This window comes from Myxine glutinosa, chromosome 10, assembly GCF_964187855.1.
Source record: "Myxine glutinosa chromosome 10, kmMyxGlut1.1, whole genome shotgun sequence".
Lineage (NCBI taxonomy): Eukaryota > Metazoa > Chordata > Myxini > Myxiniformes > Myxinidae > Myxine > Myxine glutinosa.
This window is the reverse complement of record NC_136270.1, coordinates 26,420,701-26,564,879: the sequence shown is the minus strand read 5'-3', so window position 1 is coordinate 26,564,879 and position 144,179 is coordinate 26,420,701. Positions and strand designations below refer to the sequence as shown.

The following is a 144,179-nucleotide window of genomic DNA, read 5'->3' as shown; positions in this document are numbered from 1 at the left end:
GTCTTTTCCCCATTGAATATCTGTGGCGCGATTTTGGCCAACGTTCAGGAATCGGGTTAGTCGGGGTAACTGTTCGGGCGCGGCGGCCATCCGCTCGGCAAACAACATCCTAGCCGTGTCCGTAACGATATACATATATATATATATATATATATATATATATATATATATATATATATATATATATATACTAGCTTGGCTATATATATATAGTTGCGGATCTCCTCGTCAGCCTTTCCCCTTACCAAGGGGAGATTAGTCCCCTTGTCTTTTACTAGCCGACATGATCAGGGGCTATGGCGTTCCTTCCAGACGGCGTTGAATAGGGTGGTAGGCCGAATTCCTATTACCTAATTACCAACGCCTCCCAGGAAGCAAGGAAATAAACCCCGCCCGAATCACGGTTATAGGTGGAAACGCCGAGCGATAGCGAACCGTGATCCGGGCCGTTAACAAGGACTAAACCCGATCTGAGCGGTTCTGAATCGTGCCACGCTTACCCAATGGAGGAAAACACAAATACGCCGAATTAGGAAGAAACAAGGAATAACAATTTGTTTATTTACAATTTGTACAGGAAGGAGAAGAAGAACACACAGTGCAGCTTATTACAGTCTTAACTTATCCCAGGACACGGGCCCGTTTCACACTCAGACACACTCACACGGGGATGTAGATGGTCAGGGTGATGGTCCAGGGATGATGGCATCCAGGCAGTTCGCGCTGGTCCCCGACTCGCACCACGAAGCAGATGAACAGGGCGGCAGAAGCTCCCCGCGGGTCTTTAACGCGGATCGGACAATTACGGGGTAAATGCGGGGCGAAAGGTAGGCTGGCTGGGTGATTACGCTGGCGTGGCCGCGTACGTAATAGGTGGACTGGCGCTATATGCGCTCCCAATACAGTTCAATGGCAAAGCGCCTCTCCCGCAGAAGTCCTCTCACAGAGCACGATCCCGAGTCCTTTATCATGCGCAAGCCCAAACATGTGAGTCCTTCTCTTACATGCGTGAATCGTGCCAGTCCTCATAAATTCCTTCTGGCCAGTCCTCTCTAGGGCTTTGTGCGCGCGCTTATGTAGCCTTTTCAGCGAACCTTCCAGCACTTGCTAGATGCGCCTTTACCACGCCCTCTTTCGCCATGCCGACCGAGCTCTGGTTGGTTGGTGGCTCTTACCGTCACCGCCTTCTGACGTGCTGCCTGATGCGGCCACACCTCTTCCTCGCGCTCCTCCCCCTTTCCAGGCCTACCTCGTGGCATTTGGCTGGTTTCGAGCGAAAACCCAAGGGCAGCGAACGCTGCTGGCAAATGAGGTGGATTAGCCGAATCAGGGCGCGGGATGGATGCTGCCCAACGAGGTCGATTTGGAGGGTGGCCGCAAAATGAACGGGACCTAAGCTTATTTCTTTTACACAACGCAGGTATCACTAATGCAAATGGCCTTATCCTCACACATACTATGACATAACTAATGTTCTAAGGTGGCCTACGTGTTGCTTGTGGAATAACTATGGGGGCAAACCTTTAACCTTTAATGATGTTATATTTACACTCTCAGAACCGTAACAATACATATATATATATATATATATATATATATATATATATATATATATATATATATATATATATATATATATATTGTTACGGACACGACTTAGATGTTATGGTGGGCCGAGCGGAATGGCCGCCGTGTTTGCACAAGTTACCCGATTACACTCGAACGTTGGCCGAATCGCGCTACGCTAGATCAATAAAGAAAGGACACAACGGCTGGGTTAAATGACACGACACCAGGGGTACAGTTCTCAAGACCTCCGGAGGAGGATATAATATGGGGGTATGCAGAACGTTTAGATTACACGCACAAGAGGTACAGCACAGAAAGGTGGGCACTTAGACACAGTCTTATCTAATTCCCGACAGACCACAGACCAGCGGGACAAGACTGACTCACACAGGGATTGATGGCAGGGGAGGGCAGGCAGTCGATGGCTCAAGGTGCACCTTGGCTCAGGGGCAGAATCGACCCGGTCCGGTCCAAAGATGCCGGGGATGTAGATGCGGGTCCAAAGATGCCGTCACTGCATGGACGAAGACGAAGGTATCGTCGCGCTGGAGGTGGCGTCCGTTCTCCTTCGTAGCTGAGGCGCATCTGACGTCACCTCCGTCTTCCTGCGCTTGTCCAGCGGGGAGTGACACGCCCTCGGCTCGTTAGCTCCGCCCCAGATGGAATCGGTCCGCCGCCTCTTATTGGGTGCGGGGGGTTACCGGGCTCCGCCCTTGACGAGGAGCTGACAGTCAGCCCCTGAGTGGTAACCCCGTCGGAGCACATGGTCAATGGCGGCTAACCAAGCCGAAGTGAGGACGCGCACTCCCCGCGCCGCTGTTGTTGTTGTTGGTGTTGTTGTTTCATGGGGAAGAGATGCGGGGAGGTATGGGGAGGTCCTAAACTTACTACTGGTGCCATACAATCACATTCTGGTGCAACGAAGAGTCAGAATTAATGGAAACGAGTCCTTAACTGACATAGACTAAGAATAACTAGCAAGATGTCCTATAGTTGTCTACGTGAGATGCGGTGAACCTGGGCACGACATTTAATGGGGGAAAAAGGGGAAGGTCGGGGCTACAGAGTGTTGTTTACAGACAATGGGACTAGGGAATGGGGGATTGGGGATAGTTGGGGAGTATTGGGGAAATAGGGGAATATTTACAAGCGGATATGGATGGAGGCCAAATCCCATATCCGCAACAATATTATATATATATATATATATATATATATATATATATATATACAGACTTGGCATTTAATGGAATTTTTTTTTTTCTTGACTTGGGTTTACTTTCTTAACTCAGTATATCAATCTGGCGAGTTTCTTTTACACTTTGGTGATTTATTTGTTGAAAGAACCATGTCACTGATTGTCTGTCGCAGCAAGAAGTCAACAACAGGGTTATATCACAGGTGGCGTGCCAAAATGTACGGACAGGTGCATTTGATGATTGGCGTCACAGTCGGGTATACAAGGGTTGTTGCGTTCTGTATTAGTGGAAAACAACTGCTGCATGTCTCGAAAAGTTATTGCCACTTCCTCTGGAGATGGTCCGTCAACTCGACAATGCTGTTTGTCATGGAGTGGTGGCTTTACGAAATTACGGCATGAAACAGCGTGCTATTGCTCGGCAGTATGGCATCACTCAAGGTCAGGTGTCAAGATCCTGAAACGAAATGATCAGAGGGGTATCCCTACTCCAATACCGAGGCCATGACGTCCCCGCAGAACCACAAGGAGGGATGATCGCCAGCTGCACCGGTTAATCCGCAATGGCCGTACAGCTAATCAATTTAGCAATCAGCTATCAGATTAGCAATCAGCTAATCGGCTTAGGGCTGAGTGGCAGCAACTGACAAATGTGCCTGTATCCAGAAGGCTAGTCAACCAACGACTGGTTCAAGCAGGCTATCGTGCCAGGTGTCCCCTGAGAAAGCCACGCCTGACCAGACAACACCGCCAGCGCTGATTGCAGTGGGCCAGAGAGCACCGTCAATGGCAGCCAGGACACTGGAATCACGTGATCTTCAGTGACGAGTCCAGATTTCTGGTTTATCGTCAAGATGGCCACGTCTGAGTGCGCAGACAAGTGCATGAAGCCTACAACAAAGATTGTATAGTGCCAAGAGTCCAAGCTGGAGGTGGTGGGGTGACCATTTGGGCTGCTTTTCATGCAGTGGCAAAACTGACCTGGTTGTTCTGAATGGAAACCTGAACCAGTTCAAGTACAGGGCTATTCTGGAAGAAACATTGCTTCCATTTGCTCATGCAGCCTTTCGAGGAAATTTGTTTTCCAAGATGACAATGCACGGCCTCATCGTGCTCGCATGATACAACACTTTCTTGCTGACCGTGGTGTAGAGCATATGGAGTGGCCTGCCATGTCCCCGGATATGAATCCGATAGAGAACTTGTGGGCAGAATTAATGTGTCAAATCGACCACTTGGACCAGCAGCCGACCTCTGTGCGTGAATTGCAGCAGGCTATTGTCACTGCATGGCAAGCGATTCCTGTCCAAACCTTGGCAAATCTCGTGAACGTGCTTCAACATGTACGTGCTCTCCTGAATGCTCGTGGGGGTTACACGAAGTACTGAACTGTAATTTTAGTCCGTAATCCCAGTCGTAATTTAACTTTTGTTTTCGTTAAAATAAAATTTGGCTAATGTGCAAAATAAAGAGATACTTCTGGAAAACGTACAGAAGTTTAACACAGTACTGTCCATGAATTGAGTTCGATATCAGTTTACATCACTTTCAAGGATCAATTTATTTGTTTTGAAATGTCAAATGTGGTTTTTGTTTCTTTTAAAGGTCACATTAACAAAATCTCGAATAATTTCAACATAATTCCAATGAACTTTTGGTTCTAAGACATCTTGAAAAGTGAGCTCACCCCCCCCCCCAAAAAAAATCCCATATTAAATGCCAAGTCTGTATATGTATATTGTTACGGACGCGGTTTAGATGTTATTATGGGCCGAGCGGATGGTCCACCGCGACCGTTACAGGATCCCCGATTGGCCCGACTCCCCCAACGTTGACCAGATCGCACCACAGATATTCAATTTGGAAACCTCTAAAGCGACCGAAAGAGAAGGAAGAGAGAAGAAGACAGAGTACGGAGGAATAACAGGATTTATTATACACACAAGCAAAAAGAAGGAGTGATCAAAGTTATTTACAAGCAATGGATGGAAGAAGCAGTCACACAGTGAATCGTTAGCTTATACTAGTCAATTTACTTAACCCCAGGACAACGATTAGGACAGACGAAGTTCACACTTACATGGGGGATATTGCAGGCAGGTATGGCTTGAGGATGGATGGTTGTTTTGGGAGGCAATAGAGGGTCCAGCGTGGATTGCTGCCTGGCGCGTCCTTTTCGTGGCCTGCGGCCCCTTAGCTGCCCCCTTAGCTGCAGCGCAGCTGGTCGCACGATGGCTCGCACACACCTGCTCGTTCAGGCGTCTTCCTTCTCCCCAGCAACAACGAGCGACAGCAAGCAAGAGGACGGGGTCAGAGCAAGAGCACGGGGTCAGAGCAAGAGGACGGGGTTAGAGCAAGAGCATGGAGTGCGTCCCGCGGCAGCTTATATTGGTCTCCTGACCGAACCTTCGCGCACTTTCTCGGGGGTTCCCGCTCCGCCCTCTCTTAGCCAAACCCCTTGTTCTGGGTTGGATGAGCGGGGCCGACTTACTCCTCCCCCCTATGACGAGGGGGGCGACCCATCTTCTCTAGCCACTCCCCTTGTTCGTAATGGCCGCAAATGGCAAAAACCGGTCAGCAGCTGCAGGTAAGGCGCCGTCACTTTGCACAGCAGTTCAGTACTGCAATAAACGGTTGCTGTCAAAGCTCAAGTGGGGGAATCCCTGGCACTTGAGCTGCCATGGATCATCAGAGGGGCCTACGCTTTATTTCGTTTGATGCAATGCAGAGTCAATCTAGTGGGAAACACATATTTAGCCTATATAGAATAAGGAAATAAACTATTTAAAAAGATATATCGTGGCCTGTGTGTAAGTTTCATGGAATTAACTAGGAGGATGGCTGCGACCATTTTTTACATTACGAGGGTGTTACACACAACAAAACCATACTTTTCACATTCGTTACACTTTCTCCAAAATTGTTACACTTCTCAAAACCGTTACCCTTCTCAAAACCGTTACACTTCTCAAATTCGTTACACTGCACCCTCCTTTCTTCAGGCCCGCCCTCGGGCCTACAAAACTTTAACTTAGTGTGACACGTAGGTGTAATTCCCTCTACAATTAACCTGACCCTGAGTGTGACAATCTTAAAACACAAATAAGTATGTCCCCCTATTGCATTGCACCCTGTCTAACAGACTCAAGCCCACAGCTAACCGAATTACGGAATTGTTCTCAAACTATACATTTACGGTGGGGAGCATTATTTACTGTGACGTTATTTCTTATTTACAACGCAACCCAGGACCTGTGTTTTTTTTCTTTTTTCTTTTTAGGGAACAAGAAAAAGAAATTCCTGTTGGGAGGGAGGAGACAACACGCATTGCATCGATGCACCAGTACCAATACCACCAAAGCACCCAAAAGCACCACCAAGCACCACAAAAGCACCACTCGATGCACAGTCACCACTGTTCATAATAAACACAACAAAACAACTGGTGGTGGTCTTCTCTTTCTCTGCTGGGCCGATGTTCTTCCCGACGTCTTCTGGCTTCATGCGGCCCACTTGGAAATAATAAAAAGCACAACTTGTGTTCATTTTTATTTAGGGCCGCAGGGGCCAACTAAGGGTGGTCCACCTGTTTGGCATAGGTGCCGCCTTACCGAGGTCCGCAAGCAAGATTCCCTGGCCACTATGGCCGGTCTCCAACAGAGGTGCCCTGCCCCAGAACCTGGGGTCCATCAAGTGGTACTTGGCCGCAGAACAGCGGTCCATAAAGTGGTACATCAACGCAATGCATGCTGGTTCTGAGAATCTCGTGCGCACAATGGTCATCTCACGCACGCTCCCCTCGGCACCCAATGGCGCACAGGTCCTCAAGTGGGAGACAAAAGGGGGGAAGACAAATGAGCGAGGGGTAAGGTCACAAGGGTACACGTCAATAAAGGCAATGCAGGGTGAAGTGCGTACGGAGAGCGAAGTGAGAAAAACCCGTCCCTACCGTACGTCACCCCCCCTGTCACCTACACTACCCTTGCTCTTACCCCATATTTACAACAATTTACACCTTTACAAATCCGTCGCTACTGTCACGTCTTCCCCTTATTTCCCCTACCAAATTCGTCTCCAATCCCTCTACTTCAAAATTTGCCATCACCAATTCATCATCAATCCTCATAAGGAGGGAGAGATGGAATTGCGCCCAATGTCACACCCACGTCATGATGCGTCTCACAATCCAAAACCTTTGCATTAATGAAAAATAATAAAACATGGCATGGTGTGGAGTTACCTCATCTCAGGTGAGTGGATGCAGATGGTGCGAGGAGACTCCAATCCTAACTATCCTCTAAATGACCTTAACACTCTTTACACTACCCGGGGTCTTTCCCTGCCAATCCATTGGCCACTTACACTATGGGTTCTAACAACCAATTCCCATTGACCAAACTGTGGTGCTTCTCAATTTGGGGTCTCACTCCCCCGATTCATCTCCCGGTGCCCTTGCACAATTTCTGGGCTGTGACGTGTAGCTCTCCCAGCAGGTCTACCCACCTGCACACCTCCACCACTGCAGTTGCCACCCGAGCTTACCTAGCTCCTCACCCTAACCTAACTAACTGGGGAAGGCCCCTCCTGGCTCTGTCACCCCTTGGTGCCCTCTGGCACTGGGCTACCCGGGTCCGTCCTCCGGATCCTCGGGCCCCATCCACAACTACCGGCTCCCAGAGCCCACCTGTGGCCTCACCTGGCCGACATCCTCACAGTGGTGGAGTGCCCAAACCAACTACACACACTAACAGGCTACACGCCCAGGCATTTCCACAACACTAATGCACCCATCCAAACATCATTCTTCCACTCGCACCACAGATGCCAATATCCAACCACAATTTACCTATACCCTCTACCTAACACTTACACTACCCGCCCCGGGTATTCGTGATGGGGTCCATCCTTCCCATACACACCTTCGCACCATCCACTCCACTCCACAGTTTCCACCATACTCACTCCACGACCATCCATCCCAATGCGCCATATATCCCATCCCATTTATTCCACACAACCATTCTCCATACCTGTTGTTGCACACCTGTGCACTCACACCTGGTGCCACCTGCACCCTCCTTTCTTCCTGGACCATTTGGTCAACACAACACGCAATCACCACTACTCCCTCATACACTGCTCCATACACCTGTTCAGTTGCACACCTGTGCAATCACACCTGTTCAATCACACCTGTTCAATCCTCAAACACACGGCATCATCTCATCTAACTACTCCCCTCTGAAACTTGCGCTTCCCAGTCACCCCTTTAAACTATTGCGCTCCCACGTCATTATCATCCACACTAAACTACCTGCGTCCCCACTACAGGTATCCTTGTCACTAACTAATCTTATCGTTACCTAATGTCATCTTCTAGGGCCCTACACACAATATCCTAACCCACCCGGGCTAGTTTTCACTGCCATAAACCCCATAAATCTAGTGCTCCTTTGCCCCCCCCGTGAGGGATGGCAGAGTTGCTATCCCATCACGTGGGGCATCCCTTACTACTATTCCCCCAGTCCTCTGACGCTACGAGCCCCCGTTGCAAGAGGTACTGGGTCCTGCCTCGGCCTCTAGAGCCGAGGCGATCCATGAGGGCGCCTGCTCACCGGCATAAGGTCTTATCCTGTCGGCATGGACGATCCGAGGGAGGGCCCGTGGCCCCATTTTGATCTTAATGACCACGTCACAGATTTGCGACAGGACGACTCCCGGGCCTTGCCAGGGGGAGGTGAGTTTTGGGCACCTGCCCTTCCGTCTCCGGGGATTAAAGAACCAAATCTTCATCCCCGGAGCGTATTGACTCCCCTGGCTCCGGTCGTCGTACCTGCGCTTCATCTTGGCCCCCGCCAGATGGAGCTGGCGGCGGGCGAAGGCATGGACCCTCTCCATGCCTTCCTCCAGGTGATGTGCATAACCCTCCCTCGGCGGTGTATCCATGGTATCTGGCACGGGACCGCATAGCAAGTCGGCGGGAGCCCGTAATTCCGCCCATACATAAGCAATGCTGGACTGCATGCGGTGGCCCCGTGCTGGCTAGTTCGGTAGGCCATCAACAAGTACGGGAGATGTTCGTCCCAGTCATCCTGACGGGTGGTGGTTAACAATGCTAGTTGTTGTATCAATGTTCTGTTTTTTTTGTATACTGAATCGAGGCTCGTGAAAGAGCTAACATTTACTTCACAAACAAATCAACCAGACAAACAAAATATATAAAAAGCGGGAGTGGAAAACAAGATGGGGAGAGAAGGTGAAGCACACAAACACAACATTTGAGAGCAGGGAGATGTGTGGAAGGGAGAGGGCTTGGGGGGAGGAGGCATGGGAAGGGGGGGGGGGGGTGGAGGGAGAAGTATAAAACACAAGGACACCAATGACTTCCAGGACAGAAGTTGGTATTTCAAAAAAGTGGAATTGGGGTGAAATTAGCGGGGGTAGAAAAGATCAAGGTTTTGGATGGGGGAAGAGAAGAGATGGTGGTGAACAGCTGTTTTAAAGACCTGGAGGGTGGAGTGGGATTGAAGAGAGTGAGGGAGTTTGTTCCAGAGGCGGGAGAAAAGAGGAATGAAGGAGTGAAGGTGAGCAGAGAGTCTTGATTTTGGCAGTTTGACCATAAGAGGGTTGCAGGCAGATCTTGTGCGACCTGTAGGAATATTTGCGGGACAGAGCCCAGAGAGAGAGCTGGGGGGGCAAGGCCAGAGAGGAGACGGTAGAAGATGGAAAGACCACCAACCTGCCTGCGGTGAGTGAGTGAGAGGCCCTTGGAGTTAGCTTCATCGCGGGAGATTCCAATGATTCTGAATGCTTTGGTTTCAACAGCGTGAAGACGAGCTAGGTGTGAGGCAGGAGCACCAGCCCAGAGGGGAGAGCAGTATTCCATTGAGCTGCGGATGAAAGCCTTGTATGTGGTGAGGAGCTCAGGTGTGCCAAGGAAGGACTTCGCACGACGGAGGATGCCCAGTCGGCGACTGGCTTTGGAGGCCAGCTTGGAAATGTGGTTTTCCCAGGAAAGATCATGGCAGATAGTGAGACCCAAAAGCTTGAGTGACAGAACTTCTTGGAGAGGATTATTCAGAAAGTGGATGGGAGGGTTGTCCAGTCGGTCTTTTCGGAGAGACATCGTAAGAGTGTGAGATTTGTCAGGATTGAAAGACAAGTTCCACTTGTTTGCCCAGTCTGTGATTTTGTCCAGGTCTGCAGAGAGTGAGGAGGCAGCAGACTGCCGATCTGAGGGATGAAGAATGGAGCGACAGAGAGTAGAGTCATCAGCAAAGAGATACAGAGGATTTTCAAGAGAGTCAGAGAGATCATTGATGAAGACCAGAAAAAGGACAGGGCCTAGAACACTGCCTTGTGGAACTCCTGCCTGAACAGGAAGAGGAGATGAGAGAAACCCATTTAGGGCCACACGTTGACTACGACTAGAGAGGAAGTCCGCCAGCCATGCGTGGAGATTGTCTGTTGAACCGTTCCACCATCCCGTCAGATTGTGGCCGCAAGGGCGTGGTTCTTGTTTTCCGAATTGACAGGAGTCTGCACACATCTTTTAGTAATTGGCTCTCAAAATTTCGTCCCTGATCGGTGTGCAGCTCCTGTGGAATCCCGTGCCGACATACAAATCCTTCCACGAAGGCCTGTGCTACCACCCCTGCTTCTTGGTTGGGGAGGGCATAGGCCTCCGGACACTTGGTGAAATAGTCCATCACAACGAGGATATACTTATTACCTTGGCGGGTGCGGGGTAGTGGTCCTAGAATATCCATAGCCACCCGCTCAAGGGGGGCCCCCACCTGATGTAATTGAAGGGGGGCCCTCATCCTCCGTGTTGGTCCCTTTTTGGCAGAACAGGCGTCGCATCTCTGACACCAGTCCTGTATGTCGCGCCACATATTCACCCAATAGAACCTCCGGCGGACCCGAGATATTGTCTTTGTCCTGCCCAAATGGCCGCCGGAGCGGGTACCATGCACCTGTTGCAATATGACGTTCTTAAATTTGTCAGGGACTATCACCAGCCAGGAAGTTCTATCAGAGGGAACCTCCACCCACTTGCAATACAAGATGTTGCCTTTCAATTCCAGGGTCTGCCACTGAGCCCAATACGCCTTTGTTTGCGCCCCGAGGGGGGTGACCTCTTCCCCCTTTGGTCTTTGCCCCAATTTGACCCATTGGAACACTGGCCCCAGAACAGGATCCTCCTGCTGGGCCGTGCTCCAAGCCAACTCTCCAAATTCCTCGTCCGCGGTTAGTGGCAAAATTGGCCCTCTCACCCGGGTTGCCCGGACGACGAGAATCGGGGCGGAATCGCCCAATTGCTCCCTCTCCTCGTGTCTCGCACAAAATTTACAGTTTTCCCCCAGACAAGGACGCCGAGAGAGTGCGTCCGCATTACCATGGGCCTTCCCGGCCCTATGGGCCACATCAAAATCGTACTGCTGCAACTTTTCCAACCACCTTGCAATTTGGCCCTCCGGTTCCTTGAACCGAAGGAGCCATTGCAAGGAAGAATGGTCAGTTCTAACCAAAAATTTCCGCCCGTACAGGTACGGGTGGAAATGGTTCATGGCAGCCAGCATAGCCAATAACTCTTTGCGAGTGACACAATAATTTCGCTCGGGCCTACTTAAGGCCCGACTATAGTAACCAATCACTCTCTCCACGCCCTCCTGTGTCTGAGACAAAACTGCGCCCAATCCTTCCTGGCTCGCATCCGTGTCCAGGGTAAATGCCCCGTTGCTAGTGGGGTAAGCTAGAAGGGGTGCGGATGTTAGACACCCCTTCAATTTTTGGAAGGCCTCGTGGCACTCCCGTGTCCAATTAAATCGCGTCCCCTTCTCCGTAAGCCGGTGGAGGGGACGGGCCAACTCCGCAAATTTCGCCACAAAGCGCCGGTAGTAGGAGCAGAGTCCCAAAAATCCCCGCACCTCCTTGATGGTACGTGGTGCGGGCCACTCCTCTACCGCTTTAATTTTGTCTGGGTCCGTTTTTACCCCCTCGCGGCCGATCACGTGACCTAGATAGGCCACCTCTCTTGCAAACAAAGTGCACTTACTCGGGTTCAGCTTCAACCCTGCCTGTCTGAGGCACCCGAACACCTGGTCCAAATTAGCTACCGCCTGGGGGAAGGTCTTGGCATGTACTAGGACGTCATCCAGGTATACCAGGCATGATTGCCATTGCATGCCGCCTGGTACATGTTCCATTAATCGCTCAAAGGTGGCGGGGGCGTTACACAAACCAAACGGCATCACAGTGAACTGATACAGCTCCTTACCTGTGGAAAATGCCGTTTTCTCCTTCCCTGTCCGATCCATCTCCACCTGCCAATACCCACTCTTGAGGTCCAAAGTTGTGAACCAATTTGAGCCCGCAACGGCATCGAGGGTGTCATCAATCCTTGGCAGGGGATATGAGTCCTTGAGTGTCACGTTGTTTAGCTGGCGATAGTCCAAGCAGAATCGCGTGGTCCCATCCTTCTTTTTGACCAGCACAACAGGTGACATCCAAGGACTTCCCGAGGGCTCGATCACGCCCGCGTCGAGCATTTTTTCAACCTGCTCGTCAGCTTCCGCCCTCTTGCTCCAAGGGAGCCGTCGGGCGGCCTGACGAATAGGCCGAGCCTCACCGGTGTGGATCTGATGTTTCACTAGGCCCGTTCGTCCAATATCCTCGGTGGACAGGGAGAAGAGGTCCAAATGGGACCCAACCAGTTTGTGTAAGGCCTCCCTCTGGGTACCTCCCAACTCTACACTACTACGATTTACCATCTCGCAAATGGGATCGGGCCAATTCCTAGAACTTATTGAAGGCTCCCCCTGGGGTCGGCTCGGCTGGACGTTCTCGCCCCTCACTGACACGACTTCTCTAACTGGGGTGCAGCCAGCTACCTACGTGCCCCTCACTATAGTGCGTAGTTCTGTGCTAATATTAATTACTCGGACGGCCACCACCGGCCCGTCCGTTTTTACAAGGGTGCGGCCCACGATTAAACCAGGTATGGATAGCGCTGCCACTGGTTCGACCAGGCCGCAGGATTCCTGCCATGTCGGGCGAGCTGACCATCGGGCCGGCACTATGGCCTCGGCCCCCGGAGGGATGGTCACGGCCTCAGGAGCCTCCAGCTCCACCCTCTCGGCCGTGCTCACCCCCTCCAATGGTAGCTCTTCCACTCCCCATCGCAGGATCCCCCGACTCAAGTCGATTTTACACCCGCTGGCAGTCAACAAATCCAACCCTATTAAGCACGGGTCGCACACCTCCACCACCCAAACCTCTATCTCTTGCTTTACCGATCCCAACTTGAGGGTCACAAAACCACGCCCTATGATCGGAGCCGTTGCCCCGGTAGCCAACTGCAAACTATGATTTTCCAGACGCTGGATTTTACCCCAGCCGTCTGCACTCGAATTAAGGACCACGGGGCTGATGCTCGTGGCGCTGGCTCCCGTGTCCACCACGGCGTCTACCCCCACGCCGGCAATTTTGCACCGAATTGTCAAACTACCCGTCCCAATTTGGCCACAATGAATGACCTGTCGCGTCAACGAGGGCTTCTCTCCATCCCCTACTGCCGAACACCGCCCTGCATGCCCGGCACGTTCTAGTTTCCCGGGCCCTGGCGGGGGGGGGGGGGGGGGTGTCTGAGGTCGGCTAGGCCGATCTATACGGGGCGGAGTTGAGGGCATCGGTTGGCGGGAAACGTCCCGGCGCGGAGCTCGACACTCCCATGCACGGTGACCCATCCGAGCACAATTATAGCACCTCACATGGTAAGGTGCTTGCCTCCGGTATTCCAAATTCCCCCCCTTGTATGTCCGAATTGGGGTACTCTGTCGGGGACTACCGGGTGCCACCGCTGGGGCCGCCTGCCATGGTCCAGGTCCCGCCAGGCGCCGATCCACTAACCTCCGGACCATGCTCTCCAGGTCAGGGCCCCCATCACGGGCCCCATCTGATGCACCGCCACTGCGTGGCGCTCGCCTCCCCGGGCCAGGGGCCTCGCTGCTTCCCAACGGGCTGCAGCGTCGGCCGCCTGACTCATGGTTTGCGGGCGCCACATGGCGAGCTGTTGCCGGAGCTCCAGATCCGGAAGGGCCTGAATAAAGTGATCCAGCGCCAGGCTTTCCTGGGAACTCGCTGCCATGTCCGCGTGTGCAATCCCGACCGCGCAGCGAATATCGTGAGCAAGTTCCCCGATGGTCTCCTGGGGCTTGCGTTTTCGCTGCGCAAGTTGAGCTTTAACAAGCTCGCTTTGCTGTTCAATGCCGAAACGATTAATTAATGCCGCACGGAGAGCTGACAGGGTGAGAGCACCCGGTGGTAAAGCCGTCAGCACCTCCGCCGCCGCACCGCGCAGTGCCCCCACCAGGTGTACTCCACCTTCGTCCGGATTCCAACCGTTGCCTTTACACACGTACTCAAACTGCGCCAGGTACGCCCTCAAATCACTCTTGCCGTCATACGGCGCGAGTGGGACCTTGTGGGCGCCCGAAGGTCGGACCCCGCGCGTCACTCCTTGCGGGATCAACCCGTTCGGGCTCCCACAGTACGCTATTCCCGGGGGGCTCCCGCGCGTCCCCCGTCCCTCCAAACACTACCCCTCCTGGTGTCGATGCCTGGGTCGCCCCTCCGCAACCCGCTACCCACGCCATACCCCCACATCCTTGCTCACCAGCACCCCCCTCACTCCCCATAGCCAAACCTCCTTGCACACCTCCCCTGTCCATCCACTCCGGACCAGTCATACATCTTACCATTGGTCCCTCACGAACACCCGGGTCTACACCACCCCCCAAGCCGACTGAATCTCCCCTCACATCATATACATTGCCACTCACCTCCGTACCTCGTCGTCGCGCCTCCTCTGCCACCTGCAAACTTTTTATTTGGTTAGTGAGCACCTCATCATGATTTGAACACAGACCTTGTACATATTCCATGACTTCCTCCTTTATCTCCCTCTTAGTTTCCCTCCGTCTCTTCTTAATTTCACTCACCCCCTCTTCCACCTCCTCTAATTTTTCCTTTACCTCCTTCAGCTCCCGGTGCGCCCCCTTTATTTCTTCCTCCATCGCTACTTTAACCGTTTCTATGTGCGTCCTTACCTCCCGGTCCTTCGTCTCCATTACTTCTGTCACCTCTTCCAACCTCTTCGTCAATCCCTCATGTACCATTTGACATTCCTTCTGTGTCGCTATTAATTCATTTTTAATGTCCTTTTGTGTCGCTTTTAAACCCCCGATGATTGCAGTGTTCTTTTCCACTTGGTCCGCTAGTTCCCTTTGTCCTATTGTCAGCTGCTCTACTCCCTTCGTCAGACCCTCTCTGCCCCCCTGTAACCTAGCCGTATTATTCCTCACCTCTTTCTCCATATGCTTCTCACCTCGCTTTACCTCCTCGCGTAGCCCCGAAACCTCCTCACTTACACCTCGTCGTATCCCCTCTTTCATCTCCTCCATCTCTTTTGTAGATGCCACCCTCATCTGTCCCAATTCATCCCTCTGAGCATCCAGTTTACTTTCTAACCCGATTTGCACCTCCTCTATCTGGTTCCCCATTCGTTTGATTTCCCTGGCAGATTGTTCCCCTATTTCCCGCAATTTGTCTTCCATCCTATTTTCTAACCCCATTAACCCATTTTTCACCCCCTCTAACCCATTGTCTAATCCCTCAAATTTAGCTTCTAGCCGTTTCCCCATTTCCCCCATTTTGCCCCCCATCCTGTTTTCCATCCCTTTGAAATTATCGTCTGTTTTTACCATAAAGGCCATCATCTGTTTCATAAACAGGTTCAAATCCATTGGCATCTCGGGTTCGGCTACCGCGACCATGGGCGCGGCTAAATTTGGTGCCGCAACAACCATGTGCGCGAGGACGCCATCTTGTGCGCCCGAAACCTCGTGCGCGAGAGCGCCATTTTGTGCGTCTGATACCCCCTCAACCACATCCTCCATATACATTTCCCCGAGGTCCTGGGTTACCCCTAACCCGTCTATCTCCCCCACCGACATCCGATCGCCTTGATTGTCCATGGCGCGATCTCAAAATTCGGGTTTTATAAAACAACGAAATTTCGGCAGCTCGTAATTTTGACCAATTTTTTTTTTTCTACACGTTTTTAAAATTTGGTTCGGGCCTCGTATCCCACTCCTGACACCAATTGTTACGGACACGGTTTAGATGTTATTATGGGCCGAGCGGATGGTCCACCGCGACCGTTACAGGATCCCCGATTGGCCCGACTCCCCCAACGTTGACCAGATCGCACCACAGATATTCAATTTGGAAACCTCTAAAGCGACCGAAAGAGAAGGAAGAGAGAAGAAGACAGAGTACGGAGGAATAACAGGATTTATTATACACACAAGCAAAAAGAAGGAGCGATCAAAGTTATTTACAAGCAATGGATGGAAGAAGCAGTCACACAGTGAATCGTTAGCTTATACTAGTCAATTTACTTAACCCCAGGACAATGATTAGGACAGACGACGTTCACACTTACACGGGGGATATTGCAGGCAGGTATGGCTTGAGGATGGATGGTTGTTTTGGGAGGCAATGGAGGGTCCAGCGTGGATTGCTGCCTGGCGCGTCCTTTTCGTGGCCTGCGGCCCCTTAGCTGCCCCCTTAGCTGCAGCGCAGCTGGTCGCACGATGGCTCGCACACACCTGCTCGATCAGGCGTCTTCGTTCTCCCCAGCAACAACGAGCGACAGCAAGCAAGAGGACGGGGTCAGAGCAAGAGCATGGAGTGTGTCCCGCGGCGGCTTATATTGGTCTCCTCACCGAACCTTCGCGCACTTTCTCGGGGGTTCCCGCTCCGCCCTCTCTTAGCCAAACCCCTTGTTCTGGGTTGGATGAGCGGGGCCGACTTACTCCTCCCCCCTATGACGAGGGGGGCGACCCGTCTTCTCTAGCCACTCCCCTTGTTCGTAATGGCCGCAAATGGCGAAAACCGGGTTTCCGTTAGTCATAACAGTTAGTTATGAACTTAGCATAACATAACAGTTAGCAGGGAAGTTAGTCATAACTCATAACAGTTAGTTATGACTAACTTCCCTGCTAATGTCTGCTGCTCTTCTTCTGCTCCAATCGGTTCTTCTGATCATGTGCTTGTCAAAGTGGACATCTCTCTGGCCATTCTCAGAGAGCCTCCTCAGCGTCGACGAGTCTGGCATTTCACTCAGGCCGACTGGGACGGTCTTCAAGCAGCCATCAATCGTCTGGATTGGTCTCCCATCTCCACTGCCTCTGACATCAATTCTTCCTGGGAATTCTTCCAAAGCAAACTGATCTCTCTCATGCACAGATTTATCCCATCTCGCCTTCAGTTGTCTTACCCTTCCTCCCGTCCATGGTACACTGAATCTTGTGGTGAGGCAGTTGCCCTGAAACAACTTGCCTTTGCCTCTTGGAAGGCTAATCCAACTGAAGGAAATCTCAGTTCCTTCCACCAAGCTCGGAACAAGTGTGTGTCTACCCTCAGGAGTGCCAGGAAGCACTATCTCTCCTCACTCAAGAATGAACTCTCAAACCTGTCTCCTTCCCCCAAATCCTGGTGGCGTCTGGTCAAATCCGTTTCTGGTGTTTGTTCCCCCTCCATCCCCTCCCTTACCTCAAATGGCCACACAGTTGACATCGCACGTGACAAAGCCGAATGCCTCAACTCTGTGTTTGCCTCAAAATCCTTAGTCCCAAACCCATCTCTCTCTGTTCCCACCTTTCCCAGTCGAACCAAACTGCTCCTGGACTCTGTGACCTTCTCTCCTGACAAGGTGGAGGAGTTTTTGTCAAACCTCGACTCTGATTCTGCAACTGGACCAGATGGCATCAGCCCACGGGTCCTAAAATCCTGCTCTGCCGCTCTATCTCACCCTCTCTCTGTTCTTTTCACCCTATCTTTTGCTCAAGGTCATCTGCCAGCATCCTGGAAATCAGCAAACATTACCGCTTTACACAAAAAAGGTGCAAAAACAGATCCTTGCAACTACAGACCAATCAGCCTGCTCCCAATTATCAGCAAAGTCATGGAATCCATCATTGCTTCGGATATGAAATCTTTCCTCTTCTCCAATGGCTTGATCTCTGATCATCAATTTGGTTTCAGACCAGGTCACTCTACTCTGGACATGCTGCTTCTGCTGTCTCAACAATGGATGGAGGTCTTCAATGCCAAACAGGAAATCAGAGCTGTCTCCCTTGACATATCACGTGCCTTCGATACGGTCTGGCACCCAGCTCTGCTCACCAAACTCTCCTCCTATGGTATCCATGGAAATCTCCATGCATGGCTTGCGGACTTCCTCTCTGGTCGTAGTCAACGTGTGGCCCTGAATGGATTTCTCTCATCTCCCCTTCCCGTTCAGGCTGGAGTTCCCCAAGGCAGTGTGCTGGGCCCTGTGCTTTTTCTGGTCTTTATCAATGATCTCTCCGACTCTCTGGAAAATCCTCTGTATCTCTTTGCTGATGACTCCACTCTCTGCCACTCCATTCCTCTTCCCTCAGATCGGCAGTCTGCAGCCTCCTCACTCTCTGAAGACCTGGACAAAATCACAGACTGGTCAAACATGTGGAACATGTCTTTCAATCCTGACAAATCTCACACTCTTACTATGTCTCTCCGAAAAGATCGACTGGACAACCCTCCCATCTACTTTCTCAACAATCCTCTCCAAGAAGTTCTGTCGCTCAAGCTTTTGGGTCTCACCATCTGCCATGATCTTTCTTGGGAAAACCACATTTCCAAGCTGGCCTCCAAAGCCAGTCGCCGACTGGGCATCCTCCGTCGTGCGAAGTCCTTCCTCGGCACACCTGAGCTCCTCACCACATACAAGGCTTTCATCCGCAGCTCAATGGAATACTGTTCTCCCCTATGGGCTGGTGCTCCTGCCTCACACCTGGCTCGGCTTCACGCTGTTGAATCCAAAGCTTTCAGAATCATTGCAATCTCCCGCGATGAAGCTATCTCTGAGGGCCTTTCACTCACTCACCGCAGGCAGGTAGGTGGTCTTTCTGTCTTCTACCGACTCCTCTCCGGCCTTGCTCCCCCAGCTCTCTCTGTGCTCTGTCCCCCAAATATTCCTACAGGTCGCACAAGATCTGCCAGCCACCCTCTGATGGTTAAACTGCCGAAATCTCGGCTCTCTGCTCACCTTCACTCTTTCATTCCTCTTTTCTCCCGCCTCTGGAACAAACTCCCACACTCACTTCAATCACACTCCTCCCTCCAGGTCTTCAAAACAGCTGTTCACCACCATCTCTTATCTTCCCCCATCCAAAACCTTGATCTTTTCTACCCCCACTAATTCACCCCAGATCCACCTTGTTTGAAATTCCAACTTCTTTCCTGGAAGTCTTGACAGTGTCCATATGTTTTATACCTCTCCCACCCCCCCCCCCCCCCTTCCCATGCCTCCCCCCCAAAGCCCTCTCCCTCCCACAGTTCTCTCGAAGTCTCCATGTCTCTCGGTCCCTGCTCAAATGTTGTGTTTGTGTCCTTCCCCCTCTCTCCCCATCTTGTCTACCGCTCCCGATGTTATTTGTTTTGATGTGTCTGTTTGTCTTTCTGTGTGATTAATGTTCGCTCTTTCACGAGCCTCGATCTTGTATACAAAACAAAACAAAACAAAAAAAAAACCAAAAAAAAAAACCGGTCAGCAGCTGCAGGTAAGGCGCCGTCACTTTGCACAGCAGTTCAGTACTGCAATAAACGGTTGCTGTCAAAGCTCAAGTGGGGGAATCCCTGGCACTTGAGCTGCCATGGATCATCGGAGGGGCCTACGCTTTATTTCGTTTGATGCAATGCAGAGTCAATCTAGTGGGAAACACATATTTAGCCTACATAGAATAAGGAAATAAACTATTTAAAAAGATATATTGTGGCCTGTGTGTAAGTTTCATGGAATTAACTAGGAGGACGGCTGCGACCATTATTTACATTACGAGGGTGTTACACACAACAAAACCATACTTTTCACATTCGTTACACTTTCTCCAAAATTGTTACACTTCTCAAAACCGTTACCCTTCTCAAAACCGTTACACTTCTCAAATTCGTTACACTATATATATATATATATATATATATACATATATATATATATATATATATATATATATATACATATATATATATATATATATATATATATATATATATATATATATATATATATATATATTGTTGTGGATATGAGGATTGTTTTTTTTATTGTTGTAAAAATATCGCCCTCCTTCCTCCAGTTGTGTATAAAGGTCAAAAGGGCGTCCCGTAATTAGGTCATAAACAATCACGTTAGCCAATCATAGATTCCCTGCTTGTTGGTAGTTTATTTCCTTATTCTATGTAGGTTAAGGCTGTGTCTTCCATTAATTGACACTCCATTGCACCGAATTCAAATAGATAGATCCCCTTTCATTCCCATTCCCAAAGCCTTTCCTGCCAACTGCATTCGCCGCAGCTGCTGGGCGGTTTTCACCGCGACTCCATTAGCCACGAGGTGGGCTTGGAGAAGAAGGGGGAGGAGCCGCCGAATCCAGGGCGTGCCCGCCCATCGTCATCAAGGGTGGAGCCAGAGAGCCCGTGCCGACCAATCAGGGCCGAGGCGAGCTCACCGATGGGCGTGTTCTGGAGGCCGGCGGCTTGATCGCCCGCGGCGTTATAAAAAGCGCGTGCGGAAGCCTTTGACAGAAGTGCCAAGAAAGAGTTGCACCAAGGTTGCGTTAAAGAGAGGAGTCCAAGTCCAAAGTGGTTGCGTTTAAGAAAGGAGTCCTGAGAAAGCACCCGACGTCCCCACGGAGAGCGAACCATTGCGTTCTAAGAGTTCCACCAGAGGAACGTGAGAGAGACCGGACGGAGCAGCTTTGGAGAGCGCCCGGTGCACCGGAGGAGCTTCGCCGCGCAGTTTGGAACCGCGGCGGTTTTGGCGATCGCAGCTCGAACGTTGACGGCGGCTGTCCGCTTCCAGCTCGACCGATCCCCGCTGAACCTTCCTCTCCCGCCAAGCCATCCACCTCCAGCGATCCGTTCCTGCCTTCATTCCCCATTCATGTGAGTTTGCTCGTAGTCTGTTTCGTGTGTCTTGTCCTGGGTATTAATTAAGACTGCATAGATAAGCTAGAATTTTCACTGTGTCCTTCTGGTCCGTCCCTCTTTCTGTCTTTATTTTATTATCTTTCCTTTTTCCTTTCTTTTGGTTGTAAATAGTAAATAAATCATATTCGTATTTCCTACCTCTTGTCTTCTTCTTCTTCACATCTGTGTCGTCTTTGTCTTTTCCCAATTGAATACCCATGGCACGATTTGGCCAACGTTTCAGAATCGGGTCGAGTCATTGTTAACGGTTCGGGCCGCGGCTGCCATCCGCTCGGCAATACAGTAACATCTTATCCGCGGTTGCGAACGAAGCTCCTCACCGGTCTTTTCGGAGGCCGCGGTGCAGCTTCAGGTACCACGTCGGTCAGTGACAAGCGAGGGGACTAATCCCTCCTCAAAGGGGAACCATAGGCCGACGTTGGGTTCTGTAACAATATATATATATATATATATATATATATATATATATATATATATATATATATATACAGACTTGGCATTTAATATGGAATATTTTTTTTATTCTTGACTTGGGTTTACTTTCTGAACTCAGTATATCAATCTGGTGAGTTTATTTTACGCTTCGGTGATTTCTTTGTCAAAAGAACCATGTCACTGATTGTCTTTCGCAGCAAGAAGTCAATAACAGGATAATATCACAGGTGGCGTGACAAAATGTAAGGACAGGTACATTTGACGATTGGCTTCACAATCGGGTATATAAGGGTTGTTGGTTCTGTATTAGTGGAAAACAACTGCTGCACATCTACAAAAGTTATTGCCGCTTCCTCTGGAGATGGTCCGTCAACTTGACAATGCTGTTTGTCATGGAGTGGTGGCTTTACGAAATTCCGGCATGAAACAGCGTGCTATTGCTTGGCAGTGTGGCATCACTCAAGGTCAGGTGTCAAAGATCCTGAAAGGAAATGCTCAGAGGGGTATCGCTACTCCAATACCGAGGCCAGGACGTCCCCGCATAATCACAAGGAGAGATGATCGCCAGCTGCACCGGTTAATCTGCAATGGCCGTACCAAGTCAGCTAATCGGATTAGGGCTGAGTGGCAGCAACTGACAAATGTGCCTGTATCCAGAAGGCTAGTCAACCAACGACTGGTTCAAGCAGGCTATCGTGCCAGGCGTCCCCTGAGAAAGCCACGCCTGACCAGACAACACAGCCAGCGCCGATTGCAATGGGCCAGAGAGCACCATCAATGGCAGCCAGGACACTGGTATCATGTGACCTTCAGTGACGAGTCTAGATTTCTGGTCTATCGTCAAGATGGCCACGTCCGAGTGTGCAGACAAGTGCATGAAGCCTACAACGAAGATTTTAAAGTGCCAAGAGTCCAAGCTGGAGGTGGTGGGGTGACCGTTTGGGCTGCTTTTCATGCAGGGGGAAAACTGACCTGGTTGTTCTGAATGAAAACCTGAACCAGTTCAAGTACAGGGTCATTCTGGAAGAAGCATTGCTTCCATTTGCTCGTACAGCCTTTCGAGGAAACTTTGTCTTCCAAGATGACAATGCACAGCCTCATCGTGCTCGCATGATTCAACACTTTCTTGTTGACCGTGGTGTCGAGCATATAGAGTGGCCTGCCATGTCCCCGGATATGAATCCGATAGAGAACTTGTGGGCAGAATTAACGCGTCAAATCGATAACTTGGTCCAGCAGCCCACCACTGTGCGTGAATTGCAGCAGACTATTGTCACTGCATGGCAAGTGATTCCTGTCCAAACCTTGGCAAATCTCGTGAACAGCATGCCTCGACGTGTACGTGCTCTCCTGAATGCTCGTGGGGGTTACACGAAGTACTGAACTGTAATTTTACTGTCCGTAATCGCAGTCATGATTAAACTTTTGTTTTTGTTGAAATTTTTTTTGGCTCACGTGTAAAATAAAGAGATACTTCTGGAAAACGTACAGAAGTTTAACACATTACTGTCCATGAATTGAGTTCGATATCACTTCACATCACTTTCAAGGATCAATTTATTTGCTTCGAAATGTCAAATGTGGTTTTTGTTTCTCTTAAAGGTCACATTAACAAAATCTAGAATAATTTCAACATAATTCCAAATGAACTTTTGGTTCGAAGTCATCTTGAAAAGTAAGTTCACCCCCACAAAAAAAATATTCCATATTAAATGCCAAGTCTGTATATATGTGTGTGTGTGTGTGTGTGTGTGTGTGTGTGTATGTATGTGTATGTGTGCGTGTGTGTCTGAATAAGAGAGAGACAGAATTGTGAGGAACAGAAATGAAAAAACGAGATGTGTGTGTGACCCACTCTCCCGTGTGTGTATATGTGTGTGACCCACTCCCGTGTGTGTGTGTGTGTGTGTGTGTGTGTGTATGTGAATAAGAGAGACACAGAATTGTGAGGAACAGAAATGAAAAAACGAGATGTGTGTGTGACCCACTCTCCCGAGTGTGTATATGTGTGTGACCCACTCCCCCGTGTGTGTGTGTGTGTGTGTGTGTGTGTGTGTGTGTGTGTGTGTGTGTGTGTGTGTGTCTGTGTGAATAAGAGTGACAGAGAATTGTGAGGAACAGAAATGAAAAAAACGAGATGTGTGTGTGTGTGTGTGAAACCCACTCCCCTGTGGGTGATCCACTCCCTGGTGCAGTGTGCATGATGTGGGAGGGATGGGGGCAGGGAGGGAGGATTTGAGCTCTTGAAGTCACATTTTACATGAGATGTAATCACACATTTCAAACTGTATTTCCCATGTGCACGCACATGCATTCACATGTTATCAGAAGTAAATACATTGTGTAGATTACATCATTTGTGGATCTGATAAATTGCCAGTAACCAGTTTGTAAAACTGAATGTGCAACATCTAAATTAAGACGTGCATGCCCGTGGGATTCCCACGGGTGACCCCACTAGTGATAGTATATTCTTTGCCAGACTGTCTGTCTGGGCAGGGCTTCAAAATCAAATTGCCAGTTCTTTCTGTGTTGGTTCTCAGGCCGAACAGGCCTCTAGTGTACACTTGAAGACTGAACGTGTTCTTTTAGAACCTTTTAGAATTGAACACTGAGTTAGAAATATTCTTCCTTTTTGATGGACGGACATAGCCAAATATTGAAGTGGCTTCACCGTTTAAAAATTCAGTACAAAAGAACAATTATTCTAATAAATCTCAACCTAGGGGAAAATTAGTTTTTTTTTTCATTCAGAATGTATATGTTGAACCCAGGGGGCACAAAGGCCTCAAATTAATCCCAAAAAGATTTTTTGTTCTTTCCTGTAAAGAAATATTTATAACATAACGTCCCATTTGAGCTTGCTTATTTTTATAAGAACAAAATGCTCTTGCATAAGAACAAAATGTTAATTTTTATCGTGGCATTTTTAGCACAGGCATCTGCAAGAGAAAAAAAGAAAGATATTGTCCTCTGGTTAAGAAATAAAAGCCCAGTTAAAAAAAAAAAAAAAAAAAAAAATATATATATATACAGACTTGGCATTTAATATGGAATATTTTTTTTGTGGGGGTGAACTTACTTTTCAAGATGTCTTAGAACCAAAAGTTCATTGGAATTATGTTGAAGTTATTCTAGATTTTGTTAGTCACCTTTAAAAGAAACAAAAACCACATTTGACATTTCGAAACAAATAAATTGATCCTTGAAAGTGATGTAAACTGATATCGAACTCAATTCATGGACAGTAGTGTTAAACTTCTGTACGTTTTCCAGAAGTATCTCTTTATTTTGCACATTAGCCAAATAGTTTTTTAACAAAAACAAAAGTTAAATTACTACTGGGATTACGGACAGTAAAATTACAGTTGACTACTTCGTGTAACCCCCACGAGCATTCAGGAGAGCACGTACACATTGAGGCATGCTGTTCACGAGATTTGCCAAGGTTTAGACAGGAATCGCTTGCCATGCAGTGACAATAGCCTGCTGCAATTCACGCACAGAGGTCGGCTGTTGGTCCAAGTGGTCGATTTGACGCGTTAATTCTGCCCACAAGTTCTCTATCGGATTCATATCCGGGGACATGGCAGGCCACTCCATATGCTCTACACCACGGTCAGCAAGAAAGTGTTGGATTATGCGAGCACGATGAGGCCGTGCATTGTCATCTTGGAAGACAAAGTTTCCTTGAAAGGCTGCACGAGCAAATGGAAGCAATGTTTCTTCCAGAATGGCCCTGTACTTGAACTGGTTCAGGTTTCCATTCAGAACAACCAGGTCAGTTTTGCCCCCTGCATGAAAAGCAGCCCAAACGGTCACCCCAAAACCTCCAGCTTGGACTCTTGGCACTATACAATCTTTGTTGTAGGCTTCATGCACTTGTCTGCGCACTCGGACGCGGCCATCTTGACGATTGACCAGAAATCTAGACTCGTCACTGAAGATCACGTGATTCCAGTGTCCTGGCTGCCATTGATGGTGCTCTCTGGCCCACTGCAATTGGCGCTGGCGGTGTTGTCTGGTCAGGCGTGGCTTTCTCAGGGGACACCTGGCACGATAGCCTGCTTGAACCAGTCGTTGGTTGACTAGCCTTCTGGATACAGGCACATTTGTCAGTTGCTGCCACTCAGCCCTAAGCCGATTAGCTGACTTGGTACGGCCATTGCGGACTAACCGGTGTAGCTGGCGATCATCCCTCCTTGTGGTTCTGCGGGGACGTCCTGGCCTCAGTATTGGAGTAGGGACACCCCTCTGAGCATTTCGTTTCAGGATCTTTGACACCTGACCTTGAGTGATGCCATACTGCCGAGCAATAGCATGCTCTTTCATGCCGTAATTTCGTAAAGCCACCACTCCATGACAAACAGCATTGTCGAGTTGACGGACCATCTCCAGAGGAAGCGGCAATAACTTTTGGAGACGTGCAGCAGTTGTTTTCCACCAATACAGAACGCAACAACCCTTGTATACCCGACTGTGAAGCCAATCGTCAAATGCACCTGTCCGTACATTTTGCCACGCCACCTGTGATATAATCCTGTTGTTGACTTCTTGCTGCGACAATCAGTGACATGGTTCTTTTAACAAATAAATCACCAAAGTGTAAAAGAAACTCACCAGATTGATATACTGAGTTAAGAAAGTAAATCCAAGTCAAGAAAAAAAAAAAATTCCATATTAAATGCCAAGTCTGTATATATATATCATTTTGGTGTTATTTTGAATTGTTTTTTTTTTTTCTTTTGAATAACTTGTTCATCATAATCATACTAAAATACACCATTTGTGTCCGTCTGATGAATTTTTGACGCCAATACATTGTCGTTACTTATCCAACTCAACCAAATTTGACAGGATGACGAAGGGTTACATAATGAAGGTTGTAGCGCATTTTCTCCCCCAAGCAGGTTTTCCTCACCATTGCCGTAAATGGGGTTGCACGTTGAGGTGTATATAAATGTTAAATTAACTTTATAGTGGCGTATTTCCAAAGAACATTTATCGTGGCGTTTGTCCAAAGAAGAAGATTTATCGTGGCGTTTTTCCAAAGACGCTCTTAATAACAAAATTAATGATAATCGCATATTGTTAATGTTATTACAAACAATATTAGTACTAATAATGTCCCACTTCGCCCAAGGCGTTTTACCTGCAGTGATAACGTGTATAAATAGCTTATAGTTATAATGGCGTTTCTGTGGGAGCAAGGGCTTCTACAGGAAGTAAAAATATTATACACCACAAACATGTATGCTTAGCTTTTTAAACAGTCGCTAATGCTCTTTATAACACTAAATGTAGAAATTTGGAGGAATCCCGACATCTGTGAAGTAAGGTTTACTTACAGAACTGAGCAAAGATCTACTGTACTCTATATAACCCACTAATGTTGAGTTGATAACATTGCCTTTTTGCCGCTACCATGGCATTTTTCGTAGGGAATTTTGAAACTCGCTCCTGCTGTTTCATATGAAACTGAAAGGGAGAAGCTCAGGTTGTGCTCCTTTACCAAGCAGCGAGCTAGCGCTTGCCAAGCCAGCCGTTCCTTAACGGTTTTGAATGGAGTGCTTGCTCAAATGCTTAAACCACTTGGCGATCTCTTCACAAGAAACTTGGTAAATGAACACACACCCAATGTTCTTGAGACCCGCCCAGAGATCGACTGCAATCTATATACCCCAAAGAGGAATGACCCTTTCTGCCCCTCTCGGAGTCTGCGGGTGTACTCGTCATATTAAAACACGCAATTTGGTGTCGGTGTCTGTTTGATGAGTTTTGACAGCAATACAATCTGTCATAACTTATCCAATATCAACCCAACTTGACAGGAGGACTAAGGGGTTGCACAATGAAAGTTGTAGCAAATTCATTTGCTCCCATCCCCAAGAGGATTTTCTCCACCAAAGGGGATTTTCCCACCAATGGGGATGCGTATTGAGGTGTATACCCGTGTTAAGATAGCTTTGACATGGCATTTTTCAAAGGACGCTACTAATAAAAAACATAAGATAAACGATATTACGAAAACTATATCCCCCCTCCCCAAGGGATTTTGTGAGTTGCGATATTGCCCCCCCCCCCCTCCCCTCTAGGAACAACCCACTCCCTCCACCAACACCTTCAAAGAAGTAAATTTTATTATTGGGAATTTAGAATGGTGAGGCATGGTCTGATTCAACACAAGTAATAGTAATAACTAGCCGAAACCCGTGGAACATCCACGGGAGGATGTGGTGTATGGATAGAGTGTACCATTATGGATGGCATAGGGGATTTGCTTGTCCGAGTAAGAGTTAGGAAGAAAGATGAGAATGAAGAGTGCATATATGAACAACGATCGCCGACACCGGCACAAATGCATGCTCTGGATTGTCCACTCAGTGGACGACTTGCTTTCGCCTTCGCCTGTCCAATCAGTGGACAGCTTGCTTCGCCTTCACCCAGCAGACGCCAATACGATGGCGTCGTAAGATGGCGTCGTATCGGCAGTTAATCGGATGCTTTTGGGCCCCAACGTCGGCTAATTCAGATTTTTCGAGTATGGCTGTACGTGATAAACAAAGAGCGCGGTTCGTAGATCGTAAATCCATTAGTGCCATGGGCATCGGGTCACTGGGTGCGGCGTAAAAGGGATAACAAAGTCGAGTCCTTATGCTATTATTATATAGATAATTGGCAATAATAAGTAAGGATAATAACATGACCCCCTGCCGCCGCTCCCGAGTTTATTAGTATTCATAAAATACGTACTTTTTATGACGATGTGTCTCAAAACCAAACCATTATTGAATGATTATAACTCAGCCACATTTTAAAATCTTTTGCTGTATCGAGTTTTAAATGTTTATCACCTTAGCGATAACATTATTTATCTATTAAGAGGATTTGTTTTTAAGATACTGTTGCGGATCTCAACGTTGGCCTTTCCCCTTACCAAGGGGGGATTAGTCCCCTTGTCTTTTACAAGCCGACGTGATCCGGGGCTATGACGTTCCTTCCGGTTAGCGTTGGGTAGGGTCGTAGGCCGAATTCCTATTACCTAATTACCGCCTCCCAGGAAGCAAGGAAATAACCCCACCCCAATCACGGTTGCAGTGGAAACGCCGAGCGATAGCGAGCCATGATCCGAGCCGTTAACAAGAACTAAACCCGATCTGAGCGGTTCCGAATCGTGCCACGCTTACCCAATGGAGGAAAGGACTGATACGGTCGAATCAGGAAAGACAGGAAGAACAGATTGGTTTATTTACAATTTGTACAGGAAGGAGAAGAAGAACACACAGTGAAGCTTATACAGTCTTAACTTATCCCAGGACACAGGCCCGTTTCACTCTCAGACACACTCACACGGGGATGTAGAAGGTCAGGGTGATGGTCCAGGGATGATGGCGTCCAGGCAGCTCACTCCGGTCCTCGACTCGTACCGTGAAGGAGATGGTCAGGGCGGCAGAGGCGCCCCGTGGGTCGTCGACGCGGAGCGGACAATTACGGGGCGAGAGGCAAAGCTGGCTGGCGGTTACTTCGCGGCTCAGCCGTGTACGTAATAAACAAACTGGCGCTATATGCACTCCAAATACCGCTCAATGGGCGCTCCCCAATGCAAGTTCCATAGCATACATCCTCATGCAAGCGCGTATCCGCTGCAGTCCTCTTTCATGCACGCTGTTGCGTCAGTCCTGGACAGTCCTTTACAAAGCGAACCTTCCCCAGTGAGTCCTTTTTACCATGCGCTTTCCTAACGAGTCCTGTCCAAGGGCTTTGGGCGCGCGTTTATATAGCGCCGCCCAGCGAACCCTCTGGAACTTGCCAGCCGCCCCCTTACCACGCCCCTCACGCCATGTCACCCGAGCCCTGGTTGGTTGTTGGCTCTCACCGTCACCGCCTTCTGACGTGCTGCTTGATGCGGCCACACCTCTTCCTCGCGCTCCTCCCCTTTTCCAGGCCTACCTCGTGGCCACCCGACTAGTTCGAGCAAGCAACTGGCAGCTAACCCTGCTGGCAAACGAGGTGGATTAGCCGAATCGGGGCGCGGGATGGATGCTGCTCAACGAGGTGGATTTGGAGGTTGGGCCGCAAAATGAACTGGACCTATACTTATTTATTTTACACAACGCAGGTATCATTATTGGAGATGGCCTTATCCTCACATATACTATGACATAACTAATGTTCTAAGGTGGCCTACGTGTTGCTTGTGGACTAACTATGGGGGCAAACCTTTAACCTTTATTGATGTTATATTTACACTCTCAGAACCGCAACAATACTTTTCACTTGGTTTATCTTTAAATATTTATTCATCATTTATGCCTCATCAGGAACAATTTCCAGTGGAACACGAGATAAATTCTTATAGACAAATGAGATATTGGAAGAAAAATAAAATCAATCTGCAAAGACACTTGTGTGATAGTCTTGATTTGATGAAAAGTTTAAATCGCATCAGACATACAAAAATTAATCAAAGCGCCGCTGTCACTGCATTAATATATACACTTGGAGTGCTCGAGTTCTGCTCTCCATTCAATAACGCCAAAAATATTAGAAACAAAACTTTTATTTCAATTTTTTTTCATTTGCTGCTTCCAGTGAGTAAGTGATACAACTTGGCATCAATAATGGTATATATACACAAAGAATTAAGTTAAGCACCCCCCCGTTTTTTTACAACCTCGCACATTACAAGTTTGTTGTCGTCAAAACAGTGTAATATACCCATGATATTGCTATATTTTCTGGAGAAGTGATATTATGGTCACATAAAAACATAACAATCATGCCGTTTTCAATATTTTATTCTGAATAATTTAAGGTGAAATTTTTTGGGAATTTTAGGCATATTTTCACCTCAATTTAAGTATGGAGCTATAGGTCCATCACGGACAGTGTGGATGACGTTTATGTTTTCTAACGTACAGTCATTGTTCTGAGAAGACCTCTAGCGATCTTTGCATCAATAACGTGTGTAGGACCCACGTGATCGGATGGAGCAAGGTGCTGTGACAACCATCCCCTGGCCTGCGTACAGTCCTGACCTGAACCCCCTCGAGCACGTTTGGGACATGTTGGGACGACAAATTGCGAAGATGGTCCCTCCAATAGCCAATCTGGATGAATTGGAACGTGCATTACATCGGGAATGGAACAACCTGCCACAGCAACGCATACGACGGCTTACAGGGTCTATGAGACGTAGGGTTGAGTCAGTGATCCGATCACGTGGGTCCTACACACGTTATTGACGCAAAGATCGCTAGAGGTCTTCTCAGAACAATGACTGTACGTTAGAAAACATAAACGTCATCCACACTGTCCGTGATGGACCTATAGCTCCATACTTAAATTGAGGTGAAAATATGCCTAAAATTCCCAAAAAATTTCACCTTAAATTATTCAGAATAAAATATTGAAAACGGCATGATTGTTATGTTTTTATGTGACCATAATATCACTTCTCCAGAAAATATAGCAATATCATGGGTATATTACACTGTTTTGACGACAACAAACTTGTAATGTGCGAGGTTGTAAAAAAACGGGGGGGTGCTTAACTTAATTCTTTGTGTATATATATATTGTATATATATATATATATATATATATATATATATATATATATATATATATAATTATAATTATATATATATATATATATATATATATATATATAATTATAATTATATATATATAATTATATATATATATATATATTGTTGCGGATATGAGGACTGTATATTTTTTTGATTGTGTGCTTTATTATTATTATTATTGTTTATTCTGCGCCCCCTGCCTCCGGAGCTGTGTAAAGGTAAAAGGGCATCCCATAATTAGTCCACAAGCATACACGTCAGCCAATAATAGAATACCCCTGTTCGATAGTTATATCTTATTCTGTGTTTTAGGGTAAGGCTGTGTCTCCCATTAATTGAAGTACTCCATTGCACCAGTGAAAGAGAATAGATCCCCTTTCATTCCCATCCCCAAAATCTCCATTTCCTTTCACATCCCCTTTCGTCATTGCCAAGCCTCGATTGCCAATTACATCCCCTCCAAAACCACCATTGAACATGTGCTCGGGTCGGGGAAGAGGGGCGTGCCCGCCCGTCGTCATCAAGGGCGGAGCCAGAGGGTCGCGTGACCAACCAGGGCCGAGGTGAGCACACCGATGGGCGTGTCCTGAAGGCCGGCGGCTTGATCGCCGGAGGCGCTATAAAGGCGCGCGCGCAAGAAGCGTGGGGTGGTCGGTGGTGAGGAGTGAGTGGACCAAGAGAGAGAAAGAGTGGTTGGACCAAGAAAGAGAAAGAGTGGTTGGACCAAGAAAGAGAAAGAGTGGTTGGACAGGGAGACGTGCAAGAGTGTTGTTGAGTTGAGGGTTTGGACCAGACGAGTCAGACGAGTCCTGGCAAAGCAAGCGGCGGCCACAGCAGCAACAACACCCAACAGCCGCTTGGGGCCTGGACGGCGGTTTTGAGCAGGGCCGCGAAGGAACGGCGGCTGCTAAACGCGCCGATCGTGCTGCAGGACCCCCTTGGACCTTCCTCTCCCTCCAGCCATCCACCTCCTGCCTTTCCACCCTTCTTGTGTACGTGAGTTTGTTCTGTGTGTCTTGTCCCTGGGTATTTAATTAAGTCTGTATAAGCTAGTATTTGCACTGTGTCACCTGCGTCTTATGTGTTGTAAATAAACGTGACTGCTTTCTTTTTGCTTGTGTGTATAATAAATCCAATTACTCTTCTGTCCGTCTTCTCGTCTTATTCCTTTTCCTCTTTGCATTTTGTCGTTTTAGTCTTTTCCAGATTGGGCAGCTGCGGTGCGATACGGCCAAAGTTCTGGGTGAATCGGGTGAGTCGGGGAACAACTGTTCGGTCGCGGAGCCTTCGCTCGGCAAACAACATCCTAAACCGCGATCAGTAACAATATATATATATATATATATATTGCGGTTTTGAGAACCCCTCACTTTGTAAATAATATTCCATCATTTAAAAGGTCAAAGGTCGCACCCATAGTTAGGCCACAGCAACACGTAGGACACCATAGGAACTTTCAGTTATTTCCTTAGTATGTGTTTCAGATAAGGCTGCGTTTCCAATAGTTGAATCTGCGTTGCATTAATCAAATAAGATAGGACCCAATCCATTCTGGCCATTTTGCCAACCTCTCTCTCCCAATTCTGTTATGCGCCTTGGTTAGCGTGCGCACAGGCGCCGCCATTAACCACGCGGTCAAGCTCGAGGAAGAAGGGGGCGGAGCGCCGGGAACGAAGCGTGGCCCTGTGAACTCGCCGTCAAGGGCGGAGCCGGTGAGCCCTCGCCAACCAACCAGGGCTGAGGTGAGCTCGCTGGCGGGCGTGGTTTCAAAGAGCGCGGATTGATCTCAAAGCGCGATATATATAAGCGCGCGCGAAAAGCCCTTTCACGGACTTCTTTTGGCGGGCTCCTTTTGCACGAACTGATCCAGGAGCGCACATTTGCAGAGGACTGCGCAGTGGATGATCGATTGTAACGAACTCGTTGGGAAAGGCGCTTTATGAACTTATTGATTGGGAGGCGCGCTTGTTTCAAAGGACTGCACGGATACTGATTGCAGGAACTGCCTGTGATACGAGCCATTGATCGGGAGAGAGAGAGAGAGCTGGCACGAGCTACGTATTACGTACGCCGCATCCCAGTCCCCCCGATATATGTAACCCCGAGATACGTAAGGTCCGCTCGCGTCCGACGATACGCGCGAAGCTGCCTGCCGGGTTTCGCCCGCGGAACCGGAGCCTGGACTGGAGCCGGATCCCATCGCCTGGACCTTCCTCCCCTACCACTACAATCCCGTGTGAGTGTGTCTGTTCGTCCTGGGGTCGTAATAAGTTAAGACTGTTTCGGTAAGCCTGCCCTGTGTCCTGCTTTTTCTTCTTCTTCTTGTATATTCCTTTCGTTTCTTCTTCTTCTTGAGTGTAAATAAATCACCTTGTTATTTCGTGGTTTTCCTAATCCGATCGCCTCCGTCCTTTCTTTCAATTGAGTACCTGTGACACGAATTGGAAACCGCTCAGGATCGGGTTAGTCTTTGTTAATGGCTCGGGCCACGGATTGCTAATCGCTCGGCAATTTCCATCTTATCCGTGGTTCGAGTGGGAGTTATTTCCCTGCTTTACGGTCGGGTTAGTAAGTAGGTATTTGGGACTTCATTGACCAATCACCCTAGCTAATTCCGACCGGAAGGAGCATCATAGCTTCCAGGATTGGGGGACGGCCAGCTTAAAAGACAAGAGGATTAACCCCCCCTTGATACGGGGAGCGCCGACCCCCGAATCCGCAACAATATATATATACACGTGTGTATGTGTATGTATATATATATATATATATATATATATATAATATATATATATATATATATATACTAGCTGAGGTACCCGGCTTCGCCCGGGTTGAATAAGAATAATACAAATATATGATGAAAAGAACATGTATATTTTAGAGCAATATCACTACATTTCCTACATGACGTTTTTTCAATTTTCAATTTCTCAAAATCTCTGGGTATACAACATTTCTGGTCTTCTTACTTGGTGCCAAGACATAGAGATTGCTTGGTTTTCCAATCCTTGAGCAGCCCACGTACAGCTGGCCATGGGCAAACACTTGTTCTGTGAAGTTCAGGCCTACAACCTTCATCGATTGCCCCTGCGCCTTGTTGATGGACATAGCAAAACATAGCCTGATTGGGAACTGAATCCTCTTGAAGGAGAATGGAAGGTCAGGTGGAATAAGTGGTATCCTTGGAATGAATACTTTCTCTCCTCTGTATTGTCCTGAGAGGATGGTTGCCTCTAGGACATGCAGCATCATTTGCTGGATTATCAATCGTGTTCCATTACACAGCTTTGGTGGATCAAGATTCCAAAGAAGCATGATTGGTGCTCCCACCTTGAGAATCAACCTGTGTGTTGGGAGTCCTTGAGGCTGACGACTGTTGAGAAACTCAGTTGGGAGGTTTACTGCCTGATCTTCATGTCACTTTGGCAAGAGAATCATAATTTCTTTCATGACCGGGCAGCGAACGTCATTATGTGCGACATTACGTCACTACTACGGACGTGAAAACATTTGTTTTCCTTAAAAATATATTTAAAATAAATAAAATAGTACATAAATTAACAATAAAAGAAGCTAAAAAACAATTTAAAATACAATAAAAAGCACATTAAAAAAATATAAATATGTACGTACAGTATACTGTATGTACGCCCTACCGCTGATTCTCATTCAAAACAGAGGCGACGTACAGTATTCCTTTACTGTGTCTGTGTTAGCCATGGGTCCGAAGAAGGATAATGCTAGTGTTTCCAAGCGTAATGTGGTTACGATGGACGATAAGGTAAATCTGATTAAAAGTTATGGAAAAGTGTCGGTGATAGCGCATAGACCTTATCGCGAATCGGAACCGCAATGCGTCATGGGGATCGGAAAGGGGCAATAGCGCCGCCACAAACGACACCATGGAATTGCAGCTGGCCCGGTTTTTAAAACCATTGATATTAAAATAGAAAGTAGCCTATACGACCGGAATTTTATGCTGATTCCGAATCTGTGTCTAAAACTTTTCTCCGATGTGTAGCTCTTGAGTTATAAGCGGACATCCAGACACACACACACACACACACACACACACACACACACACACACACACACACACACACACACACACACACACACACACACACACACACTCCTCCTTTATTTATATAGATATATACTACAACAGACAAAATCCATCTCTCAGTGACGGTGAGCAACATAAAATGCACAAAGTTTGAGTGGCCATCCAGACTGACAACCAAAAACATTTTCCAGAAGGCCACCACAAATAAACCAGATATTTGGAAATACACAAAATGTTCATTTAAAGCTTCAGTGCCATCAAATTTGTATTTTGTGAAATACTTTGTCAAGGAATGTTAGCAATCAAAACATTTCAGTGACGAGGGAAGACAGAAAAACCACAACTTCCCACCCCTCCCCCACATTTTCGTTTGTTCCTTTTCTATTTCATCATTGCTCTCCCCTTCCTCTTCCTGCATTCCAGCTTGTTTAACCCATACGTCTTTCTCCCCCTCCCCATGATCTCATCACTTCTGTTCTGATGTTGGTGTTTCCCACTTTATTTTTTTTCATTCCATTCTGTCCAAGCTCTTTCATGAGTCTCAATCATGTACACAAAAAGAAGTGCCAAATATAAAAAACAAGCAATATAGAAGCAAACAATTCCAAGAAAAAGCACAACCTTTACAGCATTTACATGTGCATTCAAGTGAGGATGACGGCGACAAAGACGACATACAACACGAAGGAGATACATAACTGTTGGTTCGGGTATTTGTAACTACAAACTGGTGTCAGCAATTTGGATTTTAGCTATGCTGTATGTTCAAAGGCCTGTGAAAAATGCAATGGTATCTTTAATACTTACAAGTGTAAAATGATGGATTAACCCGTCATCTTCACACACAAATGGCACAAAATACAATCAAATACTTTGCCTGCAAAGAGAAATACTATGGCAACATTACCTTTACAAATGAACGAAAGACTGGAATGAATTGAGTGCCACAAAATGCCAGGACCCTTTGTTCAATAAATACGACCAAAGAAAAACAGGAAACAAGTAGGAGCAAAACAAACAAACAAAAAAAAAACATCCATTCTTCAAGATTCATTATGAGTATGGTTGCATTTTTACGGTTGCATCTCAGTTCCTGAGAAGACTGCAGGAACAGGAATCAAAGCTTGATGGATATGGAGTGTATCGATTATCTCCTGAAAAGCAAAACCAGGAAGGGATGAATTATAGTTATTTTACAAGCGCATCAACTTAATCTCTTAAAGTGTAAGTTTTATGATCTTTTATCTTTATGTTCTTTTATGTTCTTAATTTTATGTTCTTTTATCCTTGCGCTTCTTGAAGAAAAAAACAAACTGGCGGGATATTGTAATCGGCTCTGTCCATCATGCTATCTCCTAAACATTTGGGCAGAAATTCACCAAACGTGGTCGTTATGATCACCACATGGCAAAGGTGCAAGAGCAGTATCATTTTTGCCCTCCACCCCCTGGGTCAGAAAGTCAAATACCAAAACATGGAATTACAGGCACATTTTAAACACTTTAATGAAACTTTGTATATGCAATCAACATTGGGGGGTGCATGAAATAGGTAACTATTTTTTTGGATTTGACCACCGGTTCATACTCCAATGGGTGGAGATTTGGGTTCATCAGGGTCAAAACGGCTTAAAAACAGATATATAGCTCAGACCTGGCCAACCGGTTTGTGAAAGACTTGGGGCAAAACCTCTTCCTGGTTAACCCACACAAAGATGAGAATACCTAACTGGGGCTGTTAAAGTATCGAGGACATTAACAATAGAGCATACACACATGCACACACTCACTCATTTTACATTAAAATAACATTAATGTCATTGAGAACATTTACATTGGATTGCACCTGTATGGGCAACATACAAGAGCAAAAAGGAGAGCTGGAGATAAGGTGAGGAATGATGTGGAAGTGGTCTGGAGAGGGTGGCACTGATAGAGAGACAACAGAAGCTGCAGGTCTGAGAACAATTGTGCCAGAAGGATTGCGAGAATGAAGAGGGTGGATGGAAGGAGTATGGATGAACTGAGGTTGGAGATTGGTGTGCAGATGAGCTTGACGGAGAGATTGGTGAAATGCTGGCTGAAGTGCGCTGGACACTTGGTGCGGATGGAGGAAGAAAAAATGGCAAAGAGAGGATAGGTTTAGGGAGAGGGAGGAGGAAGAGGTAGACCGTGGCTGAGATGGGAGGATTGTGTGAGGCAATAAGGTAGCGGTTGTTGGAGGGTGGGGAGAGTTGGTTGAGGACAGAGGGAAGTGAGGAGTATCATGGTCAAGGCAGGGCAGAATATTAGTACCATTGGACCTCACCTCTTAAAGGCAAGAGAAGAAGAAGATGAGGTCTTAATTATTTATTTCAAACACTTGCAACAACAATACTTTTTTTTTTCTTTTTTTAAAATACAGAATCGAGGCTTGTGAAAGAGCCAACATTTATCACACAAACAAATCAAACAGACAAACAAAATATATAAAAAGAGGGAGCGGTAGACAAGATGGGGAGAGAAGGGGAAGCACACAAACACAACATTTGAGAGCAGGGACATCGGGAGATGTGTGGGAGGGAGAGGGCTTGGGGGGAGGAGGGCGTGGGAAGAGGGGGGGGGGGGTGGGAAAAGTATAAAACACAAGGACACCAATGACTTCCAGGAAAGAAGTTGGTATTTCAAAAAAGTGGATTTGGGGTGAAATTAGCGGGGGTAGAAAAGATCAAGGTTTTGGATGGGGGAAGATGAGATTTTTATTATTTTTTGTATACAATATCGAGGCTCGTGAAAGAGCTAACATTAATCACACAGAAAGACAAACCAACACATAAAACATATAATATGGGGAGCGGGAGACAAGATGGGGCGAGAGGGGGAAGAACACAAACACAACATCTGAGAGCAGGGACATCGAGAGATCTGTGGGAGGGAGAGGGCTTTGGGGGGGGGGCATGTGAAGGGGGGGGGGGGGTGGGAGAGGTATAAAACATATGGACACTGCCAGAACTTCCAGGAAAGAAGTTGGAATTTCAATCAAACAAGGTGGATCTGGGGTGAATTCGTGGGGGTAGAAAAGATCAAGGTTTTGGATGGGGAGAGATAAGAGATGGTGGTGAACAGCTGTTTTAAAGACCTGGAGGGAGGAGTGGGATTGAAGGGAGTGTGGGAGTTTGTTCCAGAGGCGGGAGAAAAGAGGAATGAAAGAGTGAAGGTGAGCAGAGAGCCACGATTTCGGCAGTTTAACCATCAGAGGGTTGCTGGCAGATCTTGTGAAACCTGTAGGAATATTTGGGGGACAAAGCACAGAGAGAGCTGGGGGAGCAAGGCCAGAGAGGAGTCGGTAGAAGACAGAAAGACCACCAACCTGCCTGCGGTGAGTGAGTGAAAGGCCCTCGGAGGGTGGTGAACAGCTGTTTCAAAGACCTGGAGGGAGGAGTGGGATTGAAGAGAGTGAGGGAGTTTGTTCCAGAGGCGGGAGAAAAGAAGAACGAAAGAGTGAAGGTGAATAGAGAGTGTGATTTTGGCAGTTTAACCATAAGAGGGTTGCAGGCAGATCTTGTGCGACCTGCAGGAATATTTGGGGGACAGAGCACAGAGAGAGCTGGGGGAGCAAGGCCGGAGAGGAGTCGGTAGAAGACAGAAAGACCACCAACCTGCCTGCGGTGAGTGAGTGAAAGGCCCTCGGAGTTAGCTTCATCGTGGGAGATTCCAATGATTCTGAACGCTTTGCTTTCAACAGCGTGAAGACGAGCTAGGTGTGAGGCAGGAGCACCAGCCCAGAGGGGAGAACAGTATTCCATTGAGCTGCGGATGAAAGCCTTGTATGTGGTGAGGAGCTCAGGTGTGCCAAGGAAGGACTTCGCACGACGGAGGATGCCCAGTCGGCGACTGGCTTTGGAGGCCAGCTTGGAAATGTGGTTTACCCAGGAAAGATCATGGCAGATAGTGAGACTCAAAAGCTTGAGTGACAGTTATTCCAAACTACTCACTATGAGTGACCCAAGAGCTCATTCTCTTGTTTTATCTACCAGTGGCACCACTGTCAGATCATTGCATTTTGTCAACTAGCACTTTCGTGAGGCTCGATTTTTCGACTGAAAAAAACAAACAAACAAAATCTAAACATTTCCTAAAAGGTGGAGATCAAGCTCGGAATTTTTTCTATTTTCTTTCTTCTACATGCGGCAGACGGTAGGTACACAGGATCTCTGGAGCTCAGCCAGAGTGATCATCGAGTTCTTGGTCACCTCTCTTACCAAGGCCCTTCTCCCCCGATTGCTCAGTTTGGCCAGGCGGCCAGCTCTTGGAAGAGTCCTGGTTGTTCCAAACTTCTTCCATTTAAGAATTGTGGAGGCCACTGTGCTCTTGGGAACCTTCAATGCAGCAGAATTTTTTTTGTAGGCTTCCCTAGATCTGTGCCTCGACACAATCCTGTCTCTGAGCCCTGCCGGCAGTTCCTTCGACCTCATGACTTGGTTTTTGCTCCGACATGCATTGTCAGCTGTGAGACCTTATATAGACAGGTGTGTGCCTTTCCAAATCATGTCCAATCAATTGAATTTACCACAGGTGGACTCCAATCAAGGTGTATAAATATCTCAAAGATGATCAAGAGAAATGGGAGGCACCTGAGCTAAATTTCAAGTGTCATAGCAAAGGGTCTGAATACTTATGTGAATGTGATATTTCAGTTTTTTCTTTTTAATAAACTTGCAAAACTTTCTAAAATCCTGTTTTCTCTTTGTCATTATGGGGTATTGAGTGTAGATTGATGAGGGAAAAAATGAATTTGAACGATTTCAGCATTAGGCTGCAACATAACAAAATGTGAAACAAGTGAAGGGGTCAGAATACTTTCTGAATGCACTCACTGTACATCAGATTCTCAAAACATTGGCCACTGACTTCATTAAACCTCTCAAACATTTCTCACGACACTGGTGCCACTTAATATTCTCTGCCCTTTCGGAATTTCATCGAAAATGACGCCTTTGTAATTTATTTTATAAAAGCACTTAATTCTCCATGAGCCTTGGACTCTCATTTTTGCAAGAAAATTACAATTAGTGTTCAAAACAACTACAGTATTCTTTATTGAAGAATGTAGTCAAAACAAACATTTTACCTTCCATTTCTGCATGGACAATGATGTGATCATCTGTTTGTTGCCCGAATGATCCATCCTCTCATGGTGCAGCGGAACCAATCCTGTATCACATTGACACAAGCTATTAGTGCAGAGAAGCCGGAGCCATATATTGGGTTATTCACAAACACAGGTTTCCTGCAACTACGGCAGCGCAACGCCCCGCTAGGAGTTTACAACAATAATTTGACAATTATCTTGATCGGAGTGCATATGGACTGGGAGAATACTGCTGAAAGTGAAAACTGGTTATTATCATATTGTGTGCTTGTGCTTGTGAAAGGACCGGGGGAGGGGGGAGGGGCGGATGCTCCATGAGGAACTTGATTAAGGTAAGCAGTCAATTTAAAAAAATTATACATATATATATATATATATATATATATATATATACATATATATATATATATATATATATATATATATATATATATATATATATATATATATATATATATATATATATATATATATATATATATATATATGATATTGTTGCGGTTTTAGAACCCACACTTTTGTAAATAAATAATCACTTGTAAATATGACTAACGGTTAAAGGTTGCACCCCGAGTTAGTCCACAAGCAACACGTAGGCCACCATAGGAACTCAGTTATTTCATTATTATGTGTTTTAGATAAGGCCGTGTTTCCAATCGTTGAATCTGCGTTGCGTCAATCAAATAAGGAGTAGGCCCTTTCATCCATTTTGCAACCTCCCTCTCCAAGCAACGCCATTACACGCCTCTGCCAGCAGCGGCAGCCTTCGCTGCTGCCCGTGAGCTCGCTCAAACGACGCCATAAGCCATGCAGTTAGGCCCGAGGAAAAAGGGGGCGGAACGCCAAGAACAAGGGGTGGCCTGTCAACCAGCCGTCAAAGGCGTGGCCGGTAAGCCCTCACCAGCCAACCAGGGCTGAGGGAATATCACAGGTGGGCGTGGCTTTATGAAGCGCGGAGTGATCTTGGCTCGCATGATATAAGCGCGAACGCAAAGCCCTTTCACGGACTTATTTCGGAAGACTTACGCGGTGTTGGATGCGCGCACATTTGCAATGAACTTGTACGGACGTGTTGGAGGCGCGCGCATTGAAAGGACTTTGAGAGTGAGAGCGTTTGGCGCGAACGTACAGTTATTACGTACAAAGCATCCCAGTCCCCCCGCTATATGTAAGGTCCGGTCGCGTTCCAACGATACGCAGAGCTGCCTGCCGGGTTTTCGCCTGCTGAACCGGAGCCTGAACTGGAGCCTGGACCCCATTGCCTGGACGATCTACCTGGACCTTCCACCCTACCAGCTACAATCCCCGTGTGAGTGTGTATGTTTGTCTGGGGTCATAACTTAAGACTGTTTTTAAGACTGCCCTGTGTCCTGCTTCTTCTTCTTCCTTTCTTGTACATTCTTTCCTTTCCTTTTCGTTTTGTTTTGTAATAAATTGACCTGTTCTTTCTGGTTTCGTCTTAATCCCTTCGCTTTCGTCTTTTCTCAATTGAGTACCTGTGGCACGATTAGGAACCGCTACAATCGGGTCTAGTCATTTGTTAATAGCTCGGATCGCGGATTGCTATCCGCTCGGCATTTTCCATCACATCCGTGGTTCGAGCGGGAGTTATTTCCCTGCTTTACGGTCGGGTTAATAAGTAGGTATTTGGGACTACTTTGACCAATGACCCTAGCTAATACCGACCGGAAGGAGCGTTATAACTTCGAAGGACTCGGGACGGCCAGCTAAAAAGACAAGGGGATTAACCCCCCCTTGATAAGGGGAGAGCCGACCCCCGAGATCCGTAGCAATTGGTGTCTGGGAGTGGGATTTGAAGCCCGAACCAAATTTTTTATCATCTGGACAAATTTGGTCAAAATTTCGAGCGGCCGAAATTTTATACAAGATCTAAATTAAATCGTGCCATGGATTATCAAGGCGATCGGATGCCAGTGGGGGAAAATTAGGAGCCAGAGGAAGGGTTAGAGTCAACCCAGGGAAGAAGTGGGAGAGATGGAGGAGGAAAACGAAGAAGGTGTGGTAGCGGGGGTTGCAGGCGCGCAAAATGGCGGCGCCGCGCACATGGCGGCGGAGGCCGAGCCCGCGGTGGCGGCTGGGGCCGCTGTGCAAATGGGGTTTGACCTCAGATTATTCCTGACCCAACTGTGTGCCAAAATGGATAGAATGGGGGAGCAAATGGGCAACCAAATTGGGGGATTGAGTAAGGAGATGGGAGAAATGAGGGCCAATAGTGAGCAATTGGGAAGTCAAATTGGAGGGTTAGACGTCAAATTAGGGGGATTAGAGAACAAATTAGGGGCCCAATTGGAGGACGTGAGTAGCCAAATGAATGAAGGGATAATGGGGCTGGAAAACAGAATGGCTACCCAGGAGAACCAAATGGAAGGAATGGAGGATGGGTTGACAGGGTTTGGAAACAGAGTGGGTGGCCAGATAGAGCAGATTGGGAGAGACATAGACCGCAGATCGGGCGGAAGGGTTGCGGGGGTACGCGATGAGGTAGCGCGGCTTGAGAAGCGCGGGGAAAGCGAGCCTGAGCAGAGCACAGCCGGGTGGACGGGTATAGAAACCGCGACCCGGGGTATGGGGAAGCCGGCGACCGCAGAATTAGAAAATTTGATTTTATTAGCACCAGCGGTCGTCGAGCTTAACAAGGACAAAGAAATTAAAAGAGAAGCAATAGTGGAAATTGGGGCGGAAGAGACGGCAGACCTAGAAAAGCACTCGTGGAAGGAAGGAATGGAACTTGTGCAAAGTCCATGTTCACATCATGATGCCATACTTGCTAATCCTTATCAAGATTTGCAGGTGCGTGTGGAGAAGAAGATCCCGAAGGTAAGCCGGGCTGTATATGGCGCGAAAAGATTTGGCGCAAAAGTGTTTGGCGCGAAAGGATTTTTCGCGCGCTTGGAATCCAGACGGCACCCGGGCGTTCGTGGAAGGTCCTTTGTGCGCTGTGTAAAAGTGAGATGTACGAGAGGAAATGGCGCGCGTGTGAGACAAAAGTGTGCGCCGGAGCGAGAGTGTGATACCGAGTGCGAGAGCACATCGGAGTGTATGTGTGATGAGTGCGGTACAGAGTCTGCGTTGGAAGAGAGGGGGATGGATGAGAAGAGTGTGCGAGGATGCACACCTGAGTTGGTTGTGGCGAGTGTGCGGGAGAGCACACCAGAGCGTGTTATTGGGTGTGCGACAGGAGATTGCACACCCGTGGGTAGGTGTGCGCTGAGTGGGTGTGCAACAGAGTGCACACCCGTGAGTGTTACGGAGTACGTAACGGAGGAGAGGTGTGTAACAGAGGAGTGTGTGATGATGGGGTGTGCGAGTAGAATGGATGCGCAAGAATGTGCGCGAGAGGAATGCATGGAATGCATGGAGTGTATGGAGATGCCTGGATGTGCGAGTAAGAAAAGGAACGTGTGGTGTGAGCATGCGAGTGGAGCATCGACGCTGACCGGGGCAGCGGTTGGGCCGACGTATAGCCGACGCGAGCTCTCGGGGCGTGGTGCGCTTTGTGTGCTGCGGGGATCGTTGCCGCGTCACTCCTGCAAGGAGCGCCGTGCACGATTCGGGCCGGGCTCCGCCCTGTATGGTCGGTGCCGTGTCGTAGCGGCACGATTCCGGGGGAGAAGGGCCAGGTCGGACCTTTGCCCCCTCGTGGGGGCGGTGTTCTGACCGGGTGAGGTTGGGTCATCGGGCCGGAGACCGGAAGGCTCCGCGCCGGGATGGACCCTGGAATCTCGGACCGAGTATGCCTCCTCCCCAGAATCGTAAATGCCGGACGGACCCAACCTACAGGAGACAGACCACCAGGATACATGGCTCGGTTTTTCAAAGCCGAGCTGTGACGAAAATGTATTACGGCGCACCGAGAGGCTCGAGAGTAGTGGACTGATGGAATAGCAATAGTGTTGAGAAATGGTATACGGTGGAGAGGAATGGTGGCTCTACCATCCCTCACATCGTATTCTTTGGGCAGAGGAGCTATAGATCTATGGGGTGGCAGTACAAACTAGCCCGGGAGGGTTAGGATAAATGTATAGGGACCTAGAGATGACCATAGGAGACTTGAGAGTTAAGTTGTGACTTTTGTACCTGTAGTGGGGACGTAGAGTAGAGTAGTTGGTTGATAACGACGAGGGAGTGCTTAGTATAAGGGATGATGGGGCGCACTCGTATTAGAAGGGAGTAGATAGCTTAAATGATGCTGTGTGTGTGAAGAAATTGTGTATGAGCAGGAGCTGGAGGTTTCGCATGAAATGAGGCATTACGTATGAAGTCCTTATAGTGCTGGTTAGCAAATGAGGCAATGCTCGAGAATGATGTGTGTGGAATAAATGGTCTGGAATGAATGGTGTGGAGTAGATGGAGTATGGATTGAGTGGGGTGGAGTGTATGGTGCGAAGGAGTGGATGGGGGAAGGATGGACCTCTTCACGAATACCAGGGGAGGGTAGTTTAAAAGTAGGTAGAGGGAGTAGGTAAATTTGGTTGGATATTGACATCTGTGGTGCTGAAAGTAGCAAAGTATTGCTTGATTGGTGCATGAGTAAAGTGGATGGCTGGGCGTGTGGCCTGTTAGTGCGTATGGTTGGTTGAGCACGCCACCACTGGTAGTCTCTCGGCCAGGTGAGGCCGCAGATAGGCTCTGGGAGCCAGGTTAGAGTTGAGTAGAGTTCAGCGGGGCCCAAGGATCCTAGGGAGAGGACCCGGGTAGCCCAGTGCCAGAGAGGGCACTGAGGGGGTAAGCGCCAGGGAGGGCCTTCCCCAGTCAGGTAGGTTATGGTAGGGTGAAGGAGCTCGGCAAGCTTGGGTGGCGACGTTCAGTGGCGGAGATGCGCAGGTAAGTAGGACCTGCTAGGGGAGCCACACGACCCAGCCACGAAATTGTGCGAGGGCACAGGGAGAAAAATCGGGGGAGTGAGACCCCAAATTGGAGAATACCACAGACTGGTCAATGGGAATTTGGTTTTTAGAACCACATAGAGTAAAGATGGCCAATGGTTTCGCAGGGCAAGACCCCGGGTAGAGTTAAAGTGTTAATGTCATTTAGAAGGATAGATAGGAGAAAATCTCTTCGCACCATCCGCATCCGCTCACCGAGGTGAAAGACTCCACACCAGATTTTGTAAACGATTTTGGAGAATGAAAGATGCATCTTGACGTGGATTTGACATTGTTGTGATTCCATCTCTTCCTCCTTAGGAGGGATTGGTGACGAATTTGGAATTAGAGGGGATGGGAAAGACAAGACGTTAGCAACGAATTGCAAATTGTGTAAATACAGGTAAGGGCAAGGGTAGGGTAGGTGACATGGGGGGTGACGTACGCTAGGGACGAGCTTTCTCAGCTCGCTCTCCCGCGCCCTTCATATCGCATTACTTTGTTTTGATGTGTACCCTTGCGCCCTTGCCCCGCTAATCTGCTTGTCCTTCCTTCCCCACTCATGGACCATGTTCTTTTGTGCCCGAGGGGAGTGTGCAGGTGCCGCAGTTGTGCGCCCGCACCCTTGCTGCCTCCTGCCTGCACTGATGCACCATATGGACCACACGTTCTGTGGCCTGGCACCACATATGGACCACACGTTCTGTGGCCTGGCACCTCTGCTGGGACCGACCGTTGTTGCCAGCGGTGTCTGGTTTGCGGACCACTGTTTTATGTGGCATCCATGCCCAGCAGTGGACCACCTGAGTTGGCCCTGCTGGCCATACAAATAATAAAAAGCGGACGCGGTGTGTGCCCTTTTATTAATAAATAGTAACATCAAGCAAGAAGATCAAGGCACGATACATCGGCCCAGCAGAGAAGCAAGAAGACATCAGACATCCTTTATTATTTCTGAAATGTTTTTTATGTGCATTTAGGTGATGGTGCTTCTTTGGTGCTCTTTGTGCTTTTATGGTGCTTTTGGTGCATTTTGTTTATTATGGTGCATTTTATTGGGTACATATGGCGTATGGTGTATCGGTGCAGTGCATGGCAATGGCATTTTCCTGTTTTCAAACATCTCTTCTTTTCCCACAAAAGTCAGGTCCTGGGTTGCAGTTTGTAAATATAATTAGTGTTTTGTAAATAATGCTCCCCACCAGTTAAATGTGTAGTTTGAAGACCATTCTGTAATTCGGTGAATTGTGGGTGTGAGTCAGTTAGATATGATGCAACGCAGTAGGTGGGACATATTTAGTATTAAAACTGTCGCACTCAGGGTGAGGTTAAAAGTAGAGGGTAACCACACCTAAGTGTCACATTAATTTAAAAGATAGTTCCTTTTGTTTCGGCTCGGAACGAGCCTGGAAAAAGGGAGGGTGCAGTGTTGCGGTTTTAGAACCCACACTTTTGTAAATAAATAATCACTTGTAAATATGACATTAAAGGTTAAAGGTTGCACCCCCAGTTAGTCCACAAGCAACACGTAGGCCACCATAGGAACTCAGTTATTTCATTATTATGTGTTTTAGATAAGGCCGTGTTTCCAATAGTTGAATCTGCGTTGCGTCAATCAAATAAGGAGTAGGCCCTTTCGTCCATTTTGCAACCTCCCTCTCCAAGAAACGCCATTAAGCGCCTCTGCCAGCAGCGGCAGCATTCGCTGCTGCCCATGAGCTCGCTCAAACGACGCCATAAGCCATGCGGTTAGGCCCGAGGAAAAAGGGGGCGGCACGCCAAGAACAAGGTGTGGCCTGTCAACCAGCCGTCAAAGCCGTGGCCGGTAAGCCCTCACCAGCCAACCAGGGCTGAGGGAATATCACCGGCGGGCGTGGCTTTATGAAGTGCGGAGTGATCTTGGCTCGCATGATATAAGCGCGAACGCAAAGCCCTTTCACGGACTTATTTCGGAGGACTTACGCGGTGTTGGAGGCGCGCACATTTGCAAAGAACTTGCACGGACTTGTTGGAGGCGTGCGCATTGAAAGGACTTTGATAGGGAGAGCGTTTGGCGCGAACGTACAGTTATTACGTACGAAGCATCCCAGTCCCCCCGCTATATGTAAGGGTCCGGTCGCGTTCCAACGATACGCAGAGCTGCCTGGCGGGTTTTCGCCCGTTGAACCGGAGCCTGGACTGGAGCCTCAACTGGAGCCTGGACCCCATCGCCTGGACCATCTACCTGGACCTTCCACCCTACCAGCTACAATCCCCGTGTGAGTGTGTATGTTTGTCTGGGGTCATAAGTTAAGACTATTTTTAAGACTGCACTGTGTCCTGCTTCTTCTTCTTCCTTTCTTGTACATTCTTTCCTTTCCTCTTCTTTTTGTTTTGTAATAAATTCATCTGTTCTTTCTGGTTTCGTCTTAATCCCTTCGCTTTCGTCTTTTCTCAATTGAGTACCTGTGGCACGGTTAGGAACCACTACAATCGAGTCTAGTCATTTGTTAATAGCTCGGATCGCAGATTGCTATCCGCTCGGCATTTTCCATCACATCCGTGGTTCGAGCGTGAGTTATTTTCCTGCTTTACGGTCGGGTTAGTAAGTAGGTATTTTGGACTACTTTGACCAATGACCCTAGCTAATACCGACCGGAAGGAGCGTTATAACATCTAAGGACTCGGGACGGCCAGCTAAAGAGACAAGGGGATTAACCCCCCCTTGATAAGGGGAGAGCCGACCCCCGAGATCCGTAACAATATATATATATATATATATATATATATATATATATATATATATATATATATATATATATATATATATATATATATATATATATATATATATATATATACACACATACACATATATACACATATATATATATATATATATATATATATATATATATATATATATATATATATATATATATATATATATATATATATATATATATATATATATATATATATATACATACATATATATACACATATATATATACATATATATATATATATATATACATATATATATATATATATATATATATATATATTCATTAAGGCTTGTAGTTTATTGTACATTTGCTGTACATAGTACATAAATATATTAATCACACATTGATTGCACTTTTTATTTTCAAAATAATGCATGGTCCTCGGAGTTGTCCGAGTGCCCACGAAGGCCTAGTTAACCATCCTGCAAGAAATTATCATGTTCAACTGGGGAGGAATCAATTATCAAGTGTGTAGCAAGGCTAGAAGTGTTTTGTGAAAACCTCGGCATGGTCTGCAATGTGGGAGATATTCATTGTAGGGAAGATTGGCCAAACGAAAAGGGTATTTATTGCCCAGCTATTAAGAGCATAAGCTAGCAGTTGTCAAATTTAGTATACTGGTACACCCACAGACTCCGGGAGGGGCAGGAAGGGTCATTCCTCTTTGGGGTAAGTAGATTACAGTCGATCTATGGGCGGGTCTCAAGAACATTGGGTGTGTGTTCATTTACCAAGTTTCTTGTGGAGAGATCACCAAGTGGTTTAAGCATTTGAGCAAGCACTCCATTCAAAACCATTAAGGAACGGCTGGCTTGGCAAGCGCTAGCTAGCTGCTTGGTAAAGGAGCACAACCCGAGCTTCTCCCTTTGTTTCGTATGAAACAGCAGGAGCGAGTTTCAAAAGTTCGCTACGAAAAATGCCACGGTAGTGGCAGAAAGGGCCATGTTATTAACCCAACATTTGTGGGTCATATAGAGTACAGTAGCTCTTCGCTCAGTTTTGTAAGTAAATCTTACTTCACGGATGTCGAGATTCCTCCAAATTTCTTCATTTAGTGTTATAAAGAGCATTAGCGACTGTTTAAAAAGCTAAGCTTACGTGTTTGTGGTTTGTAATATTTTTACTTCCTGTAGAAGCCGTTGCTCCCACAGAAACACCATTATAACTATAAGCTATTTATACACGTTATCACTGCAGGAAAAACGCCTTGGGGAAGTGGGACAGACGCATCCTGGGGAGATGCTTAGAAGGAAGTGCCACATGGAGGTTCTGACCGTACAAGGCGGGCTACCCTACAGCCACAGTCACTCAAGGTGGCAATGACGAGGGATGTCAAGCTGTCATCCTTCTCTTGTGGTTTGAAAATCCAGTTATCAGACCTCCAGAGACGTAACGAATTGTCAAGAAAATGTTAGTTGCTAGCAAGGGGCCACAAGCCATGTGGACTATCCTGTATACAACTTTTTGGATGTGTAATTTGTGTGCTACCCTCTGAATGGTAAGATGTCACACTGATAAAAGATAATCCCCCATCAAAATAAGAAATCCATAAAAAGAATGACTTTGCACAGTCGCTCATAAACATAAAAGTCCAACTTTTTTGCCAATTGCATACCAATGCGCAGCATCCCTTGTTCACCACATTCAATGCTGACAAGTCCATCCTGAAAATAACAACAAAAACCAGTCTCAAATAAAACGCAACAGTCAAAATAAAATAATTTCTTAAAGGCACACCACCCTCCTCTCTATCCAAATTCTGTTCTGCCAATCTAGATGATTGATGGCAGGGATAACTTTGACAAGGAGCTGCAAAACGTATGGCAGGCAGGAAAAGTAAGATATAGGCATATAAATGCAGTACGATCAAAATGATGTTTAAACATATCAACATTTGTACATGCAATTCCGTCTCACCTTAACAAGAAATGAGAGATGAAACATGTTTTCAATTGTTCGGGAAAAAGAATTTGGATCGATGACGAACTCGTACAGCCCAAGGGGTGCATCTTCCGTGAAAAGGACAATAATCACACAAGATAACTGAATTACAAATAATATCCGTCAAATGGTTTAAGGAGAAGTTTATGCAGCGATCCATTTCCATCAAGCATAAAAATAAGGCAGCTTTTGGTGTATGAAGCAATTCGGAAATGTAACGAACTCGACTATTCATGGCCTAGGCCTCAGAGGTATGCACACTCGACTCTAAGCTGTCTAGCCTGGGTTTGCATCTTGGCCCAGCTATGAACTGTCATCCCGGTGTTTCATCAATGTGTCCCTAATATGGAGGTTAAATTGGGCCTCCCACCTCCCAACATTAGTTGGTGGACGTTAAAGATCCCATAGTGTCCTTCAGGAAGAGTAGGTGAGCTATCTCCGGCACCATTCAAATTCCAAATTTCTGCCATAAATTCAGTCGTCAGATGTCAGACTTGGCCAGCTGGTTCACGAAAGACTTGGGCCAAGCTTCTTCCCCCAGCCAACCACAATAACGAGGGAAAAATTGTGGATCGTAAATAAGAATGAACCCAATCACTTCATTCAACACACATTTTTGAACCTTAGACAACTGCATGGTAAACATTGGAGTATAGCCCTCAATGTGCAGTATACGTGATTGTCCCATTCTGCATTTGGAATATGGACAGGTTTGCCCACTTGCCTACAACAAGAGCACAATGTGGGTTTCAGAAGAGACAAACGGATTGTTTTAACCACACTCAGTGGTGTAATGGTTAGATCATCCACTCAGTCTGAGACGTTGGAGGTTCGAACCCTGGCCAAATTATAGCAAAAACTAAAAATGGTACGTGCTGCCCCTTGCTTCAAGTTCAAGCATAGAGCACGGACAAACAATAATCTCGTAACATAAGCGCAGGCTTTGATGGGCCTAATGACCTCCTCATGCATCAAAGTCAATTGTAAGGGAACTCGTGTTTTATTTATTTTTGCAAGTCGACATTACTGGGAACAAGTAACAATGCGAGTGACGAATGATCAGTTCAAGTAAAAATTCTGTATATTTAGCTCCAACCAAATATCCATGTAATGAAATTGTGTCTAAGTTGAACCAAGGTGCTATGCTGCCTTCGACCACTGAGAGGCTTCCATAAGAACTCGGACGGACATCGCTCCGACACATTCCTGTGACATTTATTCTGTGTGGTAGTGCATACTCGAATGGTGCATATTGCTAGATGCTCCAGGCTTGCTTGCACTGAATTGCTAATCCATTGTTACTTCTATGATTATGGTATATTGGTATACTGATACAATGCTTGTGATTTCTTACAGGTGTTGCTAGAGATCGAAACTGAATTAAACCTACTATTGGGACAATGTTGTAGATCTGGTTTTTACAACAATTAATTCAGTTTCCTCTCTTCGTCCTGAATGAGAACAACATGGCTCATAAGCTGATCCAAGTTCCAGTTTTCTGCGCGGACCCCCAAGCGCCGGACGCATCCGCTCAATTGCTTGCTACACTGGTTGAAGCTCCTGACTAATCATCTGAATTCGCAGGAGGGAATCACCGCTGACACGAAGCTTGCGGTGTTGCAATCCAAGGTGAATCATACTGTGTACATGTCCATTACACAGTGCGCTACGTACGATACTGCTGTGGCCGAGCTGAAACGTATTTACATCAAAACACAAAGCGCGGTCTACACCCGACATTTGCTCGTGTCTCGACGACAAGAGCCCACGGAGACTATAGACCAATTCGCTCAAGACCTCCGACGATTATTGAAGGACTGTACCACTGAGGTACGCACCCATGCACAAGTCTGGGATGACCTTGCTCGCGATGCTTTTGTCTCAGGCATTAGATCGCAGGTCGTCAGACAAAGACTACTCGAACAAGACGACTTGACCCTAGAAACAGCCCTTCGGTTATCTCACGTGTACACCGAAGCACAGGTACAAGCCGACTCGTATGAATGCCCATATGTCACTGCAGGGATATCCTGACAGACACGACCGGAGAGAGCTTCCGCCGAACTAGAGGATGCTGCATCCTCGCCGGAATTGGAGGCACCTGATGCGCTCGAGGACCCTGACCCGAGTTTGACAGCGGCCGCTGCTGCTGGACCCAAGCCAGGAAATAACGCTAAGTGCTATTTCTGCGGGAACCGGAACCGTCTCAGGTCAGTTTGTCCGGCTAAGGAGGCGAAGTGTCATTTATGTTCGAAGACGGGTCACTTTGCAAAAGTTTGTCGTTCGTCGCGAGGCGGGCGAGCTCGCTTGATGCTGAATGTGCTTATCTCCGTGCCCGTGGAACAAATGGCGCCTCACCCGGCCTTGATTGGAATCGCCCCTCTCCGTGGGCCCCGAACTGAGAGGTCGACCATGATGAGACTTGCCGCGTCGACTAAACAATTCGCGCAATCACAGCGGTACGCGGCACGATTGCCCTTGACAGGAATTCTTTCGACGCCCAGCCCACTTCCGGGTTTGGCTCCCCGATCTGCGTACGCTGGCTTCGAATCTCCGCGCGTGGCGCGAGCGCCCTCTGGTGGCGGCACGACCGACCTACGATCCACTTTGACCACACGAAAGCTGGGATCTCCGCGCGTGGCACGAGCGCCCTCCGGTGGCGGCACGACTGGCCTACAAGCGACTTCAACTGCACGAAAGACATTAGCTGGCGTCGGATCCACACGTGAGGCTTGAGCGCCTCCTCTCGACAACTCGACATCTGCAGGGCCACCTGGCCTGTCCCGCGCTATTATCCCACTCATGATTGAAGGAATTTTTGCAAATGCTTTAATTGACACCGGATCCACTGATAGTTATGTCGATTTTCGACTTGTTCAGAAGCATGGCTGGCCGATTCTCAGAACAAAATGCAGAATCTTCATGGCTTCTCAAGGGCTATGGCTCAGCACGAAGGGGGAATGTCGACTGAAGCTTGTAATTAAGGGTCGAATGTTTCCGGATGTGCATTTAATGGTCTTACCAGCATTATGTGCAGAAGTTTTGCGAGGACATGATTTTCTCTGGCGACATGGGCGTTTGGAAATGGAATTTGGTGGTACTGACACTCTTGCTGTGTGTGCTCTTGCAGGGATAGAAATTGAACCACTGTCGCTGTTTCCCAATATGACTACTGACTGTACTCCGGTGGCTGTTAAATCGCGACGCTACTCACGGGCTGACATGCAATTCATTGCTGAAGAGACTGCGCAGCTGTTAAAGGAAGGTATTATAGAACCTAGTCGGTCCCCTTGGCGGGCCCAAGTTTTGGTGGTTCGAACAGAATCGCACCGCAAACGCATGGTAATCGACTATTCGCAGACGATTAATCGGTTTACCCAATTGGACGCCTACCCGCTCCCGGGAATGGATTCTCTGGTACGGCAGGTGGCACAATATTCGGTATACAGCACTCTCGATCTACGTAGTGCGTATCATCAGATTCCAATCTCCGAGGCAGATCGCATCTACACTGCGTTTGAATCCGGACAGAGGTTGTACCAGTTCATCCGGCTGCCTTTCAGGGTCACGAATGGGGTAGCGTGCTTCCAAAGGGCTATGGACGACCTCATCGCTAAGGAGAATTTAACCGATGTCTTTGTTTATCTGGATAATCTCACGGTTTGTGGGTACGACAAAGAACATCATGATGCTAATCTGAAGCACTTCCTCGAGGTTGCGCACAAGTATCGCCTGACTATGAACGAGGCTAAATGTCGCTATTCTGCTCGAACGATAGATCTCCTGGGGTACACCGTGACCCACGGCTCTATTGCTCCGGATAAGGAGCGTCTGCGACCCTTGCTCGACATGGCCCAGCCCTGCGATCGAGCTTCTTTGAAGCGTGCTCTCGGGCTGTTTGCTCATTACTCTAAGTGGGTTCAAAATTTTTCCGAGAAACTCCGCCCACTTGTCGATTGCGATGCGTTCCCCATGAGTGGCGCTGTTAAGGCTGCTTTCCATGGCCTGAAGTCCGACATAGCTGGCGCCGCTGTGTCGACGATAGACGAAAACAAGTCCTTTGTTTTGGAAAGCGATGCTTCGGATCACGCGATAGCTGCTACACTCTCTCAAAGGGGAAAGGGGGTTGGAGGGGGGGGGGGGGGGGGTGGCCTGCGGCTTTCGTTTCAAGGACTCTCTCCTCCGGGGAGCGAAGACACTCATCTGTTGAAAAGGAGGTGAACGCCATCATTGAGTCTATCAGGTGCTGGCGGCCATATTTGCTTGGGAAATGTTTTGAGATCATTACGGACCAACAAAGTGTTGCCTTTATGTACGACACGCAACATGCTCAACGCATTAAGAATGAGAAAATCACTCGCTGGCGGATTGAACTAGCCGATTTCTGTTACAAAATCAAATATCGCCCGGGGAGGGATAACCTCGTTGCAGATGCTTTGTCACGGCCTGTGGTGTGTGCGGGTCTCACCCCCTTTGAGGATCTGCGCATCCTTCATGACACCTTGTGCCATCCCGGCGTGACGCGTTTCGCTCATTATGTGCGCAGTCGAAACTTTCCCTATTCCGTTGAGGATATACGTCGGCTCTGTCGCACCTGTTCCGTATGCGCTGAACTTACACCTCGCTTCTACAATCCTCCGATGGGTACGCTGGTCCGGGCCACTCGGCCGTGGGAGAGATTGGCAATGGACTTCAAAGGACCACTGCCGGCTTCACCGGCTTCGAGTAGTTCTTGTTATTTACTCACGATCATTGATGAGTTCTCCAGATTCCCTTTCGCTTTCCCGTGCAGCGATATGTCTGCGGCTATGGTTATCCGATGTCTGCAGAACTTGTTTTCTATGTTTGGCAATCCGGCCTTTGTGCACACTGATCGAGGTGCGGTGTTCTTATCCCAAGATGCGAGACACTTCTTGCTCCAACATAATATCGCTTCTAGCTATACTACTCCGTACAGGCCTCAGGCGAACGGACAGGTGGGACGATTTAATGGCATCATATGGAGAGCCATTACTCCGAGCCTGAAGTCCCGCGGACTAGGGCTGGACCGATGGGCTTGGTCGCTACCTTGGGCGTTAAGTTCGATCAGGACTTTACTGTGCACCGCTACTAATCAAACTCCCCACGACCGTATGTTTCGCTACCCGCGTCGATTGGGCAGTACCCGTCCTCTGCCGGGCTGGCTTGCTGAGCCCGGACCAGCCTTCCTCAAACGCGCGGTTCGCACAAGTAAATACGACCCTCTCGTTGACAAAGTGCATGTTCTCCAAACCAATCCCGAGCACGCTCGTGTACTGTTGCCCAATGGACGGGAGTCTACAATCTCAGTGCGCCATCTTGCGCTATGTGGGGATACTGACGAGCCGGCTTACGGTATAGTCGATCCGACAATGGAAAATCTACCGGCTACTCCATCACCACATGCACCCGATCCGTATGGCTTTGTGGGGCCACCGCTGTCACCCGATTTAGGCGGACATTCCGATGCGGGGGATTCCGGCCTCGGGGATGTGGTACCAGGTGTCTATCGGACACGCGCCGGGAGAGAAATTTGCCGCCCCGACCGCTATGGTTGGACTGATTGACAAAGACTGACAACTGCTGCTCATTGATATTACTCTGCTGCTAACTGATGATATGTGCTGCGAGCTTGATTCCTGCCAAGCGGAGGTGTAGTTTTAACGGCGGGGAGAATGTAATGAAATTGTGTCTAAGTTGAACCCTGGTGCTATGCTGCCTTCGACCACTGAGAGGCTTCCATAAGAACTCGGACGAACATCGCTCCGACACATTCCTGTGACATTTATTCTGTGTGGTAGTGCATACTCGAATGATGCGTATTGCTAGATGTTCCAGGCTTGCTTGCACTAAATTGCTAATCCATTGTTACTTCTATGATTATGGTATACTGATACAATGCTTGTGATTTCTTACAGGTGTTGCTCGAGATCGAAATTGAATTAAACTTACTATTGGGACAATGTTGTAGATCTGGTTTTTACAACAATCCACATCATATATGAATGTTTTGGAGTTCATAAAGCTCTTATTTATTTGAGTAGACCGCACAATTTCTGTAACTGCAGTAGTTTTAAAGATGGAAAGAATAACCCAATATTTTGGTTTTGCAATTTGCAAAGAAAAAGGTGATAATAATGTTGTTAAACGGACAAGAACAACAAATGCCCCACAAACAAAGAGGAGGTGAAACACCCTAGATGAGTTTAAATGTGTTCTGTCCATTTTAGCATCAGATAGAAAAAATTAACTGGAACGGCACTCGGTAGAGCATAAACCTCCACCAGGCTGAACAGTTTACGTTTTGTATCCGCTGATAGGCCGGATCTGAATTCGGACCTGAACCAAATTCTAATCGGCTTGTTCTTGTCACCTAACTTGTCACTCCATCTAGTTTTGTCATTATCCGTCCACAAGTTTTTTGAAATATCAGGCTTTATATCGTTTTTGGCCCGATCACTCATTGGTGAAGAAGCACTTGAAAATAAAAAAATTCTCGTATCCAGATCCATATTCAGATCTTCACCAAAATATAATCATTTCGTCCTTGTCACACACCCAACCTCTCCACCAAATTTCGTCTGAATCCTTAAACAACAATAACTTTTTGAGACATCCTGTCCACAGACAGACAAACAAACAGACAGGGGTGAAAACAACCTCTGCCCAACTTCGGTGGCAGAGGTAAAGATAAGAAGGAGAACGGCAGGAGCTACAACATTCTACTGAGATCTCGCGAGATCTTGGAGACGGCGGCAGGGATTTTCGAAGCTCCACACGGTCTCCACGTTTTCAAAGTTAAGTCTGTTCACAATTGTATTTTGTCGAAACTGTATTTATCTTTTGGGGTGTGAAGTTATAGTGTGCACCTTGGAAGTTTCTCGGTGTTTATCTTTCATAAATTAATCGTCTGTTTGCCGCGTCGCGAGCAAGGCCTTTGCCGCGTCGCGAGCGATTTGAAATCGAAGTTAAGTAATTGTTCCCATTTCTATTTTCGTTATAACTGTATTTATTTTATGGTGTGTGTACGTATATTGTGTCCCGAGGAGGATTTTCGGTGCAAATCTTTCATACCTGTATTGAAAATCGTGTTAATTCGTGTCGTGTCTTGAGGCCTTGTACAGTGTACAACCTTGAGGCTTTGTTTTTCTCTCAGCGGTCCGTCGTTTGTGCTCCAATAACTTTCGTTCTCTGTTTTCCCAGTCTTTTCACCCCATAGCCTACTTCCTTGTGTAAATGTCAACGAAAAAAAAAACAAAAAAAACATTTCCTTCTCTGTTCTTATTCCTTGTTCTCATTCGTTTATTCATTCTTATCCGTTCGTTCGTTCTTCGACCACGTGTTTCTCCCCCATTTCCCCAGATAGTTTTCACTGTTATTAACCTTCAATGTTTACACTTTCCCATCAAGTTCTGTATTCCGTCATATATTATAACACCTTTTTCTTCTTCTTCTTTAAAAGGCTGCTTTCGACTTGCTCACCAAATCTATTCATCCCAAAAAAAAAATTCCATCTCCTATAGTGCCTTTTTTCGACATTCCCTAAACTCTCCTGCACTCCATCCTCCCTCCAGCATCCTTAAACGTATTCTTAACTCGAAGGTCACAAGAAACTCATTTTGCAATAAATGTTCGTTTCCCATTAATCGTACACTTTCAAAAATCCAATCTCACTCCTCCCCTCCAAATCTTCCCTATAACCCCTCCCCTCCAAATCTTCCCCATCACCCCTCCCCTCCAAATCTTCCCCATCACCCATCCCTTTCAAATCTTCCCCCTTTCCCCTCCCCTCCTAATCCTCCCCATCACCCATCCCTTTCAAATCTCCCCCCTTGCCCCCTCCCTCCTAAACTACCCCCTCACCCCTCCCCTCCAAGACTCCCCCTCACCCCTCCCCTCCTAGACTCCTCCCTCACCCCTCCCCTCCAAATCTCCCCCATATCCCATCCCTTTCAAATCCCTCCCCTTTTCCCTTCCCTCCCAAACTCCCCCCTCGCCCCTCCCCTTCAAATCTCCCCACCCTCATTTCTTCTCAATTTCCCCCCTCTCACTCCCCCTCCTCAAAGCGTCCTCCCCGCTTCTTCCCCCTTCCAACTCTCACCTCCATCTCCCCCAACCTTCTGCCTCGCTCTTCCCCCTCCTCAAATAACACCTCATTGTGCCTCACCCAATCACCATCAAACCTTTTGTCCGCCCCATCCTTCCCTTTCTCCGAGCTATTCTGAAATCTCTGACACACCTTCAACAGCTCTCCCTACCTCTTCCACCTCTTCCACATCTTACCCTACCCCTCCTCCCCCCTGTTCTGTATCTGATGCTCCCCCTTCCTCTTCATTAACGGTATGGACCTCAAACATCCGGGGCCTTCGTTCAAACTTAACTGATCTCTCCATACAGGTTGCTTCTGTCAAACCAGACGTGATCTGCTTAACAGAAACTTTCCTCCATCATGATGTCTCTGATTCCTTAGTATCTCTCCCGGGTTACTCCCTCCTCCGGTATGATAGACCTGAGCCTCGTCCTGGAGGTGGGGTTGCTATCTTTATCAAAAACTTTCTTCCTCACTCGCCCTGCACTGCACTCTCTCCACCTCACCCACAGGAATACCTCTGGCTACGGCTTCCCCTTCGCTCCCACCTCTTGTTCATATGTGTGTTGTACCGTCCACCAAACAGCGATGACTCCATCTACATCTCGCTGTCTGATAATATGGACCAACTTCTATCTACTCATCCCAACTCTCTCTTCCTCATATGTGGTGATTTCAATTTGTCAACATGCTAGTTGGCTGGGTGTGGGTACCTCTCTCACCAGCCATGGCTCCTCAGCAAAGGACTTCTGCGACTCACTGGGACTGACACAATCTGTCAATTTCCCGACCCGGATCTCAGTCAACGGAGCATCTTCTCTTCTGGACTTGGTTATGTCTAACTTCCCTGAAAATGTCTGCTGCTCTTCTTCTGCTCCAATCGGATTATCTGATCATGTCCTTGTTAAAGTGGACATCTCTCTGACCATTCTCAGGGAGCCTGCTCAGCGTCGACGAGTCTGGCATTTCACTCAGGCCAACTGGCACGGTCTTCAAGCAGCCATCAATCATCTGGACTGGTCTCCCATCTCTACCACCTCTGACATCAACTCATCCTGGGAACTCTTCCAAAGTAAATTGCTCTCTCTCATGCACAGATTTATCCCATCTCGTCTTCAGTTGTCATACCCTTCCTCCCGTCCATGGTACACGGAATCTTGTGGTGAGGCTGTTTCCCAGAAACAACTTGCCTTCGTCTCCTGGAAAGCAAATCCAACAGAAGGAAATCTCATTTCCTTTCACAAAGCCCGAAACAAGTGTGTGTCCACCCTCAGGAGAGCCAGGAAACAATATCTCTCCGTTCTCAAGACCGAACTCACTTATCTGTCTCCCTCTTCCAAATCCTGGTGGCATCTGGTCAAATCTGTTTCTGGTGTTTGTTCCCCCTCCATCCCCTCCCTTACCTCAAACGGCTGCACAGCTGACTCCGCACGTGAAAAAGCTGAATGCCTCAACTCTGTGTTTGCCTCTAAATCTTGTGTCCCAAACCCATCCCTCTCTGTACCCACCATACCCAGTCGTACCCAGCTGCTCCTGGACTCCGTGTCCTTTCCTCCTGACAAGGTGGAAAAGTTTCTGTCAACCCTCGACTCTGATTCTGCAACTGGACCTGACGGCATCAGCCCACGGGTCTTAAAATCCTGTTCTTCTGCTCTTTCACTCCCTCTCTCTGTTCTCTTCACCCTCTCATTTGCTCAAGGTCAACTGCCATCTACTTGGAAATCAACCAACATCACCGCTTTGCACAAAAAAGGTGCAAAAACAGATCCAAGCAACTACAGACCAATCAGCCTTCTCCCAATTATCAGCAAAGTCATGGAATCCATCATTGCTTCGGATATGAAATCTTTCCTCTTCTCCAATGGCTTGATCTCTGATCATCAATTTGGTTTCAGACCAGGTCACTCTACTCTGGACATGCTGCTTCTGCTGTCTCAACAATGGATGGAGGTCCTCAATGCCAAACAGGAAATTAGAGCTGTCTCCCTCGACATATCACGTGCCTTCGATACGGTCTGGCACCCCGCTCTGCTCACCAAACTCTCCTCCTTTGGTATCCATGGAAATCTCCACGCATGGCTGGCGGACTTCCTCTCTAGTCGTCGTCAACGTGTGGCCCTGAATGGGTTTCTCTCATCTCCTCTTCCTGTTCAGGCTGGAGTTCCCCAAGGCAGTGTTCTGGGCCCTGTGCTTTTTCTGGTCTTCATCAATGATCTCTCTGACTCTCTTGAAAATCCTCTCTATCTCTTTGCTGATGACTCCACTCTCTGCCGCTCCATTCCTCATCCCTCAGATCGGCAGTCTGCAGCCTCCTCACTCTCTGCAGACCTGGACAAAATCACAGACTGGGCAAACAAGTGGAACATGTCTTTCAATCCTGACAAATCTCACACTCTTAGGATGTCTCTCCGAAAAGACCGACTGGACAACCCTCCCATCTACTTTCTGAATAATCCTCTCCAAGAAGTTCTGTCACTCAAGCTTTTGGGTCTCACTATCTGCCATGATCTTTCCTGGGAAAACCACATTTCCAAGCTGGCCTCCAAAGCCAGTCGCCGACTGGGCATCCTCCGTCGTGCGAAGTCCTTCCTTGGCACACCTGAGCTCCTCACCACATACAAGGCTTTCATCCGCAGCTCAATGGAGTACTGCTCTCCCCTCTGGGCTGGTGCTCCTGCCTCACACCTAGCTTGTCTTCATGCTGTTGAAACCAAAGCGTTCAGAATCATTGGAATCTCCCGCGATGACGCTATCTACGAGGGCCTTTCACTTAATCACCGCAGGCAGGTTGGTGGTCTTTCCGTCTTCTACCGACTCCTCTCCGGCCTTGCTCCCCCAGCTCTCTCTGAGCTCTGTCCCCCAAATATTCCTGCAGGACGCACAAGATCTGCCTGCAACCCTCTTATGGTTAAACTGCCAAAATCAAGACTCTCTGCTCACCTTCACTCCTTCATTCCTCTTTTCTCCCGCCTCTGGAACAAACTCCCTCACTCTCTTCAATCCCACTCCTCCCTCCAGGTCTTTAAAACGGCTGTTCACCACCATCTCTTATCTTCACCAATCCAAAACCTTGATCTTTTCTACCCCCGCTAATTTCACCCCAAATCCACTTTTTTGAGGTGACTTTTGACTTCTTTCCTGGAAGTCCTTGGTGTCCTTGCGTTTTATACCTATCCTGCCTCCCCCCAGGCCCTCTCCCTCCAAAAACATCTCCCGATGTCCCTGCTCTCAAATGTTGTGTTTGTGTGCTTCCTCCCCTTCTTGTCGACCGCTCCCATTTTTATATACTTTGTTTGCTTGTTTGTTTGATTTGTTTGTTTGATAAATGTTAGCTCTTTCACGAGCCTCGACTCTGTACACCAACAAAAAAAACCAAAAAAAAAAACCAGTCTAAACCCACTTTGTGAAAAAGAGGAACAGTTCAAAAAAGGTAAAGATGAAGATAATAACATAGTTAATGATTTTGATATCTATCATCCACATGGCCTGTCGGTTGCCCAATAACCAGATGGAAGCAAACAGTGGAGAATGATCTAATGGAAACAGGAATCACTATGGAGGAAGCACAACATGTAGCCCAAGGTCGGAAAGGGTGGAAAGCTGTGGTTCGGGCGTCATGCGGTGGGAGGACAACAACAAAGATCTACATTATAAAAGGAGCCGTGTCTGTCTGTCTGTTTGTCGTGTTATAACTTGAAAACGGATTAACAGATTTCAATAAATCCAACGATGCTAGATTTGGGTAACTCATGGGAGTGTTTGTGATCAAAAACATTTTTTTATGGGTACATGGACACGCGTGTCAAAACTGCAAATGCCAACACGTGACATTGGTTGTCCCTGCCCGGAAAGCAGGATCTCCCAAAAATCCGTTTTTCTTCTTCCCCATAGATTAGCCATCACAGCAAAAATTGGTATTTCTGTCAGCGAAGCGACGGGTCTTATATTTTAGTATTGATAAAAGGATAACTCACCATCTTTCTTCACATATGCTGATAAAATATCCAACACACGCTTTATTTCTTTTTCTGTTGCCTTGTCACGGTTATGTTCAACTTGAGGAACCTACAAAAAACATTCCAATATTTTTTATGACTTTTCCAACAGTATATTGTTAATCTGGACACCTTCATTCATTTGAATACAGATAAAAGCACCATGGTATAGGTTTACTTTATATTTATTTAGAAACATCTGCAATAATCCTTTAAATATAGAGTGCTTTCTCCATTTTAATTTTGGACAGTATAACAACAGTGGAGTGGAGGAATGGTTGATCAGAGTAGTGATGGCAATGTATAAAAGGGCGTGCACAGCTGTAAGGACGAAGGACGGGAACAGTGGTGAGTTTAAGGTGAAGGTGGGAGTGCATCAGGGGTCGGTACTAAGTCCACTACTATTTGTAGCTGTGATGGAGGTGCTGGCTCAGAACGTAAAGGAGGGTTTACCGTGGGAGTTGTTGCATGCAGATGATCTGGTGTTGATTGCAGAAAGTATGGATGGACTGAAGGAGAAGATGAACAAGTGTAAGGAATGTATGGAGACAAAAGGTCTGAAGGTGAATATCGGAAAAACGAAGGTGATGGCAAGTGGTAAAGCATGTGGTGAGGTGGAAAGAACTGGGAAGTGGCCGTGTGCTGTGTGCAGGAAGGGTGTCGGAGTGAATTCCATTCAATGTACAAAGTGCGCTGAGTGGGTTCATCAAAAATGTAGTGGTTGGAGAGGGTCATTAACCAGTGTGGCAGCTACATTTAAATGTAAGGTGTGCACAGAGGGAGCTGCAGAAGGAGGAAATGTTGAGTTGGATCTTGGAGACGGCGTGAAGCTGGAAGGTGTGAAAACATTTTGTTACCTCAGAGACATGCTGAATGGAGAAGGTGGAACAGACTCGGCAACGGTTGCTCGAGTGAGATGTGCATGGAAGAAGTTTCGGGAACTGAGTGGCGTGCTGACGAGGAGGGGAGTGTCATTCAAGCTGAAGGGAAAGATGTATGCTGCATGTGTGAGAAGTGTTATGATTTATGGGAGCGAGACATGGGTAATGAACATAGAGCAGCAACGAAGGCTGGAAAGGGTGGAAAGGCGAATGGTTCGGTGGATGTGTGGAGTATCGTTGAGAGAGAGGAAGACAAATGATGAATTGCGAAAGATGATGGGAATAGAGCCTGTGATGAATGCTGTGAAGAGAAACAGTTTGAGATGGTTTGGTCATGTGTTGAGGAAGGATGAAACTGACTGGTTGAGAAGAGTGATGGAAATGAATGTAGAAAGAAGTAGAGGACGGGGAAGACCGAGAAAGACTTGGCTAAAGATGGTCGAAGAAGAAATGCGGGCAAGGGGGTTAACAAGGGGAGATGCAGAAAATAGGGCAAAATGGAGAAGATTGTCATGGGGACCGCAAGGCTAACCCCCGCTCTTGCAGGGAAAATGGCCTTAAAATGCATGGTTGTTTGTTGTATAACAACATTGGATATATTTCAGGGGAGACGGGAGAGGGGAAGGGGTAGAAAAACAGCAATGGGATAACAGAATTCAAATCATTTGGGTTGGGACTTGAAGAGTCACACTGCTCGTGCTTTGCTTTGGTACAACTGCTACACTTATATATGCCTCGTTTGGAAGGTGCCAGGTGTAGTTCTTATCTATCCATGACATCTGCGATTTCATCACTGAGCAGCCACCGGCCAAACTGGACCTTTTCAAAATGAGTTTGGGCCGGTTAAAAGAAAGAAAAAAAAAGAACAATTATTAAGGTAAATATTCATCGAGCATGACCAATTCCGTGTGACTTTTGTGGTGAAAGCAAACCATTGGCCTAGGCAGCCAAAGGGGACTCCAGTGACAGTCACAAAGGGTCTCCTCACAAACTACCTGACCGATATGGATCAAATTTTGTTTGATGCATCGAGACAGCACGGTCTCATGGTGTTGTGCTCTCCATCCATAAGCGCCGCTCATAAAGAGAATTATAAAAGAGGGGTTCTGCCCCAAATATTGGTATTTCATTCAAAAATCTTTCTTTGTACAAAAAAAATCTCTTTCTTCAAAATTTTTTCTGGTCTTTCTGTCTTTTACCGACTCATATCCGGCCTAGCTCTCCAAGCTCTATCTGTGCTCTGTCCCCCAAATATTCCGACAGGTCGCACAAGATCTGCCAGCAACCCTCTTCTTGTGAAATTGCCAAAATCAAGACTCTCTGCTCACCTTCACTCTTTCATTCCTCTTTACTCCCGCCTCTGGAACAAACTCCCTCACCACTCTCTTCAATCCCACTCCTCCCTCCAGGTCTTTAAAACAGCTGTTCACCACCATCCCTTATCTTCCCCCATCCAAAACCTTGATATTTTCTACCCCCGTTAATTCACCCCAGATCCACTTTCTTGAAATACCGTCTTCGTTCCTGGAAGTTCGAGCAGTGTCCATGTGTTTTATACCTTCCCCCCCCCCCCCCCCGCCTTCCCATGCCTCCTCCCCCCAAGCCCTGCCCTTCTCACAGATCTTTCGATGTCACTGTTGTACTTGTGTGCTTCCGTCTCTCTCCCCATCTAGTCTCCCACTCCCTTTATTGTATGTTTTGTTTGTCCGATTGTTTTTTTTGTGATTGATGCCTCGATCTTGTATACAAAAACAAACAAAAAAAAGGATTCTAAAGGAGAAATACTAAGAAGAGTCCTAAATTGGCGGCCATAGTGTAGAAATTGCAGGTGGAGACATTTAAACTATCCAACTAAACGATGGAACTGCCACACACGGCTCATTTTATATATACACAAAGAATTAAGTTAAGCACCCCTACACAACGAATTAAGGTAAGCACCCCCTAATATATATTCTTTGTGTATATGTATACATTGGCATATATTCTAAGGTATGTGAGATCAAATAATGATTGGTATGACATTAGCAATTATCCATTGATGAAATTGAGTGATCAAAGTGAAAAAAAGTGATTGGTTGAGTCAGTGATCCGATCACGTGGGTCCTACACACGTTATTGACGCAAAGATCGCTAGAGGTCTTCTCAGAACAATGACTGTACGTTAGAAAACATAAACGTCATCCACACTGTCCGTGATGGACCTCTAGCTCCATACTTAAATTGAGGTGAAAATATGCCTAAAATTCCCAAAAAATTTCACCTTAAATTATTCAGAATAAAATATTGAAAACGGCATGATTGTTATGTTTTTATGTGACCATAATATCACTTCTCCAGAAAATATAGCAATATCATGGGTATATTACCCTGTTTTGACGACAACAAACTTGTAATGTGCGAGGTTGTAAAAAAACGGGGGGGGGTGCTTAACTTAATTCTTTGTGTATATATCGACTTCATAAAACAGCATTTTCATACCCGTGTCGGCATGCTGCTTGGCTCTGCCTTCTGTTTCACACGATGAATTCGCTCCAGTGGAGGAGCAGGCATAACGGGGCCGGATGTGAAAGAGCCGAGCCTGAGAGACCAAATGTTATTCATGAATCTATTGGATTATTGTATATGCATGTTCTCGCCAAGGTGGTACATATGAGTAACAGGGATTACATAATAAATGGAGAGGATGGGGAAACCATATTCATAAAATCAAATAAATCAAACTTGATCATAACTCCTGCACTTTCAATTTGAATAAATACTTTCTTTGCTACTATGCTACAGTCAACAACTTAAAAAAAAAACCAAAAAAAAACTAGGGGCAATACCCCTGGTGCTCACCTGGTAGAATAAACAGTATAATACACTGACTAGGGGTATTTTAAACCAATTTCAATGGTTGCTAGAAGACAGCGCAGCATGTGGAATCATACTAACATAATCATAAGACTTTAAACAAAGAAGACAAGCGTTACGCCGAGGTCCCCCATCGGTGAAGTGATGCGAGTTGACAAAGTGGAAGACGCAGAAAACATGGAAGAGTCGATAATATTTGCGAGTGGGTTGGAGACACACCCACACACCAGATTAGAAGTTAGTAGTTCGTTTATTTTTTAAGATATTCCGCTCACAAGGTTCAGACATATATGGTGGCGGCCATCTTGGATTTTGATGTGGCGACCCAATTTTCAATAGCGTGCTTCCTTATGCCTAGATAGTCGCGCACCAGATTAGAAGAGAGTAGTTAGTTTATTTTTCAAGATATTCCGCTCACAAGGTTCAGACATATATGGTGGTGGCCATCTTGGATTTTGACGTGGCAACCCAATTTTCAATAGCGTTCTTCCTTATGCCGAGATACAACCACACACCAGATTATAAGTTGGTACTTCGCTTATTGTTCAAGATATTCATCTCACAAGGTTCAGACATACATGGCGGCGGCCATCTTGGATTTTGAGGTGGCGACCCAATTTTCAATAGCGTTCTTCCTTATGCGTAGATACACCCACACCCCAGATTAGAAGGTAGTAGTTCATTTATTTTTCAAGATATTCCGCTCACAAGAGTATGCACGCACGGACAGACGGAAACACGCACGGACGCAACACGGACGGAGTGTAAAACCATAGTCCCCCTTTCGCTTCGCGGTGCGACGGGGGACAAACCCCTCCCCCCCCCGCCCCCCGTATTCCCCCAAAGGGGCACATTTTTTAATGCCGTGAACAAACATTAGGTACATCACGGGTGACGAAGATTGTGGTGAAGTTTCATCTAAATTGCGTGTGTAGTTTGAGAAGAAAGCAAATACCTATTTTGGTGGGCAAACCCCCGTAGAGCCCCAAAGGGGCAGATTTTGTTAATGCCGTGAACAAACTTTGGTACAGCACGGGTGGTGATAGGTTGTGGTCAAGTTTCATCGAAATTGTGTGTGTAGTTTCAGAGAAGAAAGCAAATTCCTATTTTGGGGGGGTCAAACCTGGATCCACTTTGATCCCCGGTAGACCCCCTTGAACAAACCTTGAACAAACTTTAGTCACAACACAACAAATATCATTTTTGGTCACATGTGCCAAGTTTGGTCACAATCCCTTCAGCGGTTTCGGAGAAGAAGTTGCAAATGTTTACGGACTGATGGACGGATGATGCGCCATCGCATAAGCTCCCCTGAACTTCGTTCCAGGTGAGCTAACAAGAAAGAGCAATGAGAGATTGCAGACCCTCACCAGGACTTGTTTTGTGAGGTGTATTTTGTGGAGTGTTTTTGTACATTCTTTCATTATTTTGTACAACCCCACTTTCCTCAGACATGCGTGATACATGACGTCCTCTTTATAAAACTGAATTCAATATTGTATTTTAAATATATATTTAAAAATGAGGCTGTCCTCACGGTCTTTTGAGTCCCCGCGGTCTTTTGCATCCTCGGAGTCTTTTGGGTCATCAGGGTCCTATGGTGGTTAATGGATGTACGTAATTAAGAGACATTATGCAACTGACTTCAAACAGTACATAATTAATAGATATATTGAAAACTCACATGGCTGGAGAAGATAATATAGTAAGTTTCTTCTTCTTCAAACAATAACAACTGCTGGCCTGAGTAGAAATAGCTCAGATGGCAGAGCACTGGTACGGTTCACCAGAGGACCTGGGGTTCGATTCCTGGTCTGGGCATGTAATTTTCCCACATATGTCAATTAATTCGTTATAATCCTGTTCATTTATTTAATTGTGTTTCTACGCTCCCAGTGGTCTTAGTAATAGTGAACATGGATTTGTCCTCCCAGTGGAGGAAGACCCTCTCGTGAGCAGGCCGTTGGTGCTCCTATGGTTGGAAGCGAGTGCCCTAGAAGCAGGGACAGAGAGTGGCAATTATGTGTGGGGAAAATTCCATCCTTGGTCAGGGTCACCCAGATAGTTCAGATGGCAGAGCACTGGTACGGTTCACCAGAGGACCTTTTTTCTTATTATTTTTGAAATTTTTGATAATTTACCAAAATAATTGAAAATTTAATACAGAAACATCTAATTATCATAAGTATTCAACCCCTTGAGTCAATACCTCAAGGAAGTGCCTTTGGCAGCAATTACAAATTCGAGTCTTCTTGAGTATGTCTGTATCAGCTTTGCACATCTAGATTTGGGAGAGTTTCTCACATTCTTCCTTGCAGATTTTCTCAGGTTTTGTCAAGTTGGATGGGGAGCATCGGTGAACAGCAATCTCTAAGTCTTTCCACAGATTCTCAATGGGATTCAAGTCTGGGCTTTGGCTGGGCATCTCAAGGCCTTTCACGTTCTTGTTCTGAAGCCATTCCAGTGTTGATTTGGCTGTATGCTTGGGGCTATTGTCCTGTTGGAATGTAAATATTTGCTGCTTTTGCACTCTTAAGCAGGTTCTCCTCAATGATTTTTCTGAATCAAGCTATATTCATTGTTCCCTCTATCCATACAAGTCTACCAGTCCCTGCCACTGAAAAGCATCCCCATGACATGATGTTGCCACCACCATGCTCCATGCTGTGCTTGGTTTCCGCCAGACGTAGGGCTTTGCATTCAGGCCAAAGAGTTCAATTTTCGTCTCATCAGACCACAGAATATTTTGCCTCATGCTCTCAGTCTTTCATGTGCCTTTTTGGAAAATCCAGGCGTGCTATGTGCCTTTTTCTCACGAGTGGCTTCTGTTTGGCCACTCTCCCATAAAGCCTAGATTTGTGAAGTGCTGCAGAGTCTGTTGTCCATCCAGCAGGTTCTCCCATCTCAGCCAAGGAACTCTAGTTCTGTCAGAGTGGTCATTGGGCTATTGGTCACTTCCCTGACCAAGGTACTTCTTGCCCAGTTGCTCAGTTTGGTCAGATGGCCAGCTCTAGGAAGAGTCTGGGTAGTTCCCTATTCTTTGTATTTCCTAATGATGGAGTTTACTGTGCTATTAGGAGCTTTCAACACTCTAGAAATAGTTTTATACCATTTCCCAGATCTATGCCTCTTCACAATTATATTGTTATGAATTTGGGTAGAGGAATATCTAGAGCCAGATAGATCTGCAAAGGTAGGAACTCGACTGTCGTGATAGGGAATCTACCTGTAATAAGTTCTATGTTTAGACCGGATATCGGTATAAGTCGTATCTGTGAACCCCACCGCTAGAGGGGGGCGGGGTATGCTAATTAGTACAGGGATTATGGATAAAATTGCTTTGTTTGTCGTTCCTTCTGTCGCCAATCCAGTGTCCATTATGGCAACGCACTCATTTAGACACTTAGATAGGTCCCTTAGTGCACACATTAATTAAATCCCCTCCCTTACAAAAAGATGCACCAGAAAGACAAGCAGGAAGCGGCCGCGTACAACGCCGGCGTGAGCGTCAAACATCGTGCAAGGCAGGCTATCGCCACGCCCAGGGAACGTGTGATTGGTTGGTGCGGAAGGCGCGAACCTTCACCCAATCAGCGCGGAAGGCGCCAAACGTCCATTTAGAAGGGGGTCGCTAATTGGAGGAAGAGCGCCGCTGACGCCGGAAGGCGGGAAACACCATGAAGAATCGAGGCTCTGATTGGTAACGTGCCAGAACTGACATCACACCGCGCGTGACAAAACGTCTGGATCGCGGGCATTTCGCCCCTTCACACTGGACCCTTCGTGCTGGAGATCGCCCCTTCGTGCTTGTGTGGCTCTGCGCTGGACCTTTCGTGCTTGAAGCTCTCTCTGCGCTGGACTCCTGGAGATCTGTTGGTTCTTCTTCCCTGCGTGGTCGTTGGCATCTTCCCTGAATCTTCGTGATACTTTTGGTGCTGTTGGTCCTTCTTGGCGCTCGGTGCTTTTGGTGCTGTGAGCGGACGGACCTTGTGTGCGACCGACGAGGAGCTTGGAGCGAGGCGTGCCGCTGAGCGGGTCGCTGGGGGCCTGGTGGAGCGCACAAACTAGGCGGACGGAGGCTTCTTTGCGTCGGCATCAGGGCCGGATGGGGCCGCGTTGGATGACGGACGCACCACTGCAGACAGTTAAAGACGCACCACATCTCACACAAATACACGACGAACGTTTTATTTTATTAAATCATTTCCTTTGTGTCATATTTGAAGTCTGTGTGGGGACGTCCCAATTTAGAATTAGGTTTTATCGTCACGTTTCCTTGTTCTCGGGTTCCGTTCAATAAACGTGTTTATTTTTGTACATTTTACCCTGGATTCCCGTTTGAGTTCATTCCCTCTACAAGCACGCGCTTGTCGCTTCTTCTTCTTCTTCCTCCCGTGCTTGTTAGTCAAATCCGCCACTGATCGTCGCCTCAAGTAAAGCCGTTCGGTCATCCGCGGTCCTCCGGTGTTAACCGAGGGATTCGCGTGACAATATCTTGGAGTTCTACGGACAGTTCCTTCGACCCCATTGGTAAGGTTTCTGCTCTGACATGCACTGTCAACTGTGGGACCTTATATAAAAAGGTGTGTTTCTTTCTAAATCATGTCCAATCAATTGAATTGGCCGCAGGTGGACTCGAATCAGGTTTTTTTTTTGTTGTTTTTTTTTTGTATACAAGATCGAGGCTCGTGAAAGAGCAAACATTAATCACACAAAAAGTCAAACCGACACAAACCAACACATAAAACACAAAATAAGGGGAGCGGGAGACAAGATGGGGAGAGAAGGCGAAGGACACAAACACAACTTTTGAGAGCAGGGACATCGAGAGAACTGTGAGAGGGAGAGGGTTTGGGGGAGGTGGGAGAGGTATAAAACATATGGACACTGCAAAGACTTCCAGGAAAGAAGTTGGAATTTCGAAAAAGTGTATCTGGGGTGAATTAGCGGGGGTAGAAAAGATCAAGGTTTTGGATGGGGGAAGATAAGAGATGGTGGTGAACAGGTGTTTTAAAGACCTGGAGGGAGGAGTGGGATTGAAGGGAGTGGGGGAGTTTGTTCCAGAGGTGGGAAAAAAGGGGAATAAAAGAGTGAAGATGAGCAGAGAGCCTAGATTTTGGCAGTTTAACCATAAGAGGGTTGCTGGCAGATCTTGTGCGACCTGTAGGAATATTTGGGGGACACAGCACATACAGAGCTGGGGTAGCTTGGCCAGAGAGGAGTCGGTAGAAGACAGAAAGACCACCAACCTGCCTGCGGTGAGTGACTGAAAGGCCCTCGGAGTTAGCTTCATCGCAGGAGATTCCAATGATTCTGAAAGCTTTGGTTTCAACAGCGTGAAGTCGAGCTAGGTGTGAGGCAGGAGCACAGGCCCAGAGGTGGGAACAGTATTCCATTGAGCTGCGGATGAAAGCCTTGTATGTGGTGAGGAGCTCAGGTGTGCCAAGGAAGGACTTCGCACGACGGAGGATGCCCACTCGGCAACTGGCTTTGGAGGTCAGCTTGGAAATATGGTTTTCCCAAGAAAGATCATGGCAGATAGTGAGACCCAAAAGCTTGAACGACAGAACTTCTTGGAGAGGATTGTTGAGAAAGTAGATGGGAGGGTTTTCGAGTCAGTCTTTTCAGAGAGACATAGTAAGAGTGTGAGATTTGTCAGGATTGAAAGACATGTTCCACTTGTTTGACCAGTCTGTGATTTTGTCCAGGTCTGTAGAGAGTGAGGAGGCTGCAGACTGCCAAGCTGAGGGATGAGGAATGGAGCGGCAGAGAGTGGAGTCATCAGCAAACAGATAGAGAGGATTTTCCAGAGAGTCGGAGAGATCATTGATGAAGACCAGAAAAATCACAGGGCCCAGAACACTACCTTGGGGAACTCCAGCCAGAACAGAAATCCATTCAGGGCCACACGTTGACTACGACCAGAGAGGAAGTCCGCAAGCCAAGCGTGGAGATTTCCATGGCTATCATAGGAGGAGAGTTTGGTAAGCAGAGCTGGGTGCAAGACCGTATCAAAGGCACGTGATATGTCAAGGGAGACAGCTCTGATTTCCTGTTTGGCATTTAGGATCTCCATCCATTGTTGAGACAGCAGAAGCAACATGTCCAGAGTAGAATGACCTGGTCTGAATCCAAATTGATGTTCGGAGATCAAGCCATTGGAGAAGAGGAAGGATTTGATATCCGAAGCAATGATGGATTCCATGACTTTGCTGATAATTGGGAGCAGGCTGATTGGTCTGTCGTTGCAAGGATCTGTTTTTACACCTTTTTGTGTAAAGCGGTAATGTCTGCCCGCCCCCCCCCCCCCCTTTTCTGATGACACTGCCAAAATCAAGACTCTCTGCCCACCTTCACTTTCTCATTCCTCTTTTCTCCCGCCTCTGGAACAAACTCCCTCACTCTCTTCAATCCCACTCCTCCCTCCAGGTCTTCAAAACAGCTATTCACCACCATCTCGTCTCTTCCCCCATCCTAAACCTTGATCTTTTCTACCCCTGTTAATTCACCCCAGATGCACTTTCTTGAAATACCGACTTCTTTCCTGGAAGTCTTAGCAGTGTCCATGTGTTTTATACCTCTCCCATCCCCCTCCCCCCGCTTCCCATGCCTCCTCCCCCAAGCCCTCTCCCTCTCACAGATCTCCCGATGTCCCTGTTCTCTACTGTTGTACTTGTGCGCTTTCCTCTCTCTCCCCATCTTGTCTCCCGACCCCGTTATTATGTTTTATGTGTCCGTTGTTTTTTTAGTGGTTAATGTTAGCTCTTGCACGAGCCTCAATCTTGTATACAAAAAGAAAAAAAGAAAAGAAAAAAGGAACCTGTCATGTATTTGCAATCTGCATGCTCTACCTTTTTCGTTTTTCTTTCAGTGTGTAACACAAACACGTTGAAACACATGAAGTAAAACACGTGAAAATGAGGATCTTTTATAACACTCGATTGTTGTCATGGGTGTGGTGGTTGTTGTTGTTCGTGGGCCCCTTCTATGTCGTTGTATATATTTTTCTATTGCTTCACAAAATATCACCACTGAAAATATAATTTTGTATGCTTGTTCAGTGTTCTTCTAAAAATCTAATGGGTTTCTCCTGTCGTAGAAAAATACATGTTTCCGTTCAAACTGCTGCGTGAATAAACCATACATTAGCGCTTCTACCTCTTTTTCAAACTCGCAAAGAGGCTTTTAGAACTGGCAAATTCGTGATTAAACAAACGATTTTTTACGGCGTAGATGTTTGGTTCCTGTGTTTACAGTGTTTGTCTCTCCGTATGTGTGTATGTATGTCCGTTACATATTTATCCGACATATTGGGTGAGTTTAATAACCGACAATTACGCTTCTGAAAGGTAGAATGTAATGCCATTTGTCTTTGCCAGTTATGTTTCTTTGAACACCCTTTAGGGAACGTTCATATATAATGTCATATACCTGGTTGGGGCAAATTATCAAACTTGATGATTGGGGGGAACTGAAATTATGATAACAGGGTGATGATATATGACAAGGGGATGGGGTGGGGGTGGAGGGGGTGCATGCCCCCAGATCATATATAATTAAAACTTTGATTAAGGGCTCTTCAAACATTGAAGCATTTCTTATGACTGCCTCCAACCACCCTGAGCCTGTTGTTGTCTTAATGGTTTGGGTGGGGGGCTTGGGATTCTAGGGTCCTGAGTTTGAATCCGTCAGCTGTTGAATTGGGTCAGGTCGGGTTGACTCAGCCTGTCATCCTTCCGAGTTCTGCAAAATGAGTACCAACTCACTGCGTCCTCTCTCAAGGAGGTTGGTGGCAGGATTTGCACTACGGCCGCCGTAAAACACCTCATTCTTTAACACACACAGTGGTGCATGTCGGGATGATGCTGCGGTTACTTTGATAGTGTTGACTAACTGACCAACATAAAGAATAAACTAGAGTCTCAATGCAATCTCTTCACTTCCATGGTGACAGACAGCTTAGAGACATAAAATACTTCAAAATGATTTAATACTTACATTATTTGCTAACTGGTATCACCATCCAGGTCATACTATCCTTTTCAACTAAAGTATGAAACAAGGCTGGCTATGCCGCTGTTAGACTTTCGGTCTTGTTTTTCATCCAAATGCTCTCATTTGCATATTTGTTTTCATTTAGCCTACCCGGTGGCATAATAGTTTGAGCTTCCACTCTGTGTGTAAGAGGTAGGTAATTCGATTCTGACCCTAGCCGGGTCATACCAAATACATTAGTGTCGCTGTAACTAATAGTGCTCTGGGAAATCAAATCACGTTTCCCAATTTCAGTGGCTGCAGTTGTCTAAAGTAAATTCCAGTGTGGTCTCATGCGTTTGTTTACACATGCTTGTGTGAATTTATGCTGCAGCTCCTCCATGACCCTTAGAATCAATAAAATGAAATCATAAAAAAATTGCACTCTTGAAATCACTGAAGGCAAAAACTCAAGAAAACAAAATATTCATTGCTCTCACATCACATGAAATGTAGGAGATGATTGGATGTATTTCGATGCTTCTCGCCCCAGTTGGCACCATGCATCTCGTGGAAAAAGCTCCACCTCTCCAATTGAATCATTCAACTGTGCTTCTTCTAAAGAATCAGGACTGGCAGTTCTTGACCCACTGGGCCTTGACAAATCATGAACGTTTTTATTCCAAAGACCTAATCCTGAATCCCTGTAACCCAAAAATTTAAGCTGGGAGGAAGACATAATGGTCAATAAATTTCACACATCAGTAAAATAATAATAACAATAATATTCAATATTAAGCATGTGATCAAAGAAAATCAATAATATAAAGCAATTACTTTGGTATTTTCATACTTGTTACACATAAAGTACACAAATACCCCCCCCCCCAAAAATTACCGTGTTTGCAGCGAATAACGACGAATCAAAAGTGACTCCTCCTGTTTGCAATTTAGATGCCGAATCATTCCCAAGTGATGCAACCAAGACAATCAGCTGAGAATCAAGAACAGCCTCGCGCGGTTGATTAACTGTAACATTGGTGTTTGGGGGGGGGGGGGGGGGGGAGAGGGGATGCAGGTTAGATAACCACAGCTTGTCATCAATGATAGCAAACATGACAGCAAATTGACGAGAACACAACAAACCGGTCATCAGACAAAATTGATTTATTGGTAACTGGGTAATAGGGGACGTTCAGGATGATGCAATCTGTCCTGGAATGCTCGGCACACGTGCACAGAAACCCCTGTGAACAGCAGTCTATGGGGCAAGTTAATGTATATTGTACATGCGAGATAAGGATCGTTAGCTAAAATGGCTCACAAAGGTTCAAACAGAGGCCGACAATATTGGAAAAGTACCTGAGAGAAGAGTATGTGTCTCTGCATGACGAAAACGTTGGAGAACCTTTTCAGCTCGCCCAAAGGGCTGAGATCTTATAACTGCCCATACTATAAAATCCGGATGACATGGGCTGGTGCAAGGCCTAAATTGTGGATGGGTAAATTCTACCCAAAACCAGACCATCGCTGCCAATGAGTAGACTTTGAACCTTCCGGGAGTGCTGCCTGTGAACATGGCAACCTTGGCAATTTATTTAATTAACGTCTTCAATTGGAAAGACAATGCCATGCATCATAACCAACAAAGTAATGGCTAATAACTCTTCGACAAAGAATATCTTAATGATGTGAAAATCCACAAAGCCTATGCCAACTACATTTTTGTGGGAGTGAGATGTACGAGGCACACACCGTATCTGGTTTGGGTGCTTCTGATGCACACACCGGGTTGTATCTTGGGCTTGTGAATGAACGAGGTAAGTTTAAAATAATTATGTTTACTATTAATCATGTTGGGAAGCCTCGTGCTGGCTTAATGGTTAAGGTGGCTGGCCTAAGATCTTAGGGTCCTGAGTCCGAGGCCCCGTAATACCGTTGGATTAACACCAGGTGGGTTGACTCAGCCTGTCATCCTTCGGAGGTCAGCAAAATGAGTACCAGATGACTGGTTAAAGAGAGGCATCAGCGGCAGCTACGTCCCCAGAAAATTATGCAACCAGCAGCCACAGGCTATACACAAACCAACATCATTTTTGGAGAGGGTGGGGGTGGAGGATGATGGGGCAGTGGGTGGGGGAACTGTGAGGTCTGTTGTAAATAAATGGTTTGTTTGGTTCTGTGGGCACACACAAATCTATATTACATTTCTGCATCTATTGCTAGTGTGTGTGTGTGTGTGTGTGTGTGTACGCTAGCCACTGCTGTATTAACAGGAAATGAGAGGAACTCGACACCTCTCATCCACAGATATTTCTCACATTTTCTATATTTCGATTTGCATCCAGAGTCCGATTTGCATCCAGAAACAATAATTATGGTTTACCATATTGAAATTGCCACTCATTCATTTAAATGCTGAAAATAATGTTTGAAAGACTATTTGATTTGGATTTCACACTAGCAACGTCAAGTTAAAAGTGCTAGCATGAGCGAGTCACTAAAACACATATACAACGCATGTGCAAAAGGCCTCGTTAGCATTCATACGTCATTTTGAAAGTCCTGAAAGTCCTGTATTACACGAAGAAATTAAACTTTTTGAAAGTGGTTTTTTCATCACGGTGCATATATTTTCCTATATCAGCCCATAATTCTTTGTCCTGTCATTACCTGCTTTGTCCTTCTACCGTGGCATGTGTGAGGCCAAAAGAACAGTTATTTTGAGGATGTTCCATTTCATTGTTGGTTTTGTGGGTGTGTATAATTATCAGTAGTGGGTTAAGGACTTTTTTTAGGGTTGAGCTTTTCACTGTTATTGTTCTTGCTTCCGTTTGTTTCCTTCCATTATTAAAACTGACTTGGTCTTGGGTGAATCCTGATAGTGATGGGTGTCTTTGGTGATTAAAGCAAAGTCTGTTGAGAGATTAATTGGCCATGTTGAGTCAACACCGCACCCCCAGATTGCGTTGCACATCAGGCACGTTCGGCATCATTTGCATACGACTTGCGACACCTCATCGGCACAACACTGGGTTGATTCAGACTTCCAATCTGCTCGGTATCGTGGCAATGTAAATAGGGAATGTAATGTAAATAGGGGGAAGACCTCAAAGCAATCGACCATTGCAGTCATATTAAGACAACTCTCCGGATTTTAAACCGGCCAACCGGATAACCACAATGATATAAATATACAGTATATAAACCAGAAGGAGCAATCAGAGATTGCAGACCGTTGCCAGGACTAGTTTTGTGTGGTGTGTTTTGTGTGGCAAATAAATGGAAGGATGTACTAAATGAAAGCTCATTGATTGCAAATGAAACGTCTGAAATGGTCGAAAGGTATTTGGCATAAAGGCATCCCTGCACTGGATTTGCACCAGTCCCTGAGCAGACCAGAAAACAAAGATGGGTGGGGGAAGCACGAAGAGGGCAGAGTACACCGAGAGAAGGACTCGCACACCATGTGCAAGTGAGGTCACTAGTGGGCGAGGCCAGTGAGCCCTCCCCCCCCCCCCTTCCCCCATCAGGCAGCTCTACCAGTGAGTCAAGAGAGGCTACGCCCCCTCATTGTGTTTATCACTGCACCTCCTGGATCTTCCTCCCAGGAGATCCAGTTTAACGGGACTAGCAGCATCAGTCGTGGTTTGTATAACCATAAGCAGCACACTATGGCATTTGATAAATATTAAATGAATGCTTTTTTTTTCAAACCGGGAATGGAATAAAATAGAGTAGGAAGATGGAATTTTCGACTGACATGCAGCGTGAAGCAAGTATGTATCTTGGCGCAACCGAAATCTCCTGTGCTGTGGGTGAATGAATATGGCGGTAGGCACGCTTTCGGTGGCTTCAAGACCATGAACCAGTTAACGTTGGACAACCTATCTTGTTAGTATAGAGATTAGTGATACAAACACCGAGGTCTTCACATGTGTTGGGAGTCTTTACATACAATATGAGAAAATGAGGAGGAAAATACAGTAATACAATCAGCGTCGTTTCTGATTCTTAGTATTTAAATAGATATAATACAGACAAAACGCTGGGAAGGCAATGGCAAACCACCCAGTATAAGCCTTGCCAATAAGCTGCTTCGGCAGCACCAATGCGCTGTAAAGAGTATGGTACAGATTGTTTTTTATGCCTCCACCGACTAAGTCGCCGGAGGCATTATGTTTTCAGGTTGTCCGTCCGTCAGATAGGTTTTCATTAACGCAAAATCTTGAGAACGGCTGAAGGGATCAAATTAAAACTTCATACAGGTATATATAATGATGTAAAGATTAACTGATTAGATTTTGGGTTATGAGGGCAAAGGTCAGTCAAATGTCAGACGTCCAGTCAGGTAAAAATTCTGTTACCGAGCTATCTTATGAACCAGTCATGGGATTTCCACCAAACATGGTATAAATTATATACACTCGGTGTACAAAACATTAGGAAGACCTTCCTAATATTGAGTTGCACCTCCTTTTGCCTTCAGAACAGCCTTAATTCATCAGGGGATGGACTTGTCGTGCGTGGGCACCTTGTCTCAACTCGGACAGTGTACAAGAGATTTATTAATAGATAAGGATACATGCATGGGAGACGTAGCGTTTAGGTCAGTAACACCACCTCGGATGACATCACGGTTCTTAGCACAACCAGCACCAACATCTCAGCGAGCCACAACCCGTATTGGGCTTCTTATAATTTCCCCCAGGATCAGAATAACTCATAACAACGCTCCAAGTTGACAATAAGCCTCATTCTGAGACAATGTTTTGCCAAGGCCAAACATGGGATATGGTCAACAGTTTATACGCTAGTCAGGCAGACGCCAATGAAAATATGTCACAGTGTGTCGCTGCTGCCACCATCAGGATAGGGAATTCAATGAAATCCCCCACAGACTCTACAAGGTGTCGAAGGCGTTCCCACAAGGATTTTGGCCCATGTTGACTCCAATACTTCCCACAGTTGTGTCAAGTTGGCTGGTCGTGGATCTCGACTCCGAATAGCTTGTTCCATCTCATTCCACAGATGCTCAATTGGATTGAGATCCGTTGACTGGCCAGGCCACTGCAGTAAGGTGAATTCACTGTCATATTCGTGGAACCATTCCTGGACAATCCTAGCCTTGTGTCATGGGCATTATCCTGCCGAAGAAATCCATTCGCAGATGGATACACTGCTGCCATGCAGGGATGCACCTGATTGGCAATGATGTTGAGATATCCTGTGGCATTCAAATGCTGTTCTACTTTTATCAAGGGGCCCTATGTGTGCCATGAAAACAAACCCCCCACACCATCACACCACCACACCACCACCAGCCTGAAATGATGACACACGGCATGTACATCGTGATGGATGACACACAGAATGATGGAGGCATGTACTCGTGTGGTTTTCTTCATACCCTACTCCTCCCATCAGCGTGAAACAGCAGGAACCGGGATTCATCAAACCGGCAATGTTTTTCCAATCCTCCAGTGTTCTGTGTTTTCGTTCCTTAGCCCACTGCAACCGCAGGTTCTTCTTTTTTGCTGAAAGTAGTGGAACGCTGCACAGCGCTATAATACCCTATTCGTGTCAAGGTACAATGAGTTGTGTGGTCTTTTTTGGGGTCTTTCAGCACCAATGTTGTACTGGACTGTCAGTTGACTAACTGTAGCCCGTCTGTTGCGATGCACAATTCATGTCAGCCTCCTTTGGCATTGTTCATGAGCCGTTTTCGACCATTGGCTTGCAGTTGGCTGGATGTCCTTTGGGTGGTGGACCATTCTTGATTCACTGGGAAACTGTCGAGTGTGAAAACACTAGCAGTGTTGCAGTTCTTGACACACTCAAATCAGTGCGCCTGGCACCTACTACCATACAACAACAACAACAACAACAACATGCATTTTAAGGCCATTTTCCCTGCTAGAGCGGGGGTTAGCCTTGCGGTCCCCATGACAATCTTCTCCATTTTGCCCTATTTTCTGCATCTCTCCTTGTTAACCCCCTTGCCCGCATTTCTTCTTCCACCATCTTTAGCCAAGTCTTTCTCAGTCTTCCCCGTCCTCTACTTCCTTCTACATTCATTTCCATCACTCTTCTCAACCAGTCACTTTCATCCTTCCTCAACACATGACCAAACCATCTCAACCTGTTCCTCTTCACAGCAATCACAGGCTCTATTCCCATCATCTTTCGCAAATCATCATTTGTCTTCTTCTCTCTCAACGATACTCCGCACATCCACCGAACCATTCGCATTTACACCCTTTCCAGCCTTCGTTATTGCTCTACGTTCATTACCCGTGTCTCGCTCCCATGAATCATAACACCCCTCACACATGCAGCATACACCTTTCCCTTCAGCTTCAATGACACTCCCCTCCTCATCAGCACGCCACTCAGTTCCCGAAACTTCTTCCATGCACATTTCACTCCAGCAACCGTTGCCGAGTCTGATCCACCTTCTCCATTCAGCATGTCTTCGAGGTAGCAAAACGTTTTCACACCTTCCAGCTTCACGCCGTCTCCAAGATCCAACTTAACATTTCCTCCATCTGCAGCTCCCTCTGTGCACACCTTACATTTGAATGTAGCTCCCACATTGGTTAATGACCCTCTCAGACCACTACATTTTTGATGAACCCACTCAGCGCACATTGTACATTGAATGGAGTTCACTTCGACACCCTTCCTGCACACAGCACATGGCCACTTCCCAGTTATTTCCACCTCACCACATGCTTTACCACTTGCCATCACCTTCGTCTTTCTGATATTCACCTTCAGACCTTTTGTCTCCATACATTCCTTCCACTTGTTCATCTTCTCCTTCAGTCCATCCATACTTTCTGCAATCAACACCAGATCATCTGCATACAACCACGGTAAACCCTCCTTTACGTTCCGAGCCAGCACCTCCATCACAGCTACAAATAGTAGTGGACTTAGTACCGACCCCTGATGCACTCCCACCTTCACCTCAAACTCACCAGTGTTCCCGTCCTTCGTCTATACAGCTGTGCGTGCTCTTTTGTACATTGCCATCACTACTCTGATCAACAATTCCTCCACTCCTAACTTCCTCAATGCCCATGTCAATACTTCGAGTGGAACCCTGTCGAATGCTTTCTCCAGATCAATAACAAACCCAAGACACAACTTCTTCCTCTTCTCCATGTACTTCTCCTGCAACTGCCTCACAATAAAGAGCGCATCTGTCGTTCCTCTTCCTGGCATAAATCCAAACTGCATTTCGTCGATCTTCACCTTCTTCCTAATCCTCCTCTCCAACACCCTTTCCAATACCTTCATTCCATGCTCCAATAACTTTATCGCTCGGTACGAGCCACACTCCAGAGGGTCACCTTTCCCCTTGTATAGAGGGACGAGGGTACTCAGTTCCCAATCCACTGCAATGCGGCCTTCTTTCACCACCAGATTACAGATCTCTGTCATTCTCTTCACAACCCAACTTAACTTCCTGCTGCCTTCAACATATCTCCCACATCTCCCGTCGGCCCTCCCGCTTTTCTACTCTTCATTGCTTTTATTAACCCTCCCGCTCGGAGGCCCTCCCCCTTCATTAACCCTGGTATTGGGCTAGCGGCTAGGGTGCCGGCTTAGGATCCTAGGGTCCTGGGTTCGAATCCCGGTCGATCGCTGAATTAACGCCAGGGGGGTTGACTCAGCCTGTCATCCTTCCGAGGTCGGCTAATTTGAGTACCAGTTCACTGGTAATTCCCTGTTTGTCGCTAAAGGCGGCAAAAAGGGTTGGCGTCAGGAAGGGCATCCGGCCGTAAAACATTGCTTCAAAAAGGGGACCAAAAAAACAACAACCACGGTTCCCGAAAAAGGCCAACCCCCGCTTGCGGGGAAAAATGGCCTCTAAAGGTGGTTTTTATTGCTTTTATCGCTTCCTCAACTTCCTTCTCAGTTATCTTCTCTGCCGGTCCTAAAACTGGGTTACTCTCTATGTTGCCATCCCATTCATGCTCTGCATTCAACAGTATTTCCATATATCTCGTCAAGCTTCCTTTAATTCCATCTGGGTCCACAACGATTTGTCCCACTTCATCCTTCAAGCAACTCGCCCCCATCACATCACACCTCTCTTTCGCTATCTGCTTTGCAATCCTGAATACCGCTCTCTGACCCTCTTCCGAATCCAAGCGTTCTCCGAACATTTTCCTACCTCTTTCTTTGCAGCCTTCTTGGCTGCCTTATAACTTTCATGCTCTGCTTTTTCTGCTCCCGTACCCTTCGCCTTCTGCCACTCCTTGAACTTCTTCTTCTTCTCGTCAATCCTCTTTCCAACTTCATCATCCCACCACCATGTTTCCGAGTGCCTCGGTGGTCCTTTTGTCCATCCACATACCTCACCAACGGCTCCCAACAGACTATCTTTCATTGACATCCAACCACTTTCAAGCTCAACCACATCATCCTCTACCCTACTCAGCCTCTCTTTTAATGCCTCCCTTACTGTCACCTCTTTCAACCTCCACACCTTCATTCTCGGTTGGTACTTCACCCGTCGAGCTCTCCTCGCACCTTTCACCCTTATGTCGCAGACAACCAAGTGGTGCTGTGAAACAGCCTCCTCCCCTGGGATCACCTTTGTGTCCCGGAGGTGCCCCCTATCTCACCTATGCACCATCAGGTAGTCAACAGTTGTCGTCGACCCACCTGACATGTATGCAACAAGCTTATTATCCTCTTCCTGGAACTGAGTATTACAAATCAACAAATCAGCTCCATCAGTAAACTCCAAAATCCTTTCACCTTCTCCATTTCTCACACCATGTCCATAACCCCCATGAACTCCCTCAAAACCATCCATACTCTTTCCCACATGTCCATTTAGGTCTCCTCCTACCACAACAACTTCCTCATCTTTCACGTTTTCCATCAGCTTCTCTATCGCACACCAGAACTTGTCCTCTTCATCGCTCCGACCAACCTGCGGAGCATATCCTGAGATGACGTTCACCAAGAGCTTTCCAATCATCATTTTCACCATCATCAACCAGTCACTCACTCTCGTCACACTCACCACACTGTCTACAAACTCCTCAGAAAACAGGACACCAACACCATTCACGCCCTCCGGGCATCCTTGCCACACAAACTTGTATTTCTGTCCCTGCCTACCCTTCACCATTCTCACACCACTTCCCTTCCATCTCGTCTCTTGCATACAACACATGTCCACTCTTCTTCTGACCAATACTTCCACCACTTCTCCTGATCTCCCTGTCATTGTCCCTACATTCCATGTCTCAAACCTCAGAAACCGATCTCCACTTCGGGCTGTACCCTGCCCATATGTAATTGTAATTGTCATGGTTCACTTTTTGGCAATTGTCATGGCACCTACTACCATAACCTGTTCAAAGGTACTGAAATCTTTTGTCTTGCCCATTCACCCTCTGAATGGTACACATACACAATCCATGTCTCAATTGTCTCAAGGCTTAAAAATCCTTCTTTAACCGGTCTCCTTCCCTTCATCGACACTGATTGAAGTGGATTTAACAGGTGCAATCAATAAGGGATCATAGCTTTCACCTGGATTCACTTGCTCAGTCTATTTCATGAAAAGAGCAGGTGTTCCTTATGTTTTGTACACCGAGTTTTATGATGCAAAGATAAACCGATTCGATTTTGGGGTTAACAGGTCAAAGATCAAAGATCAGAGGTGGTTTTGCTAAGTTTGCATGCTAAGTTTCAATTATTTTGTGACCACGATAATTTAACAGCTGAAGGGATCTTAGTCAAACCTGGTGCAGGTATGTATAATGAGGTAAAGATGAACTGATTAGATTTTGGTGTCACGAGGTCAAAGGCCAAAGGTCAGAGGTCATGTTAAGTAACAATTATGTTGCCGTGTAAACTTGTGAACAAGTGATGTGATTTTGAACAAACTTGGTATAAGTATATATGATGCAAAGATGAACTGATTGGATTATGGCATCAACAGATCAAAGGTCAGAGGTCATGTTAGGTAAAAATGTGATCACTTGAGAACAGCTAAAGGGATTTAAATCAAACTTGGTACAGGTATGTATAATGATTTAAACATGAACTGATTATATTTTTGCGTTACAAGGTCAAAGGTCATGTTCGGTAAAAATCCTGTTGCCATGATAACTTGTGAACAAACCAGTGATGGGATTTTGCCCAACTTGGTAGAAGTATTGTTGCGGTTTTGGGAAACCGCTCAGGTTCAATGGCAACCACCATATACAGTGCATTCAGAAAGTATTCAGACTCCTGCACTTTTTTCACATTTTGTTATGTTGCAGCCTTATGCTGAAATCGTTTAAATTAATTTTTTCCCTCATCAATCTACACTCAATACCCCATAATGACAAAGAGAAAACAGGATTTTAGAAAGTTTTGCAAATTTATTAAAAAGAAAAAACTGAAACATCACATTTACATAAATATTCACACCCGTTGCTATGACACTTGAAATTTAGCTCAGGTGCCTCCCATTTCTCTTGATCATCTTTGAGATGTTTCTAGACCTTCATTGGAGTCCACCTGTGGTAAATTCAATTGATTGGACATGATTTGGAAAGGCACACACCTGTCTATATATGGTCTCACAGCTGACAATGCATATCGGAGCAAAAACCAAGTCATGATGTCAAAGGAACTGCCTGCAGAGCTCAGAGACAGGATTGTGTCGAGGCACAGATTTGGGGAAGCCTACAAAAAAAATTCTGCTGAATTGGAGGTTCCCAAGAGCACAGTGGCCTCCATAATTCTTAAATGGAAGAAGTTTGGAACAACCAGGACCCTTCCTCGAGCTGGCCGCCCGGCCAAACTGAGCAATCAGGGGAGAAGGGCCTTGGTAAGAGAGGTGACCAAGAACCCGAAGGTCATTCTGGCTGAGCTCCAGAGATCCTGTGTGGAGATGGGAGAAACTTCCAGAAGGACAACCTTCACCACAACACTCCACCGATCTGGGCTTTATGGCAGAGTGGCTAGACGGAAGCCTCTCCTCAGTGAAAGACACATGAATGCCCGCTTGGAGTTTGCAAAAAGGCACCTCAAGGACTCTCAGACTGTGAGAAATAAGACTCTGTGGGCTCTAGGAAGAGTCCTGGTTGTTCCAAACTTCTTCCATTTAAGAATTATGGAGGCCACTGTGCTCTTGGGAACCTTCAATGCAGCAGAAATTTTTTTGTAGGCTTCCCCAAATCTGTGCCTCGACACAATCCTGTCTCTGAGCTCCGCAGGCAGTTCCTTCGACCTCATGGCTTGGTTTTTGCTCCGATATGCATTGTCAGCTGTGAGACCTTATATAGACAGGTGTGTGCCTTTCCAAATCATGTCCAATCAATTGAATTTACCACAGGTTGACTCCAATCAAGGTGTAGAAACATCTCAAAGATGATCAAGAGAAATGGGAGGCACCTGAGCTAAATTTCAAGTGTCATCGCAAAGGGTCTGAATACTTATGTCAATGTGATATTTCAGTTTTTTCTTTTTAATAAATTTGCAAAACGTTCTAAAATCCCGTTTTCTCTTTGTCATTATGGGGTATTGAGTGGAGATTGATGAGGGAAAAAATGAATTTAAACGATTTCAGCATAAGGCTGCAACATAACAAAATGTGAAAAAGTGCAGGGGTCTGAATACTTTCTGAATGCACTGTAGGTCCCTTAAAGGAGTTATTTCATAGGACAAGATTACAATAGTCCCTTCAACTTATCTAGTGGGTTAGTACGTCATAATGCGTTGGAGCAAGGGTAGAGAAGGTTCTTCCTCTTTTCATTGTGGGTAATAATAGCGCACCCTGTGTTCATTTAATAGGAGGCTTGGTTCTGCGAGTGCTGGAGGAGGATGAACCGCCTCATTTGCATATCGCGCCATAATCCAATGACCCCTTTCTTTTATTCCCAATCTTCTCTCACGACCCACAAGGACACAGATTCCACACTATTTCACACCACACGATGGCACCCATACCATGTCACCTATATCATAATTACAATTAAAGGATTCTACAGGCTGAGGTGCTCGTATGGTGAAAATTTCCTGTCAATCGGTCCAACAACTGCAGAGAAAATGATTTTTAAAGGAAATAAATCCGAAAAATGGCAGCGGCACAATCATTCACATGGCCTGAAAATAAAAAATTGAGAGTTTCTTCTTCACACAATAATAACTTCCAGACTGTGCAACCAATCATGTTGAAATTTTAAAAACTTATTCACCTTTATGACAGCTACATAACATTAAGGTTTCATGTTGATCAATGCAGCGGTTCAAGAGATATAAGGTTTTTAAGATTGTTGTTCAATTATTCATTGTGGCCAAACCATGTGACTTATCGCTACTTCCCAAATAAAGTTTTAACTTCCAGACATGGGCAACTTAAGTCTGAAGTTTCCCTTTGATATCTTCCAAAATAATGAAGGAGATAGGTTTTAAAGTTTATACTTCAAAGCGTCATAACTCCTAAACGATGCGACGTTCGAGTTGTTGGATTATCAGAGGGAACTTAAACTCAAGGAGTTGGAATGAATGAGAGAACGGTGAGAGGTAGCATCCATGCCGGCTAGTTCGACAACCAGTCAGAACGCCTGGGATGTTGGTAGGCATGTGAGGCTGGTTCCACCCTTCAATGAAAAAGAGGTAGCCAAGTTTTTTTTACACTTTGAGAAAGTGGCTCAAATGCTAAAATGGCCTGTGGGGTCCTGGACAATGTTAGTGCAAAGTGTTCTGGTGGGTAAAGCTCAAGATATCTATTCGGCTTTACCGATTGACAAATGTACAGATTATGAGGAAGTGAAGAAAGCCATTCTCAAAGCCTATGAATTGGTCCCTGAAGCTTACCAGCAAAAATTCCAGAATGCCAGGAAGAGAGAGAGTGAGACCCATGTGGAGTTTGCCAGAATGAAGGAAACCATGTTTGATCGGTGGTGTGACTCGAAGGGGATTGGGAAAGACTTCGAACTGTTGCGACAATTGATCTTGGTGGAGGAATTCAAACAGTGTGTCCACGAGGACATTAAAGTACATCTGGAGGAAAAGAAGGTACCAGAGTTGTATGAGGCAGCAACCGTGGCAGATGACTATGCCTTGACACACAGGATGGAGTTCCACAAACCTAACTTCCCGCCTAGAGTTCGCCAGGGGAGTTATGGTACATCTGGTGCGGAGAACGAAGATTCATGGGGGCGGCCCAGAGATGACCATGAGGACACATCTGATACCACGACTTTTAGGGATCAGAAGACTACAGTTCCAAGACAGACTTATCTTCCGGGGGGCTCGAGGCAGACCACGAGTTTTTCCTCCGGGCCTACTTGCGCTTTTTGCAAGAAACCTGGGCATTTGATGTCCCAATGTTACGCCCTGAAAAGGAAAAATCAGGAGCTGAGTCAGACTAGTACAACTCCGAATGCATTGGCAAATGCGAGAAATCGTCCTTGGAGGACAGTGCCTTGTGAAGGTTCCCATGCCAAAGTTACGGCATCACAGAACGACCTTGTTCAAGAGGGTTACAAACCTTTTATTTCAGACGGGTTTGTGTCACTGGATGGAAACCTGACTAACCAAAGACCTGTTAGGGTATTGAGGGACACAGGAGCACATCAATCTTTGATGCTTGAGGGCATTTTGCCATTGTCAGAGAAGACGGCAACTGGTGTTAGTGTTCGTTTACAGGGGGTTGGTGGCTATGTTAAAGCCCCACTTCATGTCATCCATTTGGTGTTAGTGTTCTGGTGTTAGTGTTAGTGTTCGTTTACACCAGTAACACCAGAACACTAACACCAGAACACTAACTAACGCCGGCTGATGAGCCCCGTCCGTGATGGGGACTGGGGCTTGAGACAGTGTCCCACGAACGAGGAATTCCCAGTAAGCGCGAGTCATCAGCTCGCGTTGATTAAGTCCCTGCCCTTTGTACACACCGCCCGTCGCTACTACCGATCGGACGGTTTGGTGAGATCCTCGGATCAGCCCCTGCACGGGCCGTTCTCGGCTCGTGCCGGTGCGCCGAAAAGATGAGCGAACTTGACTGTCTAGAGGAAGTAAAAGTCGTAACAAGTTAACTGGTGTTAGTGTTCGTTTACAGGGGGTTGGTGGCTATGTTAAAGCCCCACTTCATGTCATCCATTTGCAGTCTGATTTGGTGTCAGGACCTGTCACCGTAGGTTTACAAGCCACTCTTCGTGTAGAGGGAGTATCTTTTGTTATCGGGAATGATTTGGCCGGTGGTCAAGTTTCTGGTAACCCGATGTTTGTTAAAAAGCCTAAAAATAACGCCGCGCAGTTAGAGCAGGAGATTCCGGGTATCTTTCCATCCTGTACCGCGACTCGTGCTATGGGAAGGAAGCGCTATGAAGAGAAGAGGAAGGTACTGACGTCACGCTTGGCACAGACGCGTCTTGTCAAGTACCCTGAAAATAAGTGTCAGCACACACGAGTCATGAATGGAGGCAATGTTGGCAAGCTCTTTGTAGGTGGACTGAACTTCAAAACAAGGGAAGATGTTCTGGACTCTGTCTTTGGCAAATATGGACCGCTCTTGGAAGTGCTGCTAATAAAAGACAGGGAGACGCAAAAGTCAAGAGGGTTTGGCTTTGTCACGTTTGAAAACCCAAAGGATGCCAAAGATGCAGAAAAGGATTTGAATGGCAAGGATTTGCATGGTCGGACCATAACAGTAGAGAAGGCAGGCCATGGGCGTCGAGGGGGCTACAGAGGAGGAAAACGTGGAGGTAGTTTCAGGGGTGGCTATGGCTCCCGGGGTGGGAGTAGTAGTTTTGGTGGTGGCCGCAGTCGATATTACTATGGAGGCTCCCAGAGTTACGGCAGCTCCCGAAGGGATGATTATCAGGGTAGTGGACGAGAAGGAGACCGCTATTCACGTGACTACAGCGACAAGCGTTCCAACCATGATTATTATGAAAGTTAGGAAGAGTTGAAGCACTGAATGCTGCGGAGCAGCCGAGCCAAGATTCCCACACGGATTAACCGTGAACTCCACGTTCCTAAAGGCGTCCATGTAGTGAACTTTCCTACACGGATTAACTGTGAACTCCACGTTCCTAAAGGCGTCCATGTAGTGAATACTTCCAGGCCTCACCACCCAACCACCATGAAACCTGGCTCTCAGCTCGGCCTCCCTAAAAAAGTGCTATAGATTTGCTTGACTTTGGATTTTTGATCACACCCCCTTAACCTTCATTCAAAAAATGAAAAATAAAATTAGAGGTTGATGAGATGGAGTTTGGCTTTGCAGGAGTTCAACTTGGAAATTGAGAATGTAAAGGACAGGGACAATGTCGTTGCTGATGCTTTGTCCAGAGTGAGCTAACGTTGGAAATATCTGTAGGTTGTTTGAAGTTTTGCTGCTTTACTTTTGGGAAATATTGATTATTGTTGCTCACGGGAATTGATGATTTGGGGGTGAGTTTACTTTTGTTTGTTGGGAGAGTTTTGCCTTCAAAGAAAGTTTTCACCATGTTCAAACTTTCTTTCTTGAAGGGGGTGGGGGAGGAAGTGTTACGGATTCATCACTTCCGTTGTTGTGGTTTTCATCCACTTGAAACATTTCTGGTTCCATGTATCATTATTATTATTGTGGTTTGAGGGAAATGACGGTTATTGTTGTCAAAAGGTAAAAAGGTTAATGTTTTAAATGAAACCGGAACTGGACGACGACGAAGCGGAAGGGGAAAGAAAAAGGGTGGAACGAGTGAAGTCGGAGAAGAAGCAAGTCGTTTCTTCGTCCTGAGCGAATGTTGGCGAACAACAGTCACTAGCGAACTTTCAGGGTTCCCATGAAAGGGATCCCTATGACAGCGTGGTTAGCACTGTGACGGATTAACCTGCGTGTCAGGTTTTGCTATTGATTCAGGAGAGAATCATCGCAGTGCTGTTGCGCCATGAGACCAGGCCGTCGGCCATTTTGACTCGTGCAGGACTTGTGCTTCGCTCGCGGTTTCGTTTCCTTTCGACAATTCTCACCGCATTCAGACGTCGATCTGGGGCGTGTGTGTGACGTGGCTTTTTGAAGGCTAATTCGTCCATACCCGAGGGTGTGATCTCTCAGTCGCCTGTAGGGCGCCTTTGGATTTCCCAGTCACCTTGAGGGCGCCTTTGTACAGCTTCGGCTGTGTGACTGCCCTTGCCATCCGCATGGGATTCTGGTCTCGATTGGACAGCGTTCTCGCGATCGCTGGAGCAAATCAACTTCGTCTTGAAGCCGGGAATAAGAGACATTGGGGAATGTTCTTGTTACACTCACTTGGAGCACAGTGAGTTGTATATTACAAAACTGATGGTACCATCATAGGACATATTGATTGTACTTTTGAATACTATTGTTGTTGTACTGTTATTCTTGTGTGATCTTAATACAATATTTGTTTGTGAGTAACAATTGGGGTGGCTTCTCCATTGATCTTTGACACACAGAATAACACATTTTTCTGCCGTGACTTCTCTCGAGGCTCGGAGGTACACCGTGACCAGGGGGTCGGGGAGGAGCACGTAACAAAAAAACAAAACAAAAACAAAAACCACCTTTAGAGGCCATTTCCCCCGCAAAGCGGGGGTTGGCCTTTTTCGGGCACCGTGGTTGTTGTTGTTTTTGTTGGTCCCCTTTTTGAAGCAATGTTTTACGGCCGGATGCCCTTCCTACCGCCAACCCTGTTTGTCGCCTTTTACGACACACAGGGAATTACCAGTGAACTGGTACTCAATTAGCCGACCTCGGAAAGATGACAGGCTGAATCAACCCCCCTGGCATTAATTCAGCGATCGACCGGGATTCGAACCCAGGATCCTAGGATCCTAAGCTGGCACCCTAGCCGCTAAGCCAACACCAGGCTGGAGGAGCACGTAACACCTATGTCATAATTAGCAGTAAAAAATTATACAGGTCTAGCTAATCAATTGGTGAAATATGTGTGCCAATCGGACCAACGGTTGCAGAGAACATTTATTTTAAAGTTTTTGGACCTGGAAATAGGAGGCGGGGGAGAGTGGGGGAATAAACTATAGTAATAACAATAGGTATTTCTTTACATTGTATGTGGAGGAAACCTAATAAAAACTTCTTGATTCGGATGCCGATGGAAGTCTGTCTGGTGAGTCGGTGTTCTACAAACCTTTTTCAATGAGGTCCTCAGCTTGTTCCAGAGTAGATGCGAGGACATTGTTTTCTGCTCTCATAATTTCTTCAGGATTGTCTCAAACCACGGTAGTAACAATATTAAATTGGTTAGCAAAGTTTTTAAGCAAATCATTTTCTTGAAATGTCAATGTCTAAATATTGCATGGAATCAGGGTATTAGAAAAACAAAAAACAATTCGCACCTGTGACCGAAGGAAGCACTTCAGTTTGACATTGTAAGCATTGTTATTACTAACATATACGAGTATATATATATATATATATATATATATATATATATATATATATATATATATATATATATATATATATATATATATAAGTTCAAAACACACCTGGTCACAAGTGTGCCGCACTGACCGGGTCCTCAGTCGAGGTCCTCAGCATCATCCCGTTTCGGCCCTTCAACCTCGATACGGTCAGCTAAGGTGGGCCAGCAGGGGCACGTACACATCCACATGCAGCAACTGCATCTGGATGCGTACATACCCCCACCCCCAGCCAGTGCGAACAACAACAACAACAACAACAACACCTCCACATCCAGAATCCACAGCACCAAACAAACATGGTGGAACACTCAAACACCCACCTTTACACCCTTCACCACTCACCAACAAAACACACCAGATCATTCATACACATACATACACACCCATACACACACATACATACAGAACACCAACCAAACAACCACCTACACTTACATCATACACCACTCAACACACAAAAACACACTCATGCAAAAATTAATTCATGCAAAAACACACACCCTCACCCACTCACTCATATACACAAAATAAGAAGTAATAATGGTAACAAAAAAAAAAAAAAAAAAAAAAAAAAAAAAAATACACAACCAACCTACACCGTTCGACGTGCCTCCATAAACTTCCTCCATATCCAAAATGAGCCTTTCAAGGCAACCTGGGCCACCTCGTCACACATCCTCCTTCTTTCTGTCCCACACACTCCCAGCCCAGCAAGAAATGCAGAAAAGGAATTGCCAATATACCCTCTACACCCCACCTCAAATGGCTGACACGAAACGCGCCAACCCTTCTCCCGGCACTCTGCCTCCAGATATATATATATATATATATATATATATATATATATATATATATATATATTGTTACATATTTATGGGAATGTATGTGAATTACTATTCAGGTCTTTGCTTATCAATGTGTAGTCGATTAAGGGTTGTTGTGGTTGGAGGGTCAGGAGCCCTTCTGGAAAAAGAGACCGGAAACGGAAGAAGAAAGACACGAGGTCGAGAGAAGCGACGAGGATTCTTCTTCCTCGCCCCGCTCCGACGAGAGGTGGGATCGATATTGAGCCGTGTGGAAAAGCGGCGTTCCCAATCCCGTCTGGCGAGAGGAGTTACCGGGACGGGTACCTACCCGGTGGACACGTCAAGCTGCCGTGGGGCCGTGCACCGACCCAGCGTCTGGCACCGTTCGCGGCACCGTCTACAAAGACGCGTACGGGTCGCACGTTGGGGCCTAACACGCGTGGCAAGCGGCGTGTGGCTTTTGCCTGCTTTACAGTACCCGCTTCGCGTGGCCAGGAGGGGGCTGCAGCCATGGTTCCCGGTACGATACCTGCCCGGTGGAAAAACGTCCACCCAGGGTTCGTTCAACCGCCCGAGTGCGGCGAAGCCGACCATCATCTTGGTCAGGAGGGGCCCAGAGACATTGTGAGGGACAGAGACCAAAGGGGGTCGTGAGTACAAAAGGGGACACACGTATGTAAGATGGCCATCTTAATCATCTAGGGGATTGATTGTTGAGTGTGAATTGTGGATGGTGGATTGCTCGGGGAATATATCCTTGATTGTATCATTGAAATTGTATGGTATCATTACCATTGAAATATATCATTGAAAATCAGTTTTCTCTTGGGTGGAATTCATAGGGATTGCGTTGCGAAAGCGCATATATAATACCACTTTCTGGCGAAGTTCCTCTCACGGTCCGGGGGTCACCGAGACCAGGTAGTCACCGAGGGGACCACGTAACAATATATATATATATATATATATATATATATATATATATATATATATATATATATATATATATATATATATATATATATACATATATACTGTATATATATATATATATATATATATATATATATAAATAAATAAAGTTACATACATATATATACACATACATAAAGTGCCTCTAGAAAGTCCACACCCCCTTTCAAAATTTTCACCTTTTGTTGTCTGATTTGGATTCAGTTAACAAAGGATTCTAGCCTGGAATTAAATTGCATTAAATCAGACCTTTCCCACCTTTATTTGCACATCGTATCCCGCAACTTGCAAGTGAAAAACTAATTGTACAAATTTCAGAAAATTATTTAGAAATACAAAACTATAATATCTTGGTTTGATAAGTGCCAACCCCCTTATAATAGCAATTGTAAGTTAGCTTGGGGGTAACCAATCACCTTCAAAATCATGATTATCATTAGGTGGGAGGCGTGGGAATTTGTGATGGCGCATCATCGACTTCACTCTAGTTCGTTTTGGGGTTACCTTTGCATTTTGTATAAAACCACCTTTAGAGGCCATTTTTCCCCGCAAGCGGGGGTTGGCCTTTTTCGGGGACCGTGGTTGTTGTTGTTTTTTGGTCCCCTTTTTGAAGCAATGTTTTACGGCAGGATGCCCTTCCTGCCGCCAACCCTTTTTGTCACCTTTTTACGACAAACAGGGAATTACCAGCGAACTGGTACTCAATTTGCCGACCTCGGAAGGATGACAGGCTGAGTCAACCCCCCTGGCGTTATACACTAGAAAAATATACACTAGAAATATACACTAGAATTTTGTATACACTGGAATATAAGACCTATCGCTTCGCTGATGGGAATACCAATCTTTGTGTAATTGTGAAAAAAAAACAGATTTTGTTAATGGAGAAAAATAAATTTGTATTGGGAAATGTATTTGTATTTTGGAGAAAAATAATGTAAATGAGTATGATTTGGCTTCGTGGATTTGGAATCAACGTGGTGGATAAAACATCTTTGTAGGGAGAGGGATACGTGGTTATGTTTACTTCCTGAGAGTGGTTTCATTGAAATCCAATCTCAAGTTAACAAAGGATTCTTGGGCGACTCTTCTCTCCGTGCAGAGATAACCAACTTTGGATCGTGGAGATAAAAAAATATATATACTGTATATTTTTTGAATGAAAAACATTCCTGGGAGTTACCCGAATCCACGGTAGTTGGATTTATTGAAATCTGTTAATCCGTTCTCACGTTATAACATGACAGACAGACAGACAAACACGGCTACCTTTTATAATATAGACTAGAATATAAGACCTGTCGCTTTGCTGACAGAAATACCAATCGTTGCTGCGATGGCTAATATATGGGAGAAGAAAAAAAAAAAAGGATTCTTGGGAGATCCTGCTCTCCGTGCAGGGATAACCAACGTCGAATGTTGGCATTCGCAGTTTTGACACTCGTGTCCATGTAGCCATAAAAATAAAAAAATTCAACAATTTTTGGGGATCACAAACATTCCGGGGAGTAACCAAATCAACCGTAGTTGGATTTATTGAAATCTGTTCTCAAGTTATAACACAACAAACAGACAAACAGACAGACACGGCTCTTTTTATAATATGTGCTAAATATATGTGCTAATATGCATATGTGCTAATATGTGCTAATATAATAAAAAGACACGGCTCTTTTTATATGTGCTACTAATAATATTGTTGCGGTGGACGGAGCGAAATCCCATTCCCGGTACCAACACGTTACGGTGCTCGGACAGGAATCCCGCTACTGAACACCGAACCCTCCGGCGGTACACTAATTTAGATGGCCGAGCGAAAACCGTTGGTAACCACCAGAGTGATGGTAATGTCGTTACGGCCAATCTTTACTCTGGGTACGAACAATGGCGGATCAATGGAGGAAAAGACATTCACGGACAGAGAGAAAAGGAAAACGTTTTAACAATTTGATTTATTTACAGATATTTACAATGTAATTATTTAAATAGGAAAGAAAAAGGGGCGAGAAGCAGGAACTTAGCTTATTCTACGCCTTATTACGATTACTACAAATAAACACCACATGGGCCCAGCACACTTTCACGGGGGAAGGGAAGGGGAATGAACAAACAAACGTAGGAAACCTGATAGCACAAAGACTACAATGCTCTGGATACCTCCCAGCACGGCAGAGTGAGGTCGATCATCATCACGGATTTGGGCAGGTAAGGTCGTGCACACGTGCACCAAAAGACAGTCCGGCAGCCAGTGGAGAACAATGAACACGTGCAAAACGAGCAAGTTCAAGGCCTCTTTTCCGTGTCCACGTGCAGCGAGAGGGAGCAGGGAGAGTCCGGCCAAGAGAGCAATCACGTGCAAAGGCTGAGTGAACCCGGCAGAGAGAGACATGCCCAGAGTCGAATAATCTTGCAGACACGTGGTGAGTGGGCCGAGGGAGAATGGCCAGAGCGAGCGAATGCACGTGTGCCGAGTCACAAAGTCCACGCCCAAGAGAGTGCAAAAACGTGTTCAATCCCTTTGTTCACCCTCGTCGAGGGAGGGGGGAATCTTGTAGGTGTCCTTGCTCCCTATTGGTGGAGCTCATTACTCCACCCCACAAGTTCCCCCAAAATGATTCAGGACCTGATTGGTGGGTTTCTGAGCCTGGACACCATGGTGTGCCTTTGAGCCAGGTGCGTTGACTGGCAAATTATCCCTTATGAGTGGAGGACCTGTCCTTCCTTTCCCCAACGCATAAAGACATAATAACCCGAAATAAGGGAAAAGGACTAAGTTAATGGTCTGCTATGAAATAACTATTCTAAGGGACCTGTATGGTGGTTGCCATTACTTTTTAGTGGTTTCCCAAAACCGCAACAATATGCATCCTGTCTAACCATATAGAGGTATAAGAGTTACTTATTCTTTCCTGTCCTTTCTCTAAAAGGGCCGAAGCTATAAGAAGGATTTCCGAAAACAGGATTTCTGTGATTTGTTGCTTGTATCAGAAGCGTGACCACCATTTTCACGACACTAGTAGATGCCCCGAAATGCCCCTATGAACTACTATCTCATATACAAGCTGAGTCAGGACCATTTGGAACTGTGTTTTTTTTTTTCCTGCCCCGAGAGCATGTGAGGAACTTTAATAACAACATGACTGCTCGTTAGTTTCAAGGTGCGTATAAGCATCGCCTGATGAGACGCAATGTGAAGAATGGCACCGGCAGTTACCTGCTGAAAGACGACTGCCATTCTTCACACATTGTTGGACACAACAGTAGATGACGATCAGGTACAGATGTTGATGACAATAAATGGTAGCTGACGATGACATACTGGTGAAGACGGCATCATCCTGCTACACCACGATTAAACTGCTCCGTCTTTGCAAACGAGCTACAGAAGCTCTTATTGGGACACGTGTTGCAAAACAGATGCCAAATTTGATTGTGGTTCGGAATGATCAGTGACTGCGTGTATTATATGCCAGTGTTATGGACTTTCACAAACTTGCTGGGATATGAAACATTCCTATTGACATTTGTAATTCTTTTCAAAATCAGGATTTGATTGTTTACTCCGAGCCATTAACGCAGGATAACTTTGTGTCTTGATTTCCAGTTGATTAGTTGCCTGGGCATTTTAATTAAGTTTGTGAGCCACTAACAATGGAACAAAAGGGTTTTATTTGTGTTTTCTTGTGAAATATTAATCCTTAATGTGAGCACGTTTGCTTTCTATTTGATCTGTCGCTCTTTTCTCTCTCACTCCATTCTTTTGGGTTTTTTTTAAATCAACATCTTGTTGATAGTTACCCAATCCCAACAAGCACATATCATTCATAGATAAACTCTGTGTGTGTGTGTGTGTGTGTGTGTGTGTGTGTGTGTGTGTGTGTGTGTGTGTGTGTGTGTGTGTGTGTGCGCGCGCTTGTCTGTCTGCACTCACGTGCATCTATCTGCGTGTACCCGCCTGTGTGCGTGCGTCTGTGTGTGCGTGTGTCTGTCTGTGCTCGTCGGTGTGTGTGAGCGAGTCTGCGTGTGTGTGTGTGTGTGTGTGTGTGTCTGTGCGTTCATCTGTGTGCATGAGTGTGTCTGCCTGCGTGTGGGTGTATGTGTGTGCGCATCTGTCTGTGCCCGCGCGTGTCTATCTGTGTGCACCTGCCTGTGTGCATGCGTCTGTCTGCACTCGTATGTGTGTGTGAGCGAGTCTTCCAGCGTGCGTCTGTCTGTGTTCGCGTGCGTCTATCTGCATGTACCTATCTGTGTGTGCGCGTATGCGCGCGTGTGTGTGTGTGTGTGTGTGTGTGTGTGTGTGTGTGTGTGTGCTTGTCTGTCTGCACTCGCGAGCATCTATCTGCATGTACCTGCCTGTGTGTGTGCGTCTGTGTGTGTGCATGAGTGTGTCTGCGTGTGTGTGTGTGTGTGTGTGTGTGTGTGTGTGTGTGTGTGTGTGTGTGTATGTCCGTGTGTCTGTCTGCGCTTGAGCGTGTCTATCTGCGTGCACCTGCCTGTGTGCGTGCGTATGTGTGTGAATGAGTATGTCTGCCTGCATGTATGTATATGTGTGTCTGTGTGTGTGCGTCTGTCTGCGCTCGTCTGTGTGTGTGTGTGCGTCTGTCTGCGTTCACGCGCGTCTGTCTGTGAGACGTGCGTGTTAGCTACCTCCGATATTGCGTGCATACACCAACAAATGAACAAACATGGTGGACAATGGCTTCAAAAATGAGCATCCTCTCCTTTCCAGTTAATATAGAGATCAGTGGTTCGTACATATACATCAAGACATTCCCTCACGGTCCCCCTGTGCTGTCTTTCCCTCGTGGTCCCCCTGTGCTATCTTTCCCTCGCGGTCCCCCTGTGCTGTCTTTCCCTCACGGTCCTCCTGTGCTGTCTTTCCCTCGTGGTCCCCCTGTGCTGTCTTTCCCTCGTGGTCCCCCTGTGCTGTCTTTCCCTCGTGGTCCCCCTGTGCTGTCTTTCCCTCGCGGTCCCCCTGTGCTGTCTTTCCCTCATGGTCCCCCTGTGCTTTCTTTCCCTCGTGGTCCCCCTGTGCTGTCTTTCCCTCGCGGTCCCCCTGTGCTGTCTTTCCCTCACGGTCCCCCTGTGCTGTCTTTCCCTCACGGTTCCCCTGTGCTGTCTTTCCCTCACGGTCCCCCTGTGCTGTCTTTCCCTCACGGTCCCCCTGTGCTGTCTTTCCCTCGCGGTCCCCCTGTGCTGTCTTTCCCTCGCGGTCCCCCTGTGCTGTCTTTCCCTCGTGGTCCCCCTGTGCTCTTTCCCTCGCGGTCCCCCTGTGCTGTATTTCCCTCGCGGTCCCCCAGTGCTGTCTTTCCCTCGCGGTCCCCCTGTGCTGTCTTTCCCTCGCGGTCCCCCAGTGCTGTCTGTCCCTCGCGGTCCCCCTGTGCTGTCTTTCCCTCGCGGTCCCCCTGTGCTGTCTTTCCCTCGCGGTCCCCCTGTGCTGTCTTTCCCTCGCGGTCCCCCTGTGCTGTCTTTCCCTCGCGGTTGTCCTGTGCTGTCTTTCCCTCGCGGTTGTCCTGTGCCGTCTTTCCCTCGCGGTTGTCAGCTCTTTCACGAGCCTCGATTGAGTATATAAAAAATAAATAAAAAAAATATAAAAAAAAACTTGATGGGAACCGGGTTCAAGTATTAATGCAACTGTACATTTTATTTCCACATTAGATTAACTAGGGCGTGCCCGCACGTACGTGCTTGCCCGTACGTGCGTGCAAAAAAACATGCGTGCAAACAACAACAAAAAAAAACTTTGAAACCACGTAGCAGTAACGACCACAGAACCCCCCCCTCTATTTACATGAAATGGTTTGGTCCATTCGCAAAGCCAAAGCGAACGGCTTGCGAGTACGGTGAAACCACGTGGCAGTAACGACCACAGAACCCCCCCCCCCTCTATTTACATGAAATGGTTTGGTCCATTCGCAAAGCCAAAGCGAACGGCTTGCGAGTACGGTGACCATACCTTGGGAACCACTTGTCCGATTAATTTCAAACCTTGAAAAGGCACATCCTCGGGTCCCCAGCAATATACCTGGCAAGTTTCAAGTATATCGGACCGGTAGTTGTCGAGAAACAGCGGTCGCATACAGACACACACACAGAGATTACTGGAATTATAGATAGATTAACATTAACGATAAACGACATCATTAACGATAACGACATTAACGATAACGACAATTAACGATAAACGACAACGATTAACGCAAGGACATTAACGAATGCTTTCACGTCTGTCTTCAGAAAGATTTGTACACATGAGCAATGTCGCCTTGCTTTACACTCTATAGTATAGCGTTGGGACTGTCCCTCGTCTCTGGTGATTACCTTTGATTTGGTCCATGAGAGTACGGTATTGTTGCCGAATCTCTCGACGCCTTTGTTCCTCTTCATAATTTCTGTCGTCTCCATTCACTCTTCCTGCCATGATGGAAGTTATTTTTGCTGATGTGCGGTGAAAAGGAACGGATCACCTCAACAATCTGCCACACTTATGCGCATCCCATAAAAAACAACAACAAGTACAGATGACATCACGTGTTCCGTTCTGGCGCGACTCCGTTGACTGACATTTGTCAGAATTTTATTATATTCTTGTATATTTTGTGTATAATTATTTTGTGAAACAGATATATCGTCCTATATAAATTTCACTTCAAAGGGATGAACAAAATAACAGCAAGTGGAAAAAAACTGGAACCAGCTTCACTCGATAAATCACAGCTACACACCCGAAAGCAAATGTACCACGAAATTTCAATGGGATCTTACTGCGTCCTTGGACGAATGTCGCACTAAATTGCCAAGAGAACTAGAAAGAGCAATCAGAGATTGCAGACCGTCACCAGGATAAATATATTTTGTGTGGTGTTTGTATGGTATGGGTGTGGGGACATCCAAAAATACGTAACGTTTGAGGTTTGAGGATGCATGTCCAAACGTTACAGAGAGTTACAGAGGTGGGGTTCCAGCGCCATTTCATAACGCTATCAACAGTTATATTTTTGCCTTCACAGTAAGTACAAATGTGCCTTATTTATACTTATAGATTGTCCGCCGCACAGAGCAGAGCAAAACTCCCGCGTTTTTAACATCACTTCCGTCAATTCCGTGTTATTTATTTATTTTGTCCACTTGCATTTTGAGATACTTTCTACTTTACCATTTGAGCTTTTGTCATCAAATTTTTAACAAACCTTTATTATGAGAAAATGGAGAACACTAATTAATCAATTTGAATTTCGTTAAAAAATCAAATAAAAAAACTGTTTTCGTCATGTTTAGAAACCGTAAGAAGAAGAGGAGGTAAATGGAAGGAGCAGAAGAAGAAGAAAAGGACGGACGATGAAGAAAAATACGAAGAGGAAGAGGAATAAAGAAACAGAAAAAGAGATGAGGAAGAAGAGGATGATGATTAAGGTGTGGAAAGTTAGAGTACAAAGCTATGCGGACGCCCTAGCTGTAGTAAGTTCAGGAATCTCCTTCAATCAAGTGGTTTATTAAAGACAATACCAAGCTCTCACAGACCACACGACCATCATGACGAGCCGCCATCAACCACCGAAGCCACGCCCCTACACGTCACTACGCACTACGCAGTACGTATTACCAAACACGACATAAGCAATTTTTTTCTCTCTCTGTAGATTTCCCCAATTATATGGCCACAAAGTTACCACATTTAAAATGACTACAAAGGAAATAAATAGGCGACATACACGGTGAGAACCCTTTGATTGTTTGTTTATCGGTCAGACGAATTACCCAAATGTACCCAAATTTAAGTGAATTTACCCAAACGAGCAACGGTACCCGCCCTAAGGGCGGGGCTTCAATTAGGAAGCCGAAATGAAAAGGCAAAATATCAGAAATTGAAGGCAGAAATTTTTTCTTTTAAACAATTCATATAAACATCCGTCAAATCATATCACATGTAAATCATCAAAATCAAAACAGTATCTTCAGAATTTCAATAAAAGCCACATCACTGTTCATATCGGTAAGTACTAGTACCCGACTACAAAGCCGCAATGAGCCGGCGAAGCCAAAGCCTCTTGCCACTATTTTACCCATCACTATGGCATCAGTAGGTTAGGTAGTTGGTAGTAGGTAGGTGTAGTAGGTACCGTACCTAGTTCAAAATGACACCATTTGCATTCTGGATGAGATTAAAATTTATAAAATTTCCTTCTTGATTAATTCGGTGATTTCCGTCTCAACTTCGGATATTTCCGGCCTTGAAAAACTATGCCCTACGGCCGCGAGATTTCTAAAAAATAATTCTTCGTCAATTTTAGAATATTTGACGCTGTTTTCAGCGTCCGAAACGCGGTAAAAAGCTTTTTTGAAATATTTTTTCAAATGCTCGAATCTCATTGGTTCCGGTAATTGGTGAAAATTTTCGTTGAATATAACCAGGGCCCGTGCGGGCCCGGGGAACGAGGTTGGTCTTAAAGTATTTTAATTACTAATTAGAGGTGCATAAGATTGTGAATCAAAAAAAGACGGGTGAAATAAACTCCTATTGAACTTTTTCGCAATTTTTTTATGCATACTTCCGCATCCGGAAGATGGCGGCCCCCATGGAGTGATTTGGTTTTTGAAATATTTTTTCAAATGCTCGAATCTCATTGGTTCCGGTGTTTGGTGACGATTTTCGTTGAAGATAACCAGGCCCGTGCGGGCCGAGGTTGGTCTTAAAGTATTTTAATTACAAATTAGAGGTGCATAAGATGGTGAATCAAAAAACAGATGGGTGAAACAAACTCCTATTGAACTTTTTCAATTTGTTATGCATACTTCCGCATCCGGAAGATGGCGGCCTCCATTGAGCGATTTGGTGCGTCAAAGCTTCGAAATTCTCAAGGGATCCAGCAAAATCTGGCTTTTCAACATAATACCTACGCGTTCATTCACAACACCGGCTTCGCCGGCTACTAGTACCCGACTGCAAAGCCGCAATGAGCCGGCGAAGCCAAAGCCTCTTGCCGCTATTTTACCCATCACTATGGCATCAGTAGGTTACGTAGTTGGTAGTAGGTAGGTGTAGTAGGTACCGTCGGTGTAGTAGGTGTAGTAGGTGTAGTAGGTACCATTTGCATTCTGGATGAGATCAAAATTGATAAAATTTACTTCTTGATTAATTCGGTGAATTCCGTCTCAACTTCGGATATTTCCGGCCGTGAAAAACTATCCCCTACAGCCGCGAGATTTCTAAAAAATAATTCTTCGTCTATTTTAGAATATTTGGAGCCGTTTTCAGCGTCCGAAATGCGTAATAAGCTTTAAAAATATATTTTTCAAATGCTCGAATCTCATTGGTTCCGGTGTTTGGTGACGATTTTCGTTGAAGATAACGAGGTTGGTCTTAACGTATTTTAATTACACATTAGAGGTGCATTAGATTGTGAATCAAACAACGACGGGTGAAACAAACTCCTATTGAACTTTTTCGCAATTGTTTTATGCAAACTTCCGCATCCGGTCAATGGCGGCCTACATTGCGTGATTTGGTTTTAGAAATATTTTTTCAAATGCTCGAATCTCATTGGTTCCGGTGTTTGGTGACGCCTTTCGTTGAAGATAACCAGGCCCGTGCGGGCCGAGGTTGGTCTTAAAGTATTTTAATTATAAATTAGAGGTGCATAAGATTGTGAATCAAACAACGACGGGTGAAAGAAACTCCTATTGAACGTTTTTCAATTTGTTATGCATACTTCCGCATCCGCAAGATGGCGGCCTCCATTGCGAGTAGTGTAATAATGTTGCTTCTGGGACACCTCCGTTTAACATGGGAAATCCCTATCTAATGTCATTTACCCCCTTGTCTTTTTCAAAAATCATAAACACCTCTATTTCTCCCACCCTCATCTTTATGAACCTTTTGTCTGTAGTACCTATCCTTAATGTTGTTCATTAGACCACTCAAACACTACAAATATTTGTTTTCTCTTATAGACCTATCATCCTTCTTCTACATATCATCTGGCAGATTAATCTTTGACCCACTCAAACATTGACCCATTCACTTCCATATTAATTCTTTCCCTCCCTCATTGCCCCTAAAGACCTCTATTTCTCTCACCCTGTTCTTTACGAACCTTCTAACCTTTTGACATGTTATCCTTATTCATTAGACCACTTAAACACCTGTGATCCTTCTGACCTTATGAACCTTTTACTCTTAATATCATCTGGTGAATATAACCCACTCAAACAACGACCCTACAAATATTTGTTTATGTGTGGGAAATAATTTAATTCTCCTACAACTCTCCTCACCGTCTAATACATTAACAAAAAATATGTTTGAGTTTGGTTCTTTATTAAGATATTTTAACTGAGCTAAGATAAAATGGTAAACCTCCCTCAATGTTCTTATTTGAGCGCCTCCAGTGCCACATACCATTTTTAAATTAAAGTATATATTTTCCTGACAACCATCAAAGTTTTCCGTCCACTCAAAAATATTTCCATCTTTTTTACCCAATTCACCGGTATTTAAATTAATTCTCTTATTTGTTTTGTGAACTTTTTTACCAGTTGCCTTTTCAATTATACCTATTTGATATTTTTCACATTCATTATGTTTTCCATTTATATACCAAGGTTGATTACACCTCCACTCTTTAGTCTGGTTGATACTTGGTTCTATCATTTATATAATAGTAAAAAAGGCGGCGGTAGCCCGTTAAAATCCCCAACCCCCCCCCCCCCCCTTTTTAACTTATCACTTATATATATCTTATCACTTATATATATCTTATCACTTATGTATATCTTATCACTTATATATATCTTATCACTTATATATAACTTATCACTTATATACTTATATAACCATAAGGGAGACTATCAATTCCATTTTCTAAAATAAACCTCTTATCATCAAAAGCCCCCAATGCTTTCTTATTTATCTCTTCTGAATATAATTGATGTTTATAACTTCTTATTCCATTAATCTTTCTAAACTCTTCTTTCTTTGTTGTTAAACAGTTATAATAATCCTTAAAGTTTATTGTTTCTTTAATAACATTTTTCTTTACACCTTTTAACTTCTTATCAGTCTTTTCAACGTTATTCACAATGTATTTATAAGCATAAGCCTTTGACCTCAATCCCACAAATTCACTCATAACATTTCCTCCTAATTCATCCTTGAACTTTCCAATCACCTTTTTATTTTTAGAAGAGAACAACTCACTCTCTGGACTGTAATTACTCGTGTCATAGATATTAATGTCTCTTTTCATGTCTGAATAAACATCGTTGGTATTAATTTTCAAAATAAAACTATCTGTATCCATATAAAGTAGATTAACATCATTTTGATATTTCTTCCTCAAGTTATTATAAAAGTAATCATACATTAATGACTTTGATAAATCAAGAATTGTTGTTCCAATATAAATAGGTTTGTTCATTTCAATACTCTCTTTAATCAAATGGATCGCACAAAAGTTCTCAGTAAAGACCTCAGCTCGAGTAAAACTCGGTCTATTAATTAATTTTGATGCTTGTTCCCAAGATGTTGATAGTCTGATATTTTGTCTTTTCCTCACATTCTCCATAGTCTTACCAAAGACCGCATTATTCATTAATTTATAAAAGTCTTTCTCAAAATCTGTTTTTGACTCTGTTCTTCTTTGTGTATTAAAATCAATGTACCCCTTTAACCAATGACTTTGATTGAACTTTAGAACCCTATGGATCTTCTCTACTCTTAGACCTTTTGATAAATATTGTCGCAAATTTCTTTGGTGTAGAACATAATTTTTCTTGTTATATAATGTAGTAAGTAATTTTTCTGTTGATTCACCTATATCAAACGATCGTTGATAATCACTCAACCATTCTTTCTTTGGACTTTCTTTCTCACAAGCAAATGGGAGATCTTTGTGTAGGTTATGGAGTTCCTCTGGATATTTTAAATCAATTTCAAAATAATAACCAACTTTTTCTTCATCCAATTCTTTTTGTGTAGAGATACATACATCTTGTAAAACGTTTTTGTAGTCTTTTTCCTTTACCCATCTAAGTTTTCCATAAGGAAGAGCCTGAGACATTGCCCAGCCATACAGGTTGTTCGCGTCATAGTACATCAAGTAAGAACTCTCTTTCGTTGGATCATAATTTGGAAGATATTTGTTATTTGCTTTTGCGTATCTACTCGAGCAGACTTGTGAAATTCCACCTCTTTTTGCCTTTTCAATCATCAAAAGCATATCAACATCGATTATCAAATCCAAATCTTGTTTTGTCATTTTCAACATCGCACTCCAGGCCAATCCAGGTGCTGTGTAGTAGTGAGCAGGATCCAATCCATATCCAGTGCGACAAACAGATCTAAAGGCTTCAAATACATCGGCCAATAAAAGCACATCAGTTTTGAGATACAAATCGTGATACTCGCCAAGATTCTTGATGTTATATTTTTCCCAAACATTTTGTGCGTGTACATAATCTTTATCAGATATATGACTATTATTTAATTTGTTATAGAAATTTTCTTTTGAAGGAAGTTGTGTTTCATTGAATCTCTCAAATGAGTCCATATAGTCATAGGGGTAAATTCCCTTTTGTGTTAGAAAATCTTTATCTAAAAAATACTCTGAAAGACATGGAAACTCTTTTAGATTTTGAACCAAGTTAACCAATGGACTTGCCATGAATTTAAATGTATCAAGAAATCTGATATGAGTAATAGGAGATGTGTGAATTGTTTTTGTGAATGAAATGTATTTCTGATCCGTGTTTGGAATTGCTGAGATACTTCCAGAAGTCTTTGAGAGTTCCTTGATAAATAGATGTGTATCATAATGAGCGTTGTTATGAAGAAAGACAGGAATGAAAGAGGGGAGTTGATAATTAATATTACAACTTTGATGAGCCGGACCTCTATATTTACCAGTGAGATGACAATGGTCTCTAACCTTTAGACCTTTACCAATTTTCTCCTCACAAATATGACAGACATTGTTTTTTATAAATTCCCTTTTTTCTTTACTTGTTAAGGACATTGGTTTATTGGTTTCTCTCATTATCTTGGTTAATCGAACACAGTCTTTTTCTAGTCGTTTCACAAACTCCTCTGGGGTATTTGAGCCTCTATACATCTCTAACTTGTTATATTTATCACCAACGGATGATTTGATATAATAACAAAAACCACAAGGAGTATGTTTTTGATATTTATTTGTGTATGATTCTTTTGGATCTTGAGAAGCAGTATCAATTTTTTCTAAAATACTTTCAAAATCAGCATATATAACAAATGGATGTTTGATCTTTTTATTTTCATCTTTGAATGTGATCTTTGAGCCTTCTTTAGGCATATTGATTACCGTTGATTTATGTTCGCCACAATAATTTGAATGTTTATCTAATCTTTCTTGTGAATTGAAGAAGTTAAGACAACGCAAACAAATATATATTTTATTTGTTCTCTTACAGACTTGTGGTTTTATTAATTTAGCAATATCTTTGATGTATGTATAATGTGAATTTTCGTCTGAATTAAAATATAGAAGATTAATATGAGTTTGTTTACAATTGTCAGAAAGCTTTAAAACCTGAATGTTGTTTGTTTCTGTTAGACCATAAACATTAACTGATAAATTATTCATCTTTTCAAATTTAGGAATATCATTTAAAGTCATCGGAAACTTTAGATCTTTCGTATTTAATGTATTCTCATATTTTTTATAATGAGATACTCTTTCATCATGAAAATGTGGAGGATGTAAGTGTGCTAAAATAGACCAGAGAAAACATTTATTGTCTTTATTTTTGATATTGATAACTGCTTTTCTATTTTTGATAACACTGGGTAAATCAATGTAAGAAGAAGCTTTTAGAGGATCTGATTTAAGAATATGAATGTCTATGTAAATAATTTTTCCTATATTGAATCCACTTCCTACGATTGAATTATCCACATCTTGCTCTTGTTTAATAAGTTCATCATAGACTCCTGATGTTTTAAAATCTTGATATGAAGATATAAAGTGTGGCTCAGTTCTCATGTATGGTGCATCTATAACTCCTTCATCCTTTGTCATTTCTAATTTTACTCCCATATAAAATTTAAGTGGTTTCATTTCCTTTAGTGTTTTTTCAATCAACGTTTGAACAGCAGGTTTAACTATTTCTACAGCATCAACTATAGACTCTGGTTCAGGAGGTTTGAAGTTAAAGACTCTTATTTTAATATGTCCTTTGAATGCTCCATCAGAGTTTTTAGTTGTGATAAAATTTGATAAATGTAGATTTGTTTTAAGATGTATTTTGAAGCCTTTCTTGAGGATATTTTTATTACATGTAGAACAGTGTTTTGTTTCAGGTGGAAGAGGGGAAAGTTTGTTTAAAATGTTGTATGTATGTTTTGCGGTGAGAATATGTTGTTTATAATATTTTACTTCCTTCTCGCAAGTATCACAATAAACCATATTTATAGCGTGAGAAAACGTGGTGTTTTATATATATCACTGTGCTTAAAATAAAACACTTTTGAGCTTTACAGCTCCGTTTTATATATATCGCTGTGCTTAAACTAAAACACTTTTTCACTCAGAATCATCTAAGTCATAACTATCACATGAATACTCAGAATCATACTCAGAGTCATCAATAAAGCTACTCTCATAACTATCATTTGAGCACAAACTATTAGTATCATAACTATCATCTGTGTTCAATGAAATACTATCATCACCATCGTCCAAGTTCAATGAAATACTATCATCACTATCGTCCGAGCTCAATGAAATAGTAAAATCTTCACTGCTGTATTGACTCATATTTAATTAGCAAGAAAAATATTCCCATCAATATCTATATACTTTCTTTCATTAACAGATTCAATCTCTACAATTTTTATATCAAAAGTTATCTTTAAATAATCTCTAACTATCATAGAACGAAATGACATTTCACCAGAAATATTAACATCATTCATTTTACTTAGATCTACACCCTTTGGATTATTAAAGAAAATACAAATGTCTCCTCTAGAATTATTAATGGTCTTATCATTCTTTTTCAAAGTATCGTGGTCAATCACTTTTTCAAGCTTTGAATAAATTGCCAGGAGTAGAGGAGAAACTTTTGTTAGATTTACTTTAATGGATGTCTTTCCAGGTATAGTTAGAGCTCTTCCTTTAAATGAAATAGAGGGGCTCATGTTATTTTCCATAACTGGTTTTACCCAAAAATTTCCATATTTATCTTTGTTCAATTTAACATCTTTGACATATTTTTCTATATCTTCCACCGAAGTAGAGATTGATTGAAATTTGTCTTTTGTGCTTTGAAACATTGTATTTATTAATGAATAAACTTGCGTTTAGTTTAAGTAAAAATTTACCACATAAATATGATAAGTTCTGAAGGATATTTAGAATTTCCAGACTCTCCATATGATAAATTAGAGAATTGTCCGGCTTGTGATAGAGTGGGGCTTAATGATGAGGATTCATATAAACAATGTTTATTCTGTGATTATATTCTAATTAATGATAATAAGAAATATAAAAAAACATATAACTCTTTTAAATTAGAACCAAAAATGAATTACTTTACAAGATTAATAAGAGAGATGAATGTTAAGCATTATGGTGATAATACACCATTTCTTACAAGGAAAGAGACTCTTTGTATTGAGGAAATGTATAAGGGTTTAATGATATTTATTATTCAAAATAATTTTAATGGAAATGTTAATACAAGATACTACATAAATAAAATAATGAATTATTTTGAAATTAAACCCGAACTCAGGATAAAATATAGAGTTTCTAAAATAGCTCAAAAAAAGTTGGATGACTTGTTTTCCAAATATATAAATGAATGATTTTTTACCCGTTTGGGAAAATAAGATAAAATTTAATAACCATAAAAACATTCCAAATTCATTGAGATGTCTAATAGTTGGTTCAAGCGGATGTGGGAAAACCTGTTTACTTTTAAAGATGCTCCTTGGTCCTAATTTTTTAGATTATGATAATTTAATAATTTTTACAAAGTCAAGTTTTCAACCCGAGTATCAACTACTCTCACAGGGTTTTAATGCAGGTCTTAAAAAGGAAGACATTATCGGTTTATTTAAACTTCAAAACAAACTGAATGATTATAATATTGAAGATATAATACAATTATTTTGTGATACACAGAAATCAAAATCGAAACCCATAACTTGTATTCTCAGTGATAATACGGATGATATACCTTCACCTCAAGATTTAGATAAATCAAAAAAGAACCTCGTCATCTTTGATGATTGTGTTAATGAGAGAAACCAAACAGTAATGGATAGCTACTATACAAGAGGGAGACATTCTTCTTGTAATTGTATATATCTTAGTCAATCATATTTTCAACTCCCTCGACGCTCAATAAGAAACAATGCCAATACTTTTATTTTATTTAAGTTAAATTCAATAGATGTAAATAATTTTTGGAGAGATAATTGCTCTACGTTATGTAGTAAAAAAGAATTTGAAAATTATATGAAACACACGATTGGAAAATATAAATATATTGTTGTGAAACAAGATGAGATACTAAATGATATTTTTCAATAAATAAATACAGAAAATGAATACCGAAGAAAGAGAAAGAAAGTTTAAGGAACATCAACAATTAGTTTCAAAAGTTGTTAAACAACAGGAAGAGATAAAGAAGAAACGGAGACAGAAACTAACTGGTGAAGAAGCCTTTGAAAGAAAACAAGAGAAATTCTTTAAACCACTTTTGAAAACTCAACACTCACCTACAGTTCCCACGGTAGAATTTACTCCGAAAAAACTTCAAATGCTCAAAGATTTTAGTCAGATAACAAAACAAGAACTTGGTGAATTAGAATATGATGACGAGGGATTATTTCGGAAACTTGAGGAGGTAAATCAACCCCCTAATTATGTTGTGGAAGCTCTTCAAAACAATGAATATTCGGCGGGTTCAAAAACCAGAGCAGGTCTCATTCCAACAGAAGAACCAGCAGTGTTTCATCTTGTGGAAGAAAAGGTATTGATATTTAATGATGAATTGATGTTCTTGAGTTCTACTCAACCAAATGTTAAATTAACTCCAAGATTAATGTTTCTTCTAACAAACCCCGGATTCAGCGGTTCAAAATATTTTGAGGAACCACTTGATATGGAAAGAGAGGAAGATAGGGTATATATTGAGTTGCTAAATGCACTTGATTATGGAGTTTCTGTTGCTGGTAAAAGTAAGAAGAATGAGAAGGAGAAACATATTATTGATGCTTTAAGTAAGCTTGGTTCGGGTGTTAGTTTTCTTCCAAATGACCCATCACAATTAGTTAATAGGCTATTATTGTTGTTAGGTAGTAAGAAGGCTGGAAACAACAATTGTTTTAATGAATCCTCAGCCATTTTAGATCAGTTGATGAACATGAAAATAATTAATAAATGTCAATACAAAGATATTTTATTAGATATTAAATAAGATGAGAAGCACAATTCTTAGTTTTAATTTCACAACGAGCGATTACACAGCTTCATTCCCTTACCCACTACAACTTGACCCCCTTACCTCATATGAGGCATCTTTGTTGTCAATGGAAACTTACAATACCCTTTTTAATATCACAGAGAAAAACAACAAGTTTAGTTATAATCCAGGAAGTGGATATAAAACTATAACCGTTTCACCTGGAGCTTACGAGATTTCTCAAATATCTTCAGAAGTCTCTCGCCTTATGAAAGAAAAAGGTGATGAACCAAAAAATATTGTAATAGATATTCAAAAACACACTTCAAAATCAACTATTAAACTTAAAAATAATTATAAAGTTGATTTCACGATTGAAAATTCGTTTAGAGAGCTATTGGGTTTCTCTTCAAAAAAGATTGAAAATAACGGGACGTTTTACAGTGATAATGTTATCCAAATATCCTCTGGTATAAATTCAGTATTAATTCATTGTGATTTGATTGATGGTGCTTATAACGATGGAATAAGAACAAATACAATATTTTCATTCAGTGCATACTCAACCCCGATTGGTTATAAATTTAATATGGAACCAAAAAATCTTGTCTATTTACCTGTGTCAGGAAAAACCATATACAGAGTAAGTTTTAGGATAACCGACCAAGATAATCGTATGATATCCTTTAATGATGAAATTATATCCATCAGAATTCACCTACGTGAAGTTTTTCAATAAATAAATAATGGTTATTGTGAGAAAACACGAGTTGGGAAAATATAAAATAATTACAGGGGAGGGCATGTTCCTTTCACCAGACTATACAAGGTATGTGGGTAGAGGATACTATAAACCTAAGAGACAACGAGGTGTAGGTCATCAATTTCGAAATAAAGGAGATGGGATAATTGATACTCTAATGGGTATTGGTTCAACCATCCTTAAACATAAAGACCTAATTGATTCAACTGCTTCTGCCGTGGGCTCCGTTGCGGGTGCTATAAAGAGTATAAAAGATGCTCAAAAGGAGTCTCATAAATTACAAGCAATCAAAGAAATAAAAAAAGGTAAAACTCAACTATCTTCACAAGAACGACAAAAAATCATTAAAATACTTGGGTCAGGGTTTCAACAATTTTAATGCTATATAAATACAAGTATGGAAGCGATTGATAGTATCTATGATTTGGATGATACGATTATCATTTCAAACTCCACTAAAAAGGAAGACTATTTTAAGGTAAATGCTATAACAGGAACAGACTGGAATTCAAACGGAACAAAAAGTTTTGAAATAAATAATCAACAAACTTACTTGAATATAGCTGATAGTTTCTTGCTGTGTAAATTTAAATTCACTAAGGCTGCGAATAATACTAATGCTACACTCGTAAATGATTTCTTCTGGAAAATGTTTGACAGTGTCCGCCTGTATATTGGAACACAAGAGGTTGAAGCGGTTGATTATGTCTCTGCTACATCTGAAATGATGAAATTTACACTATATTCGTTTAGTGATAGAATGGGTAAGGGAGCTGTTGAAGGTTTTATTCCTGATATGTCAACGGGTACAAACGCAGACCCTGGTTATAGTCAAAGGAAGTCAATGTATAATGATGAAACAAAAGCAGTGAATAGTTTTACCGTAGCAGTACCTCTTAAAGGTATATTTGGATTTTGCGATTATGATAAAGTTTTGTATGGTCTTAAAATTAGATTTCAACTACAAAGGAATGATAATGTAAATAGGTTGCTTTTTGGGGATGAAAATGCTTTTGGAGACAACAATAAATTTGTTATTAATGATTTGTGTTGGTATATCAGTGAATATACTCCTAATCTTAAAACGGAAGAGATGTTAAATAGAAGACTTAACTCAAAGAAACCGCTAAATGTATCATACCTTAAAAGAAGATGTCAACACGTTAAACTGGAACACACTACCTACACTTGGAATTTGGGTGTTCTTCAAGGAAAGCCACGATACCTCTGGCTCATTTTTAAAAAACCAGATGGAGAGGACGGTACTAATAAGAATAATGCGCTGAGTGATAATGCTAAGGTGAAACAACTTCGGGTTTCTCTTGATGGCACATTTTATCCGCGAGATAGATTGGAAATTGATTGGGAAAAAAATGATTATGCGGAAGCCTACAAGTCCTACCAAAAGGTGTGTGAAAGTAATGGTAATAATGATCCTATTTTGGATATGGTTGCGTTTCAAAAACTTTATACAATCTACGCAATTGACCTGAGTTCTCAAAAGGAAACTATAAAGTCTAATCGAGTGGATACTTCTCTATACATTGAAAGAGGGGAGAGTGAAGAGGTTAATGCATATTGTTTGCTTTTGGAGGAAACAGAATTACAGATTAATACAGATAATGGTGTTATGATTAATATCACATAGGTTTTTTCTCATAAATAAATGGTTGGGGTATATGTTAATCAAATCAATCTTAATAAATTAACATCTTGTATTCAAAATCAAAAGCCTTGTATTATTAATGTTAATACAATTCAAAGAAAAGGAGCTGTAAGAATTGATGTTTTACTCACACACACACAAGTAAAAACACTAAATGATGTTGGATCACTTAAAATTAAAATGACGAAACCTATGTTAAAGAAATATTCAATAGACGAGTCAAGAGGAGGATTTCTCCCATTTCTAATTCCTTTATTTGCTGGTTTAAGTGCGGCGGGAGCATTGACTGGTGGTATTTCAGCAGCGGTAAAAACTGCTAACGAAAGGAAGGCACAACTAAAAGCTCAAAAAGAATTGGAAAGACATAACAAGGAGTTGGAGAAACAAATTAGTGGAAGTGGTGTAATTGTAGATTTTGCTCAAAAACTTGAAAGTCTACCTGATAAAGCTAGATTGTTGGTTGGAGATATGCTTTCCTCTATCGCTCAAGCGGGTGTTAAACTAACTAAACGGGGTAATGGATTGTATCTTTCTCATAAATAAATGGATAAATGGTTTAAACAATTTGGAAAGAATACAACGTCAAATATAGAACTAGCTAAGTATTGTAAAACACTAAAAATTGATAATGTGGTTATTTGTATGAGAGATGAATTAATACATATAAATAAGAATACAAAGAATATTATTATGAATTTAGACACACAGAATGGTTCTCATTGGGTTTGTATTCATAATAGTCAGGATAAATATTATTTTGATAGTTATGGTATGCCACCACCTGTTGAAGTAATACAATTCTTACAGAATGGTGTTTATCAAACATTTCAAGTTCAAGAAATTAATTCTAAATGTTGTGGTCAATTATGTTTATATGTATTATTTCAACTCAACAATAATGAAAATTTTTATGATATCATTTTTAATCTAATATAAATGACTTATGTTGGAAAAGATGGTTCTATCTTTGGAAAATCCTCTCAGGATATTGATTTATCAAATTATTATACAAAGGCACAGGCTGAACGACAAAAATATAGTGTAAGTAAAAATATTAATATGAAGAATACTTATAAATTAATCAATTATCCAAACCCTACAGATGCGAATGACTTAATTAGATTAAGTGATTTATCACAATATATATTTTTAAAGAAAACAGCACGTTTTGTGAAACAAGTAAAATTTACAACCACAACACCTGGTTATACTGACCATACACCTTTCCTCATTGAATTTAACTACCTGCTTACAATTGAATTTTATAAAGAAGGACATTTAGTTAATATGCGAATTAATAAATGGGGGTATGATATGCCTGATTTAGGGTATAATTGGTCTTTTTCAATAAACATAGAAGACCTACATGATTTAAATCAGTCTCGTAAAGAAGAATATTATCCACTTGGTGAGGATAAGGATTTATGTGGAAGTACAATTAGTAAACAACAAATACGTGATTTTAAGAAAAGAAAAATATATGATAGTATAGCGATGGTTCGCATGACAAAGAAGGAAGGTAATGAGATAAGGATAGAAAGCCGAGGAATACAAACCGATTTGGTAGTGGGAAGATGGGGTGGTATTACCTGTCATAATATTAATCTCACATATATTTCTGATACATAAATGGCAGGAAGAAGACTACAAGAGAATTATAATTTTTGTATTCAAGGATACCTACAAGAAAAGGGTGCTCGGTATTACATACCTTATGATTTGGAGCATATACATGGGAATTTTGTCATTAAAAACTGGCCTTATACTGATATTGTTAAACCCACAAATAGAGACTTGTTTAAAATATTAAATAAAAATGAACTTCTCAAAGTTATGAAATATAAAACTCTTTTAGAAATCGTCAACAAATCTTATTGGTATCCTATTATGAGAAAAATAATTATAGATACAAGAATATCTCAAAATCCAGATGAGTATATGTATAATATTCTTTGGGGTTCAAACTCAAGGGTAGCAAGGGATGAGGAAGGAGTTGAAGAAGAGAAGGAGGAAAGAGAGAAAAAGGAGAAGGAGGAAAGGGAGAGGGAGGAGAAGGAGGAGAGGGAGAAAAAGGAGGAGGAGAGGGAGAAAAAGGAGAAGGAGGAAGGAGAGAAAAGGGAGAAGGAGGAAAGAGAGAAAAAGAAGAAGGAGGAGAGGGAGAAAAAGGAGAAGGAGGAGAGGGAGGAAAGGGAGCAAAGAGAGAGGGAGGAAAAATATAAAAAGATGGAAATCAGTGAGATTCGTAAAAGATTGAGTGTATTACAGCAAATAAATCAATCTCAACGCACCGAAGAGGAAATTAAAGAATTAACAACTCTTATGAAGATAATGGTTTCAAAAATAACAACGTCAATGTCTTCAATTTCAGGGAGGAGATTTAAACGAGAAAGTGGTGAAGAAGAAGAAGAAGAAGAAGGAAAAGATTATGTGATTGATGATGTTGGTGTCATTGACTTTAGTTAGTTTTTATTTGTAAATAAATGGAGGAGAGAGTGAAGGCATTCCTTAGGATTCTTTATGTTTTAAAAATAAAGATTGAAATGTATATGTTGAAAACCAAAAAGGTTTTGATACTCTGTCGGAATTTTTCTGATAAATAAATATGAGTTATTGTCTCAAATGTAAAAAGAAAACTAAATCTAAAAATATCTCTTATGTTAAAGCTAAAAATAATAGAGTTTATCAAAAAGGAATATGTCAAGTATGTGGCTCTAAAAAGTGCCAATTCATCTCTCCTAAAAGAGGAGGAGACATACAAAAGTTTCTGTCAGGAAGTAAATTTACAACAACTGGAATTCCAGGGGAATTACACCTTCCAGGGTATTCTTTCTGTGGTCCAGGAACAAACTTGGATAAAAGATTAGATGAGGCTGACAATCCTAAACCTTGGTCTAAACCTACAAATAGGGTTGATGAAGTGTGTATGAAGCATGATATTGCTTATGGGAAAACCACTACGTTGACTGAAAAACATAAAGCCGACAGCGAAATGTTGTATAATTTGTCTTTGATACAAAATCCAACGTTGAGAGAGAAAGTTGATAGGTTTATTGTGAGAAATTTGATAAATGCTAAATTGAAACTTGGTCTTGGTTATTCCTCAAAAAACTATTAGGCTCTAATGATGTCATCAAGACTGAGGAGCTTTTGGCTGAAGAATTACACAAACCTATAATCACAAAGTTTAAAAGAAGGAAGGTTTATTCTAAATACACCGACCACATATGGTCCGCTGATTTAATTGAATTGAATAATGACAGGGGATACAGGTATGCTTTAACCGTTATTGATTTGAGGAGTAGATTTGCCTGGGTTGTCCCTTTAAAAAATAAAAGGGGTGATACTTTAATGTTAGCCTTTAAGCTAATATTTGATCGGGATAAAAGGAAACCAAAGAAGTTATGGACTGATGAGGGAACAGAGTTCTATAACAAAATATTCATGAAATTTCTTAAGGGGAAGGGTATTAAATTATACAGCACCTTTAATGAAGGAAAGGCAGTTGTTATTGAGCGTTTTAATCGTACTTTAAAAGAGAAATTATATAAAAAATTCACACAACTCGGTTCTCAAAAATGGGTGTATTTAATTCAGGATATTGTAGATAATTACAATAATACAGTTCATTCATCAACAAAATCAAAACCATCAGAAACATTTACAAAATTAGAATATGAAAAGGAGATTAATTTGAGAAAGCCCAAGTTTAAAGTTGGTGATATTGTAAGAATATACAAATGGAAAAGTCATTTTGAGAAAGGTTATACACAAAAATGGACTCGTGAATTATTTAAAATCATTGATGTAATGGATACAGTCCCTTGGACCTACAAATTATATGATTTAAATGGAGAAGAAATCTTGGGTTCATTTTACTCGCAAGAATTACAAAAAACACAAGTAAGCAGATAATACCCTTGAAAATAATAAATAAATAAATAAAATGTAATGGGGATACGTTTTTAAATCTGTGAACCCCAAACACAGAATCACACAACTTTTTAGTTGGGGCTTAACTTTTGTGTGTGCATAATGGGGATACGTTTTTAAATCTGTGAACCCCAAACACAGAATCCCACAACTTTTCAGTTGGGGCTTAACTTTTGTGTGTGTATAATGGGGATACGTTTTTAAATCTGTGAACCCCAAACACAGAATCCCACAACTTTTTAGTTGGGGCTTAACTTTTGTGTGTGTATAATGGGGATACGTTTTTAAATCTGTGAACGCCAAACACAGAATCCCACAACTTTTTAGTTGGGGCTTAACTTTTGTGTGTGTATAATGGGGATACGTTTTTAAATCTGTGAACCCCAAACACAGAATCCCACAACTTTTCAGTTGGGGCTTAACTTTTGTGTGTGTATAATGGGGATACGTTTTTAAATCTGTGAACCCCAAACACAGAATCCCTCAACTTTCCAGTTGGGGCTTAACTTTTGTGTATGTGTGAGTGAGTCATAATAATATACAAACCCTAACCCAACCCCATCCCTAACCCAAACCCATCCCTAACCCAAACCCATCCCCAACCCAAACCCATCCCTAACCCAACCCCATCCCTAACCCAACCCATTCCTAACCCAACCCCATCCCTAACCCAACCCAATCCCTAACCCAACCCCATCCCTAACCCAACCCCATCCCTAACCCAACCCCATCCCTAACCCAACCCCATCCCTAACCCTCACATTCAAAATCCCAACCCTAACCCAACCCCATCCCTAACCCAACCCCAACCCATCCCTAACCCTCACATTCAAAATCCCAACCCTAACCCAATCCCATCCCTAACCCAACCCCAACCCTCACATTCAAAATCCCAACCCGAACCCAACCCCATCCCTAACCCAACCCCAACCCTAACCCTCACATTCAAAATCCCAACCCTAACCCAACCCCATCCCTAACCCAACCCCATCCCTAACCCTCACATTCAAAATCCCACCCAAACCCTAACATAATCTTTTTTTTCTTCTTTTTTAAAAATATGTATTTCATTTTTATTTTTTTTCCTCTTCTTCCAATTCTGTCTTTCAAGGCTTTCAAGTTTGAAGAAGTAGAAATGGGAAGAAAGAATTTTCCAGCATTTTCTTCCTCGAACTTTCTTGATATTGCTTAAATCAAGCGTCATTAAACAAAGAACATTGTTCATTGCTTTAGAATCCAAAGAGTCTCCAAGATGGACCCCACAGGTAGAGTCTCCAAAATAAAACCAACTTTCCAAGTTCCCAAGGTATAACCACATTCCTGTTGAGCCTCCAAGATAGGTATCACATTCCGAGTCATCAAAACAAAACCCCCATTCCGAGTCTCCAAAAATATAACCATCTTTCCAAGTCCCCAAGGTAGAACCACAATTTTCAGAAATATTTGGGGTTTCCGTGATAAGTCTCACATAGTATAACTGCGGACCATCAGGGAAAACTTCCCTTTCCCAATTTTTTAGGGTTTCTATGATGTGTCTCACATAGTATAACTGCGGACCATCAGGGAGAACTCTCCTTGCCCAATTTTTTAGGGTTTCTATGATGTGTCTCACATAGTATAACTGCGGACCATCAGGGAGAATTCCCATTTCACAATTTTTTAGGGTTTCTATGATGTGTCTCACATAGTATAACTGCGGACCATCAGGGAGAACTCTCCTTGCCCAATTTTTTAGGGTTTCTATGATGTGTCTCACATAGTATAACTGCGGACCATCAGGGAGAACTCCCCTTTCCCAATTTTCAGAAATTTGTGGGTCTCCAATGTATGACTTGTATTCTGGCTCATCAAGGTAGAACTTGTTCAGTGGGTTTTGTTTTGATAACTCACAACAAGTATCATCATGGTAAAACTCTTTTTCAGGATTTTGTGGATCTCCAAGGTATAACTCTTTGGCTGGGTCATCAAGGTAGAACTCGTTCTGGGGGTCTTGGTTGTTCAAAATGTCTTCAAACAAAAAAATAACTTCATCCCAAGTTGTGTTAAAAGCAGAATTTTCATTTCGTATCTCAGATACAATTTCCTGTGAAAGAAAATAACAATGTATTAATTTAATACAATATTTTTTATTTGTATAAATCAAGCTCTATGAATATTAAAATTAACTTTGTTAACTCTTGCACGAGTCTCATCTAAAAAAAAATATTAAAATAAATAATTAAATAAATAATTAATTAAATAAATAAATAAATAAATAAACAAACTTACCTCCATTGATAAGAGGTTCGAGTCCAGTTCATCAATCTGAAGGTTGAGTTCTACACAGGTAGTAGGACTCCAAGGAATAGCAAAGTTATCCCATTCCATTTCGGCATAGGAGTCCATTCTCAAGTGAAGCAGAAAGCGTGTTTGAAAAAGCCTGTGTGGTCGGTGCCTTTTATAAGAAGGGCTGGGTGTGTGTCATTTCCTGTGGAAATTCCCTGGGCGTGTCTTAACTGGAAATGATGTGATGGAAATTCCCTGAAAATGATGTAATGTTTTACCTGGAAATGATACAATGCTGAAGAGTTTATAAAGTGGGTGGGACTTAGCAAAAGTGGGCGGAGCTTAGCAAAAGGGGGCGGGGCATGGCAAAAAGTGGGCGTGGCTTAACAAAAAGTGGGCGGGGCTTAGTAAAAGGTGGGCGTGGCTTACCAAAAAGTGGGCGGGTTTTTCCAAAAAGTGGACGGAGCTTAACAAAAGGTGGGCAGAGCCTACCAAAAAGTGTGTGGCACTGGAGGCGCTCAAATAAGAACATTGAGGGAGGTTTACCATTTTATCTTAGCTCAGTTAAAATATCTTAATAAAGAACCGAACTCAAACATATTTTTTGTTAATGTATTAGACGGTGAGGAGAGTTGTAGGAGAATTAAATTATTTCCCACACATAAACAAATATTTGTAGGGTCGTTGTTTGAGTGGGTTATATTCACCAGATGATATTAAGAGTAAAAGGTTAAAAGGTTCATAAGGTCAGAAGGATCACAGGTGTTTAAGTGGTCTAATGAATAAGGATAACATGTCAAAAGGTTAGAAGGTTCGTAAAGAACAGGGTGAGAGAAATAGAGGTCTTTAGGGGCAATGAGGGAGGGAAAGAATTAATATGGAAGTGAATGGGTCAATGTTTGAGTGGGTCAAAGATTAATCTGCCAGATGATATGTAGAAGAAGGATGATAGGTCTATAAGAGAAAACAAATATTTGTAGTGTTTGAGTGGTCTAATGAACAACATTAAGGATAGGTACTACAGACAAAAGGTTCATAAAGATGAGGGTGGGAGAAATAGAGGTGTTTATGATTTTTGAAAAAGACAAGGGGGTAAATGACATTAGATAGGGATTTCCCATGTTAAACGGAGGTGTCCCAGAAGCAACATTATTACACTACTATTGCGCTTCGGAATTCTCAAGCCAAGGGATACAGCATAATCAGGTTTTCGACATAATACGTACGCGTTTATTGACAACACCGGCTTCGCCGGCTACTAGTACCCGACTGCAAAGCCGCAATGAACTGGTGAAGCCAAAGCCTCTTGCCACTATTTTACCTATCACGATGGCATCAGTGGGTTAGGTAGTTGGTAGTAGGTAGGTGTAGTAGGTACCGTACCTGGTAAGACTTGGTAAAAGAGAAGAGCAGACAGTCCTCCCCAATACCTACATACAATAAATGTCACAAGAAGCTAAAGGAAGTAACGATACGATGTGCTAGCTTCGGGCCTATTTTAAGAAATTTTAACTGGGCTTAATATATGTTTTCACAGTATGTGTGTAGTCCTCTAACTTCAGTCGCTTTCAGGACTGGTTCTCTCCAGGCACTGCGGCTTCCTCCACCAGAAGAAGTTAGCTTGCAGTAAGATCAGTGCCGACAGATCAGACGATAGCGCCGTTTCAACAGCAATGTGTGACTGTCGTTCACCGGCTTCGCCGGCTATTATTACCGGTACATCGTGTTTCAAATCGTGATATCAACTTTTCTTTAGGGAAAAGAATTGAATGATTTTGTACCTCTTCTTCAGCTTAGAACTTCAGGATAGGCGACATTGCTGATAAAAGTTTCTTTTCTCTCTTTGAAGTTCTTGGCAAACATTTTTATATTGTCACTGCTGCCAACACGACTCATGGCGACGTAAAGCTGTCCATGGCTGAAGAAATCTGTCTTTAGGTAGATGCCTACCTTTTTTAATGTCTGACTTTGATTGAGCCTTGTTAGGTACTGGTCATTGCAAAGCAGAGTCGGACAGGGAATTGTTTTCGCTGCATCTGGAAGGGGAACAGGTTTTTGGATGGAATGATTGGAATCCTTGGTATGCTCTTCTGCCTCAAGAAGGGAGCTCCGATCATGCTGCTGCGAAACATTGACCCTAAAAATGGCCACTGCAATGGGAGTCGTTACATTGTGGACACCTGATGCCGAATCTCATCGATGCGACACTAGCTACTGGGCCTCATGCTGGAAACAAGATCTTCATACCAAGGATTCCAATCATTCCATCTGAAAACCTGTTCCCCTTCCAGATGCAGCGAAAACAATTCCCTGTCCGACTCTGCTTTGCAATGACCAGTAACAAGGTTCAAGGTCAGACATTACAAAAGGTAGGCATCTACCAAAAGACAGATTTCTTCAGCCATGGACAGCTTTATGTCGCCATGAGTCGCATTGGCAGCAGTGACAATATAAAAATGTTTGCCAAGAACTTCAAAGAGAGAAAAGGAACTTTTATCAGCAATGTCGTCTATCCTGAAGTTCTAAGCTGAAGAAGAGGTACAAAATCATTCAATTCTTTTCCCTAAAGAAAAGTTTATATCACAATTTGAAACACGATGTAATAATATTTACCGATATGAACAGTGATGTGGCTTTTATTGAAATTCTAAAGATACTGTTTTGATTTTGATGATTTACGTGTGATATGATTTGACGGATGTTTATATAAATCGTTTACAAAAAAAAAATTCTGCCTTAAATTTCTGATATTTTGCCTTTTCATTTCGGCTTCCCAATTGAAGCCCCGCCCGTAGGGCGGGTACCGTTGCTAGTTTGGGTAATTCGTTGGACCCCAGAAGACCAGTGTTATCTGAATGACATTAGCAACATGGATATCAGTGTCGAAGCGAGTAAGTTTCTTTCTCTCTTTGTTCTATTTAACGTTTTTATACCTCCCTCCCTCACACAGTTCCAGTTGAGTACCAGTTCACTGGTAATTCCCTGTGTGTCGCAAGAGGCACTAACAGGGTTGGCGGCAGGAAGAGCATCTGGCCATAAAACATTGCTTCAAAAAGGGGACCACGGTGCCCGGAAAAGGCCAACCCCAGCTCTGCAGGGAAAAATGGCCTCTAAAGGTGGCTCTTCTTCTTCTTCCTCCCTCACACAATGCCCTCCCGAAAGTGGGCGGAGGCATTATGTTTTCGGGTCGTCCGTCCGTCCGTACGATCTAAACCTCGTTTTTCTCAGCAACCACATGTCCAATTGAGACGAAACTTTCAGGGTAGGAGTGACACCCATGCAGAATGTTTTTATGATAATTGTGACATCACAGGTGACGTGGTATGGCAACCATCTTCGTTTAAACACACACACAAAAAAAATTATTTCTCAGAAACTGCTAAATGGAAAAATTTGAAACTGGGCACATTGTTAAGTACTCCCAATGGGGAACAAAAGTATGATAATGATGACGTCATTGGTGAAGTGGAATACCAGCCATAAATGTTTTAATCGAATACCTTATCCTAAAAATCTGAAATTGCATGCATGTGATATATGACCCATTTGTATTGAAATATTAAATTTATGACATCATAAGGTCACATGGTTTGGCAGCCAGATTGGATTGAAGGAAAATATTAAATAATTATATCTCAGAAACCACTTACCCTATCGACGCAAAACTTTACAAATGTCATCTAACACTATTGCTGCATATAGTTTGAAAATGATGACGTAGGTCACATGGTTTGGCAGCCATCTTGGATAGAAAAACTAATCTTATCCGATCAACACGAAACTTTACAAACGTGATCCCCTACCCATGCATATGCATTATGCATAGTGTACATTTCTATGTCACATGTCATGTGGTGTGGCAGCCATATTAGCTTGAAAGCCGATATTTATAAACAAGACCGAAAGTCGAACAGCGGCATAGTTGGGCTTGTTTGATACTGTAATTGAAGAGGATAGTATGACCTGGGTGGGAATAGCAGTATTAGCAAATAATGGAAGTATTAAATTTTTTGAAATACTGTAAGTCTCTAAGCTGTATGTCACCATGGACATGAAGAGATTGCATTGAGACACTGGTTTATTCTACATGTTGAGTCAACAATGAACCAACCATACACCACTTCAATCCAGCAACTTTTCAGTCATGACAAAGGGATCGAAGTGTTACGATTATATTTAATGTATTATTAACGTTATTATTATTGTCCTGTCATCAGCGTTTAAGACCGCCTGATGAGGGATGGCCGAAACAGTTTTTCCTCCCGAGGCGAGCAGCCGAAAATGGCGATTATTGTGGCAAAATGGAAATCAAATTGGCGAAACTCCATGGTCCTCTCAGCCAATCATGAACTTTGGAGCGTGGTCTCATGTCCTTTTTTGACCGCCCACTGTTTCTCCGCCTCGACTGGGCAGGGCCTGCTTATGAGGTCCATTAAGGCGGGGCTTAGTGTCCTGGAACCTGCCTGGCTTGCAGTGGACGATTATTGTTGTTTAATGGAGGTTTTCATGGCTGGCTTTGTCAGCAAAACGTAAAGGGAAAATTACAGAGGGAAAATCACATATTGGGGAAAACCAACCTTCATACCTAACTAATTATCACTGCTTCACCCCTCGTATTAAGAAACATGAACAATCTTAAGCTACAGTCTCCCTACTTAAGTACATCGAGATTTCTCCTACACGTCCACGCTATAATTATACAGTCCTACCTTTACTATGGGATTCCTTCATCTACCCCCACAAACGTAACATTATTATTACGAAAACGATACTACTGTATTAGGAAACCTAGGCTAATTTGTTCGAAGTGGCCTGAATGTGAGGCATGAAGACATGAAGCCTAAGTTCTAAACGTACTGTCATTGGAACACCCATAACACCTATGCTTTCAATACACCTTTCAATGATTGTCAATTTAACAATCGGTTTGTTTGTGTTTCACATTGAATGGAAAACGTAAAGGTAAAGCATGGCGATTGTGATATATGACAGGTTCTACAACATGTTCGGCCTGAATGGCATATAAATCAAAATGACGGTGTGTGGAGTCAGTCGACATACGACGTAACGACATCACAGATGTAATCACCTCACATCACCCCTGCCATGTGACCAGATCATCAGCTCTGATTGGTGTACGTTTGTGAGGGACATACACACATACATACATACATACGGACAGACAAACACTATTCTAGATGGCTTTGACCTATGAGCTGCGCCGTAAAAACCCTTCTCCGAAACTGCTTCACCAATCGATGTGAAACCTGTCATGTCTGGTAAAAATTTGATACTTGAGAACAGCTGAAGGGATTTAAATCAAACTTGTTTATTCTTAGGACAGCCAATGAGGGTATCTACCTGTTGTCATGGGCAGGGACTACTCGGAGGCATATTGGCGATGCAGTCGAATTGCTCTGGTTTTGTCAGGTAGAATACATTTACATGTATGAGAGTGGGCAATGAAATACCTTAGTCCATATAGGATCCTATAGATTAGCGCGTGCCGTATGCCGTGTAGCCACCTTCCTGTATACAAGTCATGGTCGGATGTCCGGGTAAGCGTTATGTGTCTCCATGTGGGGGGTGGAGCTATGCTAATTAGTTAGGGCATATGGATAAAATTCCCAGTGTGTAATCACTGCACATCGGATTTTATGTGAAAAAATAAAAAATATTTTTTCACATAAAACAGCTTTTCTGCGCGCAAAAAAATTATTTTGCTATTTTCGGAGAAAAAAAATATTTCGCCCTTTTTCGGGAAAAATAAAAGAAAATGGCCTTTTTGGTCGAAAATGTCTGGCAACGCTCAAAAAAATTAGGGAATTTTTCGAAATTTTTAACTGCGATCGATCTCAAAAACAAAACGTTGCGTCCACTTGCGTGCGTTGCGTCCCCAGCGTGTACAGCAGTGAGGCGGTGTACTACAGTGAGAGAGTGTACACAAAGTGTGAACAAGTCTCCTCTCAAGATGAGTGCTGCTCTTCGTGTCAAGTGGCTGAAGGAATTCAATGCTGGCGGCGATGGGGCCACCTTCAAGTACGTGTCGAGTGACACGGCTTTCTGTTGAGCTTGTGAAAAGACTTTCTGGGCGAAGCAGAAGTCTGAGCTGGCCCAACATGTCCGAGGAGACCGCCACAAGAGCAACTTGGCCTTGAAGAAGAAGAGGACGGTCACGCAAGCCACCACGGAGGACTTTGGTGGCGGAAAGAGGCACAAGTGCGACGTCGTGGCTCAGGAGCTGTGCCAGGCCATGCTGGCCGCTGGCATCCCATGGTCGAAATTTGAAAACCCTGCCCTCCGGTCGTTCCTGGAGAAGCACATCACTCTCCAGATCCCCAATGAAAGCTGGATTCGAAAGCACTACCTCGACAAGTGCTACGACGAGGCCTTGGCGGGGATCCGTGCCGACCTCGGACAGCAGCCCATCTGGCTGTCCGTCGACGAGACGACCGATTCGGCAGGTCGATATGTGGCCAACATCATCGCGGGATGCTTGTCCAAGGAGGGGTACTTTCGTCCCCACCTCGTCCAGTGCATGTTTCCGGAGAAGACCAACTCCGGGGAGATCGTGCGCGCAGTCAATGACACGCTGTGCTATCTTTGGCCTGATTTCAAGCCGGAGTGCCTCAAGGTCCTCGTCAGCAACGCCGCAGCCTATATGATCAAGGCCGGCCATGCCCTGAAGGAACTCTTCCCGGACTTGCTGCATGTGACTTGCGTTGCCCACGCGCTCCACCGTGTCTGCGAGACAGTCCAAGAAATGTTCAAGGACGTCAACGACCTGATTGCCACGACGAAGAAGGTGTTCGTCAAAGCCCCGTCGCGTGTTGTCCTTTGGAAGGAGCAGCAGCCCAATCTTTCTCTCCCCCCGGAGCCCATTCTGACTCGGTGGGGGACGTGGATCAACGCCGCGGTGTTTTACGCCGGGCACTTCGAGGCCGTCAAGGACATGGTGGACCAGCTGAACGATGACGACGCGATGGCAATCCGGAGTGCCAAGGACCTGTTCGGAAAGGCGGACATCAAGCTCAGTTTGGTCTTCTTAAATGCCCACGTGTCGTTCATCCCGAAGATCCTTAAGCAGCTGGAGGAGGCCGGCATGGAGCTGGCCAAGGCCTTCCAGCTCCTTGATCAGGCCAAGGAGGAGCTCGAAAAGATCTGAGGCTGCCGTAAGGAGATCCTGCTCACCAAGTTCAAGGCGGTGCTGCAGCGCAATCCCGACATTGGTGTGCTGAGGACAGTGGCTTTGATCCTGGATGGAGATCAGCACGGATCTGAGGTTGGTGTGCCGGCTGGAGTCAAGCTTGCCGACATCCCCCTCTTGAGGTACTGCCCCATCGTCAGCGTCGACGTGGAAAGGTCCTTCTCCGTCTACAGAAACGTCCTCACCGACCGCCGACACCGCCTCACCAAGGAGAACATTACCAAGATAATGATTTCAAACACCTACTTTAACCGTTCCTAAAAGGGTCTTGTCAATTTCTTCTAGTCCTCTACTTATCAAACAATGCGGTTGCAATAAAGGTACCTGAACGTCATTTTTTACCTGTTTACTAGCCCAGAGTGCTTAATGTTGTGCAGGAAAAAGCTAACCATTTTTTGTTCTTTTTTTGACTGATTTCTGAAAAACTTGGTAATAATAAAAAATGAATAAAATGGGGGAAAAAAATATTTCGGGATTTTTTCACATAAAAAAAAAAATTCCACTTTTCAAAACATAAAAGGCCTATTTTCTTCACATAAAAATCCGTAGTCTAGTAATCACCTCTGTATTTTTCCCTTCGTTATTATAAAGCACACTCGGCCAGCCATGCGATCGGCACGTAATTGTAAAATAACATAATCGCCGACGATACCAGACACCACTACACCACCCAGCTCAAATCTTCTCGATGGGTGCCAGGTCTGGCCATGAGGCCAGACCCTGAAAGGCGATTAGTTGGGACGATTCGATGGCGCTCGTTGATTGGAGTGCGGGTGACGTCGGAGAGAACATTCTAGCGTCGGAGCAAAAAGGGACACGTCCCGCCATTTTCTCTCTCTTGTTCTGGGCTTGATCACGAACAGTCGCATTTGTGTTCTCTCTCTTGGCCCGGGCTCTTCGCACAGCAGTCACAATTCCTGCTCTCTGTTATTCACACAGCGGTCGCATTCGCATACGCATTTCCCTATCTCGGTCCTGGCTTTGGTCGCAGGCGGACGCATTTCCCTCTCTCTGTGTTGGGTTTCGTCGCGAGCAGTCGCATATTCTCTTTCTGTCCTGGGCGGTCTAGTCAGGCAGCTTAGCAGCATATTTATCGAAAATGGGGAACGGCTTGACAAAAGCGCCATTTTTATTTTGGTGGTCCATTAGACCATATCCAATAGATTTAGGACCGGAGGCAAGAAATATACAGTGTTCTTCACCTTTTTATTGGACAAAAACCAAGGACAAAAACCAATTATGTATATATTTTCAACAAGGAGGCTAACTTTTATTTCATTACATGCAGTGTTATTTGTAAAACTTCTGCATGCCTGCATAATAAATCTTACGCTTCCATGTAATAATAATTAGTAATATAATACCGAGTGTTTATACAAATGTGTTATACTTGTGACTCGCGCACCTCTCATATATTTAACATGTACGCAACTACAAGGATGTAATGACAATATAGCTTTAGAACAGACAACATGTTGTTCAAGGTAATTTGTCCAGCAATTTATGTATTTACGATTTTAGACTAACTCCAATAGCTGATGATTTATTTGCATAAATGCATTGCTCGATATTATGCTGTGCGAGTCGTATTTGCGCAAAAGTCAAACACTGTATATGTCTTGCCTCCGGTCCTAATTCTATTGGATATGGTCCAATGAACCACTAAAATAAAAATGGTCCTTTTGTAAAGTCGTTCCCCCAAAAATTGCTAAGCTGCCTAACTAGTCATATTCCTGGCTTGCGTGCAATTGTAAAGAGGAAGAGTCCGTCTCGTTCTCTCCCTCTCTCAGTGCTGGCTTTGTGACGGCTGTGCTTTGTGCTGTGTGCGCTTGAGAAACAGCGGCGCTTTGTGGAGCGTAGAACGAGCGGAGGAGGAAGGAGTTTTGCTCCCGCTTCACGGCTCAATGTGCCGTGTGGCGATTCGTGCCATCCAGACCAAAGTTCAGTGCCGGCAGGCAGGAACATTATTTATTTTCATTTAACTTTCCCTGGTGTTGTAAACGAGTCCTGGTGGAGGAGCCTCAATTAGGAATTGGTTCACTGTACATTCATTTTTGTTATCCTGCCATTATTTTCATTAAACCCATTATTTGTTACATTTTTAATTCCTTGTCTTGTAGGTTTATTTGTTTGGGGGTTCGCGGATCGCATCCGGCCGTGCCGGTAAGCACTTGCTACCCCCACCCCCACCCCTCCGCGCATGCAAAAGGTACCGCCATAGTTGGTTATACGCCTTGGAGTTAAAGCTCATTTGGCCATCTGTCACCCTGAGGTCTTCACTACAGGAAAGACACACGACAATACACAGCAGCTGGATTTTAAAAAAATTTTTGTATACTGAATCGAGGCTCGTGAAAGAGCTAAAATTGATTATTATTGATTGAAAGTTGATTATTAAATAGGCCAGCACCAGTACCCCTAGAAATGCACTCCTGTGTGTTTTTTTTTGTTGTTGTTCAGTATAGAGGGGAATTTTTTTTTCAATATGTGTGCAATGTTGAATTGTTTGATTTATTTTATTTTATTACTTTTCAGCCACGAGTAGATAAGGGAGCCACTGCTTCAGTCCTGTACCATTGAGGGAGAAACTGACGTTTGTACGTGTGTGACACCTCGGCCTGAAACTTCTTGCATGGAAATTGCCAAAAGTACCACCACGTCTCCGGGAATAGTTGCACCACTTACAGCTGTTTAACTTATTGATGGATGCAACCATTCTAACCACGAGCCTGCACAAAGCATACCACCTTGGACAGAAAAATTCAGAACCCTGCATTTTCAACAACATTGGTACGAGTGGTTTCCTTGGCTCCATTATTCATCACAAATAAAAGGAATTGTGTGTTTTCAGTGTGCCACAGCTGATGCTGAAAGACTCCTGCAACTACTGGTTTTAGCAACTGGAAGAAAGCAATTGAGAAATTCACGATACATCAAGAATCAGCTTGCCACAAACATGCAGTATTTAAATTGGATCGACAAAATAGGGGGCAGTTAAACGTATCAGACGAACATGTCTCTGCACATAAGAACCAGCAAAACAAAAATACAATGTACCTGATGAGAATAATTGTCAAATCTATAAGGTTTTTGCTTGGACAAGGTTTGGCAAACTGTGCAACCTACAGATTGAAAATGATGCTGATATGAAGCTGTAGCTTCAGCGCTGAACAAACCTCGGCTTGGCTTTAACATCAACGTACTATATGGGCAAACATACGCCAGAGCTGCAAACATGCATGGAAAGTACAATGGCTACCAAACAATTATTTCCCCTAGCTCTATACTCCCATTGTGCTGCTTACTCTTTGAAGTTTATATCTCAATAAGCATGTGATGCAGATCCTATATTGAGCAACACCATACAGTTGGTGCAGGACCTTGGGACTTGCACAGAAGAAGCAGAAAATAGAATCGCGTGTTTTCATAGATCAGCGCAAATAATTCTGGATGTATCGAGATCCTCAGCGGTCATCGATCGGGATGCTGCAGAGACAGAACATGGAGACATGAAAGTCTTCCTGCAGTTGTCATGATATATTGCGTCTGCCGTGTATAGATCACTCGAAACCCATTTGAAAATCCAATATGGCCACTATTTTTTCAAGATGACCACCAATGATCCAATTAATTATTGTTTTCCTCATTGAAATTGATACTGTTATCCTATTTTAAATATCTAAGTGTGGATGTACATGTTTTTACGTATGTAGACACTGATTTTGCAAATTCTAATCCTATAAAACACTTTTCCATGATTTCTGGTTGTTTTGATGAAAGTATGTGTCATCACTGATCAGAAATTTACAGTTTATACTTACAGAAATGAAAAGTATTTTCTTTATGCAAATCATTAGTATACAGTCATCAGAATTATATGGTTTTCATTTGGCAATGTTTAAAAGTTTAATAAAGTCAACAAACCAGGAGTTGTGGCAAGAGGTCAATGATGAAAAAGAGTGAATGTTAATGCACTACCAGGGCACCCTGGTAACATCACTGCTGTGTAACCCAGCATTGGGTTCAGTGTCAGATAATTAACTTGTACTCGATATTTAGCAATTACTTCATGTCCCAAATGCTATCTAATCCTCTCCATTCGGTTAGATAAGCACACCTGATTCAAACTTGTGGATTTGGTCAAACTGTACAAACAGCGACATGAACAACTGGGAGTAGAATCACCACTTGTCAACTCAACGAGGCTAACGCACCAGCTTTTGGCACAAATGCCTGAACTAGAAGCTCACCAAAAAGGACGGGAAGTACGAGCGCCAGTCAATAAGTAACCTTAAAATGGCGATTATAAATTCGAGAATGTAATGTATGTAATAATTGTAGACGACATATGTTATATCTATGGGTAAGAGTCATGGTTTGCCTGTTTTATATCTGGCAACATTGAGTGTATGACATCAGTAGAGCAGTTCCAAGATAGGGGCTCCCTTCGAAGCATGCACCAGGGAGGAGCAACGTTCTGCATCCGTTTATTGGGAAGTGAGGGTGTGAATCCCAGTGAAATCCATCGCAGAATGAAGATGCAATATGGTGACGCATGTTTATCGCTGCAGCAGGTGTACGACTGGGATAGGAAGTTTAAAAGTGGAGTGTCCAGTGCGGCAGATTCTGCTTGCTCGGGCCAGCTTCACACCGCCGGCACAACAGAAATGGTTGCAGAAGTTGAGTGCTTACTAAGGAAAAACCGTCGCATTACGCTGGATGAAGTGGTCTCCCAATTGAACATTAGCCATGGTTTAGCACACCATATCATTCACAACGTGCTGGGGTTCAGCAAAGTGTCTGCAAGGTGGGTGCCCAGACAACTCACACCAGAACTGAAAAAACGGTGAGTGGACGCATGTGAAGAATTTCTGCAACGTTATGAAACAGAAGGCGATGCTTTTTTACAGTGTGTAGTGACTGGGGATGAAAGCTGGGTCCACTACTTTCAGCCTGAAACGAAGAGGGCAAGCAAAGAGGGGCGCCATTCAACTTCACCAAACCCAAAAAATTCTGCACTTAGCCGTCCGCTGGGAAAGTGTTGCTGACGCCCTTCTGGGATAGCAGAGGCCCACTTGTAGAGCATTACATGCCCAGGGGGCCCACAGTCACCAGTGCATCATACTGCGACCTCCTAAAATCATCTGAAACCAGCAATCAGATCAAAACGTCATGGACTACTCACTACCGGTGTTTTGTGCAGCATGACAATGCTCGGCCCCATACTGCCCGCGCTACAGCTGCAACAAGATCTGCATTTTGAGTGTCTTCCTCATCCACCATACTCGCCAGACCTTGCCCCTTCGGATTACCACATCTTTGGGCCACTAGTACTCAGCCCTCTTTATATGTTTCACCAAGGCTGATTTGGTTTGGGGAATTGCATCCTTGGCTCGTCCTTTTTTCATGAACAACTTTTGCCGAGCTACGTCTATGTTCAGCAAACTGCTTGTACGGTCATATAGTAGTATGGTGAATTGTTCCAGTACCTCCATGTCCTTGTCGGTGTTTTCTGCTAGGCCCGTGGACAGAGCAAGAAAAAATGGAGTAACTTCCTCATATGCCATCGTGACGTCAACCGATATGCCTCCACCCACATTATTACATTATTATACATACTTGTACCAAGTTTGATTTAAATCTCTTCAGCTGTTCTCAAGTATCAAATTTTTACCTGACATTACCTCTGACCTTTGATTCCGAAATCTAATCATTTCATCTTTGCACCATAATATATACTTCTATCAAGTTTGGTCAAAATCGCATCACTGGTTCACAAGTTATCACGGTAACAGGATGTTTACCTAACATGACCTCTGACCCTTGACACCATGACCCCAAAACCTAATCAGTTCATCTTTACCTCATTGTACATATTTGCACTAAGTTTGACTTGGATCCCTTCAGCCATTCTCAAGTTATCGAGGTAACAAAAACCTATCATGGACAGACGGACAGACGGACAGACAGCCGGACGGACAACCGGAAAACAGAATTCGTCGTCGGAGGCATAAAATTGTGACAACAATGGTGAACATATTTCACTTTGCTGACTCTGCACTTATGCTGCCTATTAGTGGACCAATCCAGTTTCCAGGTTACATCATACATGCAACATGCTATCAATCTGGGATGGATGATATTGTTACAGACGTGGCTTGGATGTTATTTACCGAGCGGTTTTATGGTATGACCACGTCTGCACAAGTTACCCGATTGTGCCCGAACGTTGACTAGTCGCGCTATGCTAGACCAATGAAGGAAAAAGAAGACACACGGCTGGAATTAATACGACACGACACCAGGGATACGGTTCTCAAAGGTTGTTATTACAATAATGCGGAAGGTTTAGATTACAGGGACAAGAGGGAAACATAGGAAGGTGGGCACTTAAACACACTTATATTAACCCCAACGGACGACAGATAAACGGGACAAGGCTCACTCACACGGGGTTTGATGGCAAAGAAAGCGGGTAGCGATCGCTCCAGGTGCACCTGGGCTCAGGGCAGGATCACGTACGGTCCAGTTTAAGAGATGCGGTGGAGGTATTGCAGCGCTCGAGGGGTGGCGACTTCTCTCTCCAGGCTGGGGGCGCATCTCTCGTCACATCCGGCGCGGGGCCGCGTATATCCGGCGGGGAGTGACACGCCCTCGGCTCGTTAGCTCCGCCTCGTGGAATCGGCACGTTGCTTCTCATTGGGTGCGTGGGGGGGTTACTGGCTCCGCCCCTGACGAGGAGCTGACAGCCAGCCCCTTCGGGGTAACGCCGTGGAGCGTATGGTCATGGCGGGTAACCGAGCCGGTGTGAGGACGCACACTCCCCGCCCCTCTGTTGTTGTAGTCGTAGTTGTAGTTGTAATTGTTGTTGTAATTGTTGTTGTTGTTGTTGTTTGGGGAAGAAGATGGGAGGAGGTATGGGAAAGGTCCTAAACTCACTACTGATGCCATATAATCACATTCTGGTGCAACGAAGAGTCATAATTAATGGAAACGAGGCCTTAACTGACATAGATTAAGAATAACTAGGAAGATGTCCGAAAGTTGGCTACGTGTGGTGCGGTGGACCTGGGCACGACATTTAATGGGGGAATAAGGGGAAGGTCGGCTCTACTGATTGTTATTTACATGCAATGGGACTAGGGAATGGGGGATCGGGGAAAGTTGGGGAGTATTGGAGAAAATAGGGGAATATTTACAAGCGGATATGGAGGCCAAATTCCATATTCGCAACATTGCACCCTTCTCTACCCTCGGGGCGTCCCGACCCGATAAATTTTTACCTACTTTAGTGTGGCACGCAATGTAGTTCCCTCTACTATTAACTCTACCCTGAGTGCGACAGTTTTACAGATATTCACAAATGAGTAAATATGTCCCCCTGCGACGTTGCACCCTTCTCCTCACAGAAACACACCCACAGGATAACCGAATCCGGAAAGAATTCTCAAACTAAACATACAGCCGGTAGGGAGCATTATTTACAAGACTACGCTGCTATTTACACTACGATCCAGGACCTGTTTTTGGAGGAACACATGCAGATGTTATGCATAGAGAGAGCGCGCTTGCCAACATCGATACACCAACCCACGAGTGCTCTGTGGCCGACGGCCTTTAATAACGTGCAGAGCACCCTTTCCCAGCATCAAAAGCACCACCCCACCACCAATCGGTGCAGTCACCATTGTTCAATGATTAAAAATAAATGCGACAACCCCTAACCCTGCAGGTGTCTCTTGCTCTTCGTGTGGCCTTCAGTGGTGTTAATTAACAGTGGTTCACCTTTATGGCATAGGTGCCACGTTGACCCATAGGTCCATCCCCGGGTGGTGCTTGGCCGCAAACGAACTGCGGTCCATTGTGGGTGGCCACAAACATTGCGGTCCATATGGTGTATCGATCCCGGCAGCAAACAGCGAAAGTGCAGGCCCACAACTGCGCAGCCAGCACCTCTCTCTCCTCTCTCTCTACCCCAAAGCCAGATCCTCGGAGGTGGGAGACAAAAGAAGCAGACAAGTGAGTAAGGTGGTAAGGGCGCAAAAATGCACGCAATGTGAGGTGATGCACACTGGGGGCACATGGGAACCAGGTGAGACAGGTACGTTCCTATCGTACGCCCCCCCCCCCACCAGGTAACCTACATGGCCCCTCCCTTACCCCTTACTGCATCCACAAAACACAACACTACCCATAAACATCTACTTTACAAATCGACAAACATCCCTACTGTCTTCCCCGTTCCTCCCATAAACCAAATTCGTCTTCTCTCCCTCCTAACCAATCAAATTTGCCATTTTCAACTCTCATCAAAATTTGCCATCTCCAACTGCACATCAAAATTTGCCATCACCAATTCATCATCAGTCCCTCCTAAGGAGGGAGAGATGGAATCACCCCAATGTCTCATCCACGTCGTGATGCGTCTCACAAATCCACAGCAATCTCATTTCCTGCACACAGAACAAAGAAAACACAGGTGTGGAGTCATCATCATCACCACAGGTAAGTGGCTGCGTATGGTGCGACAGGTTCATCAATCCTAACTATTTCCTAAATGACTTTAACAACTTTACACTACCCGGGGTCTTTCTCCGGCCAAACCATTGGCCCTCTTACACTATGGGTTCTAAAAACCAATTCCCATTGGCCAAACTGTGGTGCTCTTCAATTTGGGGTCTCACTCCCCCGATTCATCTCCCGGTGCCCTCGTACAATTTCTGGGCTGCGACGTGTACCTCTCCCAGTGGGTCTACCCACCTGCACACCTCCACCACTGCAGTTGCCTCCGAGCTTACCTGCTCCTTACCCTAACCTAACTACCAGGGGAAGGCCCTCTGGCTCTCTCCCCACTCCGTGCCCTCTCTGGCACTGGGCTGCCCGATCCACACCCGGGATCCTCAGGCACCCACTCACAACTACCGGCTCCCAGAGCCCACCTGCGGCCTCACCTGGCCGACATCCTCACAGTGGTGGAGTGCCCAACCAACTACACACACTAACAGGCTACACGCCCAGCCATTTCCACAACACTAATGCACCCATTCACAACACCATTCTGCAACCGCACCACAAATGCCAATATCCAACCACAATTTACCTGCACCCTCTACCTAACACTTACACTACCCGCCCCGGGTGCTCGTGAAAGGGGTCCACTCTTCCCCCATCCACACCTTCGCACCATGCACACCACTCCGTACCACTTACTCCAACTCTCTCCACACACCTGTACTTGCACACCTGTGCTCTCATTCTTGGTGCCGCCTGCACCCTTCTCTCCCCAAGCGCATTCGCGCTGATCCACACACTCACTACTCATACACTGCTCCACACACCTGTCCAGTTGCACACCTGTGCAATCACACCTGTTCAATTCTCACAAACACGGCATCATCTCAGCTAACTACTCCCTTCTGAAACTTGCGCTTCCCAGTCGTCCCTTTAAACTATTGCGCTCCCTCGTCATTATCATCCATACTAATCTACCTGCGTCCCCACTACAGGTATCAGTCACTAACTAATCTTAACGTTACCTAATGTCATCTTCTAGGGCCCTATCCATATAACCTAACCCACCCGGGCTAGTTTTCACTGCCATACACCCCATAAGCTAGTGCTCCTTTGCCCCCACCTGTGAGGGATGGTGGATTTGCCATCCCACCACATCGGGGGTCTCTCACTACCAATTTTGCACATCAAATTTCAACAAATTAAAAATTTGCCAATCACTGCCCATCATCTGCCAATCACTACTGCCAATCCCTTGCCAATCATCAAATTTTGCTTTTCTCTAATTTTGGGTCCAAAACACTAACCTCATCACCCAGTCTACTCACTACTGCCTCTCGGTGCGCCAATTCCTGTCCAAAGCCCGGCTTCGTAAAGCCAAGCAATGGATGCGGGTTGTTCTGTGCCAGCGGCTGGATGCGTCCGGCATTCGGGGCAGGGACGGGGGCTTACCCGTGCCGAGATCCCACGCACCATCTCGGCACGGAGCCATCCAATGTCCCGCCCTCGACCTGCCGGCACGTCTCACCAAAAAGTGGTCGCCATGACGACCCTTTCTATCGGGCTGCCAGCTCCGCCTAGTGGAGCACGGACGCGGCCGTTCAAAGCGAGGCCCGGCACGCACCGAGGGCCCGATTCGGCTAAAAGTCGACCTAACCTCTAACCCGTTTAATGTCGATGCTTCACCTGCATGCTTACACCCCGAAGCCCGTTCCTTGCTCACACATCCAGCCGTGCTCATGCTCCTCGTACCTTTCCTTACACACCCAGGTACCCTCATTCCACTCACAGCCTTGGTCACACACCTGACCACCGAACACTTTGGCACACATTCGTTGGTCGCACACCTCACCAAAACACCTCTTCGCGCCCCCTCCTCGGTCACCTCCTCTGTGACAATCACAGGTGTGCTCTCATTCGCACACCCAACCACGTGCCTCACCACCAACTCCAGCGTGCATTCCCACTCACGCTCTACCATTCCAGGTGTGCATCCTTCCATCCCAGGTGTACATCCTCGCTCACCTGTCACAACTAACTCACGCTCCATGTCACTCTCACTACTTTCACCTCCACTCGTGACAACGCACTCACCCTTACTCTTGACAGCACACTCTTTCCCCATGCACCTGTCCGTCACACACCTTTCTCGCGCACACTCTCCCGTTACACCCTCTGTAACACTCACCACAGGTGGACACTCTTCCTTACTTCTGACAGCGCACTCTTTCCTCATGCACCTGTCCGTCACACACCTTTCTCGCGCACACTCTCCCGTTACACCCTCTGTAACACTCACCACAGGTGGACACTCTTCCTTACTTCTGACAGCGCACTCTTTCCTCATGCACCTGTCCGTCACACACCTTTCTCGCGCACACTCTCCCGTTACACCCTCTGTAACACTCACCACAGGTGGACACTCTTCCTTACTTCTGACAGCGCACTCTTTCCTCATGCACCTGTCCGTCACACACCTTTCTCGCGCACACTCTTGCGCACACTCTCCCGTCACACCCTCTGTAACACTCACCACACCACGCTTCCATGTGCTCCCTCGCACACGCGCTACGACCGACTCACTCTCGCCAGCACCCTCACTACTCCTTGGCACGCACTTTTTCCTCACACACCCCAGAGTCGGACTTTCTCGCACACCTCCTCTTTCGCACACCAGACCTGTCGCCCACTTCACCAACGGCCTCTCACGAACACCCGGGTCTATCTCGACCCCCAAGCCTCTTAAATCACCTGGCGCATCATACGCACGACCATATTGGTCACCACTTACACCGGGTCCTCTTCCTCTTCGCTTCTCCTCCATCACCTGCGAATCCCTCATCCGGTTAATGAGCACATCATCACGATCCAAACACAGACTTTGGACCAATTCTTTTATCTCCTCTTTTATCTCTTTCTTATCCCCTCTCCGTCGCTTCTTAATTTCGCTCATCCCTTCTTCCACTTCTTCTAATTTGTGCTTCACCTCTTTTATTCCCCGGTACGTCTCCTCAAGCTCGTCCTCCAAGGCTACCTTGACCGTTTCCATGTGCGTCCTCACCTGCCGGTCCTTCGTCTCCATTACCTCTACCACCTCGTCCAACCTCGTTGTCAGTCCCTCACGTACCATCTGACATTCCCTCTTTGTCGCTATCAAGTCATCTTTTAGTTCTTTCTGTGTCGCCTTTAAACCTCCTAATACCGCAGTGTTCCTTTGAACCTGCTCCACTAACTCCGTCTGTCCCACCGTCAGCTGCTCCACCTCCTGCGTCAGGTCCTCTATGCCCCCTTGTAACTTTACAGTCCCCTTTCTCACCTCCTTTTCCATGTGCTCCTCACAGTGCCTCACCTCCTCGCGCACTCCTCCGACCTCCTCACTCACTCCTCTTCTGATCTCCTCCCCCATCACTTGCATCTCCTGCCCAGATGCCACCCTCATCTGCTCCATTTCCTCCCTGTGAGCATCCAGTTTGGTTTCTACCCCCATTCTGACCCCCTCTATCTGCTGCTCCATTTGTTTAACTTCCCTTTCCGCTTGGTCCCTCATGTCCCTCAATTTGCCTTCCATACTGTTTTCTAACCCCTCTAACCCATTTTTCACTCCCTCTATCTGATTCTCCTGGGCAGCCATTCTATTTTCTACCCCCATTAACCCATTTTTCACTTCTTTTATCCCGTTGTCTAACCCCTCAAAATTATTGTCTAACTTCCCAAATTTCTTGTCTAACCCCTCACTGGTACCCCTCGCTTCGTCCCTCATTACCCCCATTTGGTTTTCCAATCGCTCACTATTCTTTTCCATAAGGGCCGTCATTTGTATAAAAAAAAGTTCCAATCTTCCCAGCGGCGCTACTTCGGTCGCGGGCACGGTGACCAGCGAGGCGCCATTTTGCGCGCCCGCTTCTTCGTGCGTGACGGCGCTATTTTGCGAACCTGCCGCCCTCACTGCTTCGCTCTCCTCCTGTCCCTCATTTTGGTCCTGGATCGACCCTACCTCACTCTCCTTTACCGGACCCCAGCTGTCTTGATCCGCCATAGCGCGACTTTCAAAATTCGGTTTTTATTTTTTATTTTCGTAAAACAAATTGAAATTTCGCCGTTATAATTTCGCGCGGGAAACGCGCTCCGAATCGATTCGGTCGAGCGCCGTACGCGCTCCGGCTCGATTTTCCCTCCCAAAATTTGGGCCTAACTAATTTAGTCCCGGGTTCGAATTCCACTCCTCGACACCAATTGTTACAGACGTGGCTTGGATGTTATTTACCGAGCGGTTTTATGGTATGACCACGTCTGCACAAGTTACCCGATTGTGCCCGAACGTTGACTAGTCGCGCTATGCTAGACCAATGAAGGAAAAAGAAGACACACGGCTGGAATTAATACGACACGACACCAGGGATACGGTTCTCAAAGGTTGTTATTACAATAATGCGGAAGGTTTAGATTACAGGGACAAGAGGGAAACATAGGAAGGTGGGCACTTAAACACACTTATATTAACCCCAACGGACGACAGATAAACGGGACAAGGCTCACTCACACGGGGTTTGATGGCAAAGAAAGCGGGTAGCGATCGCTCCAGGTGCACCTGGGCTCAGGGCAGGATCACGTACGGTCCAGTTTAAGAGATGCGGTGGAGGTATTGCAGCGCTCGAGGGGTGGCGACTTCTCTCTCCAGGCTGGGGGCGCATCTCTCGTCACATCCGGCGCGGGGCCGCGTATATCCGGCGGGGAGTGACACGCCCTCGGCTCGTTAGCTCCGCCTCGTGGAATCGGCACGTTGCTTCTCATTGGGTGCGTGGGGGGGTTACTGGCTCCGCCCCTGACGAGGAGCTGACAGCCAGCCCCTTCGGGGTAACGCCGTGGAGCGTATGGTCATGGCGGGTAACCGAGCCGGTGTGAGGACGCACACTCCCCGCCCCTCTGTTGTTGTAGTCGTAGTTGTAGTTGTAATTGTTGTTGTAATTGTTGTTGTTGTTGTTGTTTGGGGAAGAAGATGGGAGGAGGTATGGGAAAGGTCCTAAACTCACTACTGATGCCATATAATCACATTCTGGTGCAACGAAGAGTCATAATTAATGGAAACGAGGCCTTAACTGACATAGATTAAGAATAACTAGGAAGATGTCCGAAAGTTGGCTACGTGTGGTGCGGTGGACCTGGGCACGACATTTAATGGGGGAATAAGGGGAAGGTCGGCTCTACTGATTGTTATTTACATGCAATGGGACTAGGGAATGGGGGATCGGGGAAAGTTGGGGAGTATTGGAGAAAATAGGGGAATATTTACAAGCGGATATGGAGGCCAAATTCCATATTCGCAACAATATTATGATAAATGGACACCTCTAAGTTAATTTAATTGCAATACGAGGAACAATTCCTAAAGTTGAAAATGCATTTTAAAAAACAGCCACCACGGCTGACTTTTTCTGGGTGGCTCCACTTCTGAAAATATTGTTGCGGATTTGAGAATCCTGTGTTTTTTTTATTGTTGTCATGAGAATTGTTGTAAATATCACCCTCCGGTGTAAAGGTCAGAGGTCGTCCCCCTAGTTAATCCATATACATGCACGTAGCGAATCATATATCCTTCTAAATAGTTATCTCCTTATTCTATGTAGTTTAAGGCTCTGTTCCCACTAGTTGACACTTCATTGCATCGAATTAAATAAGATAGTTCCCCTTCCAACTGAACAGCCTCCATTGCCAACTGTATTGGGCGGTTTTCTGCAAAGCCTGCATTGCCAACTGCATTCACCCTCCATTGCCCATGTGGTCAGCTTGGAGAAGAAAGGCGTGTCTCCGCCCTCGTCATCGGAAGGAGGAGTGAGCCAACCCCGATTAACCAACCAAGGACGAGGGGTTTGGCTTGAAAGGGGCGGAGAGAGAACGATCGGGGAGGTTCACGAAGGTTCGAGGGTGTGGTCTATATAACCCGTCCCGCGACGCCCCCAAAGGATGAGTCCTTGGAGAGCACGCGACGCACCTGAGGAAGCACGCCTGAGCTTTTAAACCACCGCAGCTTTGGGACCATCGAAGCTTTGAGACAACCGCAGTGGTGACCACGGCAGCTTTGAGCTTTTGCGAAGCGCCGCCGCCGGGCGAACACGATTGAGGAAGGGCGGCGGCTGCTCACTCCCGGCCCGGCCGTCCTCTCGTGTCCAGCCGAACCTTCCTCCCCTTCCAGTCATCCGTGCCTGGCCTCATCCATCCATTCGTGTGAGTCTGACCGTAGTCTGTCTTTTGTCTTGTCCTGGGGTTAGGTAAGACTGTTTAGGTAAGTTAATAACTGCACTGTGTCTTCTGGTTCTTCCATACTTTCTGTAAATTATTTTATTATCTTTCCTTCTCCTTGGTTCCTTTGATTGTGTACATATTAGTAATAAATTATATTTGTATTTCCTACCTTTGTTCTTCTTCTTCATGCTCGTCCGGTCGCTTTAGTGATTTCCCCATTGGACACCTGTGGCACGATTTGGCCAACGAATAGGAATCGGGTCTAGTTCTTGTTAATAGTTCGTGCCGCGTTTGCTAAACCGCTCGGCAATTAACATCTATCCGCGGTCGCGAACGAGGTTGCGCACCTGCCTCTCCGGAGGGAGCTTGTGCAACTTCAGGACCACGTCGGTCAGTCATAGACGAGGGGATTAATCCCCCCTCGATAAGGGGAAAAGAGGCCGACGGAGAGATCCGTAACATTTGGTGCCAGGAGTGGGATTCGGACCTGAAGCACGCTTAGCGCGCTGAAATTACGAGTGGCCCACAATTTTATATAATATCCTAAATTTAAAATCGTGCCATGGATTGTCAAGGCGATCGGATGCCGGTGGGGGTAGAGTTAGAAGAGGGGTTAGAATCAACCCAGGACCCCGGGGAGGATTTGGGAGTAATGGAGGAGCGCAATACACATTGGGTTGTGGGGGTATCAGGTACACAAAATGGCGCCCTCGCGCACGTGGTTGCAGCGGCACCAAATGTCGCCGCGCCCGTGACCGTAGCAGCAGCCGCACCCTTTGTACCACCAACGGCTGCCGAAATGCAAGCCTGTTTGGCTGAAATGAGGGCCTTTATGGCCAAAATAGTTGAAGGGTTTTGTAACAGAATAGAGGGGGACAAATCAAGGGCCAATAGAGAGCCAATGGGAAATGATTGGAAAACCAAATTCGGGGGATTGAGTAAGGAGGTGGAAAAGATGGATGCAATGCCAATGAGGGAAGAAGTAAGGGCCAACACCAATAACTTAGGAAGCAAATTGGAGGGACTCGGAAGCAAATTGGAGGGAGTCGGAAGCAGATTAGGGGACAAACTGGAGAGCATAATTGGCCAAGCCAAATAAATTAATGAGGGGTTGGCGAGGGGGCAGGCCGCATATGAAGGAAGGGAAGCGGAGAGGGACAGAGACCGCAGGTTGGGCGAGGGGTCCCGAGGGTGCACGACGAGGTAAAGCGGGTCGAGGAGCACTGGTTGGGCAGAGTGGAGAAAAGCACAGGTAACTGGACCGGGGTAGAAATCGCGACCCGGGGTATGGGGCAGCCGGCGACCGCTGAGGTAGAAGAGGGAATTTTAATAAAGCGAGCGGTCGTCGTGGTGAATAAAGAAAAAGCAGTAGTGAGTATAATTGAAATTGAAAAGACGACGGAGGTAGCCCAGCAGTTGGAGGAAGGAATGGAAACTGTACAAAGTCCGTGCTCACATCACGATGCTGTGCTTAATAACCCCAATAAAGATTTGCAGGTGTTGGAGCGAAGGAGAAGAATCCCCAAGGTGAGTCGTGCTGTATGTTGTGCGGGGAGGTTTTTCAGCAGGAGGATGTTTGGCGCAGAATGAATTTCCGTGCGTTTGGGATCGAGAAAGCATCCGGGCGTTGGTGAAGGGTCCCCTGTGAGTGGAAATGGCGCGCTTGTGGAAAAAAAGTGTGCATCGGGGAATGAGCGTGTTATAAAGTATGGGAGTGATACCGAGTGCGAGAGCGAATGCACGTCGGAGGGTCTGTGTGAAACAGAGTGTACGGAGTGTGACACGGAGAGTGAGTTGGTGGTGGAGCGAGTGCGAGAATGCACACCTGGAATGGTCGAACGTGTGCGAGAGTGTACACCTGAGTTAGTGGTGGCGCGTGTGCGGGAGGGCACATCGGAACGCGTTAGTGGGTGGATGCAAGAGTGCACGCCCATGGTGAGTGTTACGGAGGACGTAACGGAGGAGAGGTGTGGAACGAAGTGTGCGAACGGCGAGTGTGCGCAAGAGGGTGCGTGAGAGGTGTGGTGTGTAACAGGGAGTGCGGTGGTGAAATGGACGGAGTGTGTGGGATGTACGGGCGACGTTGGAACGCCGGGTTTTGTGAGTGTGAAACGTGTCGCGTATGCGAGTGAAGCATCGACGTTAACCGGGTTAGCAGTTAGGGTGATGGATAGCCGAGGCGAGCACTCGGGGCGCGATGTGCTTTGTTGGATGCGAGGCCCGGCGCGGGTCGGTGCTGCGTCGCTTCTCTTGGAAGCGTCGTTGCCGATTCGGGCCTGGCCGCGCCCCGCACGGTCGAGTCCGGGCTTTGCCGGGCAAGGCGACCGGTCGGGTTCAGGGACAGGTTGGAGGAAGCGGACGGTGCCCCCTGGCGGGGACGGGGTTCCGACCGGGCGAGATTGAGCCATCGGGCCGGAGGCCGCAAGGACCCGCGCCGAGATGGTGCGTGGAATCTCGGCCCGACCAAACCGCCTCCCTTGAGCCGAATGCCGGACGGATTCAACCTGCAGGCGACCAAACCACCCGAATTCATTGCTCGGCTTTGCGAAGCTGAGTTTTAATGAGGTAACGATGCACCGAGGCTCAGATATAGCGGACTGTAATGATGATAGTGTTTTGATCCGAAATTTAGAATAGTGAATAGGATTGGCTGCAATTTGATGAGCAAAATTTATAGTGGAAGATGCCCGATGTGGTGGGATGGCAAATCCACTGTCCCTCACACGGGGGCACATGAGCGCTAGTTTTATGGGGTTTATGGCAGTGTAAGCTCGCCCGGGAGGGTTAGGATAAAATGATAGGGATCTAGAGAAAATGACCATAGGTAACTGTAGCTTTAAGTAGCGACATTGGACAGGTAGTGGGGACATAGAGAGGGTAGTTGGATTATAATGACGAGGGAGCGCAATAATATAAGGGGCGACGGGGAAGCGCGAGTTTTAGCAGGGCACCAGGTAGATCAGATGATGCCGTGTGAGTGTCAGAAGTGTATTGTGAAAAGTGTGGGTGAGTGTATTGAATGAATGAAGAAGCCTGGGAGGAAGGAGGGTGCAGGTGGCACCAGGTGTAATTGCACAGGTGTGCAAGTGAACAAGTGTATGGAACAGTGTATGAGTGAGTAATAGTGATTGAGTGTTGTGTTGAGCAAATGGTCCTGGAGGAAGGAGGGTGCAGGAAGCACCGGGAGTGATGGCACAGGTGTGCGAATACAGGTGTATGGAGAATGGTTGTGTGGAATACATGGAGTATGGAATATATGGAGTATGGAATGGATGGTGTGGAGTGAGTATGGTGGAAACTGTGGAGTGGAGTGGATGGTGCGAAGGTGTGTATGGGAAGGATGGACCCCATCACGAATACCCGGGGAGGGTAGTTTAAGCGTTAGGTAGAGGGAGTAGGTAAACTGTGGATGGATATTGGCATCTGTGGTGCGTGTGGAA

The 144,179-nt window shown here is 45.0% G+C and overlaps 1 protein-coding gene and 2 long non-coding RNA genes across 4 annotated transcripts; 2 read left to right on the top strand and 1 right to left on the bottom strand.

Moving 5' to 3' along the window:
* Positions 1 to 35,446: 35,446 nt before the first annotated feature.
* LOC144894014 (EP300-interacting inhibitor of differentiation 3-like) lies at positions 35,447 to 99,273 on the bottom strand. 2 transcript variants are annotated; one of them, XM_078785476.1, is made up of 10 exons: positions 99,031 to 99,273; positions 90,634 to 90,714; positions 74,400 to 74,530; positions 74,002 to 74,225; positions 65,153 to 65,252; positions 61,770 to 61,860; positions 49,665 to 49,756; positions 49,363 to 49,411; positions 40,073 to 40,155; positions 35,447 to 36,117 (listed from the first exon to the last, which is right to left on the bottom strand). In XM_078785476.1, exons 1-10 carry the CDS (start codon positions 99,128 to 99,130, stop codon positions 36,037 to 36,039), a joined length of 1,032 nt encoding a protein of 343 aa, XP_078641602.1. In that variant the 5' UTR covers positions 99,131 to 99,273; the 3' UTR covers positions 35,447 to 36,036. The 2 variants fall into 2 exon arrangements, with proteins under 2 accessions (XP_078641602.1, XP_078641603.1); XM_078785477.1 differs by lacking the exon at positions 90,634 to 90,714 and having other exon boundaries at positions 99,031 to 99,251.
* On the top strand, positions 51,190 to 55,669 carry LOC144894015 (uncharacterized). Its single transcript, XR_013624693.1, has 2 exons — positions 51,190 to 51,317; positions 55,625 to 55,669. It is a non-coding gene; the product is annotated as an uncharacterized LOC144894015 (long non-coding RNA).
* A 303-nt stretch (positions 99,274 to 99,576) lies between the features above and the next one.
* On the top strand, positions 99,577 to 129,917 carry LOC137434308 (uncharacterized). The gene is made up of 5 exons (XR_013624692.1): positions 99,577 to 99,718; positions 99,988 to 100,301; positions 121,732 to 121,897; positions 127,779 to 128,151; positions 128,524 to 129,917. It is a non-coding gene; the product is annotated as an uncharacterized LOC137434308 (long non-coding RNA).
* Positions 129,918 to 144,179: the final 14,262 nt, after the last annotated feature.

What these genes read in the sequence shown, in the direction of transcription:
- LOC144894014 (XM_078785476.1), bottom strand. Translation starts at nt 99,130, where the DNA reads ATGGCAGGAAGAGTGAATGGAGACGACAGAAATTATGAAGAGGAACAA. An exon ending in CAAGCAGCATGCCGACACGG is followed by an intron (nt 61,861 to 65,152) that starts GTATGAAAATGC and finishes TGTTTTTTGTAG; the next exon opens with GTTCCTCAAGTTGAACATAA. An exon ending in ACAAGGGATGCTGCGCATTG is followed by an intron (nt 40,156 to 49,362) that starts GTATGCAATTGG and finishes AATGTGATACAG; the next exon opens with GATTGGTTCCGCTGCACCAT.